Source organism: Sturnira hondurensis, unplaced genomic scaffold, assembly GCF_014824575.4.
Source record: "Sturnira hondurensis isolate 20B ecotype Veracruz unplaced genomic scaffold, ASM1482457v3 Scaffold0010128, whole genome shotgun sequence".
NCBI lineage: Eukaryota > Metazoa > Chordata > Mammalia > Chiroptera > Phyllostomidae > Sturnira > Sturnira hondurensis.
Genome location: NW_028082759.1, coordinates 20,762,627 through 20,906,805, shown reverse-complemented (window position 1 = coordinate 20,906,805; position 144,179 = coordinate 20,762,627).

Sequence of the window (144,179 nt, the reverse complement as noted above, 5' to 3'; positions counted from 1 at the left end):
AAAATGACCATTTGCCAGTCATGTGCTACTGTTAGTACTAAGTAGTACCCTATGTACCAAGTCCCTCTTTTTCTGTCCATGTCAATTAAAACAGGGCACATGTGGATATTACAAGTTTAACTTAAAAAGTCCTCGTCTCTTATGTACCTGGCACTGAAGAAGGAAAGACATGGGAACAAGCAGTAGATTATTAGGAAAAGGGTGACGTTATAGCCCCTGCAATGGGATACAGCAATTTGGGAGGAAAGAAGAGTGAGAAGCCAGGAAATAGCTCAGACTCTAGAAGGTATTGAAGAGAGAAACATGATCTTTTTCGGAATTATCGCAGAGCCTTGCGCACTAAGGAAAACGCCCTGGCGTGCTCTTCCCAAACGGTGGAGAGCATTTTAAATGTCCCTGACCCTCTTGTCTTCCATTCCCCACCACGCAGCTCTGACCACTGCTCCAATCCTGTTCTCTTTACACTCACGGCAAAATCAGCTAGAAACAGCAGGTGATGGCCCTGGCTCCAGTACCTTCCGTGCAAAATAACCACCAACCCCTGAGATGTTTCCCCACCCCCTCTGCTCTGTAAGTTCTTTACTTTGCCAGTGTTGCTGGGTGTCCTCAGCCTCATTTATTCCAAATGCTCTTAGTAAAATAAGTTTCAGCCCCGCAGCAAAATTGAAAACAGCCCTGGCTGGTGTAGCTTAGTGGATTGAGCGCAGGCCTGTGAACCAAAAAAAAGACCACGGTTTGACTCCCAGTCAGGGCACATGCTTGGGTTGCAGGCCGGTTCCCAGGACGGGACTCACGAGAGGCAACCATACATTGATATTTCTCTCCCTCTTTCCTTCTCTTCCCCTCTAAAGATAAATTGAAAAATTGAAAACAACTTGGGTTTAGAACACAGTTTTTGGCATTTTCTACACCATCAAAAACTTAGAGAACATTTAGCCCGTCCACCACGGCCAGACAGAATGGAGCCTCTGAGTCTCCATAATCCTGTAGTTCAGTCTCTGGAAGATTCCATTTTGGTCTCTGACATCAAGCACTTTCTGCACGGAGCCTACAAAAACCCTGGACTTCTACAGCCAAGGACATTGAGGGGAGTTTCAATTGCTTCTGTTATTTTCTTTCCAAGATTGAAAGCCCATGATCCCTTGGTCGGGGGAGGAGGGCACAGCCCAGAGGTGACTAAGATCCTTCAAGGAACACTGTCCTGGCCTGAACGCCGCTTCTTTCTTCACCCAGAAATGAGACAACCAAGTACATGTAATGTCTCAGCATTACTCAGCGTGGGTCTCCTAATATTTCATGGAGGAAATTCTCTGTCTGAATCATCTCAATAACTTAATAAAAAGGCACAGTCCAGGCTAGTTTTTTTGGTTTGAAAATCTCTTTTTAAAAACCATGTTCCTCTGGCTGTCCTAGTGCTAAGATATTTTTCTCCTTTGGATTCTTCCATCCCAAAGAGGGTCATAGGGTTTGAACTCCTCAGGCCATATCGACAACTTATCTTATGCACCATTCTGCTCACGGTTTCTAACAACAATGCTTTGATTCAGAATAATCCTTGACAGACTTCGACCCTCTGGAGGAGGAGACCCCACAAGCTAAGGCCTGCGCTATGTCCTGTGGGAAGTCTAGAACCTCGTGTGAGTTCAGTGCCGTAGCCAGGAGGAACTCAGCTTGGTCCACAGCCACATAATCACTTTCGGACACAGAGTCCATCCCAAGTAGCACATTAGAAGTCCCTTTTCATTGACATCTTTCTCTTATTCCTTAGTTTTCTCTGTTTCCTCTGGGTCTGATTTATGCTGTATCACTTCTTGTGGTCAAGGCCAACAAAGCCTGTTAATACTGGATTCTCATATTCTTCCAAGAAGAGCACATATAAAACAACACATTTTTTTCATGCCAACATGGGGGTGCTTCTTGGTGTCGTAATATAACTTAAGGTGTCTTCATTGGCAAAGACCATGCTCCCCCAGAGCTGAAGATGGGAAAACAAGGGCCTAAAGAAACAGAGAAGCCAAGCCCAAACACAGTCACTGTGTGATCATCAGAGAGGACCTGCGTGAAGACAGGGAGCATTAGGGTTACAAGAATTTAGAGTTGTTATATCCGAAAAAGGTCATTCTGGTATGTAATCTGATTTTTTCCCCTAAAATTAGTCTAATAATACACCGCATTCACTTTATACTTTTGATGTCTCTGTAAACAAAGGGACTGTGTCTAATTTTTTAATTGAGATATAACTGACATATAACATGGTGTATATTTAAGGTATATAATATGTCGATATGATGCATTTGTACTCATATTTTGCAATAGCATTACTATCACAAAGTAAGCTGGCACCTCTATCTAATCACATAATTATAATTTCTTCTTTTGTGCTGAGAATAATTAAGTTCTAGTCTCTAAGCAGCTTTGAAGTTTATCATAGGGCATGTATTGTGGGCTGTAATATCTAGGTTGTGCATGTCTTAAGTTCTTCACAAACATCAACCCTAGCAGGCATTTGGACTACAGAAGCCAATACCAACAAGGCTTCAACATTGTTCAGGCCCTGTGGTCACTCTAACTTGTATTCCTGCTTGTTGCCTCAACCCAGTGGCCATTTACAATATCCTGTCTCCATTGTCTGTGCCTTTATTCCTGGTTTTTCCCTAATTCACATCTCCCTTGTATTTTGAAGCCATGCCCCTTCTTCCCCTCAGCTAATTCATCAATTTGCAGGACTCTATTACATGTATTTCTAGTAGAGAGCATGTGGCAGTGACCTGGGAACACACATATCAGCGGGCCGTGGGAGAAGGGCTGGGAATCCTGGGAAGCTGTGTTGCCTCGGTGGGCAGGGACTCTGAGCTACAGCCCTCAGGGATCTCTGTGACGCTCTGGCATTTTACTGTGATGCAGGCAAAACCCTCTCGGGCTGTTCTGTTCTCTGAAAAGGTATCTGATGATTTTAGATGAACCACACAGGATAGTCTACTCAGGAACATTTCAGAGGAAATAATGCAGAAGGAAAAAAGAATGAGATGAATGGACGATTTTGAAATAAAGCAAATAAATGAAAATATAAAAAACGCTATGTACCAGAAATATAAGAACTGGACCTGGAATCACATTAGATCCGCTGGAGGAAAAAAATGTGTTTCTCTGTTGATACAAAGGCATTGACCTTTCTCAGTGTTTCTGGACTATTTTTTCCCATTTAAGACAAGACAATTGTGGCACATGCACGGATGCAACATTTTCTGGTAAAATAATGAAAGCCCACAATCACAGACTTCTTATTGTGAGCCACATTCTATTACAAGCACATTACATGAATTATCTCATTTAGTTTTTAAAATAGAGTCTGTGCTAGATACTATTATTAGCTTCATTCACAGACAAAGAGGGGAGACACAAAGTGTTTACACCACTTGCTGGAAGTGAAAGGGATAGAACCATAGACAGCCAACTGTATGGCCCATTCTAACCTTTTGTCACTGGTGGGAAATGTTGGAGTCCACCGTTGACTTCAGACATGGTCCAGCAACCATTTAAAAGCCTGTTTCTGGGAGGGGAGTGGTCTGCTCCATCCCTGCTTTTTTCTGACACCTCACCGGTACCTTGTAGCTAATACTAGAGAACAGGTTCTGACTCTGGCACCCACTACTAAGCCGACCTTCTCTACGGTCTGTGGTTCTTTGATCCTCTGGCCCCTGTAGATTGACTCGGGTCTCCTCCACACACAGGTGGGCCACTGGAAGCTTTCCATCGCCCTGAAGACACCAGGAGGCTTCCCCACCCCTCCACCCACTGCTCACTTTCCTCTCTCTAGCCCAACATACCTGGCGCACACCACTCCCTCCGTTTCAACTTCACTGGCAATCTTCATCCACAGTCCACATATAAAACGCAAACTAGGCCGATGCTGGGCAACATTCAGCCCCTCTTACTGTGAAGGGGCATTGGGTAGAGAGAAGGTTTGGATACACGACTTTTGTCCGCAGGCATTTTAGGCTGTGGCAACTTATTTTATTGAACTGGAGTGTTTATTGATTTTTTTAAATGTTGGGTACATTTTAAGATGTCTTTGACAATCCTCCGTCTGGTCTTTCACCAGTACAATTTGTCTTTAAAAACCCTTCTACCTCTTACTTTTTCTCTAGTAAACCATAATTTATTTTCTCTTCCTCTATTGATTATTAGATGGTGCTTTTTGTTTTATTGCTGATTTAATCCTTTTAGGGCTGTTAGAGGACTTGTATTCATTTTAAGTGGTTTCACTTCCATTCACTTCACACGCACGCACACAAGATGCACTTCTTGACCAGACACTTACCTCATCTTGAATGTTGCAGCCCTACATGTGGTTAACATGTACACTTCTTTCAACGATTTAAGGAGAAATTCTACAGTGGCTCTTATCATATTTCTTTTTGTGAATGATCTTAACATCCTCTCTCCTGCCACAGTCTGTGAACCACATTGTATGTCTTATCCAAGTAATAGTGTTATTTCAATGAGAATTCATGGGATTCTTCTAAAGCTCGCCAATGTCGCAGGAAAGTGCCATTTGAGAATCATACACTCAGTGTGTGTAGTGTTATCTGTCCTTTCCTTAGCATTAAATAGTGGTAACATTTTTATTTGGCTTAGAAACATTTAAAAATCAACTTTAGACTAAGCTAAACGTAGGGCTCCTCATAAGACATATATTTAGAATATAAGGAACTTTAATTTGGAAGTAGGAAACTTATAATTGTTTCGAGAGAATGACTTTTACCTTAGTCTCTTGTGTAAAAAGACAAAACTAGTAATAGTCTATGAGGAGCATTTTCACATAATTTGGGGAATCAGTAAAAAGTAGAAGACTTTAAGAGAAATCAGGTTTGCTGTTCACAAGTGTTCAAGCAGAAGCTGTATAAACACAGCAGCAGCATGGCAAAAGGAGTCCCTTGATAAGATGCTAAAATAGATGGTCTTGGAGATTTATTATTACTTATTGTTTATGGTGTATTTCATAATTGTATAAAGCCAAGATATGACAAATGGTAGTATCTGTACTCCAAATCCATAAAAGTTTAACTAGAGTATATAAAGACTGTTCCATTTTTACTGGGTGCTTTGAATAGTAACAGATGAAAAATATTTTTAACAGAGTGACTACCTAATCAGTGCATCTTGTTTGTTGCTAATCCACCAGGATTTTAGTCTTTTCTGTAAAAAAATAAAGTTATTGATGCATATTTATAGGAGCATTTTATTTTAAATGTTGATAAAAACAATAGCATTAATAGCTATCATTAAAATTAAAATACGGCAGTAGATTTTTATCTTCACTGTTCCCTTCACTCACTTTTACTAGGAAGGAATGCCAAGGTCTATGACGTTCAGGACCTGCACTTAAATATCTTCAGATTACTTGAGTCAATATTCTTGATTTCTGCAAGGGCAATTAGTGTAATTCTTCTCCCAAGTATAGACTCAAGGTTTACAAGTGCGAATTCTTTACAAATGTAGATGCATATGCTTTTAAGCACAGGTGTTTATGTGTTACATATAGCTGTATGTTTGTGTACTTTTTATAATGAAGAGAGTAAAAATCTATAGTGAATGTACAAGTATATGTGAATGTCAGGTCCTGAATTTGAGGATGTGATATTTCAGGTGATTTTTAACACACGTGTAAAGTTGTTTTAATCACTCAGCTCTGCTTTCTACCAACATTTGTTTGGTACTCGCCGAGCATTGTATGAAATACTGGGGGGAGAGTGATGCTGGACACTGTTCTCACTTACAGTCTCCTGGTAAGGGGAAAACACAGAGATTTCTAAATAAATGAGTTACAATACACTTAATGCATGTTTCTTTATTAGTAGTATTTCTTACCCATTCCCAAATAGCAGTAGATACGTCCATCTGTTTTCCTCCCCAGTGCTTCATTTAGTGATCTTGGGAAAGCAAATGTCTCAGAAATACTGATAACAAAATGAACAGCTAGGACACTAATGCAACATTTTTGTACTCAGCAAAGCTGATAAACTGTATCAGACAATCAAAATAAAAAAGGACACTGTTTAGATTGGTAATGTATAACGAATCTGTTGGTAAGAACAGGTTTGTGAAAGATGATACTTAGATTTCTCATGTAAGAACATTTGCTCTGAAATACTAAATTAGTACCACGAATGACACCATATTATTTGTTGAAAGGAATTGTGGATAGTTTATTTTATGTAGAATAAGAAATGAAAGCATCTTACGAGTAGCAAAAACATTTAAATGCTTTTGGAATTTTGACTTATGGAAGTTAAAATTGGCTTATAAATAAACAATAAACCCAAATGTTATTTTTTCTATTGTTATGGAAATCTATTATTCCCCATTACCCTTCTCAACAGACTGATGAAATGATCTCTTCTTGACTGAAAGGTCTCAAAAACTGAGAGAACTAGAAAAAGCTAAACATAGTTTATTTGAGGGGTGATGGAACTTTGGCAATTAAAATCTGTGACTTCTCAAAGGACATAATTAAAAATGGTTTCTTCCTAAAAGGCAAAGCTCTGGTTCCAGCCCTTTGAAGCCTGGCTCACACGTCTCCAGGTTACAGCAGAGACGGGTAGAGGAAGCCCATTCTCCTCAACTCCCGACTCCACTATGCCAGCTAAAGCAACTTGTCATCTCTTAGCAAAGACAAAAAATTGATTCATGATTTTAAATGTTCTACGGTGACTAAAATAAGGTACTTCCGATAGGAGAAGGAAAGGTACAGGTGGAGTTTCCAGAGTTCGTTTCAGAAGCTCAGGGCCTCGGAGCCCCACGGACGTTTTGTCTGGGACTCAGCTGTGCGACCTCGGGCCAGCAGGTCGTGTCACTTCTCCAAGCCTCACTTTTCTTCATTCTCGGCAGCAAGTCACTGTCAGCGATGCTGAGCTCACGCCGTGCGCTTGGCATTTACAAAGCATGTCGTTTATGTCTTTATTTGTGTAATCTGAATGTTAGATATATATTAAATAAAACTGAAAGCGAAACTAAAAATATTGAAAATCCTTGAATCCATGTTTATATCAGCTAGGAGGAGCCAGGTTCTTCTGCGGTAACAAATTGCCCAAAATATCCAGGGCAAATCATCTGTCTCACTTAGACTCCGGGCGAGCTGACAGGACAGTCTCCGTCTGGAGTATTGCCAGTAAATTTTGGGAAATGTGGCACTTTGCTCAGATTTCATTGGCCAAAGCAAGTAATACTGCCCCCAAAGGGTTACACAGGATGGGGACATAAAATCTTACACTAGGGACAGGAGATAACTTCAGTGGACAGAAATAAAACCTACTACAATACATGCACAAACCAGAAAAACAAATGTAATCCATGTCCACTGAGTAGAAATTATTCTAAACTATTTTTTGAAACATGACAGTTAAAGAAAATGTATCAAGAATTTTTCTTTAATAAAAGAACTAAATTATCTTCACGGATGAGGGAACGCTCCTTTACAGAAAAACGCCTGTTACGAAAGGCAGAAAATATCCATGCTTTTAAATGACAGATTCAGAGAAAGATTAGCAATTAATGCTAAAATGATGAGGTCAAGTGGCTGGGAAACAGAATTTGCGGAGTGCCGGAGTAAGACCTCACAACAGATTAGCCCATTCCAAATGAAACACTTGACGCAGGCGAGGTCTGAAGGTTGGCACGATGAATCTTCACAGCACTGCTAGTGGATGACCGATGGCATTCCGTTTCCCCCGTCGCGCTGCAGAAGAGAGATCATCACCCATGAAATATGCATGGGCCAAATGTTTAACCTGATCCAATAAAGACTGGAGACTTAACTTTGAATGTACAGTAATAAATATTTGGAAGAACATTCCATGACACCACCGGAGAGCATGTAGATAAATCCTCTGTGTGGGGCATTTTGTAAGAAAACCTGCCTGGTGAGCTCAAAGAGTCAATGGTAACAGGATTATTCCACATTACAAGAAAGGAGACACACACCTGAATGCATGAACCTTGATTAGATCATTAGAACCAAATGGCCAGAGAACATTATTTTGAAGGCCACCAAGATATGAATATAAATTTCACATGAATGATGTCAGGGATCAGTCTCCATATTCTTTTTTTTTTCAAGATTTTATTTATTTATCTTAGAGGGGAAGGGAAGGAGAGAGAGAGAGAGAGAGAGATATCAATGTGTGGTTGCCTCTCGTGTGTCCCCTGCTGGGAACTGGGAAGTGGCTGGCAACCCAGGTATGTGCCCTGACTGGGAATCGAACCACAATCGTGTGGTTCGCAGGCTCGCGCTCATTCCACTGAGCTACACCAGCCAGGGCTCCATATTCTTATATAATGACATAATGACCAGGTAAGTGAACGTCCTGATTATGAAAAGAGACACATATTGAAGTGTTTATGGGTGAAGTGTCATGTTTGATACTAGCTTTCAAATGATTACAAGTAGAAAATAACAAAATAACTCTTAAATGGAGGTGGTGGATATATGTGGAGATTCATTGTTGTATTTCAATACTTTTGTATATGTTCAAACTGTTTCCCAACAAAAAGTGGAGGACAAGCTACAGTTGGCACTCTGTCTCCATGGGTTCCAGATTCATAAATTCAATCAACCACCAATCAAAGATATTAAAAAAAGGGTTATGCTGTTGAGGAGCTGTTCCAGTAGGCCACAATGGCTGGGCAGGCATTTTTAATCATTCTTTGAACAATGCAGTATAACCACTATTTACACAGCATTTACTTGTATGGGGTATTATAAGGAATCTGGAGGAGATGTGCGGTATAGAGGAAAATGTATGTAAGCTACATGCCAAAACTAACCCATTTTACATAAGACTTTTGAGCATGTGTGGACTTCAGTATCCATGGGGCTTCCTGAACCCCCTCCCCCTTGGGTACACAGAGATGACTGTGCAATAAACTTTCATTTCTCCTCAGAGGATGGGCAGACCTTTGAAAAATCAGATCTTCCCCAGTTGTGACGAGAGTATGACAACTGAGCAGTTCTTTATGTTAATATTTGGATGATCAGAATCTAGCAAAAGGTATGAGAATGTCCATATCATCTTAATTTATAATATCAAACCATTGAAGATAGCTAAGCTATCCATCAACAGAAGAATGTTTCAATGCATAATGATATTTACTTTGTATATGATAGATAAGGGAAAATATACATCTTTTATAACTGAAAAGAAGTGCACTGCCAATCTCTCGCTCCATTGTGATACTGTGTATGGGAGAGTTAGTATAAATCTATGTATATCAGTCTGAGAATGGAGGTCTAGGAAAAGAAGGCAGCTTTGTTTTTTACCTTTCTTAATTCTTGAAAGAAAAGAAAACGTAAACAAGTATTATCATCAAGTACTGTTGTTTTCTTTTTAATAATAAAAATGATTGAGACACATATGTCAACCCAAGTATTGAAACTGAATATAACCTTAGAGATTATCATCAACTTATTATTTTTATTTAACTTAAAACAAATTTATAACGATAAAACTCAAATCCATATATTTTATGCCTTATACCACATATGTGTGGGGTATTAGCCAGATTTTTATAAAGCCAGAATAAAAAATATAGTCCCCAGGGTGCCTGTGTTTTTTGTTTTTGTGTGCTATAGTGTATACCACCTGCATGTTATCAAACTTTAAGGTTAATCACAAAATAAAATTCAAAACATAATGTGCTGCAAACATCAGCTAAAAAATTAGCATTCTGACTTAGAACAGGACTACTAAAATAAACCATTTTTGTTGCAATATGATTTTTCAAACCGTCTACTTAATATCTAAGTGAATATTCTAAAGCCAAATGATGTATTAAAATTTTTAGGTTTCATTTGATAAAGTAAAGGTTACTTGTATTTGTATGGGTTTTTCTCTTTAGATTTTAGAATATGACAAATTCATTGCATCTAAAATATCACGTTCTCAGTTTCAATCAGCATAACATACTGAATTTATTAGAATATCATGCTGTCGTGAGGGCAAGGGCAAGAGCAATGATCACCTCCATCTTTCATGGGGGGGTCCCATTAGCCTGGATATTTTCTATCCCTCTTCCCCTTACTCTCCTGTTTCCTGTCATGAAAGGTAGAGATTTTTAAAATCTGATTGTGAAATTTGTGGAAAAATACCTTCCATTGACATATATCCCATGTAGTGTACTATTCTATGGAGAGCAATTTATAAAATATCTAAGAGGCAGAAACCAAAACTTTGGATACATTCGTCACACACCTATGTAAACACACACACACACACACACACACACACACACACATCTAGAACAGAATGAGGGCTACCACCTGTGAAGGAGTTTCAGTTCTAAGCACACTCGGTGTATATATGTTTTATTTTTAAACTTTCAAAGAAAATGCAATAATATGAAAAAAGAGATTCCAGATATATACTCCATCCAGATGCACTAATTCTCACACTGGCAGTGTTACTTTTGTCTCTGTTTCTTTTTATATATTGGTGCATAGTTTTTTTTTTTCTGAATTATTTGGGATAAAGTTTGGGATACAGTATTGTACTTTTCGATACTTCATGTATGATTTCAAAGAACAAGCATATTATCACATGTAGATACAATTATCAATGTCCAAAAATTTAGCATTAATACATTATTATCTAATCTATACTCCAAGTTCTCAAAGTATCTCTCTAAAAATTACTAATTAATTACAATGGAGGAAGAGTAACTCTTTAAAAAATATTTTTTTATTTTATTATTGTTCAAGTATAGTTTTCCATGAGGAAGAGTAACTTTGACAGTGGATAAATCTGACATGTACCACTTTAAATAAGTAATTAAAATTAACACCACTAATGTTGCACAAAAATGACTTATGTGCTTCCTGAAATTATAACATAGTATCAATTCTTAAAAATCATACCAAAAATGCACCCCAAACATAAATATGAGGATGCATCAAACAAAGCCAAATGAGAGGCATTCTTCCCAATAATTTGCTGTGTCCTTCAAACACATCAAGATAAAAAAACACAGAAAATATGATAATTTTTTCCAGATTACACACATCGTCTTAGTTAAGTTGTGACAATATGATACTTTATATTTTCACTTAATTTATCAGAGAGTTATTGACTGCTTCCCCTCACTTCTTTGGTGCACTTTGTTTTTCTTGTTTCTTTTAATTTTTTATTAGTTTAAATTCTTTTACATCCACATTTTTATTTCTACAGATGTGAAAGCAGGTATTGATGCTCAAATGTAAAACAGGATGATATTTAAATAATCAATATTCTTTTTCTCTGTATGTCTTAGTTATGTCATTACCTCTTACAACAATTTTAAATTTAGGTTACAACAATTACGTGTTGTTAAGCCTCTTGTCGGTGTTTTCCAAGGACTAAACTCAACTTCATGAAGTCAGAGACTAAGGGATGCACCGTGTGGAAATCCACAGGCCAGGACACAGACCAAGCTGGGAAAGGGTTGAGCCTGGCACAGAGGAGCCCTGAAGACTAGTGCAGGGTCTCCCACCACTTCTCCATGTGTTGCCTCTAACAATTAAACACCTATAAAGTATGATTACATGAACATTATTCATTATAAAAACTCATCAGTGTAATTAAATCAACTACCATTTGCTTTCTTCTGGGAATTTCTCCAAACTTTTTGTATTTTCTTATTTTTCTATGCTTCATGGCTTTATTAATTTACTCACTTATTTATCTTGCATTTATTATTTATGACATCAATTTGAACATTTAAAAGTAGAGTAGTTATATGTAATAAATCTGTCAGTTTCAACCAGAATCTCTCTCTTTAAATAAATTTTGATATTCAGTTTTTCAGCAAACTCAATGGTTCAACTGTCTAGAAGTGAAAAGTTAGACTGTCATGTTATTTATTAAATATTTCCTATTTTGCCTTTATGGCTTCAGAGGAGAAAAACATGGGCTGTTTTTTCGTTATTCTGCTATAAGGGTAACATGAAATGATCCTGTTTCATTGAATGTCATACTCATAGGAATGAGTATGACACTCATACAAACTGTGTCTGTATTACAATTTACATTCAATCCAACTCCAGGGACTGTTTGGCCAGTTCCTATCCTTTTCCAACTTGCCTGTGTCCTGGTATGTGAATCTTTAGGTAGTGCATCCCTTACCTCTGACTTCATGGAAGCGAGTTGAGGCAACGGAAAACACCAACAGGAAATAAGGGTGGGGGAAGGGGGAGGAATTAGGTTATTTTCCCAGCCCAGCGTCTCCTGCTAGGCCTTAAATTAACAGGGTCTGTATTCCTTAACTAAGGTTGTAACTCTTGCTAAATGGCCTTCTCCTTAGGATATTAAAATATCCTAAGTTCCTGTATTTGAGTGTGCCATCTTTTTTATTACAAGGGGGACCTTAATGGTAATAATCTCAGTATTTCTAGTTTGTTACTATTCAAAGATAATTTTTACAAAGAATGATTTGGTTAGTTATCTAAACATGCTTTATTACTCTAATGTTCAAATATGGAAAATGAATTCACATTACTTTTTATATCCTAAAATTACGTAAAGATTTTCAAGGTATATATTTTCTCACAATACAATTTTCCAAGGAAATGTTCTTAGTAAGACACATATAAGTAATTTATTAAACGATTAAGCATTCAAAACTAAAAATGTTCAAGCACTGTGCTGGTAGGAAGTATACAAAAAATGAACTTCAAATCTATGGTTATGGGACACTTTCAGCTTCAGCAATAGTTTCTTTATGACACGATAATATATATATTTTTTTCAGAATGGACACACTTAAATACTATTTTGGGGTTTGCTCCTTTTAGAATTGTTGAGGAGCTATTTGCAGGCCATATGAAAATTCATCTCATTCCTCAAAATTGAATTTTTAAATGGCTAAGCTAGTGNAGCATTCAAAACTAAAAATGTTCAAGCACTGTGCTGGTAGGAAGTATACAAAAAATGAACTTCAAATCTATGGTTATGGGACACTTCCAGCTTCAGCAATAGTTTCTTTATGACACGATAATATATATATTTTTTTCAGAATGGACACACTTAAATACTATTTTGGGGTTTGCTCCTTTTCGAATTGTTGAGGAGCTATTTGCAGGCCATATGAAAATTCATCTCATTCCTCAAAATTGAATTTTTAAATGGCTAAGCTAGTGCCAAGCATGAATATCCATGTTTTTCACCAGATGTAATTTCAAATTACATTTGGCTCTTTCCAAGTAGCAAAAGCATTTTAAAAAAAGTTGTCACCAATGATATATATATATATATATATATATATATATATATATATACATATACACCTTCTGCTTGTATTAAAAATAACTTCATAATTAAATATTCAGAGACTAGAGCTAGACACCATGGAAGAAATCTCAGCTCTGCCACATAGCAGCTGCATGACCTTGACTGAAGTATGGATGTTTTCTTTGATGTTGTCTCCTCTTCAATGAAGTGTGAATAGTAGCACCTAAATCATAGCCTTCTTATAAAAAGTGAATGAATATATTTTAGTGCAGCATTTATGACACCATACAGAGCATTCTCAGTACTAGGTAAATATTAGCTGGGGAGATTTCAAAATGAATGTTACTAAAGAGTTATAGCAATGACGACAGCAGGGGAATCAAACACAATAACAATATACAATTTCACGGGAGAAACTTTCATTTTGAATTTTCTATTCTGCTTTTTTGTCACATGACTTTAGTAAAAACTCATAATTCACATGTGGAGAATCCATTTAATTTTTTTAGTGGGATAAATACCATTGAGAATTTTTTTGGTAAGGGGGTATTATTCTTATTTTTAAATGAATCAAAATAAATTAAAAGATAAAGCCAATACACAGGTAGTTTTATTTATATACATATATGCTGTTTATGCACTATTTATGCACATATATGCTATATACTATGGACTATTAAATCATGTACCTTACTTAGCTATATAATAACTTAATATGAATGGTTATAATTAAAGAGTAAAATTGAAAACTTGCCCACCCAATGTTATAAAAAGCTTTTTATGTAAGATAATATTGTATTGTGTTGGATATTCGGGAACCTGTGGGTTCCTTCAGATGGTTGTTGAAAACATCTGGATTCAGTTCGCCTGTCTGAGAGCAATGGACTCATGTGAGGTGCATAATGAGGTCACTGTAGAGAACGTCATGCTATATTCTCCTTTAAAAAGAAATTGAGACATGTCTTAGGATTTAGTACGGCAGATAGATATTTTCTTCTTTTAAGCAACTAGTTTGTACGTACATGACAGACACTGAGAATCCTGTAGCTGAAGATGTTTATCAGTGATAAGATTTACTTTCACTCTAAAGTAACCAAACATTTATTTAAAGCCGGTATTTAAACACATTATTTAAAACCAAACATTTATTTAAACACTCTCTATGTGAGTGTTAGCTCCCCTTGAGTGTGGATTCAGCATCATACAACCGTGCTGAGTTTAACAGCTTATGTGGTAGGGACTGGATTTTCCACATGAAAGAATGAAAGAAAAAAGGAGAAAAACTTATTCAGTGAATGGTGCCAAACAGAACACTGAACTTCTCTGTATCATATCTGAAAACTGAATGTGATTCTACAATTATTTTCATAATAAAAAATAATTTAAAAATAGAGCCAAAACTATAATTGCAACTAAAAAAGGTATATTTAAAAATAATGGCCTTTAATATAAGGAACAGAAAAAGATATATCATCCTACATTCAACATATTATTGGTTGATTTAGCCATAACAAAAAGAAAATAATAAGAAATAATTCAAAAGTGAAAATAATGCAAACATCGGTATTTTCAGATTATATATAAAAACGCAACAATTTCTGTATAATTTTGTATCCTACTACTTTGCTGAATTAATCAGTCCTAGTATTTTCATGGTGGAATCTTTGGGGTTCTCTGTGTGTAGTATAACATCATCTGCAAAAAAGAGACAGTTTTACCTCTTCCTTTCCAATTTGGAAGGCTTTTACTTCTTCTTGTCTGATTGCTGTGGCTAGGACTTCCAGTACTGTGTTGAGTAAGAGGGGTGAAAGTGGACATCCCTGTCTTCTCCTCAATCTTGCGGGGAATACTTCCAGGTTTTGCCCATTGAGTATGAGGCTAGTAGTGGCTTTGCTATATATGGTCTTTATGACACTGAGGTGTGTTCCTTCTATTCCCACTTTGCTGAGAGGTTTTTTTTAAATCATAAATGGATACTGGATTTTGTCAAATTTTTGCACTTATTTATATGATCATGTTGTTTTAATTCTTTATTTTGTTTATTCGGTGAATCAAAGTTAATGATAAGATAGTTTATTCAATAAATGATGTTGGTGGACTGAACACAGGCCTGCAAAGCAGAGGATCACAGTTCAATTCCCAGTCAGGGCACATGCCTGGGTTGCAGGCGGGTTCCCTGCAGGCCAGACCCCAGCAGGGGACGCATGAAAGGCAACCATACATTGATGTTTCTCTCCCTCTCTCCTTCCCCTCTAAAGACAAATAAATAAATGAAATCTTTTTTTAAAAAGGCCCTGGAGAAAGGGGCTTAAGGCCTTTTTAAAAAATAATAAAATAAATGATGTTGGGAAAATTGGACAGATAGGTATAGAAAAATGACACTAGACCACCTTCTTACACCACATAGAAGAATGAATTCAAAATAGATTAAAGACTTAAATGTTAGACCTGAAACCATAAAAATCATAGAAGAAAACATAGGCATCAAAATTTTGGCCATTGTTCATAGCTATATCTTTTCAGATATATCTCCCCAGGCAAGGGAAACAAAATAAAACAATAAAGGAGATTACATCAAACTAAAAGTTTTTGCACAGCAAAGGAAAACAACAACAAAATAAAAAGACAATGCACAGAATGGGAGAACATCACTGATACATCTTATAAGGGGTTAATAAAGAACTTACAAAACTGAAGAACAGGAAAAAAAGCAACCCTATTAAAAATTGGCAAAGGATCTGAAGAGACAATTTTCCAAAGAGGACATACAGACTCGTGGACATCAACAACAGTGTGGTGTTTGCGGGAGGGAAAGGGGAATCTAAGGGGCTAAATGGTAATGGAAAAAATACAATTAAAAATGTGGGTGTATTCTCAAAAAATAAAACAAGAATTTAAGTGGCCTAAGTGGAAAAATGCCTGATTTCATTAGTTATTGGAAAAAATAAACAAAAAACACACAGAGATGACCCCACAACCTACCACATTGTCTGGCAAGAATGTTAAGCCGTGGAAAACCCGCACTGCTAGTTAAAGGATAGGTTTCTACAGGCACTTTGGAAAATGTTTGGATTGATCTTGTAAACCAGGAGACATGCAAAAGATATGGCTCACCATCTCCACTTCAGGTATAAAACCTAGGTGTTCTTTATCTTTAACATGTCACCCTCATAGTACTTTTCACTGCTTTAGTACTGGCAAGTATATAAATGTGGTCATTTGTGTCGTACCTTGGACATTTTCAGAGCCTGAACAATTTCTTTTGTTGAAGTTTAGTATAGAAACATGTTATGCTTTTCTTTTGTAAGTTGAAGAAGGCATATTTTGAAAGCAGCATTATCTAGCGGATCCGTTTTAAAATAGAGTACACTTGAAAGATGAGAATAAGGAATTAAAAGTAGATTTCCTTAAAAATAGCCTATACCTAGAAAACACTTGAAAATTCTCAAGTTTATCCACAAGGTACTTATTTTATTCTTTAACTATCAGTATTCTACAGTAACTTTCTGGCTTCTTAAGTATGCCTTTTTTACCACCAAGGTGGAGTAAGTTATCTGGTTGTTGGGTTCCTACCATTGATTCAGGTGCCTCAATTAGACAGAACCAGTGTCTTCTAGGTCCTTAAGTACTGGGGAGAGTTTTCCACAACCCAGACTGGGAAATGCAGTGTTGGTGGGCATGTATGCAGATTCCTTAAATCTAAACATGTTCATTCAGATACCCCAAGGTAAAGACTAGGATTGGATGCTTAGTCCATTTGGTTCTTAAGTCACATTCAAAGACCTAATGATAAAGGTCATGTTTAGATCTCCATTTATTCAACTCCTTAGTCTATATCTCAATTGTATTTGAATTCAGAAAGTTAAAAAATATTATATATATATATATATATATATATATATATATATATAGTCTCTCTAATATCAAAATTCTATCCTTAGATATCTAACTGGGCTTACTTATTTCTATCCTAAAGGATGCATCTGGTGAGTTAATAAATATTTAAGAAAACTTGAAGTGCTGTTTTCTTCTTTTCCATAATTTAAAATTAGAACTTATATAAGCAGAGCTCACCACCTCTCAATGTCCATACCTCCAAAACCAAGGCTGCCTCTCAAGCTAAATAAAAATTTGTTCCTCCAGAAGAAATCAAGTTACTCACTAAAACTTTGGAACCAATCAAGTTACTCATCAAAACTTCAGAGCCAAAAAGTCAACGTGAGTTCAAAATTTCCCACAGTACCAAAATTCATAAGGATTAGTTTAAATCCTTATTTCATTCTCTTTAGCATGTTCTCTGTTCCCCACATTTTTTGGTTAACTCAGGAGGAAGGGTACAAAAAAAGAATTTATTTTTCTACCTCTTGATGCCTGAGTGGATGATTTCCTCCTTTTTTAACAGATTTACCCATTTTTTCTTTTTTAAAATTTATTTAATTACTGTTCAAGTACAGTTTTCTGTACTTTATACTTCCATCCCAGCCTACCCCCCAAGAGCTCCCCACCTCCCTCCCATTCCCCCCACCTTAGTTTTGTGCATGTGTCCTTTATACTTGTTCCTGTGAATCCTTCCCATTTCCCCCTGAAATGTATGCATTTTTATCATTGTTCAAATTGTTTTTCATTTCCATGGTGATTATAGCCATAATTTCTTCTACTTTTAAAAAAAGGAGCCTTAAATTATATTAGCTTTTTAATGCTACTAATATAATGTTTCCTCTCTACCCTATGAAACCTGGTAGATTTGTCTAAATCTTTCACTTTGGGAGAATTTCAATGAAACCCCAGTTTTGGCCTTATAGGAAATTGTGTTCCTATAGTATAGTCTGCCCTTGGGTCTCTTAATCACATATGTTGATTTATTTTGTGTCCTGCCATCCCAGAGAACATAATGTATCCCTTTGACTGGTGTCAGTTGATACATAGATATGTGACAGACGACCTGCAGACCACGAGGAACTTGTTTTCAATAGACACTTAGAGATGGCAGGAAAAGGGTTGTTTTGTAGCAAAACAAACTTATTTTTCTACAAAATGTCTGCTGGCTGTTCTAGTTTGTGGGTTTTCCTCATGCTTCTAAACTCCCAAAGTCTTTATCTGTGTAACTGGATCTTCACAGATTCTGTTACTCCTTCTCTTCCTTGAGTTTATGTTCTGTGGAAAAAGTGAAGAACAAAATTGTTCCATGTGTCTCATACAGCAACAAACCCCATTGCTAATGTCCAGATCTTGGGAAGAGGAAGAGTATCAGGGCCAAGTTCATATTCTACCTCTAATGACTTCAAGAGTACATGACCTACCAAATGAAGAAAAGGTCAAGAGAAAATTTTCTCTAGTTGGCAGCAACTATAAAAATTATTCTCTTAAATTTCTAGTATATGTCTATAGAGATACAAAGTTTAAAGTCAAGACTTTCCTCTTCAGTTTCCTGCTCCCTACCACATTACTATGATCCAGAGTTTATTTCTGTTAACAGTTTCTTATTTAGGATGGTTGCATACATTTTTAGTGCCTATAAAAAGTATGTCGCCAGATTTTGCTTCAAATATGTACCTTGCACATGCATTTGTATCAGCATTTATAATCTCAGTTATATTATTTTATTTATTTATCTTTACAGGGGAATGGAAGGAGAGAGGAAGAGAAATATCAATGTATGGTTGCTTCTCGTGCGTCCCACACTGGGAACTGGCCTGCAACCCAGGCATGTGCCCTGACTGGGAATCGAACCTCAGTCCTTTGGTTTGCAGGCCCGCGCTCAATCCACTGAGCTACACCAGCCAGGTATAATCTTAATTTTTAACAGGGACAGAATAGTAAGCATTTAATGGAACAATGTAAAAAATGTTTCATCATCCAGACTAGTTCCTCACTTTACTGTCTCATTATTTGCAGAATCCTGTAAACACCCAGAACAATTTTTTTCAGAGTGAGGCATGGAGACAATTAAGGAATGGTGGTATAAAAAAGATGAGGCGGGATCAGAATGTTTTTTTCCAAACACAGCAGACAGTATCTATAAATGTAATTGCATATCATGAAAGGAGATATACTGCAATTTCTAGTTATTCTTCTAAAATCTCACATTTTCTCAGAAGGTCTTACTCTCACCTCTCCAGTGAGACCAACAATCCAACTATTGAATCCCAGACTATTTCTTCAAATTCTCCACTAATTGAAAAGAAAATAACTTGATGGAAATAGTAAAAAAAAATAGATGAAGGAATAAGCAAATTGAGCTCTGCTTTTCACCAAACTTTGAACCCATCATATCATTCCATCCTTACAGCACAGTGGGATAAGCTATATGGGTATCCAAATCACTGCAGGTGGGGCACTGGAGCTCAGAGCGTTTAAAAACTTCTCCAAGGCCTCCATTTGCGTTCCTTCTGCTACATTATATTTTCTTTCCCCCAAAGACAAGAAAACATCACCCAAAAGTCAGACCTGAAAAATGCCTGAGGTCGTTGTGCTGTGTGGTCTTCCATTTTGACTGACTAACTTCTGGTTGATGAGCCTATTGGAGTGAACTGCATAGGTAACTGTAAAGGATGCTTGTCGTGAGACGGTCAAGAAATTCACCCATGTTAACTAACTCAAGGATACCTCTGCTTTCATTTGAGACAGGAAGTGAAAGTTAATGTTAGCATTTTCTTACCAGAAAGGAGATGTATAATGACGTCTCTTAATTTAATAGACAGGGAAATAGAGTCTCAGTGGTGTCAAGTCATTGTTGGTTTTTTAAAAAATATTTTACTTATTTATCTTTTAGAGGGGAAGGGGAGGAGACAGGAAGAGAAACATCAATGTATGGTCGCTTCTCGTGCATCCCTTGCTGGGAACTGGCCCCTGCCGGGAACTGGCCTGCAACCCAGGCATGTGCCCTGACTGGGAATCGAACCGCGATCATCTAGTTTGCAGGCCCGCGCTCAATCCACTGAGCTACACCAGCCAGGGCAAGTCATTGTTGTTTTGTAACATACGTAATTTATGACAAAACTCAGATTCCTCAGCTGGCTGGTGATATTCCTCTGACTAATCTGTGCTAGTGAACTATAGCATCTACAAATGAGCAGGCATCTCACAGGGTAAATCCTAGGCGATGGTGGGTTATATCAAACAGCAGGCCAGCATAGAGCTTCATCTGGATAAATCCCCAGAAGAGCAAGAAAGATAGTGGTCCATGGTCTCCAGACTTTATCACCGAGGCATTGAACTGAGAGTCCTATCAAAGGCAGAGAGTTTATTTCAGGTGAACTAGTTGTTCTCACCTGTTCAGATGTAGTTGTTCTGCTGACCCACCTGGGTTCTCACAGATGAATCTAAAACAGAAGCAGTAAATAGTGCTAATTGCTTACAAGTATTCAGACTCAGTAGTATTACCAATTAACTTCTATGTTTGATGTGACAAATGAAGGAAAGGAGGAAACAAAAAACAAAACCTGTGTTCCATGATGGGATATAACCAAAGAAAATAATTATTGTATTGCAAAAACAATGGGTAATCCAAAGAGACTTTCTACCACAATTCAGATGTGTGACATGGTTTTAATAATGTGTTATTGCAATTAAAGTGTTACGTTAAAGTGATTTAATATAAAGTGATCAATATAAGTATAGAACAGCATGTTATTTTTTTCTTATCCTCTGTCTCTATAAGTGTATTTCTAAATGTTTTAAAATAGTGGATATAGTTTGGGAAAATGATGATTTTCAGGTTGTGTATATTTTCTCTAATAAAATCTCCTATAATACCAAGGTAGGCCAGCTTTCCGGTCTGTTTCAACCTTGAAACAGGCACTGTTTTTATGGTACAGATCAGAAACAAAAAAGAAACCATGGTCAAATATTTCCCAAAGTGTTAGTTCAGGCTTATTTCCTCATAATAATGGAGTCCAGGTGGCTGGCAGAAAAGCTAGAAAAGGTCAGCTCTCCAATGCAGTTGTGTCCTTTGGATTCAGTAATGTTCCTGCCTCTGTTATGCAATGCAGCTCTGTCCTAACAGGAGAGGAATCCAGCCCGTGCTTTGTGCTACAATGGCATTAAAAATAAACGAAAGAACTCCTCACCTATCTACTGATATTCTCTCTGCTCTGCACAGAAGCAATAAATCCAGGTCCAGGTTGCTGAAAACAAACAATTAGAAATCAAATCAAGGCCTATTTGGCTTCACAGCCGAATGCTGCGATGCAATAGGAATAGTAACAATGCAAAGTAATAGCTTGCCGAATTCAATGAATGCGGCTTAATAATGTCGGACCATAGCAAAACTTGGGAAAAATTAAAAAGGAATGCAAAGCTCCCTGGGTATGTCCCACTAAATTGGCATTCTGAGGAATGTGCCTCCACACCATTCATAATGAGGACCACTGGTTTCATTTACACAGGCTGCCTACATTAGCTTGCACTGATGTGCAAAAACCTATTGTATGCTGGTATACAAAGTCACACCCAATTTTCTTTATGTTTCTCTCAGAAATGCTTGTTTTGCAGGATGGAGTCTGTGTCAGTAAAATGGATTGCATGTCGCTTAGACCAAGTGATGTGCTAATCTTCTGGAGCCCTCTGTCCTTAATCTCTACAGGACAAGAGTGGGTGTAGAAGTGTGAGCTGTTTTCACAGGTAGCAACAACAATTGCACTCTTTCGTGTGAATTCAAAAGCAATGCTACTCTATGTGTTTCAGCAATTACTTCAATGTGGTTGCTGTCTACAAAATAAAAAAAAAAAAATAAACTCCCCGTCTTCCCCGAAGTCCATGGGCAACTTCCAAGATTTTATAGTGCCTGGGAACACCTTTAAATGTGAAGAAATTGGTTTTGGTGAGAGCGGCTCTGTGACCAATTGGATTAGAGGCATTACTCCTGGCGTCTGTGAAGTTAACTTGACCGTGGCCCTTTGTGTAGTTAGGCCTGATCAGAATAGCAGGTGAATCGGTGTCTCAATTCAAAACTTTGAGACACAGCGGCCTAAATTCTTTACAAGCCATGCCATCAATAGCCGTTTTATGACAAGACCATACACTAGGGCTGGGGTCAAGGATTCTTTGGCTTGTAAAGGGAGCCACAAGACATATGGAAAATGACAGATTACTTTTCTTCTATTGTAAGAGCCCTGTGCATATATAATGAAAAAGATAGAAAAACATAAAGGCAACCTACAAACCTTCCACTGATTCTAAGAGTTAAATTGGTTTACAATAAAATATGTAAAACATGAAAGTAAGAAGAATACAAAAACATTGAGTAAAAGTTTCCATTCTATCACCTTTACATTTTACTTTCTTAATACCAAGAAGTATACTTGTTCCAAATGGAATAAAATACAATCATTTAAAAAAGTGATGGTTTCCAATCCTGCACAATACCTTCCACAAAAGAATAAGAATAAGAGGCTCACATCTATTATTCTGTCTGGTACTAAATGACACTGTTGATAAATACAAATGTGAAATTTTGAGGACAAATGAGTATCACTCACATAAGAAAACATCAACAACATAAAATTATCTAATATTTCATCACCTCTGAGATCAAAGCAGTAGAAAATAAGGATGGGATTAGAGTATGTTTCTATAAAATCATATTTTAATTTATAATTAGTTTTTTTTCATTTGAGCTTGTTTTATAAAAGTACAAAATGTATTTTCACTGTCAGGCAATAAATTATACTAAATCAAGTCTAATTTTTGTTTGATGATTTTTAGATCTGTCATTGACTTAAGTTGTTAATATAAAAATGATCTTAATTATTTATATAAACACTAAAGCATACTATGTAGGATCTATAGGAGTTCCAGGATAAAGCTGTCACATATGTCTTTGTGGCATATCCTTCAAATTACCTTTGTGTTGTTCCCACATTCATAGAGTAGATAATGTATGTACTGTTCAGTAACCAGTGAATACTATAAACTCTGGTTGACAAACACTGACATTTACAAAAATAAATCAGGTGATTGTTAGCAGTAAAATATAGTTTATTTTACTTTACTATAAAAAATCTCCAGCTGAAATTTTGGAATCATTTTCATAGGATTACTACTATCATACATATAACATAAATGCCTCTTAATGACATTTAGGAGGAGATGTTTAAGAATGATTTTGAAAATATTTTATACTGTTGTAAAGAATGTTGATATTGTTACTACTATAACATTTAAGATATATTTATATATGTAGGCCATTATGTCTTAATGCAATAAAAACATCATGCATGTATAGAATTGTTAATAGACAGCTGTGAATACAGAACATATAGATATTGTGAGAGATATCCTTGAATATGAAAATTGATATCCATCCTAACGTCTTATGGATTACAAAGAAAGCATAAAAAATGAAACAGCCATGCATAAATTCAATCCCTAATATCATAGGATTTCTGGGACATAGCACAAGGTTTAGCACATAGACATCACTTATTTCACCTTTGCTAATGATGAAAAGTAACATATTCTGTTACAGGAACTGTGCAGTGAGTGTGTGAGACTTTTAGTGTTTCTCCATCATGCAGTTCATGAATCGTTTACGATCCCAAATATTTTAGGATTAGCTCAAGCTCAGACTGCAGATTTAATGAAGGAATTCATAGTTATCTGAGCCGTAGTTCAGAAGATTTGATGTTTCAAATCATTAAACACCAAGTATAAATTGAAATGCACCATGGGATGGATACTGCCATAATACCCAAGGTCTAAGAAAAGAACATGGTGTTAGGATTCTTTCTGCTACTACATCTCTCAGCCAGAGACATTTCAAGAAATAAAACTGCCGTTACTGCTTTCCTAATGCATGAGCAGTAGTATATCCAGGGATATTGTATGATATTTTTATTAATGACTTATAGGTGAAAGGAACAGTTATTGATTCTGCTTTAACAAGATATATGTGAAAAACCATCTTGCTAAATTCCATAACAACACTTTGTTTTTCTATGAGCGAGTTGTTTTTCTAAGTGATCTATTAGTATTTTGTTTCTATATTAAATCTCTGATAGTGTCCATCTATAATTTTAAATAAATCCATCAAATTTATGTGATGTGGAAAGTTTAGAATCATTTTATTCTTTGACGCAATGGAAAGTATGTAGAATAAAAATGTTTATGGGATATATTGAAAATAGGACTCAGTTAATTGTTCATTACTTAAATTTAAAGCATGTTAGTTTTGTTTTTATGTATCAAAGGTATATAAAGTACAAAACTCTGGTAGGGCCCTGGCTGGTGTAGCTCAGTGGATTGAGCGCAGGCCTGTGAACCAAAGCATTGTGGTTCAATTCCCAGTCAGGGCACATGCCTGGGTTGCAGGCCAGTTCCCAGCAGTGGACGCATGAGAGGCAACCATACACTGATGTTTCTCTCCCTCTCTCCTTCCCTTCCCCTCTAAAGATAAATAAATTTTTTAAATCTTTAAAAAACTCTGGTAGGTTTAACAGAACATAAAATCAAGGAATTTTATCCCCCAAAAAAGGAAAGAAAAAAAAAGAAAACAAAGGAAAGCAGAGCATTATTCTTCAGACTCTCTGAGGTCAGGAGAGACCCTGAATTTTAAAAAAAAAAATTGCCTCTTGATCAGCTAGGAATTATTTAGTCCATGAGGGCTAGAAAATATTAGTACTTATTATTATAAAACTTAATAATTATTTCTTCCTTTATGCAGCTTCAGAAAGCAAATGAATGGATTTGGCTTACTAGAAAATAACTAATCTGAGTATAGCTAACCATAACAAAAAGGCACATTAAGGAAATAAAATCCCATGTGAGTATTTAGAACATCAGGTGGAAGAAAGGCCTCCGTGGGGAGACTTTCCTGGTTGGGTCCTGCATTCAGGCCAAGGCTTCAGGTTATTTTTGTGTGCTTCCTTATATTACCTTGCTTTGTACATAAAATGAAATACTACCATTATTAAAAACCCTAATTGTACACGTATTCCTTTTAGAAAGTCACACTTAGCCTAATTCACATAGCTGAAGAACACAAATTTTTGATAGCTCTGTTACAGTGAAGGTCAAATACAGAAATTATTACTAAATTTCTAAAATGTGTTAAAGGTTTACCATTGGCCAGAGACTAGGCAAGACATCTGTACCATAATCTTAATGTACCTCTTAGGATGATCATATGGAATAAATATCCATAAACTCATACTCCAGAACAGAGGATCAGAAAAGTCAAGAAATTTGCCAAAATCCATGCAGGTATTATGTATCATAATTGTACTTTGAATGCATATCACTTTCTATAATACATATTTTTACATATAAAGTGTGTCCTTAACATATTCCTTTTAAACCTAAAAATGTCTTAGCACACATTATGTAGCATAATGTTTTCATAGTTTATTCACCTTGTAGCATGTATCAAAATCTTTCACTTTTAGACTACATGATATTCCATTTCAGACATCCAAGAATGGGCAAAAGTCGATTTACAGTTGTGAGTACTCAAAAACACAGAGTTCATTCTTGTATTATTATTTATTATTGCACTATTTCCAGATGAACTGTGAACCTACTTTTCACACTCCTGTACACTGTCCTACATTCTGGTTATCCACTCACCTTTGGGTGGAATAACGTTTCGAGGAACACCGAGGTGCTCATATCTGAGTCCCTGCTTTCATTTCTTTTGCTTATAGAACCCAACTGCTGGATCAAATGGCAATTATGTGGGTATTTTTTAGGAACCATCACACTGTTCCCTATAACTGCTATATTTAAATGATGAAAATGTGCAGAGAGAAGGTCATTTGAAGAGTCAAATAGTGGATAGGGAATGGATGGAAATGAGTTGAAAAAAATAAAACTTTTGAAACAGAGGAAAGAGTATGGCACAGAGGCTATGATGAGGCAAGAAAAACATTTGCCGGTTTTCCGAAGAAAGTACATCCGCATGGGGTTGTTCATGGAGAGAGAATGAGTTAGGCTGAAGAGCAGGTGCGGACCCAGATAAGGGCCGGATCAGACGAAGCCATACACAACACTGCGGTGTGCTTGCATTTTAGGATGGGTACAGAATGCCGTGAGGAATAGTTTAAGTAGAAATACCATACGACTTAAAATTTTTATGTGAAAAATAGGCAGGAGGAATGCAAGAATATATAAAAGGAGGCAGACGAGACTAGAAGGCCGTTCCCACAGTGTTCCAGGTAAGACTTTATCATTGGCTTGTTTGAGCAAGCAGGAGTGTGTGATTGGCACTGGGGGGCCTGGGGATCGATCCAGTGTAGAGAGTGTCGGAGGTAAGGGGGACCGAGGTAAGGGAAGTGCCGAAGCACTTCCAGCTTTCTGTTTGTAATGGCCGGATAAATGATGGCACCTTCACAAACATGGGAGAAGCTGGGTGTAGAATTTCAAATCTGAAGTGCCTACGAGCTATCAAAATTCTTAGTGCTATCATTAAAGTCTTCCCTTGACTTTACAGTTATTTAAAGAGGAAATTTTCGGATTTTTTTTTCATTTTTCTTTTGCCAGAGAGTAACCCTCGCACAGTAAAGAGTGACTCTATAGAGTGAGCAATTTATTTTGCTCTATTCTTGCAGTAAGAATCAACAGGATTATTTTTTTAAAGCCAGATAACAAAATACACTCAAAATCTTCTTTTGACGATCATTTTATTTCATAGAGACATTAAAATGTATTCCTGACTATTATCTGGTTAATAGTTTACTCAAGCAATTTGTCAAACCTGTTTGTTCATGCAAAATATGTAATACCTTTGAAATATATCCCAAAATGGCTTGACTATACAGAGCTAATTTGCTGTATAAATTTGAAATCTCACAGTTCATTTCACTTTCCGATTTATTCTCAACTTCATCGCCCTCTACCTTAGTAGAGTCTTCTCTCCTGTTATGTTTTGGTCAGCACTACTGTGCCGCTGGGTTTCCTGAAGTCTGTGTTTTCTTTTCCCACACAAATGGAAGTGTCCTAGCAAAAATAATCTGTATGTCACTCATTGTTAGGAATTCAAAACTGTTGTCACTAGATCACTTATCATCTTAGTGTGCTTGGAATTGTGTTAGTTTTATGTCAATTTACAAGGAGCCCCCTCTCTCTGATATTTTGCAATGTAAGTATTTAACCTAATGACTTTATGCATTTCCTCTCCCTAGAATAAATTTTTAAATGAAATGCCTGCTTAGGAGGCTGGTGACCCTTTAAATAAGCCACAAGAATGTTGTATTTCCACTGTGTAAATCTTATGGAAAACAAATGGTCTTCATTTGGTCCTTTAGATCCCCCAGTTAAGATGATCAGAATGGAATGTGTTAGAAAAGGGACCCTTGACCCTGTACCAGGATGTAGTAAGGAAGAATTACCACTTTGACTTTAAGGCTGTGATTTTTAAAGTATTTTTTTGTGGTTATATGACTTTATCATGTGTATCATTGTTTCTCCCTCCAGCTCTTCATTAGTCATGAGCAAAATAAAGCTTTACATGGAAAAGGCACAGGAGAAAACAATATAAAGCAAGGAAGAGGGGGAGGAGGACAAGAAGAATGAGAAGGAAAAGTTCAATTTTGAAGGAAATTTTAATTGAAATTAACAGTCATATTAAGTACATTTTATGATTATAAACATAATATAGATTACATTAGAAATTAGAAAATAAAAAAACACAAAAGGTAATGCCATTGGTCTTCTTACTAACAAGAAATAAGCATCATTACCATATTACTGTATATTCGCCAGTGTTTTATATAAAAGCAATATGATTGAACATTTTATCTGCCTTTTTTCTCTATTTGGAGAGCGAATTTTAACTTACAGGAATACAAATGTTGTAAACTCTTTTCAAGCCCAGATTCATCTAGTGGGTGAAATGCTGACATTGTTCATATATTTCTGATAAATTTACATTGTAAAGCTTGTCAGTCTTGATTGACAAATAACTATGACTCTGCCCCTAAGTGGCCTACAGAGACCCATTTTAGGCAATGAGAGGACAGAGAAGACCCCTGTAGACACAGACAAAAGGTGGGAGAGGGCATGATGGGCTGGTGTCTAGAGCAGCTGAGTAGTGTCCCACTTCCTCTGAAAAAAAATCTGTGAAAGCTTTATTCATTAAGGACTCAGAACTTTAGGGACTGTTTCAAGGACAAAAGAAATACATATCACTGTGTAAGCAGGACTGTGGGAAGGCAGGTACTATATTTTTAGAAAGGAGTCAAAGGGAAGGTACAAATTGAATCCGCTCTCAGGCTTCTTTAAACACTCTAACCTTCGTGACATGATATGCACAGAGGCAGGGACACTGTGCACGGAGTCACAGGCCTGGTCCAAATTCCAGCTTGAGATTTTCCATCTGTGTCCAATGAAACACGTCCTGTAACCTCTCTGACTTGGCTCAATTGTAAATCTCATCATTAAAGTGAGATTACTAATCAGACCTCCCTACTGATTTCTATGATGGCCGGATGCAATGCGTGTGAGCAGCCTACCATAGTGAGTGACCTGCGGTAATACAGCAACAGTGACGAGTGGTGCAGATAAATTACCGTCAGGGATGTGCTTCTTACACCACTGTTTCCTTTTCCAACCTGAATTGCCACGATACTGCTGTCATAAACAGGTGTCGCCTATCCCACGCCCCCCCTGATACTACATTAACAGTTTGGGGAGATGTTATGTGAGGCTACAAACTTGAAACTAGCAGGTAAGTTCTGGAGACGTAATGCACATCATAATGGTTATAGTCAACAGTACTCTATTATAAACTTCAGAGTTGCTAAGAGATTTGGTCCTAATTATTCACAACAAAAAGTATAAGTGATAATTATATGGCACGACAGAGGTGTTAGCCAATGCCACAGCAGTAATCATATTGCAATACATAAATATATCAAACCAAGACATTCTATACCTTAAACTTATACAATATTATACTTCTACTATATTTCAATTGAATTATGAATTCATTCATACATGATACTTCAAATGTGTAGAACACATGCATTTTCTCTGTTCTGCTTTGTAAATTCAGAGAACGTGCTGTCAGAAGTTCCTGTCTACAATGTCCTTTCAGTGGAAGCGTTTGGAGCCCTTTGACGACAGGACTTGTAGAGACGACTTTATTTTCTCAATTGTCCTTGGGAGAAAACTTACTCCCCAGTAGAGAGGCCAGCATATAATAGGAGAAAAAGTGTTAACTGTTGAGATAAGAGATCCGGTTTGAGCCCTTGTTCTTCCACTTGATGACTCTATAATCTCCAGCCAATAATCTCTCCCATGAGTATCTGAAACATATTACATCTTGGTTGTGAATGGAGGGTTCAAATTAAATCCCTACCTGGAGCTCTAGTACTCCCCTTCATCTCCTGTGCATTTTCCTTTCTCTTCGCAAATATCACAGAACCCACATAGCAAAGTTTTTCAAACATTAAAGGCCATTGTTGATTGCAGACCGAAGATAGTAAGGATAATTGAGAGGAAATCACACTTCCTTTATTGAGATGTATGTGAGGAAATACAAAAAAAGTATCAAAGATAGATCAATGAGGCAGTACATTGCCAAAGGAAAGAGATTTGGTTCTCCGTAGCCAAAATACAGTAAAAGCTCACAGAAGCCTAGAGCAGAATCTTTAAAACCCAAAACAGAAGCATCGGTCTGGAATGAGCCCACTAAAAAAAACAGATGAGTGACTAACTTATTCTAGTCCAACAAACAGATGCCACTTGGACCTCCTGAAAGATGCTTGTAATTAAAATGTGTACATCAGCATCTGACATCACTGGTAAAATATCCCCAACCCACACCTGTGGAAAGAGGCTTTAGCTGCTGGGTGCCGGCCCTGGCATAAGTCCCAAGGGAATAGAGCAACGAGATCACAGAGATTCCTGAGTTTATTTACGTTCAGTCGTATCAGCACCAGCAATGCTGGTTAGTATTGATCATTGACACCCTACATGCAAAGAATGCCTGTCATTTCTGATACCTAATTTCAGTTCTCTGAGGTTTATTCATAAGAATAAAATTAAGTTAAAACTTTTCATGCATGTATTAATGCATTCTGTGGTTTCAATTAATTAACATGATTACATTCCTATATTCTACCTCATTTCTCTTGGGCAGGCTTCATAACTACACCTAGTGTGATAAAAGATAATGATAGGAGAAACATAAAGATCAAGCAGTATGCTGAGTCCATAGGTAAAATTAATCCTGAAATTTTTCAGGCGACCTGAAGTTCTGCTGCATTGAGGCTCTCAGCTTCCTCCCTTGCCACATAGGTCCTCTACCAAATTTTACCTACACAGGAGCCAGTTTCCTCATTTAAAAAACACTAACCCATCTGTTCTGCTCATCTGACAAGGTCCTTGAAATACACACACAAGCTATAAGTCTTAAAATAACGGTTAACACTTGCAAAAAATTATATATGTATTCTGTGAGAGGTTATGTAGCTATAGTATTTTAATATATGATTTTGTAATTTGTATTCTAACTAAATCAAAATAAGCATTAATCTTGATTTTTTAAAATAGATTTCTCTATTCTACTAAGATAAAATTCCAAAGAAAATGTAAGGTATATAGTGATGTCATTGACTTTTTACAATGTAATTTTCCCTTGAAATATTTGATTTTATCTAGACTTTATAGAGTGATATATGGTGATAATTTCTTATATATTTACTCCTGCCCTGGCTGGTATAGCTCAGTGGATTGAGTGTGGGCCTGCAAATCAAAGGGTGGCCAGTTCAATTCCTGGTCAGGGCACATACCTGGGTTGCAGGCCAGGTTCCCAACGGGAGGGTTCATGGGAGGCAACCACACATTGATGTTTCTCTCCCTCTCTTTCTCTTTCCCTCCCCCTCTGTCTATAAATAAATATTTTTTTAAAAAAATAAAAACTGCCTATTTTTCTAAAATATCACAGTTAATCGAGAAAGTAAAGTCCATTTTTTCAATTATTTTACTAATTCTGATATACACATTAATGTAGTTGAGAAAACGTCTTGAAATACTAAAAATCAATAAGCTTATAATTATGCTCTAAATACACACTTGACATAACATCAATATGCTATCACTTTGCATTTGTAACCTTATTTTAATAAATATTTTCATGTTCCCATATATAAATACATATGTACACATATATTAATATAGGTATCACGCCCTGGCTGATGTGGTTCAATGGATTGAGTGCGGGCCTGTGAAGCAAAGGATCTGACTGGTTCAATTCCCAGTCAGGGCACATGACTGAGTTGCAGGCCAGTTCCCAGTGGGGGACACATGGGAGGCAACCACACACTGATGTTTCTCTCCCTCTCTCCTTTCCTTCCTCTCTTTCTGAAAATAAATAAATAAAATATTTAAAATATATATGCATCACTAATATAATAGTAGCGATTAACAATAATGGATTAGTAATAATAATGAAATTAATAGTGGAGTAATACTAATACACGCTACTAGTAATAACTATTTTATTTATTGAGTGTCACCTATATTCTAGTCACATTATAATGTTATTTCCTCCTCAAGTTAGCCTTTCAAGGTACATATGCATCTATTCGTTTAGATGCTGTCATTCAAAGAAATAAAAAAACTTACACTCAGTCCCTAACTGAAAGGATCTAACTCTATTCTATTTGATTATGATGTTTCCCACTGCATTGTCTTTGTAATCTATTTTCCTAATAAGTAGATCACCAGTTTATTTTAACTTTGCTATTTCATAAAAGATACATTTTATGTATAATTTGATGTGTCTTAGCTTTATACTTAAATTTTATAGTGATAAAATTCACAATTTTAGTTTTATATACTCACTACGAAACCAACTTCATTCTAAATTTCCAAATGCTAATAACCCTCATAATAAAAAAATTACTTAAACAGATATGATATAGTGGCAGGAAAAATAATTATGTAAACAATAGTTCCCACATCTTTAGTAATAAAATAGGTACCTCATTTCAAGATCTGACATAATTAAAATTGTTAATTATGCATTTAAAATGAAGCATAGTTTCCATTTAATTGTTTTTCAATTAAATATAACCTGTGTAATATTCCATTCTCTATTTCAAATATTTATTGAAGATAAATATTTACTATAAACAAAGCATTGGAGGAAAAGCCTAAATAAGTAGAGACACTTATTTTTCTCTAAAATAATTTCGATCTAGTAGTAAATAAATAAAGTTACTGCAGAAAAACCAGCACAGCAGTCCTACTGCTACAAATGATGAAGGTGAAAGAACATTACCCATGCAGTGTCAAAACACAAGGAACGAGCTCACCTGGAGAAAATTAAGGAATTTCTAAGAAGATCACATCGGAGGATAATTTTGCAGTTGATTTTAGAGACAGCATTCTAAATCAAAGACACAAGACTGGAGAGAGGAGATTACCTGGCTATTCAGGGAATTGCTTATTTTTCATTTGGGCTGTAACACATAGTATATACAGAAAAAACTAGAAGGTGATAAGGTGTGAAGGCCATGGTGTAGCTTGGAGTGTCAAAAAGTTTATATGTCACATGATATTAAAAAAATTAAGAGGTTTTGTAGCCAAGGCACAACATGAACAGAGCTTGCATTAGAAAGATTTATTTTGTGGCAATGTTGGGACTCACGTCAAGTGAAAAAGAGCCTCCTCTCACAAGGTTTTGTTCTCCTCTGTGGCCCCTGGGAATACACTGCACAACTGGACAGATTTCAGTGCCTGTTTGAGCACCTCCTTATATCAGCTAGGATGAATTTGAGTTTTTGTGGTCTAATCCTTTTCCTCACCCTAAAAATGCAGATTATCCTTGAGAAAGCTCGTTCACGACAGTTACTTGGCATTCATCTGCCTGTTGGCCCTTCTATGCCACAAAAGTAGATCTATGGCCCAGGGTCCCGGCTAAGATTTTTCACATACTCGTTCTCCTCTTTGATGTGTCCAGTTACCCAGACATGAAATCAGGCCACTTTCCTGTGCTACTGGGTTTTTCATCCTGAGCCCAGAGACTCAACATTTATCTTTGCCCTCTACTCTAGCCATTCTGTCTCTTGTCATCACTAACTTCCATGTTCATGATAAGATTGAAGGTGACTGTCTATACTATGACTTCCCACTCATTTTATTCCTTACGTTGCCACCTAAAGAGTCTTTCCAAAGCAGTAAGCTAATGAAGACACTTCGGTTTCACATCTTCAAGAAGTCTTTCTTTCCTAGAGGGTGAAGAGCACACTACCAAGCTTGACATGCAAGACCATGGAGTTTTCTGGCTTCTCTTCCCTGCCTCTTCTCCTATCCCTTTCTCTTGACATTTGAGTTCTAACAATGATGAACTCCTTTGAGTTCCCTGAAGAGGATCATCTAATTTTTCATCACCAGGCATGAGCTCCTTAAGAGGCCCTTTCTGGTTCTTATCCACTTCTCCTATAACACTGTGCTTCCACAATCTCTTCAACCTATATATATACATATACATATATGTATATACACACATACAACATATACAGAGATGTTGTATGTATGTATATACAACTTAATTTCTATTTGCCTGATAATAATTAATGATGTGCTTTACGTAGCACATCCATGTGGCATATTTCTATTAATAAATATGTCACAAAATATTCTAATTGGTGCTATGTACATTTTTTTTGCTGTTATTAGACCAAGCAACAGGAAACCAGGGAATATCCTTATTTTTGTTTCCCTGGAAAAGTGCATGAGATAGGAACAATGCTAAAAGGCAAAGCAAAAACAAACAAACACACACACAAGATGCTCGCACAAGCAGAAAATGGGTTTCTCTTACCTAAGGAAGAAAAAACCAAAAGAAAGATTATAATGAAATCATAATAATAAACTCTGATTAATGCAGTTTATTTTCAGCCTAAAATATCATTTCCCTGGATCTCATTCCATGAGAGAAAAATTAACAACGAAATCTTTCATCTGCTGGGATGTGAGCAAAAGACAAAAAACTGTACTTGAACAACAATTAAAATTTAAAAAAAGAAATCTTTCATGACAAGAATCATTTTCTCTATGGGAACTGGTGAGAATTTGAGTATTTTACTAAATATTTGTTTTCCTAAAACTTTGAAGTTAGGATTTCAGTGAAGATAGAATTATCCAAAGAGAGGTAAAAAATATGGAGGTTTTTGGTTAGTATAAATATATTAACCTAAGAATGTCCTTATGAAAATTTTAGGGTATTGTAGACTTATAATTTGCTAATTTAGGTTATTAAATAATGTATTTGTACCTCTTAGTGGTACAAATTATCCACCCCACACAGACTCACAATGATACATGTATTTTACAGTTGGAGCACCCAAACATATGATAATAAAAGCATTACTTTCTGAATAAAAATCCCCACTGAATATGTTTAAATACTAAAAGAGCACAATTAGAAACTATTTTTTTCAGTTTCTGTTCAATTTTAATATGTCTTATTTTTAATGTAGACCATACTTTGATTTCTTATGGTTATATTTTATATTTTTGAAATAAATTATTGTATTGTAATTTAATTTAACTTTTACTTCTAATTTAAGAATAAAGTAAAATTGACTATTACAATTGAAAATGTGCTGTGGAATATATGAACTATGATATTATCCAATGCAGATGACACCTTAAGACATGTACACGAGGATAATAAGTGCATTTAATATATTAAGATATCAAAGACAATGCAACAAAATAAAATTAATTATATTATTAAGAATCCCCTCTAAAATATCTGAATTAGCAACTATAAAATTGAGAGCATTTTAATATGTTAAATACAATACATGGGTGGTATTTAGGAAAACCCCAAGAGAGTGTTACAGTATTATCAGGCTCAAGAGGGGAGCAGAGAGAACTGTAATGACCTCTATACATGAAGGGGCAACATGAGGAAGCAATTACTGGAAACCAGAGATGGGTGCTGTATGCAAGGTAGGGATGCTCGAATGTGCTATTGCTTTGAATAAAGCCAGCCAGTGTTGACCTGGCATTGATGGGACAGAGAAAATATAAACCTTGACCACACTGCTCTCCTCATATATTATTTTGATGACCGCCATTGGCCAAATCTTCTTTAAAGTATGTAGTTGGTGGACATGCAGATTGGTGCAGCCACTGTGGAAAGCTGTATGGAGATACCTCAAAAAATTAAAAGTGGAACTGCCTTATGACTCAATGATTCCACTTCTTTGAATTTACCTTAAGAAACTGGAAACACTAATTTAAAAGAATATAAACACCCCTATGTTCATTACCGCGTTATTTATAATAGTAAATATTTGGAAGCACCACAAGTGTCTATCAGTAGATGAGTGGATAAAAACCCCAAAACTTATGGGACATTTACAGAGTGGAATACTACTAAACCATATAAAAGAGAAGTAAAATTTACCCTTTACAACAGTATGGATGGACTTGAACATTTGGTAAGTGAAATAAGCCAGTGAGAGAAAAACAAATACCATAAGATTTCACTCATGTGTAAAATCTAATGAACAATGAACTAACAAGCAAAACAGAGACAGACTCATAGATAAAGAGCAGGATGACGCTCTGCTAGGGGAAGATTGGGGGTGGAAGGATTTAGCAAAACCGAAAAAAAGACTCATGGACACGGACAACAGTGCGGTGATTGCTGGGGGGGGGGGTGGGGCAGAGAGATGGGTGGAGGTAGAAGAGGGTATCGGACCAAGTAATGCAAAAAACACAATGAAAAATATTTTTAAAAATAAGAACAGAAAGTCTCTAGATGCAGTCCACCTCTTTAGGCCCCAAACAAGTAAAGTAAAAGAATCTGTAGGACTAGTCATTTCATAAATATACTAAATATTCATCAAATAGTTTTCCTCCTAACAAGTAGTTTTAACCTTAAAAGTATATATCAGTGGAAAGAATGGAGATTTGAACCAATACATCTGAATTTAATTCACATTCCACTGTTTCCTAGTGATTGACATTGGACAAGTCACATTCCTTGTCTGTAACAGTGAATTCTATGAATTAGGGACAGCATTACTTGGTAACATGTAAGGGTTAGTAGATTGTAAATACAAAGGATCTAGACAAAATAGAGCACACAGCAAGCATTTAAAAAAAATTTTATTCTTTTTCCCTACAAATCAGATTTTATTCAGGATGCATGCATATATGAATATGTGTTTGTGTGTATATGCACATATATATACATACTAAGTTCTAAAACCATCACATCCTAATCAGTTTCACATTGTTTGAAGGTAAGAAAGAATTTGACTCATTTAAAAATTCTGCTATATTCAATATAGAAATATAAACTATATGCTACAATTGCATTGTAGAATTTATGATGTTTCACATTCTGTGCCAAATAGTTCTACACACAGTAATAAATAAAGCTGATAAATTCTAACCATTGTGCTTATTTGGAGTAAGTGCCTTCAACATTTTAATGTATCCTTATTTGAGAATTTAAAAATTAAATTTATATCTAATAAGAAATAGAAATTTTCTTCTTGAATTAGTGTTTCAGGATACATAACTAAAATCCTAACAAATATATTTTATTTTGAACTTTAAATTTTTGATGACTAATGAGCTAGGCTGTGTTTTAGCATATGTTCATTGCATTTAAAGAAGAGAATGCACAACATTATACAATCAAATTCCCCCAGACTACATTAAAAATATCAAAATATTTCATATAGAAACCGCATTTTCAGTAGAGTTTCAAAATCCTCCATGAATTAAAATAAAGTCACTTATGAGCCAATTCACCTGAATATAAAAAACAAAATCATAAAAATATAAGCCATTAATGTCTGTGCTTTCTCAACAATTCTCTTCACACTTTCTCAGCAATTCCTTTTGCTGATGTCAACCAGTGTGTTGGGTTGTAGGGAATAACGTTCCATTTCTTAATTCAAACATATAATTATAGGTGTGAGTGAAAAACAGGTAAATGAGTAGACACTTTGTCAAAATCTGTTCATGCTTTATATTTATTTTAGAGTAATTTCTATTTTAAATGCATTAAAAGAAACTTATGCAATAAAAGTTAACAAATTTCATATTTAAAATGTGTTATAGAGCTCATTTTCCAGAGAAACTAAAAAATAAAAATGAAAGTTCAAACTAACAAATTTATAATACAGATTTTTTCAATGTATTTGTTTCACATAACCAGTGCAAAAGATAAAATATTGAGTGAGAAAATTAAGAAGCAATGCAATATAAATCTAGACTTTGATTAGTAAAATTTAAGTCAGAATCTTGTGCCTTTGCCAATTAGAGAGACAAAAATATCTTTTTTTTAAAGATTTTATTTATTTATTTATATTTAGAGGGGAAGGAGAGAGGGAGAGAAACATCAATGTATGGTTGCCTTTCGTGCATCCCCTGCTGGTAGTTGGCCTGCAAGGAACTGGCCTGCAACCCAGGCATGTGCCCTGACTGGGAATCGAACCAAGATCGTGTGGTTTGCATGCCCCTGCTCAATCCACTGAGCTATACCAGCCAGGGCTGAGAGACAAAAATATCTTGTTTTAAAATTGACATTTTAAAGTTTTAATGTATTCGTTATTTTTTTCTCTGGGAGGCAACATCCTTTATATATTAAATGAAATGGTTTCCAAAAGAACTTTACAAGCCCTAGGTAACACTCTGTGAAGATAACTTTATGTGATAAGCTTATTTTTAATTTAACTTATCAGGGAGGACATTGGTTCACAAAACTGTAAGGTGTCAAGTGTCCAACTCTACAAAATATCATCTGCACCATGTGTCATGTTGCCATCTCCCCAAGCAAAGTCTCTTTCTGTCCCAATTTCTCCCGCCTTTGCCCACCTCCCCCATCCCACAGTCCCCTTTCCATCTGCTATCACCACACTGTTGTCTATGTCTACGTATTTCGTTTATATATATAGTAGATATATATTGAGATAAATGTAGACAAATTTTAAGAACATCTAGTAGATATATGTGTATATATATGACTTAACGTAATAATTAGAAATAACTTTCTTTATAGATAGGAACTCTGGGAGCTTTCAAAGAAGGAAATGGTCTGTAGCTTCAGCAGGTTTGGAAAAAAAAGTCAAAGATACAGATCCTTTTAAAATGTGTCCATAGCTTTCAAATAATTAAAGAAAAAATTCTATGGACTTCCACTGAAACACATCACTGACAATTAATGATCTGTCTTATGCATGTAGCCCTGAAATAACTAGCCTCAGGATGGTTATTGTTTCAGGTAACTAACTTCATGAATTATTTATGGCTGCCCAGGTGTGTAGTAAGTAATAGTTTGTTTTTTCATAGACATTGTCTTATTTGTTAAGGTGCAGAAATTTGTGGATGGAAATTGTGTGCATGAAAGAATGCCAACACTTTACTAAATACTATAATAAACTAAATCCCAAGGCAATAATTACATATTTTATTTATTTTTAAAAGTTTTATTTATTTATTTATTTATTTATTATTAGAGTGAGGGGAAGGCAGGGAGAAAGGGTAGAAGGTAAATAAGTCACAATAGATACAGTTTGATGGCGACTAGAATTAGGTACTACGGAAGCAAGGAAAACCCAAAGTATGGTATAGTAAAGAGGTACTGGAGGTTAACAAAGAATATGCAGAATGTAAATATGGACTTGCTTTGAGATATTTCAGAGACAGAAGCAGAGACACAACATGATTTCAGAAATTAGTGATGAATATCATGGAGTCTGGATTGGCTAGTATAATATTAGATCTATTTCTAGCCAAAATAAGAATTAAAAGAAAATGCCAGGAATTTTAGGGGTGGAAAAGAAGGCATAATAGTTTTGTAATTGTTTAGGTTAAGTTATTTGAAGGACATTATATAAGTTGATTTAAAAAAGCTAGGTACACAGGAAAACATATTGCTTTATGGAGTAATATCACTGTTTGAAAAGATATCATGGAAGTTAGTAAAAATATGTTTAATATCAACAAATACTCATTCTCTCTTTAGAACTAAACCTAACAGTGTGTGTGTAATCTCATACCAACCTTTCACCAGGCCATTAATAACTAAATATAAGGGTAAAGAACAAGTTTCTCAAGGCAAATAATCACAATTTGGTTTAAATATCATTGTGCTAACAATGAAAAAACTATAAGAAATGCAATGGGGATATTATATCTAATAACACGTAATGGCGAACAACTTTGCAGTAGTCCACACAATGAGGAGGAGGACGGTGAGGTTCTCATAGTACTTCCTAAGTACCAGGAAAGCACGAAGCCATGAGTTGCTCCAAGCTGACACGTTCCTCAGAGTATGTTTGAGAATTTCCATTTCACTCAGGAGATATCTAGGCTGAAAGATGTTTTAAATAACTTGAGTCAGAATTCCAACCAACTAATAGACTTTACACAGCCAAAAGAAATATTATTTCAATAGGATGTTTAAAAACATCATTATTAGTGTTCTTTACTACCCATAAAATGCACAATATTTCTGGCTTTTGGCTAATATCTCAAATTTTATTTCTGCTGAAAGTAATGTACAACTTAATTTTTTTCAGTATCCTGGGATATCTTATATAAGATGACTTAGATTAAATACAAAGTAGATTTTAATCAACTAAATTATAGTAGACTGTTAAAACCTTGTACATTTAAACTTGTAACTCTATTTCCTCACTTTTTGAGATTATTTTTCATAGCACTTGAGTGCCTTTATATTTTATTTTATAATATTTTACTAGAGTGGTTCTAATACAAAAATATAAAGAATCCAACTTATTTACCTTAAAAATACAGCCTTATAAGAGATATGACTATTAGAAAATATATCCAATTGGGTTTGTCCGTTTAAATTTTTTTTAAGATACTAGCAAAGTAACTCTGAGAGGAGTCACACTGGTTTTAGTTATCAAGGAAGATTTAAACTTCGCACTTACTATTCCTCGTACAAATCTTATTCCTCTCAACACAGTCCCAGGTCTCCACGAGGAAAAATCTGCATAGCAATCACTCACGGACCTGAAATTAATAGAATATTCTTTGTCCCATGTTTGTTATTACAAGGCCCACCAAGAATACAAATATATTTCCACTAAAAATTAGAGTATACATTACTTGGATTTATTAAAATCTCATTAAGCTTATGTTTTAGAACACATCCCACTTTGAAGAAAGCCAGTCATGTCCTTTGACAAGAAGTTTGGGGCTAGGCCATCAATAGGGAAAATTGAAGTTTTAGTCAGTGCCCGCGTTAAAGTATACAGTTCCACAACCAAATTCAAAACCAAAATAGTCCATAAAGTCAGAAAGTAAAAGAGATGTTACCAAGGGCCTTGGGGAAGGGGAAGGGATACAGAGCTCCCTTTTGAAAGGATGGAAACATTTGGAAATGAAGAGCAGTGATCGTTCTATGCTATTGTTTAATGCCAGTGATTAAAAAGTTAAAAATAGTTAAAAATGCCTGTTATAAATAGCTTATTCTCCCAAAACACACACACAGAAAAAAACAAAACAAAAACAAAAAGCACATTATTGGACTGTCTCCTAAGTGTACTTTTTGGTTGAAAAAAAAAAAAACTGTGCTTAAAACTGAAAACATTTTATGTTTTTCTAAGTCCTATTCGGATTGTTTTCTCACATTTCCTTTTAGAAATGTATTACATTGGTGCATTTTATTCTTTTTAATAAAAATTGTACAGGGACTTATTTAGAAGCACAATAAACCATTTCATGGTGTGAATTATGGGGTAATATGTCACACCTTGTGCATTAAATGGAGCTCAGTAGAGTCTTATGTCTCACAACACATAGGGTATGAAATATTACATCACCACTCATCTCCCATCGTGTTGTGTTTCTTAAATACCATCCCTTTGTGGAAAAAAATAGCACTTTATAGTCATCTGTCTCATTTTTAAATTTGGGTTTGGATACTTGCCTTTGGAGGATATTTTTGTATTTGCCTGTACAAAAATGCGAGTCAAACTTTACTTTAATGCTGTAGATTCCGATATGCTTTGGTTGTTTTACATTTGGAACATCACTGTCTAATTTAAATCAGCACATGTGACTGTACTAACCAAGGATATTGACAAACATCCATATAGGTATTATCCATTTGTTGTACAGACTAATTGGTCAGATGACCTTGATTACTGTCCTTAATATTAAATGTTTGCTTTCAAGGTATTTTGACCAGTTGAGACAAGGGTCATACATTACTTCTTTCAATGTCATCCATTTGGTAACATCCCTATCACATTTAGGATTCCAGCTTAGAAATACTTCAAAAATTTGCTTGTGAGACAACTGTACTTGAACAACATTTTTTTAAAGAAAAAAAAATTACGTGTTAATTCTGGAAGTAGAAATAAAAATGCTTTAGTAATTCTACCAATTTGGTTAATACTAAATATTTTTAAATTAAATTAAAAAGTAAATATTAATTTCGACGTAGAAATTCTTATATGTCTACATTTAGCTTGGACAAAAATCTGTGATTTTAAAATAGAAAGCTGTTGGGTGGCTCTTGTTATTAACTTCAGAACTGTACCCAAAGAAGCAGCACCGGAGTGTTTGGCAAGATCTACCTTTCATTTGTTTGCTTGTTTAAGACAAAAACTTAATCCCAGACAGATGAAGCTAAACAAATTTGATAATAGAGGGGTTCAATATTTTGAATTTTTAATCCCAGGATCTGCTTCACAACTCTTAAAAATTTCTTCCATTATATACTTCACTTAATACTGAAAGAGCCAGTGCTTAGCATTTAGTTAAGATAGAATTTACACACACGCACATTCTGTGTGAAGACACTGGCTGTATTTTTTATTTAAGTTTTAATTTTAATTAATTACAATTGAATAGAAATTTAGTTTCTCAGCCACACTAGCAATATTTTAAGTCCTCAATACTTACATATGGTTAATGACTACCACCTTGACCAGTGGAGATGTGGAATATTTTCATCATCACAGAAAGTTATATTGAAATGAACTAAATGTATATATATATAAACACACACACATATATATACACATATATGTGTACACACACATATATACATTATATATCATTTTGTTATTTAAAATGTAAAACATATGAAGTGGATGCTTTTACTACCTAACCAAATCAAGGATTTAACTAGAAATCCCTAGGAGCTCTAATTGAAAAAGAAACCCAGCCCTGGCTGGGTGGCTCAGTTGGAACATTGTCCCATAAAGCAAAGGCTGTGGGTTTGGTGCCTGGTTGAGATTCAAGTGGAAAGTAGCTGGCCGATTTCTTTCTTTCTCTTTCTTTGCTTTCTCTCCCTCTTATACTCCCTCTAAAATCAATAAACATACTCACACAAGGATTTAAAAAACAATAGTAATTTACATTTCTTAAGATATTTAATTTTTCATTAAATAAATGATCTTAATCAGTGTGTTGCTTTTATTTATTTGTTTTTAAATAATCTTCTTCACCCCAACATATTATTAACATTTTGGATACTTCCTGCAAATTATATTACTTTCAGAAAATCATATTACTTTCAGAAAATATGATTGTGGCCTGAAGGGGGTAGGTGTTGGGGGAAGAACTTATCAGGAGGATAAGCAGCAATAAAAATACAATTAAAACAGTAAAAAAAATAGGTATTAAATAAAAACAAAATATGAACTCAGAATTGCTTTGAGAAGGGTTTAAAAAGTAGAACTAGATCCCAAATGGATTCCTCTTCTAGTTTATACACATTTGAGAGATAGTATCTCCCTTGACTTATGTCTAATGGAATTATTTTTTCCTGCCTCCAAGTTGTCTAAGTATTTTGTTGATTTATAAATACCTACCATAGTTTTGACCCTAGAACTTAAGTAGACTATAACATAATTGGATTTGACTGTGGTTGTTTTTATAATTAATTTTCATGTTTGTTTGCTGAATTATGTGCACCTTTGAGCAGTTTGCCGCATGCAATTAATTATGGAAGATTTGACCTGATGTAGTATTTTTTCCTTTAATTAAAACTCCAACTCATTGCTATGATGAAGATTGGCACAGTGGAAAAGGAAAATAATAATAAAAAAGTATAAATTTACTCACCAGCTCCAAGAAAGTGACCCCAGGGTGGGAAAAAAGGATAAAGATTAATGTTACCTAGCATTTATCTTGTGCTTTAGCTTATGGAATCATCACGAACTTATTTATTCAAGCAATCATCTTTTAACCATTTAGTTAGCACCTACTATATATGTTGCCATGTTAAATAAATGTAAAGCCAGAAAATCATAAAGCAAGGAGGAAAACAGAGGAGCACAAAGTCATTACAAGACCTCCCTCCCGGGAGGATTTTCAGGGAGATTAAGCTTCTGTGAATCAAGGCAGAATTAAGCAGAGACAGATTTTGACAGCATGGTCAGTGACTGTACACTGGTCTCCAGTCGTCAGTTCCTGCTGCACCGTGAGAGCCTGCTGCATGGCCAGGCCCGGTTGTGGCTGACGGGTTGTAGCAAGAACACTGTGGTGGAGCCACGGAGGGTATAAACATCTAAGGAACAGGAAGCATTTATTGTGCTGGCAGACAATACATTCCTGTTATCTGACTTCATGCTTCCTACTCTCTCTTTGGGTCCCTCTTCTGTGGTTGTCAGGCCCCTAGAGTCTCATTCCTTCATCACTCTGTGTTGTATTTATGGTGAACGTACTTTAACTTAAATGTGATTCTCTAATGAACACGGTCGTTTTCATGTATCCTCAAAATGCAAGGTGCTCCGGCCTCTGACTCCTGTCCCTCCAGCCCTCACAGGCATTCTTCTTGTCACTGGTAAGGTGACCTGCCACTCACAGTAAGTCTTTCTGCCGCAGGCCCACCTCTTACTCTCACTAAACACATTGTCCACCAGATTCCTTTTTGTCACTGAACTCTATTGCCAAAGACCTCCCCTATTTCACGTAGAAATTCCTGAGAACTCTTCTCATCAAAAGTATTCTATTTCTAATGTTACACATTCCATCTCTCTCCCCCTTTCTATTTCTCTGAGCAGTATTCACTGAACAAATTAATAACATAGATATTGAGATATGACTGTTATCCTATGAATTTAAAAACATAATAGGATGTACTTATGATATTTTTTAAAAACTGTATTTTTGCAGGAAAGAAATTTAGCAAATTTCTACTGTTCATATGTCAAGCATTTCAATGTGAGGAAAAGCATATTACATAAAAGCATGTTATAAAATTCACACGAGGCTCTGTTTTACAGAAGTACATTCTGTAAAATGAAAGGGGGTTGTCAAATTCTAACTAATGTCTCTTAATTTACCTTTTTCGTGAGATTTCTCATAGAAATAAATCCACACACTTGAAATTATCCTTTGTTGCATACTGCAATTATTACTTCTGATTCAAGGACATTACATACACAGTTAAATATTTGAATGAAGTACCAGATTCTAATTCATGTGGTACAGCCTTTCATAATGCATGGGAAGTCCTTGCACAGACAGGAAATGGGAATATACATGCATTCTTTTGGTTCATTCTCTCACCAATCATGTGATGTGGGGAGTATGGACCTATTTATGGGTGGATGCATGGAGGCCCAGTGACATACCCAGGGTCACATGGTTTGGGGAGGAGTCGTTCCCAAATGCAGCCAACCAAAGCCTCATACCTCTCAGTAGAATTTACTGACTATGTGGTGAGAGCTCTGATTATGGCAGGTGATAAAAGAGCAGTTTATTTCCTTTGTTCTTTGTTTTAGAATACAACTGAAGGGAAGATCTCTGAGACATAGCACATGAAAGAAGACTTTAGCATCCCTAAGGAAAGCACTGACCTCCGAAATGGTTCCAAGAGTTTTCCCAAGGGAACAAAACAGGAAGGAAAGCAAAAAACTGGTCTACTTTATATAATTACAATAGAAATAGCTACACTTCTCAAGGGCCATGGCTCTCTTAACCCACTGCAACTCCTTTTCAAAGGCGTATTGACCACACATTATGATTTATGTTCAAAATCGCACGTGTCTTAATTACCTGACTTCCTAGGTGTAGTGTATTTGGTATTCACGAAAATGGGAGCAGGTACACATTAAAGCCCCCTATTATTCTAGTAAAGGCAAAATGTCTAAAGTTAATGGAGGTCACACTGATGCAAGTAGTTGGGTATTTTTAGAGTAAACAAAACCAAAAGGTAAATATGCAAAATATTGATCTTGAAGCCTGTGATGACAAGAGGATATGTGTAAATAAGTAGTTATTATTAAATTTTTCAATCAAAGAAGCAAAATTAAAAATACGAACCCTTTCGTGGGTCACAGGGCAGATAAAGACAGCAGAAGTCTAATTGTAATGCATCCTGTAATGGAATCACAGCCTGTGTAGAAGCTGATTAAAGTTAATTTGAATCACATCAGTTTGAATTAACGTGGCCTTTGCAGAGTGAACAACACCTTAGTGCCAACATGATCAATTAGCACCTCTACCTCCATACATCCGCCAGAGAAGGTTGGATTTATTAGTTATCAACATAGCATTTTAGAATGCAAATCCATGTTACTATCTTTCTTCTAACCCACCTCACCTGAGCACCTGGACATTCTCAGTACAGATGTATCTTGGAGGAAAATCATCTATAACGTAAAGAAAGAAAAAAATGCATGGAGAAAAGCACGGCCAAATTTACTAACACACTGTTTGGAATACTCTTGTATGTTGTTGTATTTGCCCATCTCCATTCCAACATTTTTTTTATTACTCACATTTTCACTTACCGTGCCATGTAACAAACCACCACAACTACATGACAAACATGTAGTTAACATTTTGCCTAACATGACAAAAACTTCTTTCCTCATGATCTGCCACCTTGGAGAGGTAAGCACGACCCATGCATGTCCCTAGCTTCAAGCTGTATCTGGGACAACCTACTAGAACCTGGAGCATCCCAAGTAGAGTCCCTGACGATGTGACTCTGATGTCATCTTTCGGGGCTGAAATGGTTGAGGATCATTGATCTTCTTTTCAATTTAAGTCTCTTGTCATCCAGGGCCTCTCTGTTTCCAGGAACTTAGATCTTCCTAAAGGTTATCCAGACTTCTTGATGATGGCTGCCTTCCAAGAGAAGGTGGACAGGAGCTGCTAGGCTTCCCAAGTCCTAGCCCTAAGAGTCACACAGTATCACTCCCACCACTTTCTGCCGGTTATTCCAAGTCTCAGGACCAGCCTACACTTGCCCTGTGTGACCCTGTGGGAAACCGCTGCTCTGTCTGTAGGGAGGAACGGCACACACCTCCGTGGATGGGAACGCCAGCTCTGTGTTTGCAATCAGCTCACATAGCACAGCTAAGGCTGCTGAGTCCTGGCACAGAAACCTTCCCTCACACCCCCGCCAACTGGAGCTAGACCAAGGGCTTCCCTCTTGTACGTTTCGACCCCTTGCCATTATACCTATCGCATCTGAATGATGGTTTGTAAGATCCTTCCTTGCAAGACCATAAGAAATAAAAATCACAATCAGTTCTTACTCATCTGTGTGTCTTCTGTAATTAGAGCATGGCTGGCAAAGCAAGTGCTCAGTGAAAGACAGCCAAACATAACTCGAACTTGAACATGACTTCCCAATATATAGGCACGTGGCCAACTGAGGAAAGTTGAATTGAGGAAGAGGGTAACTAACACAAAACTTATGGTGACTGTGTAGTTACATTTTTTTCATTAAAAATAACAATAGAATGAAGCAATGAGACAAAGGAGACCCAGCAGATTGTATTACAATAAAAGTATATTACTCTAAAGGGGGATTCATGAGACATTTCATTCTACTTTATTTGCATCTCTTCTTTAATTACAGCAGATAATTTTGGTTTGTTTAATACGGGGTATCTGTATGAGCCTGGTAGGTATTTTTCCTCATGGTTGTAATTTTTCATAAACCTAGACACTTCAGGAAATGCAGGAAGGGTGGTTAGTACGGGGCGTAAATTCTCCTGAGGGCAAAACTTCAGGACTGAAACTTTAAATGAGCAAACCATTCGTTAAAATCCACAGCCTGCATCCGTATGTTTGAAAGGGGCGGGCCTCTTCTTCACGAGCATTTCTGTCTGTCTCTTACTTTCTTTCCTCTCTATTGGAAATAGCTGTGAGCTTATTGAAGCAACCCAAATGAACTATTTCAAAGCATTATTTTAAATGCTTAATAAACACCATTTAATGGGTTAGTTTGTTTCTTCCCTTGATGCATCAGGGGACTTGAGAGAACCCAGGGCCAGCTTCCCCAGCCCTTCTGAAGGCATGCAAAAAAAAAAAAAATAGAAATAAGGATCCGGATACGACATATTCTTTAGTCTTGAAATAAAACTGCTTTCAATAAATAGAGTATCTGTACATTTCTTTCTTTTTTAAAAATATATTTTATTGATTATACCATTACAGTTGTTCTATTCCCCCCTTTATTCCCCTCCACCCGCACACTCCCTCCCTCACTATTCTCCCCCCTTAGTTTATAACCACGTGTCTCAACTTCTTTAGATTCTATATTTCCCCCACTATTCTTGCCATCCCCCCTATCTATTTTCTACCTACTGTCTATGCTATTTTCTGTGCCTTCTCCCCCCTTCTCCTCCTCCCACCCCCCTATTTCTAACCCTCCATGTGTTCTTCATTTCTATGGTTCCACTCCTGATCTAGCTGTCCTCTTGGTTTGCTTTTGTTTTAGGTGTGGTTGTTAATAACTGTGTGTTTGCTGTCCTTTCACTGTTCATATTTTTCATCTTCTTTTTCTTATATAAGTCCCTTTAGCATTTCATATAATAAGGGCTTGGTGATGATGAACTCCTTGAACTTGACCTTATCTGAGAAGCACTTTATCTGTCCTTCCATTCTAAATGAAAGTTTTGCTGGATAAAGCAATCTTGGCTGTAGGTCTTTGGATTTCATGACTTGGAATACTTCTTTCCAGCCCCTTCTTGCCTGTAAGGTCTCTTTTGAGAAATCCGCTGACAGTCTGATGGGTACTCCTTTGTAGGTGACTGTCCCCTTATCCCTTGCTGCTTCTAGGATTCTCTCCTTCATTTTAGTCTTGGCTAATGTAATTATGATGTGCCTTGGTGTGTTCCTTCTTGGGTCCAACTTCTTTGGCACTCTCTGAGCTTCCTGGATTTCCTGGAAGTCTATTTCTTTTGCCAGACTGGGGAAGTTCTCCTTTATTATTTGTTCAAATACATTTTCCACTCGTGGCTGTTTCTTTCCCCTTTCTGGTACCCCTATAATCCGGATGTTGGAACGTTTAAAGATGTCCTGGAGGTTCCTAAGCCTCTCCTCATTTTGTTGAATTCTCATTTCTTCATTCCTTTCTGGTCGGATGTTTCGTTCTTCCTTCTGGTCCATTCCATTGATTTGAGTCCCATTTTCCTTTCCATCGCTATTGGTTTCCTAGACATCTCCCTTCATTTCAGTTAGTTTAGCCTTCATATGTTCCTCCAATTTGTGACTGTACTCTACCAATTCTGTGAGCATCCTGATAAATAGTGTTTTAAATTGGGCTTCTGAGAACCTGGCAATCTGTTGGTCGCTTAGAGTTATTGGCTCTGGGACTTTGAGTTCTTCTTGAGCCATCCTTTGGCCTGTTCATGCCTGTTAAGTAGCAGGAACGGAGCCCTAGGTTTTCACCAGAGCAGGGCAACTCAGTCGCTGGGTTGTGACGTTGTATGTGGGGGCGGGGTCAAAGAGGGACAATGGCTTCCCTCCGGTGCCCGCCGCCGCCGCCACCGCCGCCAAGACCCCCGCCAGCACTGCAGCCACCACCGTCACCAGGGCCACACGCCCCGCTCCACTGCACGTGAGTGTGCCACCGCTGTCAGCCCTCCACCACTGGGTTCGCCCCCTGGGGCCTGCGTGGTCCGTCTCACTGCGCTCGAATGTGCGACCTTGGTCAGTCTGCTCCGCACCCCTACTAGGTCCGGGCTGCCTTCGCTCCTAGGTCTGTCCTTCCCGACCCTGCTCCACTGCTGGCTTTGCCTCTCTTACTGTCCCCGTTGAACGGTTCATAGCTGTCGGACTTCCGTATAATTCGGTTTTCTGGCCTCTGGGTGTGTGTTAGTTCTCCAAAACTTTTGTTGTATCCAAACTTGGTTGTGGGAGAAGGCGCAGTGTTTCCACCTATGCCTCCATCTTGGCGGAAGTCACCTGTACATTTCTTATAATTTAAAATGAAAAATAACTATAACTAGTAGATATTTTATAGGAATACTGAAAGATGATTTGATAGGCCAAGACTTGTCTGGATACAGTAGAAATTTCATTTCCAACTAGGAATCACAACGAGGAAGAGAAGAGATAAACTGTTACTTTCCTGTTTCAGCAGTAGCTTTGTTTAGACACATCAGGATTTAAGTTGTTAGTTTGCCGATTAATTTCATTAGCTTTCTATTTCTGTTCATTATGTTGAAGGCTATAAGAAAGATCTGTTTGAAATGTGTCCCCAGAGATATCCCATTTTATTAGAAAATCACTTAAATGTGAAATTTATCTGCTAGACACAGGAACATGAACACAATAAATAAACTTACAATTTTCTTCCAGCTATTCATATGCATAAGTCAGCTGGTTAGAAACTCTACAGAAGATAAAGAACAAAAACGCAAAGCAAGGGCAAACTTGCCCATCTCTTTTTTGAAAAACTGGGGGAAAGTTATTAAGCAGGCAAAAAGTGGAGCTAGACGGGGAGCCCTTCCCACACAACCCATGCAAAGGCTGGGGTGAACGGCGCAGCTGAAAGAGCTTGCTGCTTTTCCCAAACTAGTCAGAGATAAAAATGAAATGAGAAGACTTGCCTACCAGAGACTTCCCAGACACTAGCCCCTGTAGTTGATACAGGAGAAATATAGGGCTGGGCAATGATATTCATAATATTGCCACCTCTCAAACATGACAACTATGGCATGATGGCTATGGACAATTTTAGTGACCAAACGTCCGTGTTTGGAGATATTACCAGCATACACTAATTGCTTATTAACCACAAGTGACATTTTCATGACTATCTTTAACTGACATGGCCTGTTTCACTATATTTTGTAGCAGATGTTATAAGAATACCATGAAAGTATCTTTTAGCAAACACTGGTCTATGAATTTAAAATATTGACATCTAGTGTTGAAATATGTTGATATAAATGTACTAAAATTAAAAGTGTAACATATTCATCTGTATTTTGTCTGGCTGAACATGTCTGTTTTCTTTTTTACTTGCTTTACAGCCACATTCTGGAGCTTACATCTACGTGCCTGGTGTTTGCTCATCGCAGGGCACGTCACACCCCTCCATGTAACTAACCTTTTATTTACGGAACTTGAAACAAAGCTTCAGTGCACTACGGGCGACTCATTCCGTTTTCAAAATGCTTGCTGTACACATCTCTGCAGTTGGTATTCCACTTAAGCATGCAAAATTAATATATATATTATGTATATATATGCATACAACTATAAAGAAACACACAGCTATACATTTCAATTCATTGTTGTTATATGTAAACAATGAATAACCGGTCTATACTGTTTGACATAACATTACCATAAGAGCAATATAAAATATATGGAAGGATTCAGGACACAGTGAAAAAAGATTTGAGCTCATAGAAAAATAAACAAATAGATAAAATTAACCATAATAAAAAAATAAAGTTGAGAAACAGGAATTTACTGTGTTGTTGGAGACTTGTTAAAATTAGCTGAATTAGGTTATGAAGTGATAATCTCTTGAGCCTAAATTTAATAATATTTAAACTAGAGAATATCAAATTTACCTCATTTGATTCTAGCGGTGATTAAATTTTAAGAGAGTCTGGCAGATACAGGATGCTAAATAAATCGTCTATTCTTCCTCTAGCATTTTTTAAAACAGATGCATGGCGTTTGTTTTTTTCTCTTTAATCTACAGAGAGCATAATCCAAGGGAAAAATAAGAGTTTCTAATTTAGGAAAATCTAGGTAGCAACCCCGGTCTGCGCCTGGAATTAAACCCAAGTGACCTTTCTAAGCCTAATTACCATATCTGTGAAATGCATTTCAAAATGCCTACCATATAAGAATGCAATGATTACAACTAAGGGTAACATATATCACTCACCTGATATATTACTTGTCACAGTTGTGGCATTAGCAATATATTACATTTATAGAACGTGCACTCTGTGATAAACACCAGACTAAGTACTTTACATACATTATCTCATTCTCAGGGTGAGGTTTATTCCAAACTATGTTGATGGATATTAAGATCATCCTTGGAGCAATATTAGATTCTGGAGAACATATAACTTTGAAAACACTAATGTGTAATAAATAAACAAAATATGCTTCATAAATAGGAAAGTGTTTGTTGCCAGTTATTTTGAAGACTTATTAGTCTTAATTTCCTTCAAGATCATCATACATTCTAACTACAGAACATCATGATCTTATGACCCTATGGTTATTATAAAACAGGGTATCAGTCACTTTTGAGATGGTTAGCCAGGCAGGCTTATAAAACTTAGAAAATCCAGCTTAATTAACTTCATTCCACTATCCAAGTATTAGGCTTACTTAGGACATTTTTCCCCATAAGCAATAGAATCAAACAGCATATACTAAACTTTGATCACCATTTCTTTCAGCTAATACATTACCAATGAACAGGGCAAGAGAGACTGACTTCTCTCCTGTTTTAAAAAAGCTTTTGCCTATGCATTCTGCACTGTGCTAATAAATGCCATAGAAACACATTAAAACCATGCTAATAGGTGCCACAGAAACACACAGAGAGAGAGATAGATCGATTGCTCAAATTAGCCTCCCCAGCTGCCTGAAGAGGCCTTACTGCCTTCCCAGGCCTTGCAGGTGAGACTACAGTTGAATTGCCAGGCAGTTCCCCTCCAGGGTCCTCAGCACCATATGACCGTTCAGTGCAGTTTTATCATCAGCAGAAGTTATTGATTCAAATCCGACAAACCACCGTACATGGATCACGGACCAGGAAACAGCTGCACCTGGCTAGACAGCGCATTTATATTTTATTCTCAGCTGATGGAACCCGGGTTTTCAAGATACGATTTTTATAGATTAATAATGTGTGACCACACACAAAATTTAGTTATAGCAAAATCTGAAAAGAGCCTTCTTTTTAAAGCCCTCAGAAAAATGTTGCTGTGACAATTGTAATTCTGACTTAGGTACAAGGAAAATAAACATCTATTTCATGTTTGCATTCATTTGGTGAGTGAACTGACAAGTCTACCTTTATAATGTTCATATATATTATATATTCATATATATGGTGTAGTCGTAGGGTAATGTGACCCCTCTAATTCAGGATATAAGTCACATTACACAGTTGTGTAATCACGGAGATGAAAATACTTTCATAAAAGTCTTGAGAGATGATATTAAAACAAGACCCAGTCTTTAACATCCCACTTTTGCGGTGCCAACAAAATAGAAATGATGTAGTTCCTACATATGAGGAAAACATATCTACAGCTGTTATTTCATTTACTCAGTAAGTGTTGACCTTGCGCTGACCAAACGTGCTGTGCTGACCTGTGCCAGCTGTGCTGGGGGACCCAAGCAGAAGTATTGCATGTGAGACATGGCATGGAGTTGATACAGCTACTAAATAACTACCTATAACAAGCCAATTCTTAAACAAAGTGAAATGACGTTGTGGAGATTAGAGGACATTCATGATATACGTTGTCTATCTATCTACCTATTATCTATCCAGTAGCAATTTGTGTCACTGCTCATGTGAAATCTAAGTTTCTCCCATATTCCCCTGGAGCTTATACATACCATATTTCCCCCTACAACTTCCTACACCTGCTGACGGGGAACTAAATAGGCCAAGGACCCCTCAATGTCATCCTAGGTCCCCGTCACTTTTTAAATTTCCAATAAGCATTATTATAAAGATTTCCTTCAAACAAAACTTGTCTTCAATCTTTGTTCCCACATTGTTTATCCTACCTACTCTAAGAAAGACTGGTAAGTCACAGAGCTATTTTATCATGAATCTTTTCCATTTTGTTATAAATCTTTTCCTATTTATCATAAAATGGTGGGTCATCAACAGCCTCTACTATAGTATCTTGAATACTCGTCTATTGTGTGTGTCTTAGCTGTCAGTCCTGATCGCTACCACATGGTGCAACCATGTACAGGCATTCAGAAAGTGATTATTAGTTGAGTGAATTCACTTATCATCATTAGATAAATGAAGTCACTTTAATACTTTTAAAATTGGGTGAAAGAATAACTCAATGGGAAAGTAACTCTAGCTTCTCTGGCATGCATTATGTGAAAAGTTGAACTTGATCTATTTTCTTTCATTGACCAACACGATAACAAAACAGCTTTCATAAGACTCATCCCTGTTCATGCTACAGTAATACAAGCATAGTATTTATTTTACCTATTTATACTTGCAAGGTAAAAGAGATAAAAACTGTCATGGAAACTCAGAAGTTGACGTAAATTTATGTCTTTTTCACCATTTTTCTCTAGAATATAAAAGCAGAGAGCATCATGCTGTGTTTTATTGTCGTTGTAAATTGTTTTTAAGATTTCTCTCTTTTTTAAAAATTTCCTTTCTCCTGTTGCTTTCCACACACATCAGGATCAGCCTAACAATACATACAGCCAAATACTTCTTCCTCCCACTCCCTGTATTATGCAATCTAACCTTAGTGTTCTCGTGCAGAACACTCTGTTTTAGACCGTGAAGAGGGATGACATCCTTAAAAAATATCTAATGTATATAAACTAAGGACTTACCAAAGTAGTACAAATACTATTCTAAATAGCCATAGTACATGGTATCTGGCCCTGGCATGAATTTTGAGTCAACACACACATATTCACTGCACATGTCTTCAAGCCTGTCTATTCGTCCTTTAGCTGTGACAGTGGTCTCCTGACACTGTGGAATTCTGCATGTTGCCTGGAGAAAACACGCCTCCACTTGGCTGACTGAAGGCAGGATGACTTAGTCTCTATAAGGATTATTATGCTATTTTCTACTGCCTTCGAATTTTCCCCTTTGATATGTACAGGGAACATCAGGACATTATTTTCTGTGTCACACTGGCAATGAGGCTCACTGTGTGCACAAATTGTTGTTTGGTTTCTGCTGCATTCCAAGTGTCCACGACAGTGCCTGTCATGTGACAGACTTCAGTGGCGACTGAAGGATCTGGAGCTGGCCATTTTCAGTAACACTGTGCAGTGAGTGATAAGAGAGCCTCCTCTTGAGTTGTTCAAATCACCAGATTTCCTGTCGTAAACATAAGGAAAGCCAGTTTAAAGTATCTACTGAAGGTGTGTTTTTTAGGCAGTATGCATGCCTACCAATATTTAGAGAAGCTTAGAGACACAGAAAAGGAGACCACAAGGGTAACAGGGTATAATTCTAAAGAGATTATAGATTTGACCCCTTTCTCCATTTGTTCTTTCATCCTATGGCACTCTAATGATTTTTTTGTGTGGCCAGTCCAGTAGAACAGGAAAAACATGGCTTGCAGTTTGGGCAATATCATGCTATTGAATATTATAAGTTGTTTGAACATTATATAATGGAGAAAATTGAAAAAACAAAAGGTTTTAATAGAGAAGTAACATTTATTTGAGTGAAAATACCACAGCCTAGATGTCAGTAAAAGAACATGTGAATACCTTATGAAGTATATTTTTATTCTGGAAATTGAAAAAAAAATATATTTTAAAACATTACGCAATGGAATTCTATGCAGCAGAAAGAAAGAAGGAGCTCCTACCTTTCATGACAGCCTGGATGAAAGTGGAGACCATTATGCTATGTGAAACAAGCCAGGCAGTGAAAGACAAATACCATATGATCTCACCTTGTAGTGGAACCTAATCAACAAAACAAGTTAACAAAATATAACCAGAAACATTGAAATGAAGAACTGACAATAACCAGAGGGGAGGTAGGAGGGAATAATGAGGGGAAAGGAGGAAAGGGTTTTCAGGAACAGCTATAAAGGACACATGGACAAAACCAAGGGGGGAGTGATGGAGTAAATGTACTTGAACAAGACAACTATACTTGAACAACAATAAAATAATTAAAAATAAAAATAAAAAAATAAATATTGCTACTAAAAGTTCAAAAATATATTAATATAAGGCATGCTTAACACCTAGAGGAAAAAGATGATTACTAGAGGGTAAATACAGATTTACTAAAAGCAGGTCATTTAATTTATGTGTTCATTTATTAAATTAATTTCTCTGTTATTAAAGTATAACAAACCTATAGCAAAATTGCAAAGTGTGTGCAAATTGCACACACTTTGTGTATACATCATTACAAATATTTATTTATTTTTTGAAAGATTTTACTTATTTATTTTTAGAGAGAGGGGAAGAAAAGGAGAAAGAGAATAAGAGAAACATCAGTGTGTGTTGCCTCTCAGGTACCCCTCAGTGGGGACCTGGCCCATAGTCCAAGCATGTTCCCTGACTGAGAATCGAACCAGTGACCCTTTGGTTTGCAGGATAGAGCTCAATCCACTCAGTGCCACACCAGCCAGGGTAAATGCTTACATATGTAGTCACCCATGGATCCATCATGAAGGAAGTTACAAAAGCATTATATGACTGTACTTCGTGATTGGGAAGAAAAGCAAGGTATATGCACATGTCAGTAACTGGGGACAATGTTAAGAGAACTAAATTATATTTTTCTCAAAAATCAGTCTGTTTGTCTATCCATTTATCCATTTCTCTATCTGTCCATCTATCCATCTGCTGAACTTGATAATGAGTTACGCTCAGCAAAATAAGTTGTTACACATGTGATTCAAATATATTGGAATATATTTTTCTAGAAATAAATACTTGTATGTATGTAACCCTGTGAAATTATTAGACAATAGTCTATGTACATGTATCTCTTTAAAAAATTAACTTTTAAATTAAAAACAATAATCTGCATAAAGATGCCAGAAGCAATGTTTGCTATAATCATTAAAAGTTTTATGGCTGTATTAAAATTATGCAAAATCCCTGCAAGTTATATTGATAAAAGAGAAAAATATTTTCCAAGGTAAAAATGAAATAATCAAACCAAGACTAATCTAAATATGCTCAAAATAAAAATTTTAGTTAAATGTTCATAATTATATTTGGTTATATTATTAATAACTTCTTTCTTATAGAATGTACCCATAGGAAATGGTATCATATATACACGTAAAGTACATATATATTATTTATCATACATTGATACTTTAATTTCACATTTCTATTAAGAAAACTAACTCTAATACTGTTTGCTTCCACCTTCTCCTTTCATTTGTTTTTACCTTCAAGCTAATAGCCAAATTTATTCTCTTTACTATTTTTTCTTTGAAGATTAAAGACATGCCTCGCTTTGTACTGCTGCTGCCTAGACTGTTGACAGGCCATTAAACTAAAGTCATACAAGCTGTACATTTTAACGCCTTGATTCCAAAGCACAGCCGAAGCGCCTTTTTTCCCTATTTAAGAGAAGTGCATTTCTGAAACACTTTGAAATGGATACACAACAGTTTCATAAGACTCTTTTGGCCTTTTGTCTTTTTCAAAAATATTGAAGTCAACTAAGCTGATTAAAAGAGTTTTTTTTCAGTCGCAACTTCTGAAAAAATTTAGTACCTATGTAAAATTTTAGTGCACAGAGCATGCGATTCTGAAGCAACTTTGAGAATATACATAACTGCATAATCTTGAACTGACTATGGAATATTCCCACCGTTGAAAGCAATCACAAAAAAAGGTAAAGGAAGCAAATCTGCATATGTGGTAGCCTTATGTGACGATGATTGTCATCTTTCTAATTCATGACATTTAATTATTGTTTTCCAGTTCATTCGAGAAAATGATGTCATTTTATACACATACTTTAACATTCCTTTCTACATCACACAGGTTATTTCTCAACTCCATATCCTGAACTCCCTACTTCACAGAAACTTAGAGGTCAAGATATTTGTCTTTTAAAATGTCTATCATCGTATTATAGGCATTTAGTAGCTTGCTTCCTGATGTACCATTTATTCCATTTTACCAGTGCTTTAGCTGGAAACAAAATCAGCAATAGAAAAAAGTGAAATTGGCAACATTTGATGTGTTCCTGAAGTAAGGACAGAATTTACAAGTGGAGATACTTTTTTGAATATTTCTTCACCAAGGCCTCCTTGTCTTAAGACTGCCAAAGTGTATGTCCTTAACAAGAGTTCAGATCACTGTGTATAGCAGTGATAAATGCTGGTTGTTATGTGGTCAGATGGCTTATTCAGATCTAAACAAAATAGTAGTATTTCTCACCTCTTTTCCGCTTAAACTCTCTCAAGTAGAAATAAATTACATTGGCCTTTATGTGCATGTTTTTCATTTGGAAGCAGCCTACATCAATTCAAAAGTGTTACATTTTTATGTTTTGGCACTACACAGATAAAAATTTAAATAAGTGGATAAAGTAAGCTGCTTGTTTTTTTATTTAAATGAAGAAGTGCTAAGAAAAATTGACATAGATAGCAACAATTGTAAATACAAATGTAAGAAAACTAAATTATAATAGCATATTTTCCAAAGTGATTGAATGTAGACACTATTTTTTTAGATGCTCAAATTGAGGACTGAGAAAATAAACTAAATATTTTGCAAAGAATGATCAAAGCAGCAAGACTTTCTACTTTCATTTTTATTTATTAAATGAGTCAGATGACAATGATATGAAACTATTGAACACTAAGTGGAATTCAGTATGTGTTAATTACCACATGTTATTTTTGGCTTTGAAATTTCATCAAGAGAGAAAATATGTTTTTGAAATTTAAAAAACATCACAAAAAGGGCATCACAATTTTTTGACTCCTTCAGTGAATTTGCATGCATTTTTTATATCACTTTATTCTATTAAGCTCAATTTTCAAATATTCCCCAACTTATTACTTTGGAGAAGACCAATGTTCATAAAATTCACTACCAAATTAGAGCTTCCGTTTTTGTATTTCTGTTACAGAATTAGGTAGCACTTGCAATTAATGTTAAACACATTTGGCAGTCCATTTTTTGTGCCAAGAGTGACATATCTCACTCTCCCTGTGAACTCCATAGGTTATAAAGTAACCGATATTTTTCAAAAATATTAAGATTTGAACTACAATCACATTTTATGCATTAAATGTAAAGCTAAGTTTTAAACATTCCACTGGACACCCTGAGATAATATGGGGTTGGCCAAGAGGTTTGTTTGTTTGTTTGTTTGTTTTCTGTTAGATGGCTTTGGTAAAACTTAGTTGTCTTTAACTTCATTCAAAAACGTTTTGTTAGATTGTATTTCAACAGCTGTCATGTCAGCACACATTTTCAAAAAAACTTATCAAAACTGGTGAGTTTTTGTGTAGTCATTTTAATGTTGAAGATGGAAGAAAATAATCATTTATTTTCAGCATATTATGCTTTGTTTTTTTTTGTTAAAAGTACAACTGAAATGCAAAAACAGATTCATGCAGTGTATGCAGAAGGTGCTCTGACTGATTAAACATGTCAAAAGTGGTTTGTGAGGGGTTTTCTTCCTCTTTTTCTAAACATTTTATATATTTATTTTCAGAGAGAGGGGAAGGGATAGAGGAAAATCAGGGACAGAAACATCAATGTGTGGTTGCCTCTTACACACCCCTAACCAGGGACCTGGCCCGAAACCCAGGCAGGTGCCCTGACTGGTAATCAAACAGGCGACCGTTTCGTTCACAGGCCAGCACTCAATCCACTGAGCCACACCAGCCAGGGCAGTTTGGGAAGTTTTGTGCTGGAGATTCCTCACTGGAGGATGCTCTATGGTCAGGTAGACAAGATGAAGTTGATAGTGATCAAATACAGACATTATGGAATAAACTAAACAGACTTTTGGCCAACCCAATATATTTTCAAATTATTCATGGGACAATTTTAGAGGCTTTCTTAACTTTTATATGACTAACAACTTAGATGTTTCTAAATGTCTAGCCAATAGGTGCTAATCCAGTAACTCATTATTTAACTTGTTCGGTTTGTCACAATTCAGTATACCTATTTAATGCTGTAAACAAAATCGTATAACTATATGTCTAATTTTGTCTCTGTTTTCTGTACCACATCTATATCCTAATTCAGCATCATTTTTGAACTATAATTCTCATGCTTTCCAAACTATTCGCGGTTCTTCTCTCAAAATTCTAGGAACTAGTCAAAATACTAAACTCAGTGATCATTTTTTTAAATTTTATTTAATTCTTGTTCAAGTACAGTTTTCTGCCTTATATTCCCAGCCCTGCCCCACCCCCAGTGCTCCCCACCTCCCTCCTATTTCCACCCCCCACCCTTAATTATTGTCCTTGTGTCCTTTATACTTATTCATGTGATCATTTTTATGGCCCAGTACGATTCCATTGCATAAATGTCCCGTAGTCGTATTTACTTTATTTAATTTAACTTTATCTACAATTTTGAAAATTCTTACCATTTTGTAAAGCTAACATTTGCAAAAGTAATCCAAGTTATATCTACTTACATTTGATGATGACTTTGCTAGTCATTTAAGGTTGTTTTGGTTTGTGGGTTTTTTGGGTTTTTTTTTTTTTTGGTTTGCGGTTTTTATACAACATGTTTTAGAGCAGTCCAATTCTGACTTCTTTCAGAAACATGTTGAACTGAAGTGTTGTAGATTTGTCTTCCAGCGTGATCTATCAATGGAAATCAACAAATTTATCTAAGAATCCCTGTGATGAAGTTTCCTAAAGTCTTCAAAACACCTATCAATTCCAGCACTCATTCACAATTGAAAGTATTTTAAAGTTAGTAATTCTGATGGCTTACCAAAGAAAACAGTGTTTGAAGTGCCTTTAGTTAACCCTTCGAGTTGAAACCTGAATGATGAATGAATGTGTGCTATGCTTTGATAACTTGCCCCAATCCAACAAGAAACAGAATATTAATAACCGCAAAGAAACCCAATCACAGGTCCTTTCTGCCATGTTGTCTTTAGTTCAATATGGCAAGCTCGAAATAAAATCTTTGCGTCAAGCAAAACAATCCCTGCCATCCACTTCCTTAGTCGTTCTTCTAATCATGCAACATTTATCAGAAACACAGACACCAGTTTACACACAGAGACGTGCACACGATCTCTAAAAGCTCACAGTAGTTTAATTTGCATCTGCTCTCAAACTCTTTGAAGGCTTTAAATCCTCTTCCTCTCATCTAAGTGTTTAGACAACATTCCAGTGAAGATTATTTCAGCTTTCCAGCTGACAGGGAAATGTGCACCTTATTTTCTGTGCGGCTCCGTGGGCTGCACTGAGAAAGAAATCCTGTTTCCAGAAAGCTTAGCTTTGAACATCTGCTTACCAATAGCTACGGGTTATCTTTTCTCTAGCTTATTTGATATAAGCAGTTTATGCATGCATATATATATATATATATATATATATATATATATATATATGAGAGCAAGAGCAACTTTACTTATTAGAATTACTTAATCATGTGTCATCCTTCTGTTTTCACTATGATTTTCATATTATTAAAAAAATTATCACCCTGGCTGGTGTGGCTCAGTGCATTGAGTGCCAGGCTATGAACCAAAGAGATGCTGGTTCAAGTCCCAGTCAGGGCACATGCTTGGGTTGAATGCCAGGTCTCCAGTAGGAGGTGCTCAAGAGGCAATCATACATTAATATTTCTCTCCATCCCCTTTCTAAAAAAATGAGTAAAATCTTTAAAACGTATCCTTACATTTGTTTTAATCGTTTCTGATCATGAATGCTCTACTTTTACTATGTATAAGTCTCATAACACTAAACCATCAAAGGCCACATGTAAAAATTAACCATAATCTTTATAACTGTAATTGTTCATTCAAAGCAATCTTCATCAAACCAACTATTCTAAGGGTGTTAAAAGCTTTTTTTTTTAATGTTTCTCTGTGTTCTGCATTGAATGACATTAAGATACTGATTGCCTAAGGTCAAATTCAGAAAACAGTTGTTTTAAATTAAAAATAATATTCAATGCATGTAAAATCTTGACATCAGATGCCATTACAAACAGAACACTTGTTTAAGGTTCACATATCAAATTACATATTCTATTAGCTTATAACTGAAATGTGTTATAAGCTATATTTTGTATTATGCTATAAAATGTGTTCTAGTTTATGTCTTATTCACCTTACATATAATTTTCTTTAATAGAAGTCAAAGATAGAAATAAACTGAATATTAATTTGTTATTTATGCAAATTTGAGTCAGTCTTAGTATTTATTAAATATAGTGCATTAATACAAAATATAACATGCATTTGTATTTTCAACTTCGGATTTTTACCTTAGGTGTGTGTCACTTTAAGGACATTACTGAACATCTCTCTGACTCAGTTTCCTCATCTATAGCTTCCAACTAGTACATTTGAAACTCTGGCAAATAAGACTGCCTCAGTTCATTTATGCAGACACATTCTAGAAATAACAACATGAAGTACTTAGGCATTGGATTCCTTGTTTTGCTAACTATGATTAAGATCAGTGTATGATTATGTTTGATCAGTGTATAAAACCGTCACCCAGTAAATACCAGGTGCTATCACTGCACTGTAGAACCCACTCACCGTTATGTTGGCTAAAGCAACGTGGCCCCTCCATCAGCCTGACCCCACACCAGCTGCAGCCCATAAACCATCTAATTGTTCCAACGTAAACATATAAAACCTGTGGAAAAATATCTGTCCCTGAGCGTTAACTAATCTTTTCAGGTCTCCCTACTCAATACACTACTAATACATATTTTCAGCAATTGATGCACACTAAGTTCACTCACTATTAAAAGCATGTTATTTATAATAAATTAAGTTAAAATGTATTTTAGAAACAAATGACAGGTTCCTAACTAAACGTGGGCCATAGTCTCTATCACATGATTCAGAATTTTAGTGCAAAGTAACTCATGATGAGAAAGGAACTGCAGAATTTAGAATGAAGAGGGAAAAAGCACAGAGTAAACGTGTAACTCAGTAGATAAGACTTGTGCAAGAGATGAACAGTAACACGCATGGAAAGGCCACAGACACATTAAAAGTATTGTCAAATAGAAACAATAGATCACATGTAAGTACTCATGTCCGTAGAACATCAATCCGGAACATTGATTACAATGTGCATGCAAAGTCCTGATAATACAAATTCTACCACTCGGACCCTAGTCAGACACATTAAAATACACGATGTGAACAATTTAGGTAAAGCCTAAAATTTTCAAATTTACATTTTCCTCCAAAGTGAGTTGTTTCTTCAATTCTGGCTATGAATTTATCTAATACAAAATTGATTTTTCTTAAATTTTCCCATAAGAACAAAGACTTACTCAACATTCATTTTTTCCAAATGAACTTATTTCTCACTTAGTAAGAACACAGTAATAGTTGGATATTCTAATTAAGAGGACCAACAGAAAAAAATAAAAGCAATTTTGAACATTTACTATTACACATAGCGGTTTATAAAAGTCAGAATTAATACACAGATAGTGAGACTACTAAACCAAACTATACCTTATTTATTTTAGTAGTCTGATCAAGTAACAAGAAGTAGCCCTGGCTGATGTGGCTCAGGTGATTGAGTGCCGGCCTGGGAACGAAAGGGTCACTGGTTCAATTCCCAGTCAGGGCACATGCCTTGGTGACTGGCCAGGTCCCCAGTAGGGGGCACATGAGAGGCAACCACACATTGATGTTTTTCTCCCTCTCTCTTTTTTCCTTCTCCTCTCTCTAAAAATAAATAATAAATAAAATATTTTTTAAAAAGAAACAGGAAGTAACCGAGGTAATTAATTTTGAGTTCAAGAAAGCTCTGGGTGATTTCATGCATTTTAATGTGTAGGTAGTTAAATTCTAGTATTGAATACCGTGTGTTTTCACTTATATACAAAATCTAAAGTACAGAAAAACAAAACAAACAACCAAAAACAAAGACAGACTCACAGAAAGAGAGACCAAAGAGAGGCTTACCAGAAAAGTGAAAGGGGATGGGTGAGAAGGAGAAGGAAAAACATAGTCAATAACATTAGGATAAGTTTACACGGTGACAGGTGATTATCTGAATGAATGGGGTGACCATAATGTAGGGTATAAAAATGTTGAATCACTATATTGTACACCTGAAACTAACATAACCATTGTAAGGTTTTATATCAACTACACTTAAAAAAATAAAAATAAAAAACAGCTTGTGGACACCACTTACCGGGAATCTGATTTAGTAGATTTAAAGGGGGTCTTGGGATGCAGAGAAGCCTGACAGCAAGTTGGGAGGCTTGACCGCCAGAGACCACAAATGTGCTGGCTAATCGTGCGTGCCGTAAGAGTGTTTCACGCCCTCCGGATATTAATGGGTGTTTCTCACTGTGAACAGACAATGAATTTGTTTGTTTGTTTACTTCATCTTTCTTTGTTTTTAAGGAAGGCTCATAAATATTTGATACAAATTTTTTTGTCATCCATAGGAAAGTTCAGAGGATACAATAAAAAATTAACATGAACAATCGTTAGTCTCAAATTTTGTGAAATTGGACTATAATCATCAATCCTTAGACTCTGATAAAATTTGGAAAATTTAAATAAGAATTTCAGAGATGATTAACATTCTAGAATATGAAAATCAAGATGGAAATTATCCATTGTTGAATTTTTAAAGAAAAAAATACTGAAGGAAAATTTAAATAATCTTCAAGTATGATGGGACTGGGAGGCTTAAGCCTTACTCAAAGTCTTAATTTTCCTCTCTTAAGAATCAGTAGAACTGGCAGAGGTAATCAACAGAACATAAATGATTCCAGGTAAGGAGTTCGTGTTGTTCATATCTGTAGCTCCACAGCCTAGTGTAATGTACAATGTATTACGGTCTTAACAAATACTTATTGAATTAATGAAACTGTATGCTGTTTCAGTACTTAAAAATATATGGTTCCATCTTCATTCAATTTGAGGTAAGGAGAAAAAATATATTCGTCCTACATTTTGAAAAATTTGCTTCTAGTCTAGTATCTTTTAAGAGACAGTCATAAAATTGTTATTTTTGGCACTATGAGCAATGGATCTGGAAAGACACTGTTCCAAGGAGGACGTACAGAGGGCTCAGAGACCCAGGAAAAGATGCTCAGCATCACTGGCCATCAGAGAGATGCAAATGAAAACCACCGCGAGATACGACTTCAGCCAGAATGACCATCATAAACAAATCAACAAACAAGTGCTGGTGAGGTTGTGGAGAAAAGGGAACCGTAGTGCGCAATCAGTGGGGATGCAGACTGCTGCAGTCACTGTGGAAAACAGTATGACACTTCCTCAAACAACTAAAAATGGAACTGCCTTTTGACCCAGCAATTCCACTATTGGGACTATACCCTAAGAATCCTGAAATACCAATTTGAAAGAATATATGCAACCCAATATTCATAGCAGTGCTATTTGCAATAGTCAAGAGCTGGAAGCAACCTAAGTGCCCACCAGTAAATAAGTGGGTCAAAAAACTATGGTGCATTTACACAGTGGAGTACTTCACCGCAGAAAGGAAGAAGGAACCCCTACCTCTGGAGGCATCATGCTGAGTGGATTAAGCCAGGTGGTGAATGGCAAATACCACATGATCTCACCTCTAAGTGGAACCCAATCAACAAAACAAACCTGAGCAAAATAGAACCAAGACGTGGAAATAGAAAGCAAACTGACAGTAACCGGAAGGGAGAGGAGAGTGGGATAACAGGGGAGAGAAGGAGGGGTTCAAGTCAAGGAACATGTATAAAGGATCCATGGAAAAAGACGACAGGGGATTTTCTGTGGAAAGTGGGGAATAAGCAGAGCAGGGGAAAGTAATGGGGGAACAGTTGGGACAACTGTAACTGAACAACAATAGAACACTCACATAAAAAGAAATGTATATGTAAATTTAACATTATATGTTTATTCAAATTCACTCACTATCTTTTCAGGGAAAGTTAAAATATAAGCATTTGGAGAATTAATTAACAAATTTATCAACTCTGCAGATTTATCNCCTAAGTGCCCACCAGTAAATAAGTGGGTCAAAAAACTATGGTGCATTTACACAGTGGAGTACTTCACGGCAGAAAGGAGGAAGGAACCCCTACCTTTGGAGGCATCATGCTGAGTGGATTAAGCCAGGTGGTGAAAGGCAAATACCACATGATCTCACCTCTAAGTGGAACCCAATCAACAAAACAAACCTGAGCAAAATAGAACCAAGACGTGGAAATAAAAAAACAAACTGACAGTAACCGGAAGGGAGGGGAGAGTGGGATAATGGGGGAGAGAAGGAGGGGTTCAAGTCAAGGAACATGTATAAAGGATCCATGGAAAAAGACGACAGGGGAGAAGGATTTTCTGTGGAAAGTGGGGAATGGGCAGAGCAGGGGAAAGTAATGGGGGAACAGTTAGGACAACTGTAACTGAACAACAATAGAACACTCAAATAAAAAGAAATGTATATGTAAATTTAACATTATATGTTTATTCAAATTCATTCACTATCTTTTCAGGGAAAGTTAAAATATAAGCATTTGGAGAATTAATTAACAAATTTATCAACTCTGCAGATTTATGGAGCCAGTCCAAAATTTGAAGGTCATGGTTGACATTCAAATATGCATTCAGAAAATTTGTTTGGATAAGATGCTTAAGCCAACAGATTAACTTTTTCCAAACTATTAAGCTTTACTAAGTAAACAAAAGTTTTAGACAAAAATCAGAGACAAAAGTTTTTCATTCTCTCTGGAAATGAGAGGGATGTGATTCGACTTGTTAACCTATGGAGAAGCTGAAGAAGGCCAGTTAAATCCCTCATGCCCCGCCGGCATTCCTCTGCTTGGCCACAGGAATTCTTGAACTCTTTCCCATGGCATTATTGCTTGCATTCTTTTGAAAAAGCTGAGCATTTTGCCTAGGTTAATTGCTGTGACCCTCTCAAGGAGTGACGCAGACTGGTTTGCCTTTGTTCCCTTGGTACTTGTTCTTACCTGATGTGCCAGAAAATGGAAGAAATCGTTGAGGAACAGGCACCTGTCTACACAGCTCAGTTAAGTAGGAAGGAGTGGGTGGTCTCACCGCTAGAGGATCATTAAAGAAAGTGCTCACTCCTTTCCCTCGTTGTCTAGGGCCAGCGGGAGTTTTATTCATTGCTACAAATCGGTATTCTAGCAAATGTTTTAAGATCTAGCTGCCTCACTTGTAGTGTTTGCCACTTTCTATGGTGAAGGTATTTCCACTATTTTTTCATGTTAGCTATTGTCAAGCAAGCTCACTTAAATCATATACTGTTGTGCTGCAGACTATTGTTTAATATTTGCTTTTCATGTTACAGTACAAATGTTAAGCCCAAGGGTGGCATGCTATGGATAAAAGAATAAAATTTCTTTGTTACAAAGGTAGAGTTTCAACTAAGTGATCGTGCAAGTACATTACTATTTTACAGTAATGTTGCCTTGAAGATATCAGCAAAAGGTACGATTCCAAAAACTATCCTGCAAAAACAGCAGTGCCTGAAGGAGATGGTGATTAAGAAATAATAAAAAAAAGACTAGTCTGTAGAATTTCCTACATATTAACTATAATAAATGTTTTCATTCAAGGAAAAAAGAAAGAAAAATCAAATAATTATTGACCTAAGAACTTGTAGGACATATTTAGCTGGAAGCAAATATGTAATACAGAGATATAAATCTCTCCAAGAGTGTACCTTGGAAGTACAGTGTGCCAATGGCAATTTAATACTCAGTGTAAAATGTAGCATTGCACTTTATTTATATAACAAACATCATCTAAAAAGTTCAGACTTTTGTGAAATAAGTCAGAAAAGAACAAGGAGATAGAAATTTGTCTTTGGAGTTCAACATACTTTATTATCTTTCCCTAAAATACAGTAGTGTTCCCTTTCTTTTCTCTTACCAAAGAAATAATCAAGACCATCTTGGATAAAAGAGGGGGAGACTTTGAGAAAAACACACTATCTTGAAATCCAGCCTAAGAAGATTCTTGCTTCATTACTCTAGAAATCGCCTAACAGTTCTGAAGTTCCATTTACTGAACTGTAGAATATGGAAAATAGTAACAACATGTAATAATAACTATGTGGTGACTCTATCTTTGAGTTACCATAATAATTGTATGAGGCTTTCCAGTAAAATTGCAAACAACACAAGATCCAGACACTATTTTGCCATTTTAAAAAAATTTATTTATTTATATTCAGAGGGGAAGGGAAGGAGAGAGGGAGAGAAACATTAATGCACGGTTGCCTCTGGTGTGTCCCCTGCAGAGAACTGGCCTGCAACCCAGGCGTGTGCCCTGACTGGGAATTGAACCTCGATCCTCTGGTTCGCAGGCCCACACTCAATCCACTGAGCTATGCCAGCCAGGGCTATTTTGCCATTTTTAACTGATGAAAATCTAGGACACAAAGAAGCTAATCAATTATCATCAATTAATTAATCTATTATCAATTCCTTACTAAAAGTCTTAAGAAACAAGTAGCATAGAAGAAATTGAACTCAGGCATCTGAGTTCAAGACCTAAGTTCATATTTTTAAACCCTTCATATACTTGATAATATTTTCTAGATAATTAAATACATATGAAATCTTAGCATTGTGCTTAGTACCTAGTAGAGATTAATAACTATTAAATCTTCTCTTCTATTTCTAAAGGATCTATGGTGAAAAGATGATAACTTTTTTATTTAAAAAATCATCATAATATTCTGGTGGTCATTTTAGATTCTGCTCACGAGTTTTCTGTAGGGGTGGAGAAAAATATATGGAACTGGGAGAGACAGGAGGAGAGAGAAGGAGAGGGAGAGAGAGAAGTCTCCCATTTGAACTTACATAAATAGCAGGATCTATCTTTCAGTACCAAGCCAGCTATTAAAGTAAAAGGTGCACACCGGATGCACATCAGTCTTTACTGTCACTCTTTACAAACTGTGATTGAGTAATGGAGGAGTATTTGCATAGAGCACTATATTCCATCATTGCCATGTCAGCCCTCAGTGCTGACTAAGTGGATTTTGTTACTCACTGAATAACTTGAAATAAAGAGGCCGATCATTCCCATCAACATGTATCAGAGCTTGGTGATTCAAACTAAACAGTTGGTGCCTCGCCACAACTACACCTGAAGGTAGTTCCAGAAATTTCAGTTTATTGGCAGAATTAGTTCCTCTGTTTTGTTCAGATTTGGATTCTCAATGTACAAAATCACCTGGGTGAAACAGGAAACTGAATTAGGACCTTTCATTATCATGATCATTTTACAGTAACCAAGTTCTCAAAATAATTAGATAACCATTAGATAAATAATTATTTGCATAACTCACCGCCTCTTCAGAGAAGCATCACTGTGTAGTGGCTGAGCACACAGAACCCGGGGTCTGACCCCTGGGTCGGGCACCCTAGGGCTGCACTTTCTAGTTCATTACCACACTCAATAGCTTTATGGCCTGTGTGAAATGGGGCTATTAACAGGAAGTACCTCACAAGGTTGCTCTGAGGATCAAATGAATTAATATTACACAAGCATAGAGAACAGAGCCTGATGTAATCAACAACTTGCATAAAGATTATTAAACACATTGAAGAGTATTCAAGAATTATTTTTAAATTGCTGCTATTATAAATGACACATGTTCATCAACAATACAGCATTTCTAACTTTAAAATTGCCAAATGATGCTCCTGAAAGTGTACCACCTTATTTGAAAAAATTGTGAACACTTTTATGTTGCTTAATCTTTAGGTAGAAATGTTGCTCCATTTTGAATTTAATTTATTTACTCATGAGTGAGGGTGAGGGACTTTTCAGATGTTTATTGAGTAGTTCCATTTATTTATAAAAATCACCAGGTCTACCAATTTCTCACTTTTCTAATAGGTTACTTCCCTTTTTCTTAATGTATAGAATGAGTTATTTTTTTCCAAATCTGTGTCTTATTTTTCCAAAATTATCTTTCACAGTTTTATTCATGGATTTTTCCATATTATTTTTTATTGTGCTTAATTTGTAAAATTTCATTTATTGATCTGGGAAAATAATTGAAAATTGTTTTACTAAAATTTTCCAAAATAACTTTCTACTAATGATAAATATTAAATAGCCCTGTTATTTATAAAAATTCTATATAGAACCTAAAAGCTCATATATTTAATTTACTAGACATATATAATCAATTCAGTGTAAAAGACAAAAATTATATTTAAATCCTTTAGATTAGTACATTTTTGAAAGATTATGACATAAATTAAGATAAATTAGTTTTGTTTTATTTCACATTATATATCAAAATTAATTACTTTTTAGGAAAGCCAAAATTTTACTATCCAGGTAAGTAACTGGATATCAAAGAAGAAAATATTTTTCCTTCCTTCTCTCAAATGTGATAAAATAATATCACTCAGCTGAAAATTAAATGTATTACAAATAGTACTGGTCATTTTTCACTTGTCAATGAACCATTAGACATTACATTATATTTTCAGAGTCTGTTGTTATTCTATGATACTTAGACAACTAACAATTCTTTTTTGCAGTTGACAGATAGTATCGTCATTCTCTGATATAAATGATAATTGTAATTGTTTTGAAAAAGAGTGCATGATAATCATACTTTTCTCCTGTCTTTCATTAACATACCCCTCCTCTGCATGGTATTGGCAGAGCATAGGAGGAGAATAATCTGATGTTTATTAAGCATAACTTGAAGGAAAATCAGATCTACCTGTGATGTATTCATCACTAATTGAATTAGCAACAGATTCTTCTCCTTATTCAGAATGATTTTCCTACTGTTATCCAAGGTGACAAGATTGTAAAATAATGCCTTGGCGCTATGCATAAAATACCTCTCCAAATACACAAGACATTATGGACTATCTCAAGAGCATGTTATGACACAAGCTAATAGTGAAAGTTGATATTGTTAGATTATGAGATTTTTTGCGATGAAATAATGAGCATTTGAGTATGAAAGAGATTTTGAGTACAAAATTCTAATATCAGTGTGAGTGTAGGAGATGTAGAAGAAGAATTCAATTAAATAACCCTTAGTATGAGGGAAAACTAACTGTGGGACCAAGCACCATGGCATAGATATGAGAAGTTCCCAGAGAAGGGTCTGAGAAAAGTCAGTTATGACCAAATGGAGGAGACTGGGCCACATTAAAAATGATTAAATAAAGTACACAGTCTACCAAATTATGAAACAAATGCACTAAACCACAAATTAAGAAACTGGATTAATGGGGAGCACGAGGGGGTGGGCTGGGATGGGAGTGGGGGACGGAAAACTGTACTTGAACAATAATTAAATAAACAAACATTTAAAGAAAAGAAAGAAACTGGATTAAGTACGGGACACATTTAGCACCAATAAAATGTTCCATGCTGTTGTATAAAAACGGTCCAGATGCATTTATAAAATGTAAAGAGAACAAAAAACTTAAAATGTCACCTATGTTTTACCTCTTTAAGAGCTCTTTTAGCTCTTATGCTAACAATGCTTATGATTTCATTGGCTTTTAAAAATCTCATTTGATAAGGTATAATTACTAATTTTTTTTATTTTGACATACTGTGCTATTAACTTGTAATGACTCATAGTCTTCCAGGTGAAAGAGATAAGTTCCAAAATAATTTTTTAAAGAAGAATGACATTAATAAATCAAATGAATCCGTCTATAAGGGGTTATCTCTCTAATGATAAATGTTTGTACATGTTACCATTTTAAAAATCTATAAATGCCCCAATGTCTTATATTACATTTCAGTGTAAAGGTAATACATGATCACTACATACATTTGAAAAAATGTAAAAATAAAGAGGAAAAACACACATATTTATATAATCTCAAGTAAGTCAATATTTCATTGCTTTTCTTTTATAGTTTCTAGAACACTGTAGAAAACTCTCAAAATAGGTAAGTACAAGGCCCGGGGCTGTGGCATAGATGAAGCCATCTCTTCTGACTGATGGGACTTACGGGTAGTGAAGGAAGAGGCACATGAGCTCTGCTTTGGCCCCTAGCAAGCAGGTGGGGGAAAAGCTCTGCAGCCAAAAATAAAATAAAATAAAATAAAAGTATAAAAACATCAAGGGAAAAATAATATTGAGAATAAGGAGATCGTAATTACTCCAGTTTGTTCTATGTGTAATGTGCCAGGTGGGGAGCTGTAGTACAAAAGACCTGAGTTGGAGAGGATAGAAGGATGGAGACTCGTACTTGCCAGAGGAGGAAAACTGTCTTTGATCGAAGCTGAGCTGGTGACGGAATCTCACCACAGAGGTGGCATGATCACACTGCTGCTTTAGTCTTATTATTTTAATAAGAAATAAGATGATTGGCTCAGTATGAGAAAGGGAGTGGAAACAATGAAAATTAGAGACAACGAGACGACTTGGATCACTGTGACAATAGCTCAGTGCAGCAGATGAGCCCTGAACTCAGGTAGCAACAGTAAGAAAGGTCAGGAGAACGTTTACCTAGGTCATTAGTACTTAGAATGTAGTCAGAGACTGTAGAGTACCCAAGAGTTGGTTACCAACTGAACTTAGGAAGAAAGAAAGCGTAAGAAGGTAGGGTGAATTGTAAGCTTCTAACTCAGAAGGCAGTGTTATCTTTTCCACAATGAAGAGGTCCAGTGGAAGTTCAGGCAGGAGAGGAACATGATGAATAAATATACACATACACACACACTTGAAGATACACAAGAGTATGTGGTGGTTTGAATCTTATAAGACATACAGTTTTTCCAAAGGTAGATATTTTTATCATCGAAATGTGAAAATATTTGAGGCTATATAAATTTGGAACTTCCTTGGACAAGAGAGAAATGCATAAAGAAAACCTATACAGAAATCCATCTAAATGGTAAGCAGAGAAAGACCCAACTATAAAAGAAACAGAGGAACTTGACTAGAATTTTGTAGTATCATGGCAACCAAAAAAGAAGAAAATGTTAGAAGGAATGGAGTAATGATCAATGCCAAATATCACAGAGAGATCTATAAAATAAACAAAAAAACTCTACTTGAACAATAATTAAATTTAAAAAAGTTAAAAAATCTTTTAAAAAGTACCCAAAGTGCTTGGCAATATCCCACATTTTTGGCTACAACAGCAAGAACAGTTTCAGCAGCGTGATGTGGGAAGAAACCAGGTAGCAATGGAATGCACAGGGAATGAAGTGTAGTGAGGGAGAAAAGGTGACGCACACTGCTGGTTGGAACAGCTTTGGCTTTGAAGTGAAGGAACAGATAAGACAGTCATAAAATGTCACAAAAGGTCATGGGCATATCATATCAGTGAATGGAAGGAACCAAATGGAAAGGGAGAGGTTGAAGAAAAGAAAACCAATAATAATAAAGCAAAGACTTCTAAGTGATAACTCAGAAGGAAAAGCCCTGAACAAAATAAAGGACATTTATTTAATGGAAGCAGGAGAAAAATAGTTATGCATAAATATATGGAGACAAACACAGTTTAAGATAGTAGAGGGAAACTGGAATCTTGTGTATCACATATGCAAAAAACAGAATTCCATAGATAGTCTCTTTTCTCTTCCTGATATGTTATGTTGCAGATATTATTTCATCTCTCATGTCTCTAGCTTGTAATTAAAAGCTGATTAATAGCAGGGCACACGAGAGAATAGGAACAAAATTTTAAGACTTTTTTATTTCATGGTATTGAATGAATCCTAAAGGGCAGGAGTAGAGAGCAATGTAAGAAGAGTTATGAGGGATAGATCATCAAATTAATATCAGGTAGACTTGGGATCACTAGCTCTATCCAGAGCCATTTCCAGCAGAACTTACATGTTCACACACTATTTCTTTCTATCTTTGCAATGTCCTCAATGTATTCTCATTCTGAAGTTTCCTATCTGGTCTATAACAGGCAACTGCTGCTGGGAGTTCCACAGTGGAGTAGCTCTTGAATAGCATCTCTCTCTCTCTCTCTCCTCTCTGTTCCTTTTTCTCTCTCTTTAATGCTTATTGTGGGTAACATCAAAATGAAGTGTGGAATAAATGTCTTGGGGCAAATAACACTGGATGTTTGGACATACTTGACTTGGAACAAACCCAAGTTATGAGCTTGTTTTTTGATAAAAAGATAAACCTCACTGAACTAAGATATTATAAATTGAAGACACATGCCTTAAAAATGAAACTGGACAGCTGACATTTAAAAAGGTACAAGAAGCATGCTGAGATACATTGCAGTGACTGAATGTCAAAACAGTAAAAGAGTTTGGTAAAATATGAATAGCTATGCCATATTCCCTTCTTTTTTATCTTCTTTCTCTACTTTTAATCTTTCTTTGTAGTTGAGAAATAAAATATTCAGGATTTTGTCAATTGTTCTAAAAAGTTAAAAAAATTGCGTTCAAAAATACCCAAATAGCATGTGCTGTGCCGTATGATACAACAGATAGACCTCTGTTTGAGTCCGATACCGATCCAGAACATTACATCAGTATCCTTCTTTTGGTGCCCACCCATTTTACACAAAAAAACATCTTCAAAAAATAAAAATTATATGTGGCTTTATATGTCTTTTCACTTTGTTACAGGGGACTGTCATCTAAGACTTCAGCAATTGGATTGAAAGTAACTTCATCTAATATTTAGATTAAAGTAATAAGAAATACACATTTGTGCATAATAAGGCATACAAAGATAATTCTATGACATTGACATAATCATTAGAATTACATTCCAAAATGTTGATGTAAAAATGCCTTTTAATTAAGCCATACATAGTGATAAAGAAATTAAAATGTTAATTATGAATGTAGACCTTCCAAAGCAATTGAAATAAAAAAATGAATCCCATTGGAAAACAAAAAAATATTTTGAGGTGACACTTATAAGAATCCAGATCACATTTTTAAGTAAACTATAGCTTATTATGAGCATATGTTTACAAATTAAGTCAAATATAAAAAAACAGGAAAAATATAAATCATCAATCAGATATAAAGGTTTGTTTGTTTTGAATTCTCTGGTAGTGTATCAGATTTGGCCTTCATATGTACATAGAATTTTTATAAAGATGATTACACTAATAAAATCCTATTTCAAATGGCATATTTCGTAGATGCACTATCAACTGCTAAGCCAAAATCAAAATTGATTTGGTAACATTACAAATAATAGAATTTGTTATCACAAACCGGGTATTTTATTTCACAAAATTTTTATACAATTAATAAAAGCAATTAACCAAGACTAAAGACAATAATTTACTTAGTTAGAGGTCACTCTGTACTAAGTACATACTCATCAAAGATCAAGGCTGAGGTTCTTCTGCCTTTTCTCTGACTTTCCCATGATCATTAGACACTTTGCGGGTCAGTTTTGACCTCCATGCATCAGGACTTTGTGTAGCAGTTTGAGCTTTGTCTAGTTTTAACACTAACTTGCACATTAAGTTGACACAGCTCTATGAATCTAATCCTAGTATTCTTTCTCTTTGCCTTATTTTGTAGTTATCTGGTTTTTTGTAAGAAGTTGTTATACTTTTCTTATTCTTCATTCATGATAATCACTTAAGGGCAAGGACGCTATTTAGTAACCTCTGATTCATGTAGTATTATCAAATCACAAGGTTCTATAGTTAGTTAAATTTAAGTTCATTCCTTTTGTTTTTTCTTTTAAAGTGATAAGTTTTATTTTTTAAAGAATCTTATTTATTTTGTTTTTAGACAGGGGAGAAGGGAGGGAGAAAAACATCAGTGTGTGGTATCCACTCATGCCCTACACCCCACACTGGGGACCTGGCCTGCACCCAAGCCATGTGTCCTGATTGTGAACTGAACCGGCGACCCTTTGATTCACAGGCCAGCCTCAATGTACTGAGCCACACCAGCCAGTGCAAGTTTTATTTCTTAACTTATTTGTTTTTGTTATTTATGCTACTACAGTTCCCACTTTTTCTCTCCTTCCTCACCTCCATCCAGCTGCACCCACTTATTCCTTTTAAATCAATGAATTTGACTTTTTGATCTACCAGCAAACATCATACTCAGTAATTTTTCTATCGTGGACACTTCTGGGTTGTATTGATGCAGAGATGAATTGAAACTACTTCTCTGCAGAACCAGTTATGGGAGGTATGCCAAAAAATAAAAATCTACAGTGAGTGTTATCAGGGTTGAGGTAAAGAAATAAAATAAGCCCTGGGAAAACAGGAAGAACTGTCTCATTTCTCTGCTGAACAAAGTAGGTTTCCTTGAGGAAGTGACTCCTATCCTGAGGCTCAGAGGATGAATAGGAGCTCATCGAATGAAACTGAGATAGTGCAGATAAGGGAAAAAGCTTGTGTAAAAGTTCAGAAATCTGAAGAAGGATGCAGATGGCACAAATACAGTGTGAAATATTCCAGGCTTAAATACTAGTCCGAAACCAGACGATGACGACCTCTGCACGACTTGCATAGGTGTTTGGAGTTAAACAAATTCCTGTTTCCCCCCAAAATGGTAATTCTGTAGTATTATAAGAGCTGTTACTGGGATAAAGGAGATTCTGGACTGTAATATATAGCATGGCCCAGGACTCAATAATATTAGTATTTACCATTAGTATTTATCCCCAAACAGGCTTCCTTCTAACACACACAAACACACACAATCACAATCCTAAATCCTGCAGGGTTTTTTTGTGTCATTGGCCTACTTGAATATGAAAAAAAATGTCCGTTGAGCCTGTCATTTTTATATATAATGCAACCAATGGAAGGTGGAGAGTTGTAACAAGTAAGCAAAAATAACCTGCATTTTGGTAGACAAAGAAGTCAATCGCTGTTTTGGGGAGATAGAAGAGGGAAAAGGAGTAGTAGGTAAAGGAAGGTAAAGGACTTACAAAATAAAGAATCGCCAAGAGAAAAGAGAGGAATTTAGATCCACAGAAGACATCTGACTACAGATTCTTTGTTTCTGACGCAATTCCAAGGACCAGTGATCAGAGGAGGGCGCACTACAAAATCTTGCCATGACAAGTTAGAGAAGCATCCTAGGAGCTTAAAGAGTCAAATAATCTCAGACTGGGACATGTAAATGGATTACAATAATTTTTTGCCTAACATTTTTTAAAATATCAACTCGTTATAATAGAAAAATCGTTTACTTTTTTTCATCTCTTTTAATATTTGAAGAAAAGGACAGTTCTCTTCGTAGGTTGCTTGTCTAGGAAGCAGACTCTAAGCATAGTTTACTTTTCAGTATGTTCATTAAGTAGCTGCCTTACAATCAACACTAGGCAAAGGGGATGTGACCATGGTGACGTTCTCTGCAGTCAGGGCTATCCCGGGAGAGGCTGACTGTGGATGGATTTCTGCTGACAATACTCCAGAGAGCGGTAGAAACAAATGATTCCTTGAAGGGAATTTTAATGGGGTACCCTTCCCAGCTCATTGCCCTTCACAAATCTGTTCTTTGGTTGAAGATAGTTACTAACTTGCCCAGCAGTCATATCTTCTCTGAAGCAACTTATTAACCTCTTTTTCTATTCCTTTGCCTTCTATGCCATTCTGGGTTATAAGTTTGAAAGTGCTTTTCACTTGCTTCTTTATTTTAGAGGTGTAAGCTCAGACAAATAATTCTATTAAAATGGGTTATGAAAAATAGCATGGAAGGAAACAAAAATAGACATTTAGCATTAATAACTCTGTTAAGAGATGCATGAGAAAATTCCTAAGTGGAAAACAGGGAACAACAATCATTTACATCAAGCCTGACATTTTAAAGTTTGAGTTAAGTAGACAGAAAAGATTGGGTTCCTTATAAAAGTATTAAGTATTTATTTTCTGTCAGTCCGATCCTTGTGAATTCCTTGAGCATGTAATGTAGTGCCAGGCCTCTAAAAGTAAATAATCCTGGAGGACATCTTATTTTGAGCATGTAAGCAAAAACAGGTGAACAGGTAAGGATAAAAGGCACTGATCTGAAAAAAAAATATTTTCTGTAAGGTTGTATGCTGTAGAGTTGGCTGGTATGCATTACAAGTAATTTTCCAGGAAAACATAAACTACTTTCCTGTCGGAGGCTGGACTGTATTTACATCACCACTGGCCTTTCTGTGGAACACGCCATCTACCACCCTGCAGGCCCGAACAATCTCCGGGAAGGCTTCTGCATCATCAAAGGACAGAAGGACGTTTATGAAATATGCTGCCTTTTGATCTCTGTTTTTGACAATTTCTGTCACCATTTTTCTCTGGTTACCAGAACTTTTTTAAAACAAGATGAAGACTGCCCTCATGCTTAAGCGTGTGATGCAGATTACTAATTCATTGAGCTGGTCAAGCCTAACTGTACATACTCAGCAGTTTAAACAAATTGCTAGAAACCATAGCTATAACTTATTTCATATATTAAACACATGACATATGATCAAAAAGGAAAATGTATAAACCAAACAAAACTGCGAAGATCAGAAAGCTTAAGCAGTTATTTTCTGTGTGTATTATCTGAAATCAGGAACACATCTGGTTTTCATGCCGGCAAAGGGAACAAATACCCGCAGGTATGTCTTCGTTTAGACATTCAAGAACAAAATGCCAATAATAGGAAACATATTTTTTTTCTGCTTTGTGATTTAAACTTCCCTTATGTAAGCATTTATTCCAGGTTTCAGAGGCAGACTCATTGAATTTCAACAGTGAATAATAAATGAGATATGTATCTCTATTTGGTTTGCAGTATAATTTGTTTAAGCTGTTTGGAATTCCAGAACTCTTTTTGAATCTAAAGTTCTGGTTCTAAAAGTAATTTTTGAAAGTTGTAATTGGTAAACAAAGGAATTTCTTTATTATGATATCATTGAGTCTGGTGATATAAGTGAATTTAGCCTTTAGTTCATTTTAATGTTTATGGTGTGAAAAGTATCTGTCCTCTTTAACGACTGCTTTATTACTACACTGGTTGAACACGCACATGTGAATGGCATGTAGATACTGTCACTTGACAATGAGAAAAAGATCTGTGCCATGATAAATATTGAGCAACCTACACTGTAGGTATATTCTGCTGAAGTTAAAGATAGTTCAAAATAAAAAAAAATACTATTTTCTCATAGAGGAATGCAGTGTTCAAAATTAAAGTATAAAGATTAAAAATTTATAGGAGAAAATTGTTTATTTTTTATTTTTTAGATTTTATTTATTTATCTTTAGAGGGGAAGGGAAGGAGAGAAGGAGAGAAATATCAATGCGTGGTTGCCTCTCATGTGTCCCCTGCTGGAAACTGGCCTGCAACCTAGGCATGTGCCCTGACTGGGAGTGGAACCACGATCCTTTGGTTTGCCGGCCCGCACTCAATCCACTGAGCTACACCAGCCAGGGTTATAGGAGTAAATTGTTTAAGTAAATTAATTGCAATTTTCTTTATTATTCTGCGAATCCTGGATGGGATGTGAGAAAGGTGATCATGCTCAGAGGTGAAAGAAAAAGAGGATATATATATATATATATGTATATATATATGTATATATATACACACACACACATATATATACATATATATGTGTGTATATATACATAAATACACACACATAGAGATTTTATTATTTTATTTTCAGAGAGGAGGGGAGAAAGAGAGGGAGAAAGACATCAATGTGTGATTGCCTCTCGCGCGCCCCCTACTGGGGACTTGGGCTGCAACCCAGGCCAGCACTCAATCCACTGAGCCATATCAGCCAGGGTGAGGACATACCCGTTTGAAACAAAAAATTTCCCCCTCAATGCATGCTGCTCACACACCCGGTCGCCTCATCTTAGCTGAATTGGCAGAGTTCTGGAGGATAGAAGCTATGGCAGCCAAGAGTGAGACCTCTCAACGATTTCAGAGACACTTGAGCTAACAGAGCAAAAGCGACACCTCGGAAGAAAAGTGTTTGGAAATAATACAGAGCACAGGCGTCACGTTTTAAAGACAGTAGTAAAGGTGAGATCTCGAGCATGTTAAGAGACTTGGAGTTAGAAATTTTGTTTTATTTAGGAATTGATTTTTAAAATTTGGTTAATCTTTTTCTTTTTTTTCTTGGGAGCAAGCAGCACAACAAAATTCAAATTGCTTAATAAATGTGTAAACTGCACTGCATTTTTCATTTTTTAATAGGAGTGGAATTATATGCTTTTTATAGTATCATTTTTTAAAATATTTTATTTATTTATCTTTAGAGAGGAAGGGAAGGAGAGAAGGAGAGAAATATCAATGCATGGTTGCCTCTCGTGAGTCCCCTGTGAGGAACTGGCCTGCAACCTAGGCATGTGCCCTGACTGGGAATCGAACTGCGATCCTGTGGTTCGCAGGCCCCAGCTCAATCCACTGAGCTACACCAGCCGGGGCTATAGTATCATTTTTAAAGAACACAATCTGCAGGTCAGTCTGACTTCTCCCAGGTTGTTCCCGTTTCCAGTTGTGTGGCCTTGAATATGTACTTCACCGCTTCAAATGTTAGTTCCCTCATTACACAATGAGCTTTAATACAATGTCCATTGGATGCTTGTTTTGAGAATTAAATTCGGTAATTTAAGAGATGGGATTGGCCCACTTAGTACTTAGCAAATACTTAGTTATTGCTTTACTAATAATATTTCTTTTTTTAGTGTAGTTACCAGGTTTGTCAGGTTATTAAATAAAACAGCATAGGATTTCCAGCTACATTTAATTTATTCAAAGGAAAGGAGCAAGTAAAGGAACAGGAATGGAAGACTCAGGGATCCGGACAATGCGCGGGGGCTGACTGTGGAGCAGTGGGCACAGGGTAGGGGGAGCAATGGGAAAAAAGGCGGGAAAACTGTAACTGGAACAACAATAAATTTAAAAAATTAAAATAGCCAACCATTTCATTTTTTCCAGCAAATTTCTCATTTCTTTTAAATAAATGGGAACAAAGTAGCCCTTTTATTTCTTTCTTTTTTTTTTTATGAGTTTTCTTCTCACAACGGAAGAGAGAATTTTCCAGAAGAGGCAAGATGGAATGGGTCTGTGTAGCCATTGATGCTCACAGAGGAAACAGGAGAGTGGGCATGTCCCGTTGGGGTCCTTTCCCGAGATTTTAATAATTATGTGGTTCAAATAAACTTGTTCTCCATTCAGTGTGCTCGTTGGATGGATGGTCAAATGTCGTTCTGTGCTTCATGAGACATTTTAAATTCAGATATTTATTTGTGTAAGGAAATATACGTGTCTTCTTAAAAGAATGAGTTCAGTGGCCTTTGGTAGTCATTCATTATTAAGTCAGATGACCAAGTTATGGACTAAAACTCTGTTTTAGATGAGAAAGCTAGTAATTAAAACTTCAAAGCTTTCCTCACCAAGATAGAATACTTAGTGTCTAATATTTGAGATTCTTTCTCAGAAAATAAGATAACCGGTTTTAAGTCTCCTAAAAATTCCTCCCATCATGCTTTCTAAATTAAACTACAATCTTTGCCACACTCTCCCATTTCTCTTCTTTGTAGAACTACAAGGGGGGGGGGGCTGCCATATTTATACATCCTACAATATAATTTCCAAAGTCTGTGCCCAGTCCAATTTTTTCTAATGACTCTGAGAGCCTAATAGAGTTCCCAGGTTCAGGTTTATAAACCCAATAAACATTAAAATTGTCTTTTTTTTTCTTTCTGCCTCCTACCCCAACCTAACCTCCCTTTCCATTCTTCTTTTAAAGTGTATTTAGTTCTTAGGACATTTTTCATACTTTTATTCTTAGTATCCTGGAGCTAAGAATTTAGCTCTTCAAAATGTTAAACTCATTTAACTCACACTTACTTCACTTTTTAAAAATAAATCATATGTAGATTTCTTCTGGTTAAAGTAAACTATAAAAATGTTTCTCTATATTATATTAATATAAACTTTTAAAAGTACCCTTACTTCCATCCTGCTGTATGATAAATAACTTTTGACTTCTTTAAGTTGTTCTCTACAAAAACATGTCCCTAAAATATATAATTATTGTCTAACATATTCTCATAGTCTTTTTATTCAATTACAGTTTATATTCCACATTACTCCACATTAGTTTCAGATATACAGCCAACTGGCTAGACGGCCACGTACACTATAGAGTGTTCCTCCTTTCCTCCTAGTATTTCAAGACCCCAGGTGGCTCCCTACACAGTTATTACACCATCAATGATTATGTTCCTCGTGCTATAATCCACATCTCCGTGATAGTCATATAAGTGCTAATTGTACTTCCGAATTCTCACGCCTTCTTCACCCAGTCCACCAAACCCACTGTCCGCTGTCAACTGTCAGTTCTGTCTATCAATCAATCTGTTTCAATTGTGTTTGTTTATTTTGATCTTTAGATTCCACACACAAGTGAAATCATATGATATTTGTGTGTTTTTTCTGAGTTATTTCATTTAGCATAATAACCTCTAGGGGTAGCCATGCTGTTGTAAGAGGTAAGATTTCATTCTGACATATGCTTTGTGAAATTTAATAGGTAAAGCTACCATAAATACATACATACATATTAATGATAATGTTTTGACTCTATCTTTACATTTTTTCTTTTCTAGATTTCTTTTTAGTCAAGCAACAAACACATATTTTTCCACTAAATAATTTATATGTAGCGCAGTTGGCCAGCAATCCTAAAGTCATCATTTACCAGAAGAATAGTGTCAAGAGATGCGATGCAGGTTGTGTGACGAAGTGTGAAAAAACCTTGGAATTGTGCAACGCAATGCACAGTGCCATTAGGAGTTTCTGTGGAAGATGGTGATCGTGACACCGATTTAGCCTTGTTTAACTCAAAGTTTTGCATCTTTATTTACAAATAGTAGACTATTAATTTATCAACAACTAATAGTTGTTTATGGAACCAATATTTTTTAACCATGACTGTATGTCAGGCTTTATTCCAGGGGGGATAAAATGATCCCGATCCTCTGAAGTTTATAGTCTAATAGTGATGGATCTTCTTAATAGGAATAATGTCAATTAATCATTTAATCACCATTTTGAACATTTTAAAATACGCCAGTTTTTTAATAAAAAATAAACCCTGAAATAAAGCAAGAAAATAGGTAAAGCTATTTAAAATAGAGAAAAAATAGAGCAAATTTAACACTCAAAGCAGCAAACTTTTATAAGTAACAGAGCTCTGGTTCAGAAGCAGGTGTCCCACCCCCAACTTGGTGTTTCTGAGTGTTCGATGATCGCTCCTTCCAGAGCTCACCTTTGCAAACACTGCAGTCAGCTATAGGCTGCTTGAGACCAGAGGCCTGTTCTATTCTGTTAAGAGTTTACCCCTTCTTACTAACATGGTTCCTGCCGTATTAAATTACTACAGATGCTGCCCAATAAATACATGGATAAGTGAACAAACATATTTATTAATGCTCTAAAAGACAAGTAACTTCTACTTAGCTATTGCTTCCTAGTACACAGAGATAATTAGGTCAAGATTAATACCTTTCCTATTTTGCTTTCCCCTTTTCCATCTCCAGGACTATACATTTATCTAAAACACATCTATTATCAATTATTTGGTTTTAAGATCAAAACCTACTCAAGACCAATTGCTTCACTTATTTCCATAAAATGAGCATTAACCATTCAGTACCATCTTGCTCTCGTTACCATCTACCATTCCTCTCTGTTGGCTCTATTCTCTCCTCAGGTCATTCCAAATAAAAAGCCTACTCTATGTACCATAAACCTCCGACAGACACCTCTCATGTCATCTTCTTAAAAGCTGGTTCATTCTCTCCACCTCCACATTTCTTTCCCTTAATGCGCATTTCCAAATGAACCTCAAGTCATGATAATGTCATATTTTAAACTAATTAGTATCTGCTCATTCATTCACCCAGTTTATCAAAAATACTCTTGAGAGTTTCAGCCCTTCCCTCTCTCACTCTGCGAGGAAATCAATCACCATGCACTGTATATGCTCCTTCTCTTTCTCTTTTATTGAATCCAGTTACTTCCTCTGTTTTCAATATTTGATTCTTTTAAAAATTATTTTATTGTTGTTCAAGCACAGTTGTCTGCACTTACCCCCCACCACTCTCTCCCCACCCCAGCCATACCCCCTCCCTCCCTTGATTCCACCCCCCTCGGTTTTATCCATGTGTCCTTTAGAGTTGTTCCTGACAACCTCTCCCTTCTCCCCCGCCCCCCACTATCCCCTCCCACCTCCCCTCTGGTCACTGTCAGGTTTGATTCTCTCTTGGATCTCTGCCACAACCTCCTCACTGCTGTCCCTGCACAGTCCACCTTCTCACCAAATGTTGTCACCTCAGCCAGACAAGTATTTGTGGGAATGTGACTGAGACACCCCCGCTACTATTCTTGTGAGGGGAATGTGCAGACGGTGTAGTGCCATTGTTAAAAATAATTCAGAATTGCTAAGAAAGACACCATGCTCCATATGGTCCCGTTGCTGGTGCCAGACCTACGTAATTCACAGCAACGTTCCCGCTGAACCATATTTGTTTAGGCTTTTGCAGGAAGGAAGAGAAAGTAATTGTTATCCTGAGAAGGATATTTCGTGAGGTATTAATACTTTCCCCCCTTTGTCCTTTAAAGGGAGGGTGGAGTCAAACACCACCACGGGCTCTTCATTCCTTTTCACTGCTAATCTGAGAAAACCACTGAATTTTGATGAACCTTCACACTGCTGATGGGCCAGCTGCAATCTGGGCATGTGAAAGGATGAAGAGACATTATTTATTCTTATTTTAAAGATGAAATATCTAAATGTGACTGAGTAATATTTGCCTTTTATTTCAAATGAGAGACCTCATTATGAGAATGAAGCTAACGTAAGTTGTGTGTTAAGCTTTCTTTATTTAATACAGAGTTGAGAATTTTTAGAACTGAAGTGGCCCTCAACATATGGATTTGAATAATAAGTATTTTCTTCTATTTATAGAAAATATCCATTCAATTGCTATTGTATTAGATTTCTAAAGCAAGAAGCCAATAGGAGCATTATGACTTACTAATTTTAATTCAATCCTTCTCACTCCTGATGAATAATACCCCTTCTTGTCTACTCGACACACTAAAAATAACCTGAAAAACATTTCTACTGTGGTTTAATTCTTCTACCATATTAATTTTTTAAAATTTGTATGGCCCCTTCACTTATTCTCCTTTGTTCATTTATCTTTTTAATGCTGCTGCGTGGAGTTTTAAAGTATTCTAAAACTGGTGCTTCCGTCAAAATCTGCGTTTCCTTCAGCTAATGCTTCACACGTACAACTTTCTAAACAACTACCCTTTCACTTCAACTGTCACATTTGAAAATAAATTAGAGACTCGCCATCCACTGGCTATTGAAGTTCAGGAATTAATTGACTTGAACGTTGTGGCTTTCTTTGATCTGAGCTGTTTTCTCAGAAATACTGTGATTTACCTGACATTAAAGGGCAAACTGAACAATGAGTTTCTGGAACTGCATTTAAATAAAACTGCTCCGGTATGCCAATGGATGGCATTAATTGCACTTGAGATATTTACATAGAAGGACAATGTTAATATAACATTTCTAGTCTATATCAAATCTTGGGTATTATCATCAGAAGTATTGAATTGGAAGATACATTTTGTTCCATTCAGCAAATGTGGTTAACCACTACCGTGCACAAGCAGTTGGGAGGACACCAGGAGAAGTCTATTAAGTATCCTCAAAGGAGCCCTGGCTGGTGTAGCTCAGTGGATTGAGCGCGGGCCTGCAAACCACAGGATTGCAGTTCAATTCCCAGTCAGGGCACATGCCTGGGTTGCAGGCCAGTTCCCAGCAGGGGACGCATGAGAAGCAACCATACATTGATATTTCTCTCCTTCTCTCCTTCCCTTTCTCTCTAAAGATAAATAAATAAAATCTTTAAAAAAGTATCCTCAAAGGAGATGAAAGTGAATGTAGTCTCACTTTAGAGAAATACCCTCCTACCCCTTTCATTATAGTGGGGGAGGTTTTTGATATTCATCTTTTCCATTCAAAATTAAAAGACAAAAATGCAAATAGTGAAGAAAAGGATTGATCTGAGTTTAAAATGACTGAATTTTTACTATGACAGTTTTAGTTAAGGTAAATGCATGTGAAAAATATAAATCTACAGCAGCCTGTATTATCAAACAAATTTTGATGCAAATATGTTTGTAATTGAGGGCACTCACTATGCTCTATTTCAGATTTACACACCTTCCTTATATAGGCTCTTCCCTGCAACGCTTTTCTCTCCCAAATGGAATATACAACAGAAGCATACACTACCCATAATCTTGCACCAAGAAACCTGAAGCCCTTACATCTACTCGTTACATTAATTTCATTGGCATATTTCCTTGCCATATTTTAGTGTTTTGCATTAGCTTTTCACATTATTGCTTTACACCCAAGACTGCAGCAATTACCTTCTGAACTGTATTGCACACCTGTGTCTAGAATCCTTCCTTCTTAATATAAGGGTCTTACTGAGGGAGCTCTGATTGTGGGGCAACGGTATTGCTAGATGGAGAAGAAGAAAATAACTCCAGAGGTGATCAATCCAAACCCTCTTGCAATGAGCAACTTAGGCTGACACAACCATGAGACAAAAGCAGCTACTGGTAACAGGGAAAAGATGCAAATAAATAGAAAGCAACGTTAGACACGTGACCCTAAAAGACAGCAAAAATGTTTTTATGTGGATTGCTGTAGATCAAATCAGAGATTCTTCCTCTGACAACACGAGCTTGACCATGACATAAGCTTTCTAATGTTAGAGACTATATTTTTGACCTTAAAATGAAAACCTGACAGAGTATTGCCTATGCAGCAGAGAGCAGAAATGGTATGTGGAAAAATAGACACAGGTCTCTAAGTTCATTGTTTGAAAAACTGGACGTCGTTGCGTATGACTCCATAGACTTTCCAGTTAAAATAAGGCAATGATTAGATTTTTATTCTTGCTTCAGTTTCCTTTAGTTGGGTTTCTGCCCTTTGTGGAGGAGAGCATCTTTGACCAAAATGAATTATATGAGAGTAGGTAGTTAGAGGAAGTGAGGTAATATGAGACACACAAAATGATCTCCAACTTGCAGACAACCTTCATGCTTTTCATTGGTACCAACAATACAGACCGCTTGTCTGAGTTACTACATTCTAGATCTGGAAGAAGGTGAATTTAAAAGCTCAACAGACATGCAATAAGAAAGAACTATGGGCATATCCTTCTTCTCTGTTGAAATGCACATGGTGAGTGTACCAAGATCTAACGTGAACATCATCGTGGACCCACCATTAGAGACTTCCGATTCCTCCTCCAATGGGGCGGTCACCTTGGGGGGCCATGCTTTTCCTTACTCAGAACTGGGGAATTCGTTTCCCTACACATTTTCTCTCGAATGTCTACATCCTGGAGCACTCTTTTCCCTCCCATTCACTTAGAAAAATAATTATCATCCTTCCAGTGTGCATTGTGAGTGCAGTCCACACAACTTCACCCTAAATAATATAGTTTACAATGTCATTCTTTCATCACCAGATCTTTTCCTCATAATTACAATAGCTGACATACAGTGCCCATCATGGACTAGACAGTGTGCTCAGTACTTTACATTTAACTCTTTGAAAATTCACAACTGCCTGATAAGGACAAAACTATAATCAGCATTACAATGTTTACAATTAAGAAAAAATATTTAAAGCATAGTAGTTCTGTTTCTCTAGATTTATGGTAAGCTCCTAATGTAAATTATACAATCATTTTTAAAAAATTTTAACTAGCACAATTTTACTGAGCCTTTAAAATGCATTCAAATCACATTTTCAACAGTATAAAAGCTCCTCAAAAGTGTAAAAACAGAACTACTGTAAGACCTACCAATCCACTTCTGAGAATGTATCTGAAGAAGTCAAAAACATTAATTAAAAAAAATATATGTATTTTTAACAAAAACATTAAGTGCTATATATATATATATATATATATATATATATATCCCTTTGTTTGTTGCAGCATAATTTATAATAACTATAATGAGGAAACACCATACAATGCCCATCAATAAATGAATGGATAAAGAAGATATAGTACATACACAATGGAATATTACTTAGGCATAGAAAGAATGCAATTTAGTCGTTTGCAACAACAGGGATGGGCCTAGAGGGTACTATGCTAAGTCAGACAAATACCATATAATTTCACTTACATGTGGAATCTAAAAAACAAAGTAAATGAACAAACAACATAGAAACAAACCTGCAGATACAAAGAATAAACTGATGGTTATGGATCAGAGGATGGGTGAAAACGGTGAAAGGAATTAAAAAGCACAAATTATAAAAATAGTCACGGGGATGTAAAGTACAGTGTAGGGAACACAACCAATAATATTGTAAAAGCTATTGTAGTGCCAGATGGAAACTAGATTTATCATGGTGATCATTTAGCAAGGTATAAAAGTGAATAATCACTATGTTGTACACATGAAATTAATATAATTTGTATGTCAACTAAAACTGAAAAATACATTAACAATTTTTTTCAGATTATACTTTGTTCTAAGAAGAATAAAAGGTGAGTCTGGGGATATTAGTCAGCAAGTGTATCAGTTTTCTACTGCCACCATAACAAACTACCGCAAACATAGCAGCTTAAAACCACACTAATTTATTGTGTCACAGTTTCTTTATGTCAGAAGTCCAGTTGCAATGTGGCTCATCTGAGTACTACCCATAGAGTATCAGGAGGCTTTGCTCAAAGTGCTGCAGATCGATGCTCCTTCTGAAAGGCCTGGGGATGAGTCCCTTCCATACTCATTCAGGTTGCTGGCCGAATTCGGATGGCTGTAAAACTGCAGTAGCCACTTTCTCGCTGGCTGTCAACTAAGGACCACTCAGTCTCTAGAGGCCTCTCTACTCCTTGCAAATGGGTCTTCACATCACAGACCCAACAAGGCAGGTCTTATCTTTCTGAGACTTCTGCTCCCTCTCTTCTGCCTCCAGTAATCCAGGCTAATCTCCCTATTTCAAATCACATCTACAAAGCCCGCTTTGCCATGTTATCTAATACATTCACAGGTTCCATGGGTTAAGACAAAAACATTTTGGTACGACCATTCTGCCTATCACACCAGTCAATTTTTGTTTTCTCTAACTCAAACATTTCTGAACTATTTTTTGAATGAGCATTGGTGTGATGTTCATCACAGCTATAGGACTAGAGTACATGGGAGTGAAAGTAACTGTTAAGAAAGAATACATACAATATATCGGCTATGGGTTCAACTTTTTAAAATGTATTTTGGAGAAAAAGATATGCCATTTCAGTTAAAATTTGTTAAAACGCTAGGAAAATATTCTCTCTGTAAAAAATAAAGGGGCTAATGGTATTGTAAGGAATTTATCTAAAGATCTTTCTTTCAAAGTAAAACCTTATTGAATTAACCGTTTAATAAATAATCAACCATCCTAAGTGATTGTAGGGTAGAAAGGAAACATCAACATCATTTATAGCCATTGCTCTCAATGAATTTATAATCTAATTGTAATATAAATAGGAATGAACAAAGCCAAACAAAAGGCCATTAGGGCCTCAGTACGATAAAAAAGATAACGTATTTATTTTATGCCTTTTAAAATTTTCCTGAGTTTCCTTTTCCTCGATGCAAGTACATTTATCATCTTCCCAGCGTTTTTCTTCTGTTAATTCTACTACTGGCCACTGCTATGGAATGTTAACAGCACAGGATCTTAGTCGCAGAGGCATTCGATCACACGGGTCCAACCCCTCAATTTATGGGGCATGACTGACCCTTTCTCCATCTTTTAAGTTCTTTAAACAAACATTTCAAAAGAACAAAAGACTTGCCCAACCCAGTCAGATTCAAAAGCCATGAGACACATTATTAAGTTCTGAAAGGCAGTTTGAAAAGAATATGACCACCCTTCACAATATCTGAAGCAAAATGCATGAGCCAAGCCTACAGGCTTGCTCACTTCGTTATCCATCAGGTTTCTAAATTTCAAAAATTTGGAAAGATGTTACTGAGAGTATCATGTTTTCAATTTTAATTCCACATATTCCACATACAACCATTTGTATACCTCAAATTGATTTTAGTCTTAAAGGCTTTTATCTTAATTGAGAAGATTAAAAGAAATTATGAAGTTCAGAAAGTGATAAAGAAATATTCCTCAGGTTTCTGTACATTTTATAAAAATACTTAGCTTCCCTGGACACTACCCAATCAATTTAACTAAATTGGAATAAAATGAAAAGAAAGAAGAAAGAGAAAGAAGAGAAAAAAGAAAGAGAAAAGAAGAAAAGGAAGAAATAATGATCTCCTCATTTTTCCAAGGGGCCACCAAAGGATGGATGTTATTAATATCAAACGAGAATGGCAGGAAAGGAAATAGTCTGTGTCAACCAATAATGCTGTTGAATAATATTTTGCATGAACAGAGAAAAATCTAACTGGAGAATTCCAACGTTTATTTAAATATGTCACTGAGAATAGCCCTGGCTGGTGTGGCTCAGTGGATTGAGTGTGGCTTTGTGAATAAAAGGGTTGCCAGTTGGATTCCCAGTCACAGCACATGCCGGGTTGTGGGCCGTGGAGAGAAAACCACACAGTGACTTTTCTTTCCCTCTCTCCCTCCTTTCCTTTCTCTAAAATAAATGTTTAAAAATCTTGAAAAATAATTAAATATGTCACTGAGAACGAAAACTAATAAATTAAGCATTAAAGTGGGGGTATGTGATGATTACTTTGAATCCAGGTTTTCAGCTGGGCAAAACACTTTGCTTCAAGTTGCAGTGTGACTACATCACTGCAATTTTCTACTCCAGAAATATAGTTCAAGGGTGCCAATTATGGCATTCCAAATGCTATTTTGATATTCTTTTTTTATCTACTCTTTTCATATAAATTAACAGCAAGGAAAGAACAGAAACGTTGGAAAATGAGAGCTCAGTTTGCTTTGTTTTTTAAAGTGAGCAAATACAATTTTTAATTTAATGGTTTTTACTCACATCGGGTAAGGACTTGCTGACCCGGCAGATAATTCTAGCACAGCAGCCTTTTCACAGCACATGATTTTGAGAAAAAAAGATTCGAGAGTGGAATGAAACCAGTCACAAGGCTGCCCTCCCGCTGAACCAGCAAGCTGGTAGCCTTGGGCCAACGCAATCCTAGTAAAGGGATTGATTTCAGAGCTTGGTCTAAAGGCCGAGTTAGCATGTGGTAGTTTTATTGTATTTTTCATTGCTTCAATTTTATTTCTGTACTAAAACCATAGGTTTTTGTTGTTGTTGTTTGCTTTTTTCTCTTTCTCTTTCTTTTTTCTCCTTCCTTCCTTCCTTCCTTCCTTCCTTCCTTCCTTCCTTCCTTTCTTTTTTTTCTTTTTTTGCTTGCTGACTTGCTTGTTTGTTTTATCTTGTTTTTATCTCAACTGCAAGATAGCAAGTTCATTGGGGCAGGGTGACAGATCATTGCTATATCTGGTAGTTGTTACAATTGTTCTAGCTTTGTGTGCATGTGTGTGGGCACATGTGTGGTAGAATGTGTTGAAGCTCAACCTCATTTAATACTTAACTGTCCTGCTTGAAGCTTATTTTTCTAAATGGAGATGAAAGACCCTAAAAATTTGTTTTGTCAGTCATCTCAACAAAAAGAACACATTTTTTCCAGACATCAAATAAAAAACAGCAAAACAACTATCTGTTTTGGTTGGCATTATTTACAAGCCCCAGTCATTTTAAGCCTCTTTCTTCTTATCATTACTCTCTGAAGTTCATATACATTTTTGAATTTTTTTTATTTCTCCATGTTTATGAATCTTCCCTTTTGTAAAGCTCATAAAAGATTCATGTATACCTAAAAACTCTTTTTCTTTTCTTTCTTATTTGCATTCATGTTGTCAATATTATTTTTTAAAAAACTTATATACCCATGAGTCACAGTGTAAAATAGTTTCATTTTTAGCTTACTTCCATCTAACAAGAAAGTGATGGGAAAGTCATAAGAGTTTTTAGTGATTTAATGAAACTCAGATGTTATCAAGTTGAAACCTATATTTTATACATAAGGAAACTGGAGGTCAAAGATTAAGTGGGTTGTGAAAAAATCACATAAGTAGCATGAGGACTTATGCTTAGCTACTTGACTCAACTTTAATTGTTATTTCAGATGAAAAATTAAGATTGAGTCTGTAATAGGAATAGAATGAAATATTAGCCATAGTCAGGATTTAGAAAATCATATTTTACAAATTATGAAAATGTATAGAAATAGAAAGTTCTTATGCCTACAGATAAAAGTAAATATGAAATCATTAGATTCTCTTTCTTAAGAATTTGGGGAGAAAATTAAAATATTTTATAAAATGGGGAAAGCAGTTAAGTATACCAGACTGAAAAGATAGATAGATAGATAGATAGAGAGAGAGAGAGAGAGAAATCAGCACGATTTGGACAGTCAATAAAAACAGGTTTGAAGTTCTATTACAAAATTTCCATAAAGACTCACTATTCTCAAGGCTCTCCTATGTAGACATGATTTGACATAATTTTCCAGACTGGGAAAGTGTCTTTAAAGCACTTAGGCTGAACTAGACTATTTCATACCCTGTGTGCTTGATGAAACGGAATTCTCATTTGTTTCTCATTAGCACTGTCATGAACACATGCAGCTACAAAATGCCTATTGTAATAATGACTAGGGTTTAAAAAAACCAAACAAACAAAATTCTCACGCTAAACAGAAAATGCTGAAAAACCACCTGCCATAAAATTGGAGACATTTTTCATTTTTTAAAATTTTAATTAAGAAACCTAGGTTTGAGACAAAAATTAGTCCAAAAGATCAAGATCCCTCTTAGGAAACCAACTAAATAAGTTATATGCAAGTTTGGGTCATACATGAATCCTTGCATGATCTTTAAGAACCTCATCAGAACCCCAAAACTATGGAGAGTGGAGAAGCCACAGAGAACTTACTCAGGTTTATAGTTGACTTGAGTAGCTACATAAGAACAGGACTGAAGCGCAGCTACCCCTCATTCTGAACAAGAGGAACTGAGCCAGGAAGGCAGCTGGATCATTGTATTACTGAATCGGGAGATCCTTGATGGACAAATAACAAAGGTGTGAAAAATCAGACACTCACTGATTTCAGCTTTGACTCATTTTCAATCATTTGCAGATTAGGGATGTCTGGGTTAACAAAGTATAACCTAGTAAATGTAAACATTGTTTCAATCTCTGAAATGAAGTACTGGAATAAGAATCCAAAAACCTGAACATGCATTCCAAATCTTCATACTGAACTATTTATAGACAGAGAAAATTTAAGAACTCTGTGTAAAAAAATATTTCAGATAAAAGAGCCACTCTAAAGTCTCAAGATGCAAAAAGAAAAAACAAACAAACAAACAAACCCCCCCCCCGCAAAATAATAGAAAGCTTCCATGATTGGAGAAATATTTAAGTCTTCTGATCAGTAATATTCAAGCAATACAAAACAATTAGGAAAGCAAATTTAAAAAAAATCACACATGCATATACTTGTTCATTCACAAATATCCTAGACATTAAAAATATGACTGTGAAAGAAACAGATCAAACTTCCTACCCCAATGGTGCTTAAATCCTAGTAAAGGCAGACATGATATGTTAGTAAATTGTATGTTAGAAGATAATACATCTTAAAAAGAAAAATAAACATGTAAAATTGATGGAGGGGGAAAAGTTTGTTTTCTTAAATAACATGGTCAGGGAATAGCTGCTTAACAATGCAGTGCCAGGGCTAAGACTGATGAATGTGGAGGGCGCCATAATACCTAGCGGAAAGTATTCTGTACATAAACATAATCTGTGTTGCACTTCAAAATATATAACGCTCTCTTGAGGTTTTTAATGTCAATGGAAGATTAAAAAGTACAATATCATAGATAAATCTAGGGGGAAAATTCCCAACAAAGGGTAATGCCAAACATCAAATTTTCTCTTCTCGAGTACAAATAACAGTGCACTAGAGAAAAATGTGTACCAGTTCTAGAGGAAAAGTTTGTGTGTAGAATTCTGAGTCAAGAGGGACACTCATGTTTGAGGATACCTCAATGTCATTTTTGCTAATGCTTGAGCATTTTATTTATCATCTTATTAATCTTATTAAATAATGAAATTTTAACTTAATTTAATCTTATTTAATTAAATAAACATCTTATTTTATTAAATAAGCATCTTATTTAATACTTAAATAAGAAATAATTTTATTTAAATGTCTTACTTAGAAATAACATGCATATTGAAGAAAATAGATTAAAAGTTTAATATAATGAAACATTCAGTGAATGAAAAACTTAGGGAAAGTAAAAGCCATGTGGAAGATTGAAACAATCTATCATTTTTGACTAAATAATCATTATGAGTCAATGTCAAAATGATTTGCAAAGACAAAATGGTTTATTTCTGTGATCCCTTGGCTCTCTCTTATTTATGGGTAATATGTACTTACGTTCCTAATCATTTTTGTTGGACTCTGTACTTAAAGGAAAGAAGCATATATTTTTGACGAATTAAAAGCTTGTTTTAGTAACATTTACACAGTGGTATCACTAAATTCTATTGGTGCGGTACGTTACCACCAGTCTTTACTCCCGTAAACCAAATCTCATACTTGAGAGTGGGTGGGCCACCCAGGTAGACCAGGAGACAGGGAGACAGGGAGGCTTGTCATGCGAAGACTGTTTGAACTTCACCTTCAAAAGCTTACTCTGTAGATAAACACACACATATGCATACATACATACATATATTCATCTACGTATATGTAGCTATTGTCTCTGAAACAGATTACTATAAATTTAGTGGCTTAAGCCAATACAAATGTATTGCCTTACAATTTCATTTTAAATATAAACTTATTGGGGTGACATTCATGAATAAAATTACATAGTCACAAGTGTACAATTCTATAAGGCATAACCGTGTACTACGGCATTGTGTGCCCACCATCTAAAGTTGAATCTTCTTCCCTCACCACGTATTTGACCCCCTTCATCCTTTATTTCCCCCACCGCCTCCCCTCTAGTAATTACCATACCTTTGTTCCTGTCTATGTGCTTTTGTTTTTCTTGTTTGTTCAGCTTATAGTGTTTGAGGACAGAAATCTAAAATGCATCTTCAAGGATTGGTTTCCCCTCAAAATTTTAGGAAAGAATCAGTTTCCTTGCATTCTGTTGCTTCTAAAGATTGCCTGTGTTCCTTGGCTTATGGGTCCCTCTTCCATATTCAAAGCCAGAAGCGTGGCATCTTTAAACTTGACCTGGCTCTGCTGTCACTATCACACACTCCTGCATCCCTTTATAAGGACCCCTGAGATTACCATGGGCCCATCTAGATAGTCTACATATCCAGAATAATTAAGATCCTGAGTTGTTATATCTGCAAAGTCCTTTTGCCATATAAATTAATGTATACTTCTAGGTCGTGGGGGTTAGTACATGGGCACTTGGGGGCCATTACACACACACAGCCTAATGTGTGTGTATGTGTTCATTGTATGTGTATGTTTGTGTGTGTGTATCAAGGCATCTATCTTGGTTGTGATGCAAAAATTTATTAAGTTGCTTTGTATTTGTTTCTTATTGAGCTATAGTCTGATTTACAAATGAAAAATCCAGAAACCATTAATTTCTGTTATTTGGAGAAGAACTGTCACTAGAAAATGCATACGAACGAGTAGCTGTTCCATATAAATGCAAAGTTTCACAAATTTCTGCCTTGGGATTAATTCAGCTGCATACCTTTAAATGATGTACAAACAGATCTGTGCAAGCGAAATCACTGAGGGTCTAGAGAAGAAATTATCAGAAAAGAAGATACAGAAAAATTCAGAACAGAATTTATGCTTTTCTTAGCATTAACCCCACCCCCAATTCCTTCTAGCATGCAGAAAGTGATCCCCGAGCAATTTCAGCCTTTCAGATGCTTTCATTTGAGAAAAATTTAGGTAGATTTTGGCCTACAGGCATTACAAGCACGAAATCCTATAATGCAAAGTACCACTCATGTGTCAGCTTTTCACCACTGCATTCAGGAAGCTCTCTCATTGAGGAACATTCTAAGATAACTTTAGGCAGGATGAAATCGCATTTAAGTACACATAGAAGTTGTTGTTTTGAAAAACTTCCAAAAGCAACTAACTTGAATTACTAACACCAGCAAAGTAAATACTACCCATATAACCATGGAGATGGTCCATAAAAAGAAACAAGTTTTAAGACAAACACTGTTGTAACACAAAGGAGCGGTAGACTGGAGGGAAGACATCTGTTTAGTTCGATAATCTCACACATGGAGGGGATTTGGGGCACCATCGGGATCGGTGGTGATATTACAGGTCCATTTCCAGAATGACAAGTGCCGACGATGATGAGCTAGAACCTGCTAGCTTGACAGCTGACTTCAGGCACGTGCAATGTATTGTGGAGAGGAGCTATTTCAGTAAAAGCGGGCATTGTGAGGCAACGCTGCAGCGTTCTGTACATCACCTTGAGCTGAATAGAAGGTGATTATCGGTAGAGATCTATGTGCAGGTACTGGAGGAAAACTAAAGTTTAAAAAACTGGGTCCTGACCAAATAGTATGTCCGCATTATGGACACAAATGAGGGAAAGGCAGAAGTTTAGAAAATAGCAGTTAGAAATAAATAAATGTGCACATGTACATTTGCCTTTGTGTGTGGGAAGAGAAATATGATATTTCTTTTTACTTTTTGGAAAACACAAGAGAGTAAAAGCCCAAAGGCAGGCAGAATAAACGAGAAAAATGAAATGACAGAAAGAATTAAGTCTCAAGTGGCTTGGCTAAGCAAATTCGAATGCCCGGCTATGGTCTTAAAAAATGATTTAGGTTTGTTGTGTGTTTGTTTGCTTCCTTTCCTTGGGACCCCTGGTCAATACTTATTATTTATTTTCTACCATTGAGCAATTTTTGTTTGGTTATTTTTGTTTCTGTTTAAAGGAGTGAATCCTTTTAGGGACATTGTGCAAGGATTTACATTCATATATCCAGTGGGGCACAGATGACGTTTTCCCTGGAGCATACTGGCAGAGATGATAAGCATTTCCTTTTATTTAGGTCATTTGGCAGCTACTCTGTAGAATTAGATAGTTCTTTACATGTTTTGTGGCTCTCACATGAAATGATTTGGGATCAGTCTCTTAAGGAAAGTGACTGTAAATTACATTTTTCTAAGATGGGCCCTATCCATTTTACAGCTTTTGCCCAGAATTTTTAGCACAATTTATTCTAGTACTGGTAAACTTGGACATGAGAATAATCTGATCTCCTCTTTGGATGCATAGCATCCTGACACCTGACTCCCCTAAGGGGGTCACGGTTGAACAAAGTTGCCCTGCTTTTCCAGCCCTTCCCGAAAGATCGCCTGAAGCGAGGTTGCACCAGACATTCAGCTCCAGTTGACACTGAAACATCACCTACAGTAAACGGTTGCTTTGGCCGTAATTTAATTTGAGCTCTGACAACTCCATTTAATCACTTAAATGTCACACTTGTGGTAATAGCATTAATCAATATCTTGTTCTATTCCTTTCAATTATTTCATTATTAATCGCCCACCCAGTTTTGCACTTCCTTGTTCAGATTGCCAGTTTTGCCATTTACATTCAAAACTGATATAGGGTGATATCATTTCTTATCTTTAGTAGCAGAGTGATAAAGAATCTTCATTTTCGAGATCACCAAAACTACCACACGAGAAAATTTTGAATGCGTCCTTCACTACATAGGTTTGTCACATACATAATAAAAGAAACTAGTGCACATTTCAATGATCAAAAAATAAATATCTGCAAGAGCACTATAGAGGATTAAAGAGGGAATGTGAGGGGAAATGCATCCAGGCATAGGTGAAGAAGAATAAAATGTTACATATAACACTTATTTCCATAATGAGGAACTACGTTTACATGTCTTGTCGTTACTGCAGGACCCAAAGAAGATCAAGGCAATACCCATGAATTATTGGTCTCACAAATCATTTGCTACTGACTTTCTATCTTTTCTTCAAAGAGGTATTTTCGACAGCTCTTAAGTGGACTGCTGTACCAGGGTGTAATATATGAACTTGGAGATTATGCCATGTAGTATTGCCTCTTATGATTGTATTACATCTTAAGATGTGTACATCTTCCAGGCAAAGAGCCCTCAACCACCTTATTTTAAGGAAGAGAAAAAAGTTACTGACATCTTCATCACTACCTCCTTTTTAGACAGTCCCAGCAGAGCCTCACACTGCTACTTGATTTCGTCTCCCGCTGGCAAGCCAGGCTGGCCACCAGTTCAAAGGAGAGTTGGGGAGGTTGGGGGAAGTTGGGACAGTTGGTGGGAAGGAGTGAAGGCTAGGTTTAAATAGCAGTTCGAAAATATTTCTCATAGCATGACATATACCATGCCATAGATCAAAACAATGTATTCTAGATATTTTGGCTAATGTATTAAAATCTTGTCAACCACAGGCTACTTCTAACTGGGATTCACCATTGCACCTCAGATAGTCTCTTCTTCCACAGCCCTGCAGAATTCTGCATATTATCATTTAACATTAGGTATCTTCACTTCATTCCAGGAAACAAGTGGCAGGATGTCCTAAATGTGTACCCTTGGTGTTTTAATTGGTGGCGGTGACTGAGTGATGACACCGTGGAAGGGCCAATGCCTTTGGGGAAAGACCTGTTGTTCCATTTCCCGTACCAGGCAGAGCCACGTGGTGGCGGACTGGGTTTGGTCAGGATGCAGACGCAGGAGCAAGGGGGGTGCCCAGGCTGAAGTTGTGTTGCAGTTCCCTTGGAAATGAGAAGAGGGCAGAGTGTACGGCTTGGGATTGGCTAGTCTGAATAATTCCTGCAGGTTGTGGGGCATGGGGGTGTTCTCCAGTAGCCTGGTATGGTACCCAGCTCTGGAATGATTTAGGGAGTGGTTATATGGGTTTGTTGTGTGAGACCTAAGAAGATGGCTGGGGCTACAAACTAGGGATTGGTTGGTTTACATATGGGAGGCTTGTTCACAGGTGAGTTGTCATTATCTCTGGGAATTACCTAAGTCTGGGCGGGGTCTGTCGGGCCCCTAATGCCAGATCAACAAGAATACAGAAAATAAAAAAATTAAAAAACACAGTTAACATAATTGGTCTTGTGATGAATAGATGTCAAATAGACAAATATCGAGTGTATGACTCACAGAACATACAACTCAATCAGATTGAAAATATTGCTATAAAATGCAGATTTGTGGTTTGTTAAAATAAATATTACTTTCATAAGTAAGGCCCAATAACTTGACTTCTTCTGACATAGTGATTTTACTATGTCAAACCAAAAAAAAGAGATTTTCAAAAGGCTATCAAAAATAAAAGGATTTCAATCAAAATATTTTCCTAATAGTGAACTTTGAAGGCAACTCAGTTTTTTCCTGTATGTGAATGAGTAAATGCCATCTATCCAAATTAGTTAGTATGTTCTCTTTAAAAATGACATTTTTAAAGAATGTTAATTAATATGGAAAGGTACTGTGATGTAAAAATAAGTTAAAATGCAGGATATAAAATATTTTCTTCTAAAATATCATTTTCCCTATATTTAATTGAAACATATACTCCCCCTTATTTTAGAATAACTTTAAACATTCCTGAAAATCTAGTTTCCAGATATTTTTTCCAGCATTTTCTCCCTCTCATGGCCAACATTTACAATACTTTCATGTATTCTTGCTGATTACTTTCTCTTCTCACATTGCCTTTCCCCCATGTTATATCCTGTTTCTTCAAAGTGTATTTCAGAAAAAAAAAATAAACTCTTCCACAAAATTTTCCATGGTTTTCTTTGCTCTAAATAACTCTGTAACATTTCTCTCTCTACCTTGGCCTTGAGTTTATTGGGCTTATTTCCTCTGCCCTCTGCTGAACCATGACCTTTGCAGTATTGGTGCCATTGTCGATGCATATTTTGTTTATGCATAAAAGATTCTCAAGTGCTCGTGGCACAAATAAATTAATTACAGTAATTATACTTGTATGTACCACACAATTACAAGGAGTTTAGAACCCACATTGCTTCCTAACTGTGATAATTCACTCTGCAATAAGTAAACAACTTGCAAAAAAGAAATAGCCGTGAATTGATCTTGTTAGTGTGAACCAAATGAATCTTAGTACTTGCTCATCGAGTTGTGTGTTATGATGTTCTCAAATGTCACTGATGCAAAATCAATTGTGGTGAGGTGCTCAAGTTTTTAAATCTCATGCACAATAGAATTTAGTCTTGCAGCTATGATACACTCATTTTCAAATATTAATTACATTTGATGTAAAATATCAGAATATTTTATTGAAAGTAAGTTAGTGTATGCATACTTAATTGGAGGTGGTAGTTAGAAATCAGTATTTATAAACTCTAATAGTCACTGTTCTCATTGAAACGTCATTAATAAAGTTGTTATAGGAAATCCATTTTGGTTTAATGTTTTTATAGGAGAAAAATATATATATCCTTATAATTCCACTTCCAAAGGCAGGCAATGGTTTTATCGTCAAGCAAATAATGAATTTTAAAAGAATAAAGCTTTCATTTATGAGGTATTCAGCCATATAATATGAAAAATAGAGACACTTATTGAAAAAATACAAGATACAAGAAACACTGTACATAGGTCAATGATGACTCAGTCTCCTTCAAAATAGGCACCTTAGGACCTCACAGAGTTCTCCTGGTTGCCATCTGCTGCCCCATCATACCTTCCTAAATCTTATCAATGGTATAAAATCTCTTCCCTTTAAAGTTGATTTTAATTTTAGGAAAAGCCAGAAGTGGCAGCGTGCCAAATCTGGGCTGTAGTGGGGCTGAGTCACCTGGGTTATTTGCGGTTTCACCAAAAAACTCTTCACAGCATATGATGCATGAGCAGGTACATTGTCACGATGAAGCTGCCAATCACCAGGTGCTCATAGCTGCAGTTTTCCGAATCTCATCCAAACAGTTTCTGTGGAGAAATGTTCAAGCTTAATACAAGATTGGATACATATTTGTTGCTCTACTCATTCAGTCACCTTGAATGTGATGGCCACACAGTTTACATGCTCACTCAATGGTGTCTACTGCCCCGACTGACTAGTACAGTGAAGTTGTCCTTATTCACACACATAAATTCCAGTCCACTCTCCTTGGCTGCCAGCTTACAGTGATGTCACACAAACCATTCTCGTTACATTAACAGTGGGTGGACATTTTTTCCAGTCAGACCTCAACTATAAAATTTTGCTTCAAATTTTGTTATATAAGTTATTCCTTCCTAACTTCTATTTATGGAGTTTATTCTCTGATGGGTTGAAGTAATTAATTTGAAGTGGGAATACATTCAAAAGCAGAAGTTTATATGATGAAAAGTTTCTTTACTCGTCTGTAAAATTGCTTCCTCTATCAAAAAAGAGAAGGGGTGCAAATAATCCACGAGACAACTCTTCTGGGGAATGAAGACAGCCTGTGAAATGCATATTAAAAAGAAAGAAGGGAGAAATTTTTTTTGCCTATCTTAATATTAACAAGCTTTAGTGAAGTATATTTGAGGACACCAAATGCCAGTAAGAAACATAATTTCCCTGATTCCAGGTTTGTATTTATATTTACTTCCTAACGTCCAACTCTCATTTATCATGCTCATCCTTTTACTCTAATTTATCCTTCTAGGGTAAGAATTGTTATATGCAAAGAGGACTAGCAGTTGTTTCGGCACATCAGTGCTATCCGTGTCTGCTCCTCTCTGAGCAGACATAAACCCATATTAGTTCATTTGCTAAAAAGAAGGAACCGTGGAGACAATGAAGAAAAGAAGACACACACATAGTAGAAAAAGTGCAGTTGAGCCTTGCATACTGCAGGGTTTGGAGTGCTAACCACCCGAATGGGCAAAAATCTGCATATAACTTAAGATGGACCTCCGTCTGCATCCACAGACTGTTGAACAAGAGGGATTTGAATTCTGCAGACACCTTTTCTCAATTATTTCCCACCCCACTCCACTCTTGCATGCAGGGCCAGGAAGTGTGCAGCCTGTCCAGTCACATATATAAACAAAAGAGAAGTGGATACAGCGAACTATCAACAAGTGTTTTCTCCATTTCCACATTTCACCTAAACCTCTGCTCCCACTGCTGGCTCTGAACTTCTTTATGCTTCCTCGGAACAGTTGTTTCCCCATGACTTCTAAGCCGTGGTTCTCCTGAGTTCTTTCTACCTCACTCCTGTTCTAGTCAGGGGAACCTTCCTATCCTAAGCTATTCAACGTTTGTCCAAGGCTCTCGTACGTTGGTCACTACTCACTTTCTCCCTGGACCTCTCATCCACTCCTATACAGAATTGTTACCAGATGCCAATGTCCTCTGAAATGTCATCTTCAACCACACTGTCCGCATGAATGCATCAAGGACTCTGAATGTATGCTCCACGGATGACTTGTGTTCTCTCACGAACCACTGCTGCTTTCTCCATGTTCTCTATCATAACATACCACGTCATGATAGACATATTTAACATTGATAGACAAACTTGACATACTCTAACATTCAGCAGTAAGAACTCTCGATCCTACATCTTTAATTATCTTGGGGACACTATTCTGTGCATTCCTCCAAGTTTAACTACCGCTGTCTTTCTTTGTGCCTATCATCCCTTGATTAGATAATTTTTAGGTTGTTCTCAGTATAAGGCATTTTCCAATTCTACTAAGAGTTATCTTAAACGTCCACATCTTATCATTAAATACTCTGATTGAATTATTGTAATGACTTCATATTCCCCTCTGGCATAATGTAAAGGGCCATTTAGATTAGAACCTATGGTGTGCTTCATTTTTTCATCCTTCTTAATTTCCTCTACCCCTTCCTCACATTGTGGTTCTCACACTGTAATATGTGCAGTTAGTTCCTTGGATGAATCAAATTTCCTTCCTAACAGATTAGCATATAATCTCACTTCTTACAGACTACTTTTCCCTCAACATATGAACTCTACTCTTACTTTCCATCTACATTTTTATTAAAATGATACATTTTCTTTCAGGTCGTATCGAAAACATCATTTTTTATGAACTCTAGGTTGGTTTTTTTTTTCCTTATGCTACTTTATCAAGTTGTACTTACTCCTAACGAATCATTTTTCACACTAATTATAATCACTTTTAGTGCTGTGTTCTTTCTCTACCCAACAAAGCAAGTAGAAAATGGCACTTAGGCCTAGTGCCTAGTATATTACCTGACACACTTAGCTTTTGTGTTTCATTAAAAAAATTAATACGGTGATTATTACACGTCAGGTATAATAAACGAATCTTCATGAAAATTTTATGAATTAGGTTGCAATATTATTTAATTTCACAGATGAGCAAACTGAGGTTGAGAAAGGTTTAAAAAACCATAAAAGGTCAAAGAATTATTAAGTTGTGGAACTAAGATGAACTTACTGGCTCACAATTATTATTAACTCAATAAATAAAAATACGGGTGACATGAAATGGGCGCAAAAATTTTCCTTTTCTCAGGTCACTAAGTATCGGTTAAGTGACTGGGGTACATCTTCACAACTCAGTCTCTCTTCCCTTTGGATAATTTTCCCCCCAGGAAGTTTCTCAGTCTCTCAGGCAAAGATCCTTCTGAAAGTCCACCAGCCAGAAGGGACCTTCATCACGCAGTAGACACAACAGGAGAACTGGGACACTGGTTACGTTAAGTCCAGTGAACCCCTCCATTACCAGACTTGTTCCTGTGAATAGCTGTGTGGACTGGGTCCAGCACGAGGGCCTCTGGCCAAGGGGACTAAAACCCAGTGCAGAATGTACTCTCATTTTGGAGGAAGAAATGGCATTTTAACTAATTAATTTTCTCAGCAAACAGTCTTCTAATTAGTCTGCCAGATTCAGTATTTTGTTTTTTTCTATTTTTGATATTTTTCTATTTTTTTAAAAAAAGGTTCATCTATGCTAGCAGAGAGCCTGCCCAGGAGGGCCTAGCTATTCAGGCATATATTCTTCGCCAAGCCATATGGCCTTGGAAAAGTTCCTTCACATTGATTTGGTCTTTGGGAGAGGAGGTAATGTAATAGCTAACCCAAAGTATTGTTAAGAATATTAAATAATATAATGTATGCAAAGTACCAGTACTTTGTGTTACAGACAGTAACTACTCCATAAATACTGGTTCTTATTGTTAAGGTTTTACTTTTATTAATATTATCATTATTCTCTTTAAAAGTTTGCAGTGTTCTCCACCTGTTGACAAAATAGAATATGGGCTATAGGTGGTTTGATATTACTTGGTTTCTGTTTTGACTTGTATGAGAGGTTTTTTTCTGGGGGCTGTGGGGTTGGTTGGGTTTTGACAACACCTGGAGAAACTTGGCAACTTCCATAATCTCAAGAGAAGTTAAAACTGCCACCTAATATTTTGCTACTATTCCTTCCTCCTATTAATATATACAGACAAAAACTTTATTAAATAAACCCTGGCTAAAAATTATTGTGATGTATTACTGATATAATTGGAAAGAAACTTAAAATCATTACTTCATTTAATAGTTTACAAATCTAAAAGACTCAAAGGAAAAGTACAAAATGAAAAAATAAACTTAACTTCTATGTGTAAATTCAAAAATGCAAAAGTGCTTGTAAAAATGAGGATTATCTGGACTGATATTTCTAGGCTATATTAAAAATGTTATAAAAATGTAAGTTAACATTAACTAATAAAATGTAATAATCTGCATAAATGCATTCATTATACATCTGAAGAAATGACTGTAGGCAGAAATGTGAAACTTTCCGTTCTGGAAGTCATCAGAGGAGAACGTAGTATTTGTTGTGTGTGTTTGTTCCTAGGGAGGCCTTGAACGAAGGACTTCTGACCAAGAGGAGATATTGGAGATCTCAGTGAGACTTTCGGACATGACATTGATGTCTACGATCCAGCTGTGTTTCTCACTTATTACCATGCTATCTTTATTCTTTCTGATATAATTTCTTTTTATGTTTCCATGGTAACAGAAGAAAGTTACCACTTGGTGCTCATTACACTTTCCCAAGCATCACTTTTATGAAAGGAAAAAAAAAAGAAGAAGAAGTGGGGGAATTACTATAAAAGTGTTCAGCAGCTGGAAATACAAGAGCAAAATTTCCTGTAAATGTTCATGGCTTCAATTTCATACTTAATTTATCTATATGACTCAACACAATCACTTAACCACACAAAAATACTTAACATTTGAAATTGGAAAATTACCGCACTAATATCATTAGTAAGAACCATCATCAGCAACATAGAAAACACTCAAACATCTCTAATCCAGAAAATTTTAATTACCTAGCGATGCTAAAAGTAACAAAATAATTTTCCCGGCTGCTTTTCTATTGCTTGTAAAACAAGCCCTTGAGTACAATGATCAGTTAAATGCTACTTCTGTATTCATGATAAAGTACTCTGAACAGAGTGCAGCTGCCTCAACACATTTAAGAAAAGCTTTTATCTTGTGCAGAATCTTGTACACACTCACATGCATGCGCATGTGTGCACGTGTGGCACGCATTCAAATTTGAAGAGGTAAGAAAATTATTATCTTGTTTTACATTGCACTAAAACGAACTCTGGTGTGTCAGTTGGTGACAGATTGAATAGAGATGAAATGGAAATAAAACCTCCATTTTTTTGCCTGTGGGTAGGTATGCATTTTATCCCAAGTAGTGGCATGCTTGAAATATTCTCCTAAGGAAACATTTCATTAATTTGCAAATCTAGGCCAAACCCACCCCAAATCATATTTGATGTGTTCCCCCTTCTATCTAACAAACGTTCACACTTAGCCCTTTCAAAAGCTATCCATTAACTTCTTTATTCAGTGAAGAATAATGTTCTTCTTTAAGTTTTTCAGAGCCCTGTGTTTAGACTTATCTGATGCTCTTCTCTTCTTTTCCGTTCTTCATCCCAGATGCATTAGGAAATGACCAGTAAATCCTGTTGATCCTACTTTCAAAACACATCCAGTGTCCATTCACTTCTTCTACCTTTATTGCTAGCATCCTAATCGAAACGGCCATTGCATCTTACCTGGATTATTGTACCATCCTCCAAAGTATTCTCTCTGGTTTTGCCCTGGTCCCTCTGCTGTGTACTCTCAATTCAGCCAGATAATCCTTTGAAAATTAAATCAAATCAGATGAGTCCGCTTGGACCTATCCCATGGCTCCCTCCTGTGCACTCGAGAGTTCCGCCTTTCCCTGCACTGCACTGCAATGCCCCGGAAGATCTTCTACGGGTCTTCAAATGCCCTCCAGCTTTTCATTTTCCGACCTCTTCTCGTACTATTCCTGCTTTTCATTCCATTCCAATCCCTCTGCTCTGCTTACAAACCCTCAGTCATGCCAAGCATGTGCTTACCTTAGGACCTTTGCATTCATAGTTTCCTTTGACTAGAACTTTCTCCTAGATGGGATGCAAGAAACACTTTCTCCGTATCTCTGATCCAACTTTATAACATAAGTAAAACTATTTTTAACACACTGTGTAACCCTCCCTCCCCAGAAGCATTTCCTATTGCATCTTCCTCCTACTGATTTATGGCACCCTGCTTATCATAGGTTTCCTACTTAGTATTTGCTTCTGTTATGGCCCCTCATACTTAATTAGCCAATAGATTCATAGAACAGCCTTCTTCCAAAAACACGATTCTTGGAACCTTTTGAGAAAATTTGGATTCCGCCTCAGTTTATTAGTATCTGTTTACAAAATTTTCCCTCATATTCATTTCTACCCGTAATTATTCACCTTGAAAACATTCCCCTACTTTCCACATTTCCAGACATTCAAGTTAAATTTTTACAGACCTTTTTCCTTTTGTCCTTGCACTTTCCTTTGAGGCTATTGTCACTTTCTGGTTTCTATGCTATTATTCACTTAATTAAAACTCTCAGATTTTTTCAAATTTGAAAAGTCTGCAGTTTATAATGATTTAACTACTTCTATTGCTATATTAGTATTTTATTTAGAATATGTGGAAGATAGCATGCTTGAAAACACTATGATATTTAAGCAGTCTATAGGCATTGTACCTTTTGTAACAGGTTTTTACCAGGGCCTGTATTAAAAAGAAAGGCACTCACACACACACACAAGGCCATCCACACAAGGCAAGTTTTGTTAAAGTACCTCGTGACTTTAGCACAATGAAATTCTTAAAGTTCTTCTATCATAACAATTGTCTTAGAAAAATGACCACTTAATAGAAAAGCCCCTGATAATTACATTTAATTAATTGCTACCAAAGCCACCCATTATTATTTATTAAAGTGTTTTTCTAAACATATTTCCATATGTAATGACTTGATTACCTAAAATTGATGCAATGGAACAAATACATTAAAAATCAAATAAAATAGTACTTGAACAATAATTAAATAAATCTAAATTTTTAAAAAAATCAAATAAAATAATATGTATGAAGAACAAAAATAAAAACATGTAAAATTAGAAATATAACCAAACTTTTTGGCTAAAATATGAATACAACTAACAACTTATTACATCAATCAACAGCAATTTAGAATATGGCTAACCACATAATGTAAGATACTGACATAAAAATCTCTAACAGGAGAAATCTGAGTAGCTTTCACAAGTACATACAGTATAAAAATAAAGATATATGAAATGAAATGTTAACTACCTTCATTATATTTTATAATGTGCTTTCATAAAATGGTTTATTACAGCAATCATTCTAGTCTTCCTTTAATTCTGCACTGAGTCAAAATGGTCTATATAGAAGAATTGAATTCACCTCAGGTGAATGTTGGTTTTTATTCATCATGCACTAATTTATTAATATTACTTTGTATTTCCATAGATGAAGTGCAGGCCTCTTTCTAAAACAGAGACCACATGTTCGTGGAATGTCTAGGTCATATTATTGTGCCACAGGTAATTATCACTATAGCATTTATAAAGTGGTTGTCTGCAAAAGAGCCATGTGCATCTTCTCCCTTGCAATTGTTACAAATAGAAGGAGACTAGAAAATTAAAAATAAAACTTCAAGGATGAAGGGGCATAACAAAATATTAATCAGTTTCCAGCTGAGTTAGTATGACCACCAAGACATGACTTTGAAATAAGCAAGAGCCTTTCCTTGGGGAGAAGAGAATGAACACAAAGGTAGCATTTCGAAATATTCTCTCATCTTCTTTGAAATGTTTGTTTCTTACACTACCCATTCTTCTTTGTATTAGAATTTAAAGGCTTCTGACGAGGCTTTGAAATGGATATGCTCTTGAAGTGGTCGCAATGAAGTGGAGAACTTGATAACTTTATTAAAGCTTCCTGTGATTATGATAAACCATTTCCATAACTGTCCTACTACATTCAGAAACAAACACCTCCAAATATATTCCACTTCTTTATCCAAGGCATTTTCGCAGCCAAGAAAAATGCATTTAAGTGAAACACAGGTCTTTAATGTTAAAAATTTTAATTCAGTGCCTAATACTAAGGTGTTATCTCACATTTTATATTTGTAATTTAGTGAATTAGATAACTAAATCATTCAGGCTCAACTATCTTATTTCTCAATTATTGTGAAGTAACTTTTGTAACTGCTCAAAATTTAGGCATTAAAAAATTGCTCTGCTTTTGACAGACCTATTTTACAAACTTATTTTTAGCTGGTTCTAATTTTTATGCTTGATTAATTATATGCATAATCTTTACAGTGAGTTTATGACAAACATCCAGAAACCCAGTGATGGAACTTAGTACTTAATCTCTCCTTAGTGTTTTCTATTATCGTCATAGTAAAGCTTGCATTTTTCACTTAAAATAATATATTCACACACTGTGTCTTCATCTTATCATTGGAGGTAAGGTAATGTAATTATTCTATCAGATTTAAGTAAAAGCATTTGTTAGCAATTAGACTTCAAAACTTCAATTATATGAAATACTCATTACAATTTTCACAAAATAGTGGCAAAGTCCTCTTATTTAAATGATGCTACTATTCTTTATTGATTTTTTTTAGAGAGAGAGGGGACAGTGTGCAGGGGAGAAAAAGAAGGGGGGGATATATACAGAGAGAGTGAGTCACTGATTTGTTGTTTTACTTATGTATGCATTCTGATGGAGCCTTAATTACCTTAGCTAGTGTGTAGGACTATTAAGACTGATCTGTATATAAAACAATCTCCTTAGCAAATTAATTTTTTAAATATTTGCCATGTTACAATCAATTGTGTTCCCTGAAAAATGGTCGGATTAGTCCATTTTTGCTATTGTTTACAAAACTGGGTACAACAAGACTTTCAATTCCTTTCCAACATACCATCATTATTGAAATACCTATGAGAACTTTTGTGCAATAAATGTGCTTGCTTGCAATTTTATTATTTCTATTAAGTAATAGGGCAGATGGGGAAATAAGGATCCTTTGTGCCATGAATGAAGTGCTAAATATTTATCAGTGTGGCCTATCCTTTCTCCCTCAATGGAGGTAATTAAAGTCAAATCATTTTGCTGCTTCTAAGGACTCCCAAGCAGCCTTCTTGGAGTTTGCCAGTGAAAAGCACTCATGAGTTCTGAATATGTGGGTAGATATTTGGAAGAAAAAAGATATACATCTTAAGCTGAAGTTTGCACATAACATTTGAATGTCCTTTAACATTATCTGAGGTAGAAAATAAAACAAATAGCAAAATAGCCTCTTCAGAGTTATCTTCATGACAAGAAACTTTTATCTTATTAAATATAATCCATTAAGACTTAACTCAGAGAAAAACATCACTTGTTATTTTTTACCTGGTTTGAAAATACTATTTCATAGTGCTCACAACATAATCAAGTAAAAATGTAAGGTGTTGCCTTTCGAGATGGACTATTCTGTACATTTTTTGTACAAACACTCAGGTAATATTATTTTCTATGGTAAAATATGTCATCATTTTATTCTAGAGTCAGAAAGCATCTTAAAACTGTATGGTTTGGCCTAACAGTTTCTGGTTCAATCCCCAGTCTGGGCACGTACCTGGGTTGCAGGTCCCCAGTTGGGGGCATGCGAGAGGCAACTGATCTCTGTTGTTCTTCCACATCAATGTTTCTCTCCCTCTCTTTCTCTCTCCCTTCCCTCTTTGTAAAGATAAAGAAAATCTTTAAAATAAGCTGTAATATTTAAGCCTATCGTTTTATAAATTAAAAAAATCTAAAGCCATAAAATCTGAGTAACTGATGAGGGAACTCTAAGTTAGAACAACCCAGTTCTTTCTAAGTTCCAGCCTGTGTTCTCTCAATCAGTTTTTAGCCTTGTCTCTTTACCTTGATTTGTCAGCTCCGTGACAGCAGGGGCTCTTTCTCTGTCTGGACCTCCCATAGCGGCCAGCACAGCTGCCATCACGTAATTCCTTCTGATGTTTCCTCGTAAGTTTTAAACTAACAAGAGCGTACCATAAGGGTGTGACTGTGCTGCTGGAATATCGAAGGGGACAGAAAAATGGAGCAATTCCTAGCAATGCTGGGGGTGGGTGGGTGTGAGAATCGGAGCACCATGCCAATTTGGAAATAAAATAATATTTGCCCAATATTATTTTATGACATACATTGTGACAGTACATGTATTATTGGGAAATCTGTGGATTTCTGTTTGTGTTTGCTTCATAAAAAGAAATGTCTCTGTAAATAATATACCCAGAGTTAATCTTATAATACATTTTTATAAAACAATAAGCCAATGAACTACGGCAACTATATTAAAGTTTTCATTAGAGCCTCTGATGATTCTCATACATCATTTTCCCTTATTTCTTTTAAGCCATTAGCCTGTGGGCTGCCTTGTTAATTTTCTTAGAAAATACTCAGTTAAAATCACCATAAGGAAGAAAAAAGGAATCCATGTCTACTCACTTATGGTAATATCCATGGACCCATGATGCATTAAACGTCTTGCATTATTTCATACCCATGATGCATGGAACATCTTGACTTGAATGACTTTATATTTTTCTAGTAAACAGCAATACTCATCTTGCTTTAAATTTTTTTTAAAAGTCCAGATTATTTAGTGAGAATGTAAATTCTTTGAGGATGAAGAGTTTCATAAAATTCTTCGAATGGCTCCACTGATTGGAACAGTTATTTTCTACATATGCGGCTATTAGAAGATGAGGGAGATTTCCAAAGAAATAAATGCCAATATTTTGATTCAAATTGGTGAGTAAAATAGCTTCTGCTTTGAAAATCATGCCTAAGTGATTAGGGGAAAAATGAGACTTGGTATTCTTGGCTCTCTAAGATCCTCTCTTGTAAACATATGGAACTGAACATGGGATTAAGTCAAGTTCAGAATGCACCAGTTCTCTTCCTCCTCAGTTTTCTATTTCAAGCTGTCTTCTTTTTCTTTTTTAACTCAGATAGAATCTATTGATATGTTGATTTCCCCTAAATTGCTTTTATGTTACATTTAAAGCCCAGGGATAAGCATTATTAATCATAGTTTTAGCATTTGTCTCTGCTCATCATTATACAATAGACTTTCCACAGAATTTTATCTGTATATGCAATTCTGACTAATTGCATACACAGATATGAAAGTTTTAACTTTCAATTAAAAAACTTTTCAGAATTCTTTAAGTATGGTGAGGTATCTTTAGTAATATATACAGAAAGGGAAAATTTGAAGTATTTTAATAATAATAGTGGAAGGTCAAGCCTAAAACTAATTTCCTACTTTTATCTTTTAAAAACTAATAAGAATAGGTATTTGAATAAGAGTTACATCTTTGTTTAGATTATGGAAGTATGTGAGAGAAAAGTAAATGTAAACAGGAAACATGCATAGGGAAGAAGCAAAGGGAAATATAATTATGTTGAACATTAATATAAAATTAGATTGAATGACATTAAAATAAAGTTAGCAATTTTGAAATTATTATGTGAATACATAATTTTGCTACATTAATGTAATTATAGAATATACATATTTATATGTTTTTCCTAATACTTCTCTCCACATGTTTGTTTGAAAAATTTAAAACATTTTCAAAGTATACTTTAAATATTTGCTACTTTTGAAAAACTTTCGCAGATTATCGTGTACTTCAAAAGGAGGAATATGTTTAAAGGACACATGGACAAAACCAAGGGGGAGTAGGATCAAAGGTGGGAAATGGGGATGGCTGGGGTGGTGGGGAGTGGTTGGGGGGAAATGGAGACAGCTGTACTTGAACAACAAGAAAAAGAGAGGAAAAAAGAAAGGATCCAATGGATCTGTATAAGTTTAAGTTCTTCCACAGGTGTAAACGAAGACCTAGATTTCAGGGTTCTTCCACAAAAATGATTTCTACCTAGACTCCAGATATTATAAATATCAGCTCCCAGGAGCACGGGATAAAGGTACAATCTATTGAAATACCAAATGCAGAGAGCTCGCTAGAAAGGTTTTAGGGAATTTGTTGCTCAAAGAGGGCACATGCCAACGTGAGTGTCAAGCAAACAATCAAACGCTCATGAAATACTGACAGTAAACAAAATGCATGAACTTATTTGCCAGGAAATGACAGATTCTTTAACTGAGTAAATAAGTTATTTTCCCAAGATTCATTCGCTCACTCTTCCTTAACCCATCTACAAATGCCCACCAAATGGAATACTCAATGCTGGGCCCATGGCAAATAAACTCTGGCCTCCACAGGGTACAGAAGGAAAAGGTAAACATGTGACCACATAGCTGCCTCTCTTATCTTGATTTTTAGATGGAAAGGCAAGAGATACTCAGGGCTGACCGTAACGTTCCTTAGAACTGAGATCTGTGGAAAACACTGATAACGTAAGCAATGTTTGGTTAACATCTTGGAGAAGAGTTATTGTTGTGCTGGAGCTCCTTTGTCAGGAGCAGGCTTTGTGGTGATTGAGTTAGATTGATTTCCGGCCCCCAAGTTTATATGATGCACCCCCCAGCTGCTCCATTCCCTGATGAGAGCTCAGCCCTCCTGCCGTGTAGAACAGCTTCCTGTCCCTCAGAATAAGGCACTGACTCCATTTTACCCCCACGATGTTCCTCTTGGGACAACAAACAGACTCTCTCTTCGGCTTATTTGTCCTGAAAGACACACAGAGGAGCCAACTGCATGGGTTTCTGTGTGTATCTCTGTATGTCCATGTAAACCAACTTTTTATTTATTTTTTTACAATGCTTAGAGATACATTAAGTAATTCTTAACTATGAAAGGTTTTTATAACCAGGAAATTCTTTCTAGTACGAAATTAATTCTAACTGTAACACTAACGCCATTGGGAAAAATGGAAATAGCGGCATTGTTCTGTTGAAATTTCTGTGTGCCTAGGGTGACCCTGATGGTCCTTTACTCATCTTCTAAAGTGAGATCATCAGGAACAGAGGTTGAAGGGTTTCCTAGTTTAGTAAGACCAGTTCACTTGGAACAATAGATAAAAACACCACATCTTAATAAATAGTGCAGGAAAACGCTCACAGAAAAGATGGGCAACCTTTATATCACGTGCAACTGAAGTTTGAAAGTTAAAGGCACTTTTGGTGAGAAAGTAGTGGAAATCGAAAACAGGAGAACAAAGCATTAGTCCAAAGGGATCTACTTGACTGGAAACCTGGAATTATTGAATGAAAGCCTTCCTCCTGGGGTTCACCACATACACTTTTTCACCCTTGTAAATTGCTTCCACTCTCTACGTGATGAAACTAGCTTATAACGCAGAGGTGTTCTAAAGATAAATACGGGAATAGGTCCATTTTGTCTTATGGCAGGTTTTTGTTTCCTGAGCAGTGAGCAATTACAAAACTTTACCATGTCCTTGTAGAAGCCATTCACAATGCTGAATACTTTAGAATCGGAAGAGATTTCAGAAATCCTTGTACCGCTTCCCAAAACACCGTTCCAGAGTGTTTGTTCTGCTAAATATTCTAAGGAAAAATAATGACAGTAGCTATAGAGGAGTTACATGGTAAAATACATTTAGAAAACTGCCAACTGGCAGTTGACAATCTAGCTCTTGATAATTTATAGCAAATGATATATTAAAACTAAGTGTTTATTCAGGAGAGAGATTTTTTAAATTAAATTTCTTAAAAATATATATCACTATTACGGTTAAGTAGAACATCTCCACTTTTACATAGATCATATTTAGATTTTTGGTCTCCTGAACATCTTGTATTATTTGCAATAATATACAGTATTAAAAATAATATTTAGATGTAAATAAAAGTGAAATGCATTTTTCTTATTATATATTTTGTGATATTTTAAGGTCCTAGAATTTTAAGGCAGTGTCAAGATAATTTTGTTGATTTATTGACTTTTACTACCTTTCATTCCATATGTTCCTACTGATATCACCTTGCTTTATTTTATACTTTCTTACCTTAATTGAACCTTTAGTTTGTCTAATATATTTCTGGAAACTCCTACCTGGATCACTTCAGTTACTGAAACAAGACAAAACATGTCTTATTTGCTTTCATGTAACAAACTGCATGAAAGCTCAGTGCCTTAAAACAGCTACCACTGTATTATAGTTCACAGTTTGGATGGTCGGGAATTGGGGCAGAGTTCAGCCAGGCGACTCCTCTGTTCAATGCTGCACTGTCTACAGCCATTGGCGGGGCTTTAGGCTTCTTCCCTTCATATAGTCTCTCAGCCTCTTCACGTTGTCTCCCCTGAAGAATAGTTAACGAATTACATATGGTGATGCTTAAAAACTAAGCTTGGAACTGGCACAGTGCTACTTGGACCATATTAGTCAAATCAGTCACGGGCCGGCCCATGTCTAAGAGGAGGTGAAATAGCCCCACCCTCCAAGGGAAGTAGGTGATAGAATACTTTGTCTTTGTTATTCCTCCTCAGCACCAGTTCCAACGAAAGTTATGTCTCATAGCCCTGGCTGGTGTAGCTCAGTGGATTGAGTGCAGGCCTGCAAACCAGACGATCACGGTTTGATTCCCAGTCAGGGCACATGCCTGGGTGGCAGACCAGTTAGTTCCCCGAAGGGGCCAATTCCCAGCAGGGGATGCACGAGAAGCAACCATACATTGATGTTTCTCTTCCTCTCTCCTTCCCTTCCCCTCTAAAGATAAATAAATAAATATTTTTTTTTAAAAAGTGATGTCTTATATTTTTCATCTTCTAAAGTCTCACTGCCTTGTATTGCAACTTTTCATTTAAGCAAATACAAAAACTAGATCACATTTATCAAAGTTGTATTATATCTCATTTAATAACAAAACTATACATATAGATCTAAAAGTGAGCTTTTATGTACTAGAAAGTACACAACACAATTTAATGGTGTTGATAATTTCATTAGATTGGCTTTATGATTATAAAACAATAAACCCTAATATCTTAAAATACTTACAAACAGGCACCATTTAAGCATTTTGATTTTCTTTTTTTGTTTGTTTTATTTTATTCTTTAGTACTTCCTCAGGAAGGGTAACACTTTATTCTTGTTTTATAGATGAAGAAACTGAGGCACAGAATGATTGGAATTTCCTATACTAATAGACCAAGTAAGATCTATATTTGGGATTCAAATCTAGTCAGTGTGGCCTTAGAACCTGTACTGATTTTCTGTTTACTCTTTAAACATATAATGATTTCAGATATTTCCACATTTTAAAAAGTGTGGCAGGTAAAAAAGTTGCACAGATTTTTAATATCTCTCAACTATTTGGCATCCTAGTAAAAATGTCAGCAATTTACTCTCAGTATCATTTCCATTACAGATATTTTTGAGCTGTTGTGTTTTTCCAAACTCCCAGATAGAATACAGCCTGGGAGACTCTAAGAATTAATCAGTTGGATGGCCAATTAGTATTAAAATAATTCGTATAAAGTTGGCAATTTCTCTCTTAGGAATTAGAAAGTGCTTCTGGTTAGAAATGTACACCTGGAATCAGAAGACACAGTAAACTTGAAATCATTCTCTACCCTCATTTCCAACAAAGCTGTTTTGATATTTAGAGAAAAAATCTTAGCAGGAAAGCAAAGCATAGGAATTCAATCAGAGCAATGATTAGTATACATCTAAGTCATTACAGAAGTCATTCTGAACATCCTGGGTTTGAATTCCAGCATAGACATATGAGATACCTAATTCTGAAATAATTCAGATGCCTATTTTGTTATAGAGGAATCACAATGTATGGAAGAAAAATTTTAGTAGGGTGCTTTTGACTATGTCAAGGAAAAATTAATATTTTAAGGACCCTTCACTGAAAATTCACAGCACATATTAGCATAATAGACCTTTAAAAGGCATGCTGTTTAGAAACCCTTAAAATGTTGTTTAATCCAACATTTTTCTAAACACATATTCTAAAACCATTTTAAGCAAAATCTCTGGCTGTCTTGATTATTACCAGACACTTTAGGAAATGCTACTTTAAAACGTAATTTCAATCAATATTTTGGACCTGCTCACAGAAGATGTATTTGTGAATAGCATAGCTATTTTCTTAGTGGGATTATCTACCTCTTTATAAATTTGTAGCTGCTTGTTTGGTTCAAAATGCAACCCAAAGGATAATACCAATACAACCCAAAAGTTTAATTCCAAGGAAACAGATGGAATTATGTATTTAATACAAGGGATATATTACACACGATGTACTGACTATGTATATTTAATAACAATTGAATGGCCTATTTTAATATATCTAATAGATTCAAATTGCTATCATTTTAGTGTGTAATCAATATCAAGTGTTATTAATCGGCCATTTAGAATTATGTTTTCACACTAGGCCTTAAGAACATGGTGTCTTTGTACTTGCAGCACACGTCGGTCTGGAGAAACCACCGTTCCAGGTTTTAACAGCCATCTGTGACCTGTGGCTACCGCACCGGGTGGCCCAGCTCTGCTTTGGGCACTATGTCATCCATACACTTCCAAAATTTAATTTGGCAACTTCTACAATTGCGTTAGTTTTGATCAATCAAAAGCTCATGAATTCAGAAATATGTCTCAATGTTGATATATATATATATATTAAATTTGAATTAAACGTATAGTAATATAACCTATATGTGATCAACTGCAGCCCTAAAAAGACACAGTTCTATGAGATCTGACTGATGCATACAAGCATGTTACCACCATCACCAGGACATATTAAAACATTCCGATACTCCAGAGTTCTTTCGTGGGTCCGTTCAGTCACCTCCCTCCCCAAGTCCTAGGTAAACACTGGCTTATTTTCTGTCACTAAAGATTAATGTATGATGTAGAATTGCATTCAAATGTATACTTATGCATTATGCATTATTTTTTTCTGGCTTCTTTGCGTAATTTTTTTGAGATTCCTCTACTTGCCTGGAAAGCTCCAGGCCCCCCAAACTCCCAATTTGTCTCTCCAACCCAACAAGACTCTCATGTTCTGCGGTGCTCCCTTGTCTTGCTCTGTAATCCAGAACTTGCCTCTCTCCAGGCAGAAGGCTGAGTAGTTCCGTGGCTTGCCTCATTCTCTCAGGAAACAGAACTGTAATCTCACTGTGCCAGCGAATGAACATGCAGTGTTACACATTTGTCCAGATTTCTGGTGGTTTGCATTGGGAGATAATGTATATCACATATTGCTTTATAAATTTTGCAATAAGCACCATTCAGGAAAACTACCAAGTAAAGAATATTTCTGAGCCCTGGCTCGTGTAGCTCAGTGGATTGAGGGGAGGCCTGCAAATCAAAGCATCGCAGGTTTGATTCCCAATCAGGGCACAGGCCTGGGTTGCAGGCTATATCTCCAGTATGGGGTGTGCTAGAGGTGACCGTACATTGATGTTTCATTCCCTCTCTTTCTCCCTCCCTTCCCCTTCTCGCTAAAAATAAATAAAATTTAAAAAATATTTCTGGATATGTTCTGCTTTGTTTAAGAAACAGGATTCATGTGGGTAGGAATTGAACGTGAGAGAACAGATTTTTCTTTTTTTTTAAATATATTTTATTGATCATACCATTACAGTTGTTCTATTCCCCCCCTTCAATCCCCTCCACCCGCACCCTCCTTCCCCCACCATTCTCCCCCTCTTAGTTTATAACCACGTGTCTCAAGTTCTTTGGATTCTATATTTCCCCCACTATTCTCGCCCTCCCCCCAATCTATTTTCTACCTACCATTTATGCTATTTTCTGTGCCTTCTCCCCCCTTCTCCTCCTCCCACCCCCCTGTTTCTAACCCTCCATGTGTTCTTCATTTCTATGGTTCCACTCCTGATCTAGCTGTCCTCTTGGTTTGCTTTTGTTTTAGGTGTGGTTGTTAATAACTGTGTGTTTGCTGTCCTTTCACTGTTCATATTTTTCATCTTCTTTTTCTTATATAAGTCCCTTTAGCATTTCATATAATAAGGGCTTGGTGATGATGAACTCCTTGAACTTGACCTTATCTGAGAAGCACTTTATCTGTCCTTCCATTCTAAATGAAAGTTTTGCTGGATAAAGCAATCTTGGCTGTAGGTCTTTGGATTTCATGACTTGGAATACTTCTTTCCAGCCCCTTCTTGCCTGTAAGGTCTCTTTTGAGAAATCCGCTGACAGTCTGATGGGTACTCCTTTGTAGGTGACTGTCCCCTTATCCCTTGATGCTTCTAGGATTCTCTCCTTCATTTTGGTCTTGGCTAATGTAATTATGATGTGCCTTGGTGTGTTCCTTCTTGGGTCCAACTTCTTTGGCACTCTCTGAGCTTCCTGGATTTCCTGGAAGTCTATTTCCTTTGCCAGACTGGGGAAGTTCTCCTTTATTATTTGTTCAAATACGTTTTCCACTCGTGGCTGTTTCTTTCCCCCTTCTGGTACCCCTATAATTCGGATGTTGGAACGTTTAAAGATGTCCTGGAGGTTCCTAAGCCTCTCCTCATTTTTTTGAATTCTCATTTCTTCATTCCTTTCTGGTGGGATGTTTTGTTCTTCCTTCTGGTCCATTCCATTGATTTGAGTCCCCGTTTCCTTTCCATCACTATTGGTTTCCTGTGCATCTCCCTTCATTTCAATTAGTTTAGCCTTCATATGTTCCTCTAATTTGTGACTTTGTTCCTCTAATTTGTGACTATAATCTACCAGTTCTGTGAGCATCCTGATAAATAGTGTCCTGAATTGTGCTTCTGAGAGGCTGGCAATTTCTCGGTCACTTAGAGTTATTGGCTCTGGGACTTTGAGTTCTTCTTGCGCCATCTTTCGGGTTGTTCGTGCCTGTTCCATAGCAGGATCAGAGCCCTAAAGTGTTCACTAGAACAGGGCAACTAAGTCGCTGGGTTGTGACGTTGTATGTGGGGGCGGGGTCAAAGAGGGACTATGGCGTCCTGTCCGCCGCCTGCCGCCACGGCCCTCACCGGTGCCGCAGTTGCTGCCATCACTGGGCCCACGTGTTTCGTCCCACTGCACGCGAGTGTGTCACCGCCGTCAGCCCTCGCCCCCTGGGGCCTGCGTGGTCTGTCTCACTGTGTGCGAATATGCGCCCGCGGTCTGCCCCGCACCCCAACTGGTTGCCGTCTGCCTTCGTGCCTGGGTCGGGGGCCCTGTCCTGCCCGACCCTGCTCGCTGCTGGCTCCGCCCCTCTTACCGTCCCCGTTGAACAGTTAGATGTAGTCGGATTTCTGTATAATTCAATTATCTGTTCTTTGGTTGTGTCTTTGTTTCTCCAAACCTTTGTTGTATTCAAACTTGGTTGTGGGAGAAGGCACAGTGTTTCCACCTATGCCTCCATCTTGGCGGAAGTCCGAGAACAGATTTTTCTAAAGGCAAGTAAGTGATGCAGTGCATACATGACTGAGAACTGGACAGTTAAGAAGCACTGTAAAATGAGACAGGGATGAGGAAACAGGTGGCTCATGCACAGGCATTAACCACTTTTTCTCCTAACATCCCATTAAAATTATGGCACAGGAATATAAAAATTGCAAGAGATTATCAGAGAAGAGTTGAAAGCAAAGATTTCAGTCATTTGAATTATAAAAAGCAGTATAATCAATAACTAATTTAATGAGTAAAGCAGTGCTTAGTGCCGTGTATTTTGAGAGGGGTAGAAGCAAATGACCAAGCTTATTTATCTCATTGCATCCCTGAGATGTTTGGCACTGGGAGAGACCATCTTAAAGATGACAAAAATCGCCAAGATTGATTTTATGTGAATGCATCAGCCTTTGTTATAGGAAAGGTATTTACATATATTAGGACAATTTTTATAGAAATACAATATTTTACTTCTCAACTATACATGCAAATCCCTATTTGTATAAAGAGTTTGATAATACACATTGCTAATTCCGGTCCACATATTTTCAATTTCCCTCAAATTGAACTAATATACACAAACTAAGTTATAATTTGTGTAATCACTGCTATTTTGAAAGATGTGTACTAAAATGTCTTCTGGCTATTTTCTTTAAGATTGCCAAATTAATATTTGTTTTCTTTTTATACCATGAAAAGTTTCATTTCTTAGAGAAAGATGGTAAATATTGCAACATTTGAATGACAGAATTCTCATTAAAATCAACTGTAAACATGAAAATATCACTCTGTGGTTTTAGACTCACCTTAATACATGGTGTGGTCAATTATTTATTTTTGTGTGTTTTCCAAATGACATCAAGCTGGATAGCATTATAAATCTGGAAAATAAGAAGCAGTTGAAAGTTGCTTGCTCAGAAGTATAGCCATATAAGATAACCAAGAGCATAAAATGTAGGATTTCATCTGTGAGTAATTAAAAAATGTTTCATGAGTGTTATATAATATATTCTGTAATCTGGGAGATAATTAACCTCTAATGAAATGTTTAACAAGTATAGTTGTAAATATAAACAAAGACTTTGAATTGTTCTTATTCAGTCTATCACAGAAGTAAGAGCAATATTTCATAATTTAATCACTTCAGAGCATTGTGAAAGACTTGCTTTAGCTTTTTTAAGATATTTGATTTCCAACTCAAACAAAAAAGAAATAGGAAGGCAAGTGGTTATTAACTTTGAAAACCTAGGTCTCACCTTTTTTTTAAGATGTAGTCCAGGGCACTGGTCAGAGGAAATGCCCAACAGGTGGAGGTAAGTTGTCCCTGTTGATAGATAATTACAGTTTTAATTGGCACAGTCAACCTCTTTGCCCTCCTCCCCCTAGACAGGAACTGGAAAACACATCTTTGTAACTACTATAAAATTATTCACTTACAGGAACAGAAAAGTTTTAATATAATGCTGTTCTCAGAGTCCTGATGGGTGAAACAGTGCAATGAATGGAAATTCTGGTGTTTATAGTAATAAAATCTCTTGGAGAAGGTCCAGAATCCATTTGCCTAATATTGAATTGCATGTTCCTAATGCTCTTAATAGTGGCATTTCAGTCAATTCCGGAAGAACAGATGCCCACTGTTTTGGTTTTGCAGATTTTCACAGAAGATTGGCCATGTCTACTCACTAAATGGCAGAACAATTTAGAAAATACCTCTGGCCATAACTTCAGTAAAATTGATTAAGAGTGCAATCTATATAGTAATATAATTAAACTACATATAATGCAGTGTTTCCAAATCATGTTGCCAGGTTGATAAAGAATCTGACTGAATTTGACTAAAATCCAAAAATAATTAGTTTGTAGTATTTTATGGAACTATACATTCCAACACACTTTAGTTCAATATATATTTAGACATAGAGGTTAGAACTTTAGGTATCTAAAGTGCCACATTTTAAAAAATTTGTCACTAGTCTTTTCATTACACCAGTATTAAAACAATGTTTTTGTGCAACTATAACAGTAATATTTCTGATTTAAATAACAAAATACTATATGTAGTTAATTTTTACTTACCCATCAGTGATAGATAGATGTAGTAGATACAAAGGTTCTGCTGGTAATTTAAGATTTTAATTCTAATACAAAGGGAGGTCATAGAACTTTTGGAAATACCAGTAGCCTACGGTGATATTTTACTTATTGCTCAATGGATTTGAAAAACAATGCAAAACTGGTCATTACAAATTCAATTTCACTCAACTTCAATTGTGTTCTTACTGCTGTTGATCAAGCCTATAATTATTTTGTTTCCGATTCCCTAGCTAATTCACCGCATAGGATTTTCTTTCTTCCTCCTTCAATGCTCTGAGCTGATAAACACTCCTTCTCTGAAATTTAAAATAGTAGAAAGACTATAAAATTTGACATCAGAAAATCAGGATTTTAAATTAGGTTTTTCATTTCTTAACTGTATTGTTTGTTTTAAGTCATTGCATTGTCTTTCTGTTTTCATGTGTAAGTAGTGGTAACTAATTCCTGAGAATAATACGAAAAGAAAATGTGAGCAAACCTGTTGAAGTGTTCTGTGCAGCTCGTTGCAAACAGACCGTCATGTGAGATACCAGTTCTCCAAGGCTAATCCTGGAAAGAGCAGCGTCAGAATAATAGAACTTGTTAAAAATGCAAAGCAATTAAACCCCAATTAAAACTACTGAATAAGAAATTTTAGGAGTGGAGTACAGTGTTTAAACAAGTCCTGCAAGTAATTTTGGTTCTGAGTAAATATTGAGAACCATTAATGCAAGAAATCCTTTTCATTTGTTTTTAACTTGGCATTGGTCTTATCTGCTATAGTCCTTACACCTAATGTCTTTTGAGGAGTCATTGATAATGACATAGGAGTCATTGATAATTGATCTTCACACAGGGCTTCATGCCATAAATTTCTGAATATATAAAAGGTAATGAAAGTCATTTCCATATATGATTTAAACACAATTACAAAAATCAATGTAACTTATGTAAATATCTAATTTGATCAGTTTATTTGTATTTTTATTTGTATTTTTTATTACCATTTACCCCCCTTATAACCTCTTCCACCTCAAATTTTACCTACCTATGGCACTGGTAGGTGAAAGACATTATACATTATATATATCATGTTTTGTTAGACTCAAGGAAATGCTTTGCGCTAATTTAGATTTCGTTTTTATAAATCTCAAATTCTGATGACTCACTCACTCATTCCCTCCCCCTCTCCCTCCCTTTCCTTCCTTCCTTCCCTTCCTCCCTCCTTCCTTCCATAAATGTTATATGCCATCCTCTGCCATGTTTGTTTGCCATGAATTGTGCCGTTGGTACTATTAGAACTGTGTAGAATATCTTCACGCATTTTTAATTCACTTTAGATAGACAGTTGCTGTTGGAATAGCATAGAAGACAAAGTAAAGTGAAGAGCAGAGAAAAACAGCTAATAAAGGTGTTATTTAATAAAAGTTTTGATTTTTGTATATGTGTATGTTTAATTGTAATGCAGACTATTGTCTTACTCTCAGTTAAGAAAAAAAACCTTCTTGCTTAATGTTTGCTTTCAATGCATATTTTCCACTCTTTTTCTCTCTCAACACTCTAATATTTCTGCCAAGACTGCTTTAATGGTTTTGTGCTTTATGCTTCCTCCCTCTAGGCAAAAAGAGTTAACCCAACTTGTTTACAAGCTAAATAATGCACTCCCTATAACAAAGGAATATACATTTATTGAATATCTCTAGGTGCAGTTGTTTAGGATTTCACCACTTAACCATTTCTATTCCACTGGTTTGGCGCTTTACAAAAACATTCTTACACTATAAAACATACATTCTTACAGTTCTGATTATTTTATCTACTCTTTTAGCAGTCTTATTCATCATAATATAATGATTTATTAGAAGTATAATTGGATTTATAAAATTACTTATATGTCATGCAAAATTTCTACCTGCGTTAATTCATTTAATGTTAATTATACTTCATAAAGCAATCATTGTTATTGTCCCTCTTTTACAAATGAGTAAACTGAAGAAAAGAGATTAAATAACCTATTCAAGATCATGTAAGAAGTAGTAAAGAAAAGATTTAAAATAGAGTCTTATTACAGAGCCCTTGGTCTTAGCTGCTTCGGATAATCCCACAGCCTCAACTTATAAGCAGCTGTTCTATTTTAAACATCACGATCCACTTTTTTTTTTTTTTTTTTTTGCTTTTTAGCAGGGTTAGGGAGAGTGTCAGTATTAGGCCCTAGGATTTTATGTAGTTTTAAATTTTAACTTTTGAATGTGTGAGGGAGGTGGGAATGGAAGACAAGTCTCTTAATTGCCAGGTTACTATTTCTGAAGGAGAAATACCCACTTGCAAAAACGTGGCTCAGGAAAGAATGAGAAAAGAGTTGGCTTTCTTCTCTCTTATCTCCCCTCCCTGGGCCGGCAGGCCCATTCATGGCTCAGGACTCCAACCAGACCCAGCTGTGCCTGGACTCAGCTGTGCCTGCTGGGAATGCAGGGAGAACGCCCACGTGCATCTATTTCAACAGAGGGCATATTTGATCAGCTCTTTTCCTTTAAAATATTTATAGCCTTGGGAAACTTTATTTTGCATGATTTCATGGTTTTTGTTCAATAAGTTTACCTTTGAATTCTCATCACATTTTTCTTGTATTTCATTCTTCTATGCCTTTATAGATTTAGCTTATTTGTATTTTTTGTGTTGTTCTTTAATTATTTATATTTTTTTAAAAAATTGGGTGTTTTCCAGAACAGAATGAGGTTAAACCTAATGAAGTCATTGCCTTGGGACACAACATGTGTGAGAATAGCAAAAATCAGGGAATATTCATTCACCTTTAGGTGAAACAAGTCCTTAAGCAATAATTTTGTCTGAACTTTACTTTGTAGCTCAAATTCCCATGTCCAACAGAAGCAGCCAACAGCCCTCACATGTCAGAAAGCTGTGCCAGTGTTTATTTACAAAAGTGTCAAAGTCAGATGTTTCCCTAAATTAAAAATGGCACGTTGTCTAGGACAATCAAGGTGAAGTTTAGTGAGCCAGTGCAGCGGACTTATTTCCAACTGAAGCCATTTGGGTGGAGATAATTTAACACTGCACAGAGACATGAGTTTGATTGGGTCCTTTATCACAGGAATGAGAAAATAAAATTGGTCTAAATTTTAAAAAAGATGCAGTGGGAATGGCTATCCTTAAACTCTCTGGTCACTGTCTGCACTGTGAATTATATCGATACACTGCGATGCAGCATAAAGGCTGTCCCTCCTGGTGAGCATTTTTGTTACCAACCCTACCAGCATAAGGAATAAAACAAGACAGTTCCCATGAAACCATGTCAAAAACGTGACAAAAGAAAGTGATCTATTAATTTATAAATACCTTCTAAAGCTTCTCCTTGTTAATAATTTAAACACATCAAGGTAAATAAACCATGGGCACCAAATATCACCGTATGTCGTACACCCATAGTCACTAATTGGTACGGAAGTTTGCCTTTCTGTTTGAAAATGACATTGCTCCCTTTTTCCCGTTTCTGAAAACAACTTGCTCACCACGGTCATCAGGAAGTTTGTTTTGCCCTTCACGAACTTTCACAGACAGCAGTGTGAGCTGGCGTTCCCAAGTCTTCAAACACTTCGGTCCTGCTGTAGTTTCGGTGTCGATTATGAATGGTGTTTTATGAGTTACAGGGAGCGGCCGTGTGCGGGCACCGCGCAGTCTGGTGAGGCTAAGCCACACGCATGCACGTGGAGTGGCACGAGAGCTTTTCACTATCCTTTCTTTGCCATCCTGAGATAACCTGACCTCCCAAAAGAAAGAATCCTTGAATTTTTTGTGTCACTTTCGCGAAGAAGACCCATCTTGCAACTACTTCCAAGTCTTTCACCTGCCACACAGGTAGTGATATTGTAACCTAACTCAAGAAATACAGACCTCAGACATGTATATTCTATGATATATAATCTTTAATGAAGTCAATTAATTTGAAATGTTCATAATCAGCCAAGAACATAGCCTTTAAAAACCTGGGGTTTCATCTCAACAAAGCATTTAATGCTCTGTAGCAACAGCCAAGTCTGCCTGCCACCTGCTTTGTCTGGCTGATGCGCTCAGAATGCTCTTATTATATTTGCAAGTGGTTGAGGAAAAATCAAAAGGATAATAGTGACATGTCAGGGTCATACAAAATTCAACTTAGCGTGCATAAATAAAATGCCGTTAAATACTGGTTTACATGGGGTCTATTGCTGTCTCAGCACTGAAGAGTAGAGTTGAGTATTTGGAACAGGGGTTGTATGACGTGCAAGATCACATTAAAAACAGTTCGTCACCTCACAGGAAAAGGCTGCAGACCCCTGACCTAGGAGAACTGAGTGGGGAGTCATCTTCATGTACTAGATAGGGACAGAGCCCCTTCTCCATAACCGAAGTAGGCAGTCACATAAAATGCCATCTTGGGTTAGATGAGGGCTCTTTAATTTGGGATGCTGGGGCTAGCCATTGTGCATTTCCCCAATCGATGTTTCATTTTATACATAAATGATTGGATAACATACCTAAGTTTGCTCAATTTGAGAATAGTGAGAAGTACTGCAAGCCCAGTTGTAATTCTGATAGTTGCCAGTTTTACATGCTCAAAAGATGTTGGCCCTTATGCCCAAATTAATTGTATTCCTCTGTGTGTGTTTATATATATTATATATATATAGTGTGCTTACATTATATATATATATATATATATATATATATATATATATATATATATATTCCATCCAGAAAAAGCCCAAACATTGTTAATGTAATGAGAACAGTTTATGTGACATTGATATAACCCAGAAGCCCAGGAGAGTAGCCTAGAATGCACATGCATGAACAATGATGACTTCACTGTAGTAGTCTGTGAGGGCCGTAGATACTATTGAGTGAGCATGTGTACTGTGTGGCCATTGCATACAAAATGACTGGGCGAGTAGAGCAACACATCTGCTCAACTTTTGTATTAAGCTTGAACATTCCTCCGTGGGAACTATTCAGATGATACAGAAGGCTGCACCTGTGGGCAACTGGTGATTGGCAGTTTCATCGCGACAACGTGGATGCTCATGTATCATCTCTCCTGCAGTTTTTTTGGCAAAATGTCAAATCCCCCAGGTGACTCAGCCTCCCTACAACCCAGACTTGGCACCCTGTGACTTCTGGATTTTTCCAAAACTAAAATTACCTTTGAAATGAAAGAGATTTCAGACCATTGATGATGAGATTCGGGAAAATACAGTGGAGCAGCTGATAGCGATTGGGAGAACTGTGTGAGGTCCCAAGGGGCCTACTTTGCAGGGGACTGAGGCGTCATTGTCCCATGTACAATGCTTCTTGTGCCTTGTATCTTCTTCAACAAATGTTTCTATTTTTCATAGCACATGGCTGGATAATTCCTGGACACTGTTTAATATACAGAACCTTACCTGGTAGGTATTATTATCACCATTTTGTAGCTTAACCAACCTTAGTAGGAAATATGTAACTTCCTCGTTACTCAGTTTTAGTAAGAGGCAGAAACATTATTCTAACTTCAGTGTCTCTAACTCCCGGGACTTGACATTTAATTGCAAACTAATGCCTGCCTTCCTTAGAAAGAAATCATTATTTTCTTTCACTAAAATTATAATAAAATACCTATTCTGAGAAAGAACTGAGTATGGTTCATAATAATACATATTAGGGAACAGTGAGTTGTAATCCCTTTTTTATGGACAAAAAGAATATTTATTAATTCATAAGGGGGGGACGCTTCAGCTCTATATGTAGTAGTATTGCACGTGGGTGAATAGTCCCAAACAGTACTGATCAGTACCAAATGAAGCAGCTGAAAACCGACATATAAAACCCAAAGCTGAGGTGCTTTTCAAGAGCATTGCATCTCAGTTTATAAAGCAAACCGATATAGTTACCTTACATGAGTTTGATGTTATTTTTATTTTTATTTACTAAAAAACTTCATATATATGTAAAAAACTGTATATATAAAGTTTTTTGTTAAGTTTTATATATATGTATAAATACATATTAAGATTTTTATATATGTATATATATATCACTTAACAAAAAACTTTATATATACAGTTTTATATATATAGTGTGTGTGTATATATATATATATATATATAGTATCTTCAAGTAAGGCAGTTGGGCATTTTTATTTTTCATTTACAAATCAGAAAGTTAGAGAAATATTAATATCCAGAAAAGAATGGTCAGATGTATTACTAAATATCATGGACCCAAGTACTATCCCCAGGCTTGTTCATTGCTACTCGCAGAAATCTACCAGTAACACCCCCATTCTTTGACAGTAGCCAGAAACAAAACAAACTGCCTGGGTTTGAGGGGTGAAGAAATATTTTGCCATTCCCATACAAATAAATACACCTCACTAACCTGTTTTAAGACATGAAGCTTGAAATGCAGTTTGCCATTGGATGCAATACACCTATTGAAACTTTTTCCCTCTGCTCGAAACAGTTTTTGAACTCATCAATTTGGATGCCTTTTAAGTGTTTCTGCTGTTTTTCGTTTCACCTCTTCCACATTGGCAAAATTTTCCCCTATGAGGACTTTTTTGATACGGGGAAACAAAAATCGTTGCTCAGGGAAAGACGTGGTGAATAAGGAGGATGGGGCATGGGGGTCATGCTGTTTTGGGTCAAAAATTGCTGAACACTCAGCGTGATGTGGGCAAGCACACTTGTAAATCACCCATCATGAAATGGGCAAACATTTCAAGAAACATTTTTAAAAAAATCACTGAAGCCAAGGCAGTCTCACAACATGCTATGCTGATACAGATGGCTTTCTCGAACATTCACCTACTGTGGGAAGTCTGTACCACAAGGGGCCCACCCCAAAAAAGATAATTCCTTTTTTGAGGGGGGGTCCCTCCTCATATTTTTGCTTAAAGAATTAGAATAAACAGAATTAGTAATACCTTTCTATCAGCACAGAATCATTATGTGAGGAGACTTTTAAAAGGACTGGAGAAAACTTCAATTAGTGAAAAGAAATATAGTCCAGAAGAGAATTGGATTCAGACAAGAAAAATTTATTTTAGTGGAGTGATCTTGGAAATCTTGGGATATTTTTTGTCAAAAAGAATGTCTGCTGAGTAAAATCCACACGCCACCTTTCAAATGAAAGGAATAACAACAATGAAAAATAGTATTATCAAGGTATAAGTATGTTGAGTTTTCTGAAAGTCAGGCATATTTTTCAAGAAAGAACACACCTGGCAGTTAAGATTTGTGCAAGTGATAGGTATTCATAGAATTGTGTGGGATATTTTCTTTCCGAAGTAGGAAGCAGTGTGATCTCTTGAGAGTAAAGGGGGAAGAGCAGGATGTGCAGTTTTAGGAGAAGAGGTTTAACTAATCATTGCCTATACACACTGTCTGCCCACAGTGAAAGCTGTCCATTGACTTGAAATTACAGGCAGCATTTGAGGAGCCTGAGACCATTTGCGATCCTGCCATTTCACGTGAACTGTTGAATCAATTTGGTCAATCATGTTAATAAGGTCAAAAAGCCAGTCAAACTGGTTGTCTGACTTGAATGATTGTGTGACTGACGTGATCAGTGGAAACAACCTGAAATTCACATTTGTCCCCAAATCTAGTTTTCCAAAGAGCCTCGGAGTTTCAGAGGCTTAGCTGTTTCAGTACAGTCTCCTGTCCACATTGACATTCCTCCAAACGTTTTAGAGCCCACGCTCCTTCCAGAAAGCATCCTCAACTTTGTGCCCCCTTGTAAAGTTTTTCAAATGCAAAACAAACGTTTTAAATGCCAAAAGACAATGGGACTCTTCAAATGATTTTCAAAATAAAGATACCTTTTCTTGACCTTCATATACATCAAAGCCCACTTTGCAGAAAATTGTCATTTCAGCAGTGGCTTTGAATCTTTACTCTGCCCCTTTAGATCCATGCTCCCATTAAGAAAATTGTGTGCTAATAAAGGTCTTTTGGTAAGAAAAGCCTTTTTATTTTCTAAAGTCTAATTCTTGTGAACTTTATGTTGGTATTTACCTTTACATACTTAACGACGCACTGGGCATTGGTTCTGTGGTGACCACAGGCTGTCCAGCAGAATTATCAGTAGTTACAGACTTGGTGGCAGCGGGATGTGACACCAATGACCTACACTGGAGTCAGTGAAGTCTCATTTGTGGCCGCTCACCACTCGCAGATTAAAATCTATCTTTGTATGAAGATGGTAGGGTAAATCAAATCCAAATCTAGACCGAGTACTTCGTTGTGTCCACTCGCAGATTAAAATCTATCTTCGTATGAAGATGGTAGGGTAAATCAAATCCAAATCTAGACCGAGTACTTCGTTGTGTTGGGGATATCTTTATAGGGCAAATAGGATCTATTTGGCATTCCTGATATAATCAACTCATTGTAAATATCTAAAGTGTTTACTGACAAGATTTAATCATGCAATGAAATGTTATTTTACCATGAGCATCTCCGAACGATTTCTTAGTAACTTTCCTAAAAAACAAAATCAACATTGAAATTGTCTGTCCATAAAAGGAGATAAAGTTTCAACATCTTACTGCTTACTCCTGTGCATAATACCCATCATGGCCCAAGCAACCTCTCATTATTCCCTTTTGGCCCAACCAAGAGAGGTACCTGATGCTAAGCTTCCCTGAGGACTTTAAGAGCAAAAAAGAAAAACTTTCTACCCCTGCATCAAGTAAATTTTGAGTGAAGGCAGTCAAAAGGAGTGTCATTTGGAAAGGGAATACTGTACTAAAATAGGGAAAACTTACTAAGAGGACAATACTTAATAATGGATTAGAGATCCAAAGTAACTGTAAAGATGTTGAGTAACCAGTGTGTGTGTGTGTGTGTGTGTGTACCCTTCTATGATTCTAATCCTCATTTGTGCCACCTCTTGCAAGTCTAGCTAAATAGTTTTCAAAAGATATGTTTTCCCCAAGAGTAGAACCTTATGATTTGACCCAATCACCCTAAACCCTAGATTTAAAATTCTGTCTATCATTCAGAGGTCAGTTCCCAGGCCTTGCACAGCCTGGCCATAGCCTATACTTCCCACCTCGTCTTGTCACACCTGACACCTGTGGTCCATCACTACTGCTATCAGTGCTTTCCTTCCACCACTCTCCTTCCCCTGCAGGCATTTCTCTGTATCTGGCTTATATTATTCATCTCACCATAAAATATGGCCCAATACAGTTTCATCAAATCAATCATTTTGAGTTATTACATGCATTCTCTGAAGTGCACTGTACGCAGAGAGAAAAAAGGAAAGCACAAAGAAGAGGTCATTAGCCATTCAAATTATGAATAAAAGAGTTTGAGAATAGCCACAAAATAAAATAAAACACTTTGGGATGATATATATTTCTCATAGTTTGACAAGAAATTATTGTGCTTAGTTACTTTTTGGGAGCACTTATTTTTTCCACTGAAAACACAGATATGATGTAGTTTTTTCTTCATTTATTTATTTTTGGCCCAATTATCCAGGCCATTAATCTTATTTTAGTATTTAAAGTTTTATTTAAGATTTTATTTATTTATTTTTAGAGGGGAAGGGAAGAAGAAAGGGAGAGAGATATCAATGTATGTTTGCATCTTGTGCACCCCCTGCTGGGAACTGGCCTGGAACCCAGGCGTGTGCCCTGACTGGGAATCGAACCGAGGTTGTTTGATCTGCAGGCCTGCACTCAATCCACTGAGCTACACCAGCCAGGGCTTATTTTAGTCTTTAAAGTTTAACGGTTTTGGTTTTGTTTCACGAATCACATACTATTTTTCTTATATACTTTACTTCATAAAGATCTCTATTTCATCTAATTTAAGACAGTCTTTCCTAGTAGAAATAAAGTGAATGCTACTTTTTAAAATTATGCCCTTTGGTCTTTAGGTAGACAAGTAAAATGAATTCTAGTTTATTTAATGAGTAAAACTAGATGTAATGGAAGAGATTAGATTTTTTAAAATTGTGATCTACACTTGTATGCTACATAAATGTTAGCTAGCAAAATGGACAATAGGATTCTTGAACCATTTATGTTTGTATAATTGGGGAGCTTCATAGGTTTCATAACTTTTTTGTTAAGTTGCAAAAGCCTGTGCTTATAGAATAAGTCTAATTTTCAAGCTAATAGTTTAAGTATTTCAGCCTGAATATTTGAAACGTAATTCCAGCTTACTAAAAAGGTTCACAACTTTCTAATACCTGATAGGATTATTGAATACATTTTCTCAGAAAATTTAGAAAATATCTTAACTATGGTAATGCTGAATTTAGAGCGAGTATTAAGATAATTAGACCGATATTATGTAGGTAAAAATATTAGTCATTTACTGTTTCTCCTACACTTTTCCTTATTTTACTATGCATGTCCAAAACACACAAAACAGAAAATAGTCATCACTTATAAGAATTCTAATGAATTTATTACTATCTCTATTGTGTTTCTTAGTGTCCTAAGATTCTAAATATATCTATCATTTGGATAGTAATATGTAATTGATTGAAAAAAATTCAAAATGTTTTTCAATGCTTCTGCACCATTAGATGGAAAACTTGCAATAATATAGGAGAGAACATGCCTGCTTTTGGTCAATGTTGCATCCACAGAACCCTGCCCATTGGTCAAAAACAATTATTAAAAATGATCTGAATTATTTATTCTCACAATAAGATAAGAAGAAGCCGATTATATAACACTGGTTTTCATTTTCTAAATAAACAAATGCAGAAAACATACTTGTCAATAGTCACTGATGGCCTTTAACAATAATCTTAACCCACGGGCATGAAAATAATGATAGCATCTCAGTACCAGATTCAAGTGCCTTTTATCTGGCTCTTCATACATTCATCTTTGTTGATTTAAAGACAGCAAAGACAGTTCCAAAGATGGAACTGGAAAGCATTGTGCTGAGTGAAATAAGCCAGGCAGTGAAAGACAAATACCATATGATCTCACCTTTAACAGGAAGCTAAACAACAAAATAGACAAGCCAGAAAAATAGAACCAGGAAATAAAGAACAAACTGACAGTGACCAAAGGGGAATGGGGAGTGAAACAATGGGAAACTAAAAAGCATAGTCAAGTCAGGGAACGTGTACGAAGGACCCATGGACAAAGACAATGGGAGGGAAGGATTGAATGTGGGAGGGGAGTGGATAGATCAGGGGAGAATCATGGGGGAAAATGGGGACAACTACAACTGAACAACAATAAAAAATTTAAAAATGAAAATAAATACATAAAACTCAGTTTTATATGTATCATAAATTAGTAAAGTATGTATTTACAGGTTATTTTGTTATCTCATCTGGTAGTGAACTGAGTGTCTTTTTTTCCAGCCACCAAGTACCCAGCAGCAGAACAGGATAAGCGTAGTTTATGAGGCCATAAATAAACATTTCAGAATACTTCCAAGTGCCCGAGATAGCCCTGGGCCTTTTATAAATCATCTCTTAACACACAGTCTGAAGCATCTTTAGGACATTATAGCATAATCCTTTAACTTAGTCATTTAAATAGAGAAAGCAGTAAATTTATTTCTGTGATATAATGGACTACTACTCAGCTGTAGGGTGAAATGATGTACTTGTAACAACACAGATGGACCTTGAGGATATCATGTTAAGCAAAGTAAATCAGACAGAAAAAGTAAAGAACCATATGATTTTACTCATATGTAGGATGTTAAACTCAAAGCAACAAGTGAACACACAAGAAAACAATCAATCAGAAATGCATAGTCACACCCTGGCTGGTGTGGCTCAGTGCACTGAGTACTTGCCTGCAAACCCTTAAAGGGTGGCCAGTTCAATTCCCAGTCAAGGAATCACACCAGGTCCCCAGTTGGGGGTGTGCAACAGGCAACCACACATTGATGTTTCTCCCTCCCTTCTCCTCTCTCTAAAAATAAATAAACAAAACTTTTAAAAGGAATCTCACAGACAGGCAACAGTATGGTTGTGACCCGAGGGAAGGGAATAGCTGGGCAGTGAAGGGTAAAGGCAAAAGGGGTCGGTCCACTGGACAGTACGCGCCATCAGAAGTTAATTTGACTTCGGTTGGAAAGCACACAAGGCAATTATATACATCGCTGCCTCACAGAAGTGTACACTTAAAACCTATGGAATCTTATTAATCAATGTCATCCCAATATTTTGAAAAAGGATAAATATACATAAATAAAAGTGAGGAAGAAGGGAGCTCCAACAGCTTTTCCTAATCTTGTCCATTGAATCTACTCATATCACTTAAAATTAGGGGGATGAAGTTCATCTCACACGGCTGTTCTCCTCAAGTGCCGTTTACTGGCTCCAAAGTTGTTACCACCTTTTATTTTGGGCTGGAAAAGCCCAGTTCAGACTGGTAGTGACAAACATCCCATTAGATCAGTAAGCCATGTGGATTTCTTTTTAATGAAAATTATGCAATAAGAATCTTCTGCTTAGAAGCCTTAGGTAGTTTTCCATGGTCCTATGGATAAAAATTACAATTACTTAGGCTGGCCCTTCACCTCAGCCTCACCGGCCTCTCATTCTTCATCCTTATCCTCTAACTAAACCAGCCCTCACGTCAGTACCATTTCAGAGCACTGTGTATATATTTCCCCGTTCTGCCATACTTCATCTGATGTTTTAAGGTTAATATGCCATGATGCCTTGTAGTACCATCTCTCTCCTCCCATTTAGTCGGCACTATCATCTAAAAGGGTAGGTGCCATGAAGGTGAAGATGTATTTGTATCTCTTTCATTTGCCATAATATGGTCTCTCAGCATAATACTAGAAAACCCCCCAGATGACCAAAGCCTGTCTTTTTGGTTCTCTTTGACAAATCTGACCTTAGCCCCCAAAACCCACTCAGACCCTATGCCTGAGGACTCAGGCATGTCCTCAGGTCCTGTCACTCTCTCTGCCTGCGCCCTGCCTTGACATCCCCCACAGGTGGCCCCTTGAGGCACATCGTGCACTTATCCAGGATCTGTGAGCCATAAATTTTCTGTTTCAACTCCCTTGTGGCCTTTGGTTTAATGGTGCTCACCATCTGACACTCCAGGCTCTATTCAACAAATGTTAATTTACTGAAGTCAAAATAATAGACTGTTTTAAATTTCTGTTATATATATTGGGTTGGCCAAAGGTCTGTTTAGTTTTTTTTTTCTATAAAATAAAAGACACATTTTTCACTTTCACCAATAACTTTATCATTTAGAATATATGTGTTTTGAGTATGTCAGCTATATCTCATCTGGTATAATGGTGATTGTTCTCATTAACGTCTTGATTTGATCACTGTCAACTTAACTGGTCTGCACGACGGTGGGGCACCATCCAGTAAGAAATCTCTAACAGAAAATTCTGCAAACTACTGTTGACACATTCAATCACTTACAGCACTTTCTCCATACACTGCACATTTTTGTGTGTTTTAGTTGTGTTTTCACCTTTCTTAAAATAATAAAGCAGCCCTGGCTGGTGTAGCTCAGTGGATTGAGCACGGGCTTTCAAACTACACGATCCCGGTTTGATTCCCAGTCAGGGCACATGCCTGGCTTGCAGGGCAGTTCCCAGCAGGGGACTCACAAGAGGCAACCATACACTGATATTTGTCTCCTTCTCTCCTTCCCTTCCCCTCTAAAGATAAATAAATAAAATCTTTAAAAATAATAATAATAAAGCAATATGTATAATAATAATATGCCAAAATGTCACTTATTTTTCATCTTCATTATTAAAAAGGCTAACAAAAATTCACCAATTTTGATAAGTTAAGTTTAAATGGACAGCTGTCACAGCACAATGAACAAAATTATTTCAAATGAAGTTAAGGGCAACTAAACACTACTGGAGCTATCATATATAGAAAACAAACTAAGTTTTTGGCCAACACAATATCTTAATTTATTTTCTGCCTATATACTGGGTGAAAATTATTATCTTTACAAAGTATACCTAGACATGGTATTTCACTTAAGTTATAACTTTGGGAATAGGCAAAGTTAAACAGGAATTAAAGAGAAAAATGTTGAATCAATAATGGATTTACAAGTTTTTATGCCAAAAATATTCACAAGATGGAAGCAATAAATGAAAGTTCTTAGAAAAGCAATGTGTAATAATTACCATAATTGATTAAATCTAAGACACTCTCAATTGAAATATGTATAACTCTGTCATGTAGAACCACAAAAAAATACTGCGAATTAAGCAATAACAGGATGCTTTAATTATTCATTTTCAAGATGTCTGACACCAGGCTGATGTTGTTTTGTTTTCTTTTCAAAAGTTTTCAGGAAATTTGTTAATCTCTTCTCCTTCAATTTTATTGTCTGACAAGTTCTATCCAATCATCCTAGAGGTATGTCACATCCTAGAGGTATGTCACTTACTATGATTCAAACTATTTCTTCTTTCTAAGTCCTGTGACCACATTGTCATTTGCAAGTAAATATGGAATACCAGATATTATCCATTGACATGTGTTTTCTTTACTAATTATAAAAATTACACCTTGATTTTTCCATGTCTTTCAGTACACCCCATAGTGATTTGTTTAAATGCCCTTCATAGTGTCATTTTCTATAAGGCAGTTGAAGACCAATTAAATCCAAAATCATGTTATAAAAATTGCACGTAAATTAAACAAAAATGTATGAAAATATTATGTTTAATTTTATATATTTACAGGCCATATCAACCATTTCATGACGGCTGTCCAGGAAAGAGCAATTGTCAAATGTCATCAATGGTACATGTCCCAAGTTCAAGACATTCTGAGTTATGAGGAAAGAGAAAGAGAAAGAAGTATGGCTTGAGAAAGATTAAACATTACAATGTGTAGGTAACTGGATTTTTTTCTTCTGTACACCAATGCTTTTTATTGAAATGTGAATAACAAAAGATGCAAATGAATAATTCAAATATTTTGCTTTTGTGTCTCTTCACAATATATGTAGAAGAATAAATATCATTTGAATTAAGTTAATATGAATTACACAATCACAGATTTATGAACATATATATATATGTATATATATAAATTTAACAGCACTAGTAATAAATATTTGCATCACCTTTACTTTCTAAACTGTCTACATTTAGCTCAGAAAATGTACAGGTGCAAGCAATTGCATAAAATTCAGATCTCATCAAGACAAATTATGTAAAAATGTACAATCCAACATACTAACATGCATTTTCTCCTGAAGGGCAAACATGGTCTTCAGATATGCAAATGCACATTACTCTGATTACTCTGTAGCATGTTCATTGAAAGAATTTATGAGGCAATTAGGTAACTTGTTTGCATTATTCAAAAACTCAACACGTGACTAAATTCGACTGTATCTTTGATTCTAAACAGATTATTGCCTATTGATAGTGAACGGCTGCAAGGCTCTGCTCCATGAAGAAGCATGAAGGCTGCACACTATACTTGCTGATTACTTGGGTAATCTATTTTTTTTAACTTAAAAAATCAACTCTTTCAAAAGAGATGCCTCTTTTCATCTTTAACTCTCTCATAAGTCATACCTACATTTGCCTTTCTGACAATTTCTAACCTGAAGTCTCTCTTCCATTAAGTCTTCAGTGACATGAAGTGATTCAATATTTAATCTTTTCTGTCAAAGGTCATATCTTATTGTTTATTCCTAAATATGTTAAATATATTCCATTGACAAAAAAGGAAACAAAGTCTTATTTAAAAAAAATGATAAAATTGCTTTACAAAATGTTTCTAGAGAGTATGACAAAGGTTAACAAACAAATTAAAAAAGTAAAATCTTTAAATAAAAAATAAATCCCTTAATTGCAGACTACGTCTCTTATATTACTATATCATTTTACAATATCATACACAATTTTACGTAAATGTTTTCCTTCATTAGTATCAATTTTATGTTATTTTATTTTTTATTATTTTTCTTTAATTTTTATAACATTTATTGGGATGACATTGGTTGATAGGTCATATTGAATTCGAGTGTACATTTCTTTTTTTATTTTTAAAAATATTTGTATTTATTTATTTTTAGAGAGAGGGGAAGGGAAGGAGAAAGAGAGGGAGAGAAACATCAATGTGCAGTTGCCTCTCGAGTGTCCCCTACTGGGGACCTGGACTGCAACCCAGGCACGTGCCCTGACTGGGAATCGAACCGGTGACCCTTTGCTTCACAGGCCTGTGCTCACTCCACTGAGCTACACCAGCCAGGGCTCAAGTGTACATTTCTACTATATTACATCTGTATATTTCATCGTGTGCCCACCACATAAAGTCATACCTGTTTCTATTCACTTCTCCAAATAGTATTTGAGGGTATCATTACTGGAACTGTTCTATCCAGTAGATGAGAAATACTTAAAAACATTGAAAAATGATGCAGTACTAAATTCGTTTTTCAAGATATTTAATCACAACAAACAGACCCCTTACTGAAATAATCCCCATGTTTCATATTATTATCTCATTGTGAATATCAGTAATTGAACTATAATAATGTAACATCTCTGAAAAACCAATGTGTCTATAAGATTAATTTTTTCCATTGGCAAACTTCACATGTAAATATTGTTTTCAGTGTGGTATGAAAATGTTAACATATAAGTTATTTCTTAAACCATTGACCATTTAAAAATAGACTACAACATTGATCATCTGTGAAATCTAGCCTAAAATTGTGCAACATCTGTATAGTTAGACTCAGTGTTTTCAATGAGCTATGTCAAGAGTTAATTTTGGCTCTTGCCTATCAATGAAATAATAAACCATATATTTCATAACAATTTAACAATTTTAAAGGTATATATAGTAATAAAAATATGAGGAGAAAGCCTGAGAGATTAAGTATGTCTCCCAGAAGCTTGAGCAAAAAGAAAATACATAACAACAACAAATATATGTGTGTGTGTATATATATATATGTGTGTATATATATATATATATATATATATATATATGTATATGGAATTAAATCAAATCTATATCTAACATATCACTAAAATGATTGCCAGAAAGAGAGAACTTGTGAAGTCTTGGTTACAAAAATCATAAAATAGTAGAAGAATGTATTCTGAGTTAAAAGAAATACTTAGATCTTTAAAGACTGGCATCAAGACAGGTAAGTTAGATAAGATCAGCATTTTCCACATATTGTTAAAATACCAAAAAATCCCCAAATAAGAAAATCCTTACATCTCTCAATGATGGGAAAATACACATATACAAAAGAAACGTTTATCAGCGTGGCATCAGCCCTATTATCAGAAAAGCTGAATGTTTGAAAAACAATTATGTAAAGAGCTAATAGAAAATTATATTGAATGTAAAAAATCAATACCCAGCAAAACAGCAATCAAATAGCTGAGAACAAATCAAGATACCTTCAGACATCTGAGGCTCCAGACAGAAAATTCTGTTTTTAAAAATGTACAGCAAAAGAAACTGCATTGAATAGATACACTAAAGTCACATTCTGAAAGCATTTCACATGTGACGAAGAATACATACGTTTCTTTACTCGAAAAAATACACAAAAATTTAACTGCAACTCTATTGGGGATAAAAAGGTCATACTACGATGTTACCATCCAAATATAAAGAAAATAATATATAACATAGTTTGTGATATGTAAACTAAATGGATATGCCATTTATACTTAAAACTTAGAAAATTGAACTTTTAAAATAAAAATATATAGAAATATATAAAAAAATATATAGAAAAGGAAACTATGGTAACTATAAACTAATTTATACATAGCATAAGAAATGACAAAGTAAAAGATATAGTGCATTTATTACAGTTTTAGCCTTTGTTGTTAGACCAAATTCACATGGCCATTGAGAAAATTTGCTGATATTGCTTAAATAACACTGTACCTGTTTGGGGTGACTTCTCTTAATTGCCAACTTGTGATTAAGTCCTTGACCTTGACTCCTCTTCCTGCATACACCTCGGCATTTTCCCCCAACCTGTCTGGTAACTCCCTTGGCTTCCATGACTTACTGCAATATTCATCCTTTGTACTAGTAATGAAGTTTCTATAAACTGAACAATTATGGCATGTTGGGCAATGAAGACTTTTCATAACACTTATAAAACATGGGAGGATATACAACAGATTTTTCAATGCACTTTTGAAAGTCCTATGATAAGTATTTCTATTTATAGAAATTTGTAGTAGTGCACAACCTCCATAATATACATTCCATCTTAAAGGAGATTAAAATATCAATCCAGCCACTTATTACATATTTCATCCTTGTTGGCTTGCATACTCTTTTGAGAACTTCCTTCTTTGGAAAATGGGTAAAATAGCAAAGATAGGATGTTTTGCAAATGTCATCAGAATGTCATCAGAAATGGCACCTGCCTTTTCTTTGCCTGCACAGATTCGATAATTCACCAAATATCATTTAGCTTTTCTTTACTTTAATAGTTAAGCAATCCTAAATTACTGGCAGAAATTGGAAATAACATTATTCAGCACAAAATTATACTATTAAAATATTTTATCTTTTTTTACATAAAACAATTTTAATATCACTTTATGTTATACTATAAAACACTTGTATATTACATTAAACACATTAAACATGTTCAATATATTTCAAACTTTTTTACAAAGCACTTTAAATATAATTTTCTATTTATTTGCCACAATGAAACTGTGGGGAAGATATTTTTCATCCATAAATCTAAATAGAGCATGAGTAAAATTTTTGGAGTGGCATCAAATACTTTGCCAGGGTTTTGTACGGTACCCACATATTTCCAGTTACCAAAGGAAGACAACTGCAACACAAGTTCCATAAATTCATGCTGATGCAGCATTACCTTGGCAGCTCTATCACTGTTTTCAGAGTTGGGTTGACTTCCCCTCGGAGAGGTTAATGGGAGCACGTGTGCGCCCCAGCGGTCTCCCTGTTTCAGCTGTTTCTGATCCACTCACGTCTGGTGCTTCTCTGGCCAGGTAACAAGGCAGAGTGCCACTGAAGCTCTTTAAAAATGGTTCAGAATGGAACGACACTCCCAGACCTCGTTGTTAACATGTCAGTGCCGGATGTAAGGAAGCACATTAAACATAATGAGAAGGCATAATGTTTAAATAATATTAAGATGTATGTGCCTGTAAAGATTTTTGAAAACCTTCCACCAGTACGAAAATAAAGTACGTTATTCTTAGGTGTGTATCTTAAACATTTCTGCTTTGGCTTTTCCTGATGTGAGGTCAGGCTCTTGCCCAGGTGATCTCAGGGGACGATAGATACACCAGGGATGTCACTTCAGTGTTTTGACACTACTGGTGAGCAGAGAACACCAGGAACTAAAATGAAGTATGTGTATACACACACACATTTCACTTCAAACACATATATATCTTTCTTTTCAGTGATATCTTTTTGTTTTATTTCATGAGAAAATATGTTCCATGTGAAATAAAGTAGGTTTTGTGTACCTATTAAAGCAGAACTAATGCTATTATTAATTAAAATACTAATATTAATAATGTTATTATTAATTAAAATACTAAGAGGCTAATAACATACTAGGGGTTAAATGTATAATATTGATACTTTAACAAATTAAATAGGAATAGAAAAGTCATATATAGAGAAATTTAAGGGATGAGGATAGATTCAGAATTCCTGATTTTTGTAGCACACAAGCACAGATATACACAAAACACTGACTTTTTTTCATTTTATCATAGAGAAAATATTTTATGAAGAATTAAGTTACTATGAAAACTATTGTCTGAAACAGCACCCCCAAATACTCACAATTACCTACAAACAGGAAATACATATACCCAAATGCATCGACACAAACTACCCTGAGAGAGCACCTACTGTCAGAATCCGGAAAGTTTGTTTACTGAATGTAACACTGGCCGGCCAAAAATGATGGTTACAATAAAGGCATTGTCTGTACCTCACACTATATAACAGAGTACGGCTTTAAATCTAGAAAGCGATGGGAGATTTTGTCTCTTCAAAATGGTAAAATACAGTGAAAGTAGGACAAAAAGCCAAAGGATTCTGAGAAATTATGAATTGGCCCAAAACCAAAACTAATGACTTTAGAGATGGCAGTCAGGTAAGTGGAACCTGAGTCCATGGATGGAATTAGACAGCACTGTGCTGAGTGAAAGAAGCCAGCTGGTGAGAGGGAAATACCATACGATATCACCTATAAGAGGAATCTAATGAACAATATGGAACCACAGGCAGGAAACACGGAACCAACTGAAAGTGACCAGAGGGGAGGGAGGAAGGGCCATGGTGGACAGAAGGGAAGGGACTCAACAAAGAACATGTGTGAATGACCCATGGACGTGGACAACAGTATGAGGATTGACTGTGGGAGCGGGAGATTTTTATATTGTTTAAAATTTGGATCGGAACAATACTCCTTGAATTTGGCTAAATAATCTACACTACAAATTTGAGTTGAGTAGTAATGACCATTTGGAAAACAATATTCTCCCATATCTTTTTAAATTACAGAATGTTGTAATCAGTATCTCACAAGGAAGATTTTAAGCATGTTACCTTAGACTGCTCTGTTGGTATATGAATAACTCAATATAATGTTTACTCAAAATTCTGAAATACACAATAAAAACCCCAATGGATTTGAGAATTTGTGCACCTGTTTTATCCATAAAAATAATAGATAAGAAAATTCATGAAATAGAGGGCATATCATAAATCATGTATTATAATACTTCAGCATTCTAAGGAGTTTCAGGTAATAGCTCTAGCTCAGCTTCTTAACATTGGCATAGATATTATTTTAATATATTTTTCTAAACACTGATGAAATGTTTCACCAATAAATTACATATTGGATACCTAACAACTTTATAATGAAAGAACTAAACTACAGAACTTCAAGTGATTCATTCATCCAATTAATGCCTATGTGTTGACTGTTTGCTAATGTTTAAAATATCCTCTGTCTGTGACATTGGAGGTACACATTGGGGAAACTAATGGCTATATGTAAAAGAGACATTTGATGGAAATTTTGAAACTTCATGTTGAAAACTGTCCCCTAGGTGACATGGGTTGCATTTGAGAATCACAAGAGTCAAGGAACCCCAGTGCTGGAGTCAAGCCTACCCCAGGTTTGAGTTTGAGTTCTAGAACGCACAGCCCCAAAGCAGATGATTTCACCTACCAAGTTTTACTTTCCTTACAGATAAATTAGTACATACCTGCCACTACCTTGGCCATTCACCCTGGCCTCTTCTGGCACTGGAGTGAGAGGCACCTGGCTCCCTGGCTCCTGGACAGGCTCTGGGATGGGGTCTGGGATACTTGTCTCCTTCCCTGCAAGTACAAATTGTGACTGTTCTATTCTAACCTCACTGTTGGGTGAACACTCAAGTTCAGATAAAACGGGCTACACTAGACTGAGTTTAAAATTCCACAGTGACGGCAAAAGAGAATTTCAGGAAGAAGACCTTCATGAAATCTTCGTGCTAACCATTGAAGTTCTGCAGGAGTTCGTCAGGAAGAAAAACCTCAATGCTCAGATGTCTTTGGTATTTCAGCATCACCTTGCACTTGCCAATTGAGATTCTAGCTGGAACCTCCCTCCTCCAAGTTTGGGCAGACGTTACATATCTGGGTTTGCACCCTCACAAAATGTGCAGTTAGAGCCAACAGGGTTCTGGTGTGAAACACTTCTGAGCAGCAGATTTATGACGCTTTTCCTTACAGTACCTGGGCAAAGCAGAGAAGGTGGGGCCGTGGCACAAGGTTCTCTTGCACTGCCTGTCCTGGTTGGCTTCTCCTCATGTCCCCCCATGAGAGATACAAGGTGATTATCTAGCACACTTCATTGTGAGAGTACTGAATACACCGGAATTCGAATAGAAGATTCTGAAGCCGTGGGAATCCCCAGTGTTATCGACAAACTAATAATAATCCCCTGACAATATTTGAGCTGTCATTCCAAATGAACTTCTCTCCTCCTTCGTTAACTGCCTCGCACGCATCTCTTGTCGCTTTGGTAGAAGCGCTGCATTGGAAGAAGTCTCCATGCAGATGATGGTACACAGGGAGTATAGGACAAATTGCTGGAGCCCTGTCTAACTTAGATCCGAGAGGACATGCATTTTAATAATGTTTTCTATCTCCCCAGCCAGCCGTTCAAGTTTTCAGACCTGGTATTCAGTGCTACCTAGCTGCTCCAGATGATACTAGGAACTTGACTGCGATGATATGGCCTCTCACGAGGAAGAAGAGAGTGAACATCAAGAGGATGATCAATCCCAGTTTCCAGATCACCTAGTCAGTTTACCAATGCTAGGAAGAAGGGCTGAAGGACACTGTAGACCTCTTCTGACAGGGTACACATAGTCCAAAGGAACCCCACAAGGTGAATACTATCTACTCACAATTCTCCGAAAGCACTTAGAGTTCCGAAATACTTTTAACACCCCCCCCCACCATTTCCCAGCACACTGGGACACATGGACAAAACACACACACGACTGCATCCCTTGGCTTGCATATTTGGAACCCAGGAACTAGATTGTAGATCACAGGAAGATTATGGGACATTTAGAGTGAGAAAATTATCTGACTCATATCAATAAAAACTTGGAATAACCAGTTTCCAAATGCTGTTGTAAAAGGCAATTTTTAATAAAATGCTGTTTTACGTCAAAACTATAAATCACAATCTCTATTTTAATATAGCACGCACATATAAACTTTATATAAACATTAAATAATGTAGTTAGCACAGTTAAAATTCCTGCTACCTAATTCTTACCAGATATCATTCTATTATGAGAGTTGCGACCCTTATGGGGAAAGGATCATTTCTATCCATGCTGAAATTTCACCTGCTGCTTTTGTGAGTTCAGAAAATAAGGAGGTAATGTAAGCCTGGTAAACAAAAATGTCC